Consider the following 123,160-nt stretch of genomic DNA (forward strand, 5'->3'; position numbering starts at 1 on the left):
CCCCACTCACTATTTTAACTTAGCAACAAGAATGTTTTCACCTCCGTTCATGCTTTTGATCCAGTTTTTCAGTCTGCATAGTGGTTTGGATGTGTTATTGATATCTTCAGTCTCTCTGTCTCGCTCTCCATGTCCCTTCAACCACTCTCCATTCCATGTACACACCCCGCCAACCTGACGTTCTGGTCTCCTCCCATGCAGACCCAGGCGCGTGTCTTCATGGGGATGTCAGACGGTCTGGTGGCAGTGTACTCCCTGGTGGATGACATGCCTGTAGAAGGAGAGACCTATCTGTGTTCTCACACCCTCAATACGACCATGTTTGGGATGGAGGACTCTGACCCAAGACAGAGACCCTACCCAGTCAGGAGCATGGTCCTGGTCCACAGTGGCTCCCAGGTAGGAATAGATGTATTGCTACCTGGCCCGAAGAGAGATATATCAATAACCACGATATGCCGATATATTGCTATATATATATGTGTGTGTGTGTGTGTATATGTATGTGTGTGTGTATATACAGTGGGGAAAAAAAGTATTTAGTCAGCCACCAATTGTGCAAGTTCTCCCACTTAAAAAGATGAGAGAGGCCTGTAATTTTCATCATAGGTACACGTCAACTATGACAGACAAATTGAGAAAAAAAATCCTGAAAATCACATTGTAGGATTTTTTATGAATTTATTTGCAAATGATGGTGGAAAATAAGTATTTGGTCACCTACAAACAAGCAAGATTTCTGGCTCTCACAGACCTGTAACTTCTTCTTTAAGAGGCTCCTCTGTCCTCCACTCGTTACCTGTATTAATGGCACCTGTTTGAACTTGTTATCAGTATAAAAGACACCTGTCCACAACCTCAAACAGTCACACTCCAAACTCCACTATGGCCAAGACCAAAGAGCAGTCAAAGGACACCAGAAACAAAATTGTAGACCTGCACCAGGCTGGGAAGACTGAATCTGCAATAGGTAAGCAGCTTGGTTTGAAGAAATCAACTGTGGGAGCAATTATTAGGAAATGGAAGACATACAAGACCACTGATAATCTCCCTCGATCTGGGGCTCCACGCAAGATCTCACCCGTGGGGTCAAAATGATCATAAGAACGGTGAGCAAAAATCCCAGAACCACACGGAGTGACCTAGTGAATGACCTGCAGAGAGCTGGGACCAAAGTAACAAAGCCTACCATCAGTAACACACTACGCCGCCAGGGACTCAAATCCTGCAGTGCAAGACGTGTCCCCCTGCTTAAGCCAGTATATGTCCAGGCCCGTCTGAAGTTTGCTAGAGTGCATTTGGATGATCCAGAAGAGGATTGGGAGAATGTCATATGGTCAGATGAAACCAAAATATAACTTTTTGGTAAAAACTCAACTCATTGTGTTTGGAGGACAAAGAATGCTGAGTTGCATCCAAAGAACACCATACCTACTGTGAAGCATGGGGGTGGAAACATCATGCTTTGGGGCTGTTTTTCTGCAAAGGGACCAGGACGACTGATCCGTGTAAAGGAAAGAATGAATGGGGCCATGTATCGTGAGATTTTGAGTGAAAACCTCCTTCCATCAGCAAGGGCATTGAAGATGAAACGTGGCTGGGTCTTTCAGCATGACAATGATCCCAAACACACCGCCCGGGCAACGAAGGAGTGGCTCGTGAAGAAGAATTTCAAGGTCCTGGAGTGGCCTAGCCAGTCTCCAGATCTCAACCCCATAGAACATCTTTGGAGGGGAGTTGAAAGTCCGTGTTGCCCAGCGACAGCCCCAAAACATCACTGCTCTAGAGGAGATCTGCATGGAGGAATGGGCCAAAATACCAGCAACAGTGTGTGAAAACCTTGTGAAGACTTACAGAAAACGTTTGACCTGTGTCATTGCCAACAAAGGGTATATAACAAAGTATTGAGAAACTTTTGTTATTGACCAAATACTTATTTTCCACCATAATTTGCAAATAAATTCATTACAAATCCTACAATGTGATTTTCTGGATTTTTGTTTTCTCATTTTGTCTGTCATAGTTGACGTGTACCTATGATGAAAATTACAGGCCTCTCTCATCTTTTTAAGTGGGAGAACTTGCACAATTGGTGGCTGACTAAATACTTTTTTCCCCACTGTACCTGTATACCACAGTGTCAAATGATGAAATAGTAAATAATTGTATACAGTAGTGAAATACCAGTAACCTTATTACAATGTTACTGGGTATGAAGTAACTACAGTCATGTAGTCAGGACAAACTCTGGTAATATGAATGGTTATCAAAAAGTGTAAGTCTTATCTCCACCTTCTTGCTCTTCCTCCCAGCTGTGGTACTCCCATGGTCCAGGCCTGCTGGTGATCAACTGCCGGACCCTCCAGGCGGTGCGTCGTCTGGAACCCCTACGACCCCCCATCCTCCATACAGGCCCTGGCCTCAGCCTCTGTCTGTCAGGGATGAGGCAGTGTGGACCCTGGACGACCACACCAACACCCTACAGCTCTACCACGCTGCCACCTACCAGCTCTGTGCCACGTACAGGTGTGTGAGACGTGGGTGGGGGATGGGGTGAGGTAGTATTATGCTAATATATAGGACACTGCTATAGTATATGCTGGCAGTAGAATGGGTGAGTGAGTGGTGATTGTGACTGGAGAGGGCTTTGACTGATGGGAAAGATATTCAAACTTTACTTTAGAACACCATGGCCCATACAACCAATGTCTTGTGTACTGAATCAACTATACTAATATACTATACTATAATATACTATACTAACTAATACACAGACAAGACACAATTTCACTATGCAACGGACCATGTGACCAATACATACACATAATACAAATGTCATTTCATCATTCCAGCTGTGGCGACGCCAACCCTCTCCGGGACGTGTTCACTGTACAGCGACCTGCAGGGGTTACCATGGATACGACTCCCTGACCTTGACTCAAAGAGGAAGGGTCTAGAGGAGGAGGAGGAGGAGTGTCCTAACGGCGAAGTGACGCTGATCTACAGCGGGAGGCAGGGACTCAGATCATCCAGCACCAGGATTCGCTGACGGACTACTGCTCCATGTCCTCTGACTCCACCCCCTTCGATGGGATTTGACCAATCCTGTTCCGGCCCCTCGTCAGAGCCGCTGGGATTGGACCGATCCAGTTCCTACGCTCTCAGCTCATTAGCTAGTTCCAGCAGTATGCCTTTTTCCCACTGAGGGAGGAAGAGAGGCCTCAGGACCACCCAGCCAACCCTGACCCTGTGGTGAACTCTGACCCCACCACGACCTTTAGCCCCACGTCCCCCCACCTGCAGGCCCTAACTGTGCTGGCTGTCAATGGAACCCTTTGGATCCCCAGGTACCCTCAATGCAACACACACAAACCCAGCATGTCATACAACAGACATAGGGGCATATTTTTTTACAGTCAAGAACAGATTCCTATATAATATTTACATGGTTCCTGAGACGTTAACACTCCTCCAGGCTTTGTGAGATCCGATGCTGCAACACGTGCCTTTTCCATCTGGTCTGTCTGGTCCCACTCTAGCTAGGGCTGACACTAAAGACTTGTAAAGAGCAGAATCAACAACCTCTGAGTCATCTAAACAGTTGCTTTTGAGAAGGAAAATGCTTTTGAGAATGTCCCAAATGGCCCAGTCTGGTGCCAGGTCAGGGTCTTTTTCTGGCCCTGAGGAGACTTGTTTTGGGCCAGGCTTCAGAGGTTGAAACACTTAAGGTCTGTGTCTTTAGGAGAAAAACACTGGGATAAAGTCTTATGGTGGAAATGGGCCAACAGATGGAACTTAGGTCTGACCTCAAATCATAATTTTGAGTTTTGAATAAGGTTCGTCATTTAGAAAATAGTATTCAGCTAACCAAATATTTAAAACATAAAAATGACAAATTTGCTAAGTAACCATGATTGCTAACGTTCGCTGGTAACGCTAGTCAGCTATAGCTTGTTCTCCATCTGATAACTTTTTAGTAAATGGTGAGCCAATATATTTTAATGACTGATCAAAACTCATTTTATCTTGGCTTTGTCTTGTCCCTCTGCAGCAGACACGTTTTGGGCTGCTTTGTCATTATTTTGCCAATACTCGAATCAGCAAAAAGTGATTTGAATCACAGTAAAACCAATCAAATCCAAATGAGTAGAATCTTTGTGGTCAGCCCAACTGGAACACTAGCTATTTGACTGTGCCAACAAGAGATCTTTAGTCACTACTGTGTTGTGTTCCAGGAGTGGTGGTGACGTGATGGTGATCGAGGTCCAGCGGCAGACAGGACAGCTCCGGGGCGTGTCATCGCTGTGCTCAGGCCCCCTGGAACTTCCTCTTACGGGTGAGGTCATATCCTGTCAGGAAGGCTGTGTCTCAATAGTCTAAAGTGGCTACATGGGACAATTTGAGATGCATCTATTCTTTTTGATAGCCAGTGAGGTGTGTACACTCTGTCCAATCAGCTTCCACCATGCTGATGGAACAGCCAGTTATAAAGCCACACCTAGCCGCACCCCCTAGACACTGCTTTTAAATCTGAGAGGTCTGGATAGGTATTGTGATATCGTAATATTCCTCCCTTGCCCTAAGCTAGGTCAGGGCTGTGTTCTTGGAGCTCTACCGTCCTGCAGGGTTTCAGTCCAACCATTATTTAGCACACCTTAGTTTATTAGCTGCTTACCAGGACCTTAACTAGCTGAATCAGGTATGTCAGGTTAGGGTTGGACTGAAAACCTACAGGACGGTATATCTCCAGGAAGAGGGTTGAGTAGCACTGGCCTATATGGTATTTCCTTTGGGATCCATAGGAAGTACCCAAGGGTAGAGGCTACCGCAGGAGATCATGCTCTAAAGCAGGTTTCCCATTCCTAGCCTTCCAGGGCCACAGTGTTTGCTGACTACTGCTTCTCCTTCAGCGATACCCTTGACACACTGCCAAGCAGAGCCTTACTGGGCTGGCCTGGTTGCGTATCCACCATAGTAGCTTCATAGTAGCTTGAACCGTGCTGGAAAAGACGGTCTGAGCCAACACAGTACGGTTTGGGTCGGCACGATAGTGTGGGATAGACAGCTGACCTAGAGCTGGGAAGCCAGTTGTGTGGCTGTGTGGCCTGTCTGGCCGATCAATGGCCTTAATGGCCAAGGTCCATAAAGATGACGGCCTCCATGTACTTACCACAAGCACCTCATTTGGTAAGATCACGGTATTGTACAGTGTTCTCCTTTAGTCTTTTTTTGTATTGGCATTGGCACAGTATACATGATCCCAATTCTAGCTCCAATTTGAAAAAAACTAAAAGTAGATTGTGCTGATTTATAGGCACATTGAACCATTGCGCGCGGTAGTTTAAAGTCTGTGGATAGTGCTCAAATGATGATGTCATATCTGCATTCCTCCATATATTTTTACACCTTCGCCATTGTCCGGGAAGCAGAACAGCAACCCTCCAGTCTCCAGGAGTGCAGTTGAAGACACCTGCTGTAAACTATAGTCACTTTCAGATAGATTGCACCGCACAAAGAATCCCCAAAGCAATTATAACATCCAACGGAACAGTGTGGGAAAGTGCTCCATTGATTAACCCATTACAGTCTAAGCCCTGTCTAAGCCGGGGGAGAAGGTCATACTAAGGATCATTTTGCTATTAGATTTTTTATTTGAATACAGGGACGGAACCAAATGTCAGGGCAATGTCTTTCTACCGTAACACCGGCGCATTGCCCCGTCCAAGCCATGGGATGCATCCCAAATGGCACCCTTTGCTCTATATAGTGTACTACTTTTGACCAGAGCACCTATGTAGGGCATAGGGTTCCATTTGGGATCCCGCCATGGTGTTACAGTGAAAAATAGGCCTCATTACAGACCTGTGGAGTGTGGGACCTATTTATCAGCTGTGGCAAAGTAGGCCAGCAGAACTGTCTGGCTACATCCCAAATGGCACCCTATTCCATATGTAGTAGCACCTTATTCCCTATGTAGTGCCCTGGTCAAAGGTATTGCACTACATAGGGAATAAGGTGCAATTTGGGACGCACACCCTTTCTGGCACAGCAAGAAAAGGAGCTGGAGATTAATTTGCTGATTCAGCTTCAATAAAGACCCAGCAGAGATCCCTCATCATGTGCTTAACAGGGTTTTCCCCACTCTGTAATTATTCCTATAAACGTCCCAGCAGCTGTTTTAGGTACAGCAGAAAAGGACTTCTGTCTGAAGTGCATGCGTGTGCGTGCGTGAGGTTTTAGCTTTTAGCAGCAGGCAATAAAAGGGCCACCCAAAGCCGAGGTCCTTAATAAGCAGTGGTTGTCAGGGGGCTGGTGCTATCCGGGATCCTTAGGACGTCCCTAACCTTAACCCCTACCCCTACCCAAACCTTAACTTTAACAATAACATTAACCCTTGCCTTAACTATTTAAATTTAAACTTGAATAGGTTGACGTCAGATCCCGTTTAGACTAGTAGCACCAGGGACAGGTTGAGGTCAGGCCATAGGGTCGCAGGAAGACATGAAAGGCTGTGAGAAACACCCTGCAGATTCTGAGCTTGTTTCACATCAACTGGAGACTGCAGACTGACTGATCTACAAATCACCTTGCATCCTAAATAACTAGTCATTATGATTTGTAGATCAGTCAGTCACAATTACCCACAATGCACCACAGATGTAATGCTATCGAACATAGTCTCTGTTTATCGATTTCATCCCATTTGAAACAAACTACAACTTACAAAGGCTTTATAGGGCATTAGGAAAGTCTTCATCATTTTCTATGGCGATACCGGTAGCAATTGACTGTTCTGTCTGAGGAAGACTTTTGTGGGTGTGTGTGTGTGTGTGCTTGTGTGAGTGCGTGCAGGTGTGTGTGGCAGAGGAAAAATATATACACTACCGTTCAAAAGTTTGGGGTCACTTAGAAATGTTCTTGTTTTCGAAAGAAAAGCAATTTTTTTGTCCATTAAAATAACATCAAATTGATCAGAAATGCAGTGTAGACATTGTTAATGTTGTAAATGGCTATTGTAGCTGGAAACGGCGTACAGAGGACTTTCTTCTGAAACTCTTCAGTCTATTTTTGTTCTGAGAAATGAAGGCTATTCCATGCGAGAAATTGCCAAGAAACTGAAGATCTCATACAACGCTGTGTACTACTCCCTTCACAGAACAGCGCAAACTGGCTCTAGCCAGAATAGAAAGAGGAGTGGGAGGCCCCGGTGCACAACTGAGCAAGAAGACAAATACATTAGTGTGTCTAGTTTGAGAAACAGACGCCTCACAGGTCCTCAACTGGCAGTTTCATTAAATAGTACCCGCAAAACACCAGTCTCAACGTCAACAGTGAGGAGGCGACTCCGGGATGCTGACCTTCTAGGCAGAGTTGCAAAGAAAAAGCCATATATCAGACTGGCCAATAAAAAGAAAAAGATTAAGATGGGCAAAAGAACACAGACACTGGACAGAGGAAGATTGGAAAAAAGTGTTATGGACAGACGAATCGAAGTTTGAGGTGTCGGATCACAAAGAAGAACATTTGTGAGATGCAGACCAAATGAAAAGATGCTGGAGGAGTGCTTGATGCCATCTGTCAAGCATGGTGGAGGCAATGTGATGGTCTGGGGGTGCTTTGGTGGTGGTAAAGTGGGAGATTTGTACAGGGTAAAAGGGATCTTGAAGAAGGAAGGCTATCACTCCATTTTGCAACGTCTTGCCATACCCTGTGGACGGCACTTGATTGGAGCCAACTTCCTCCTACAACAGGACAATGACCCAAAGCACAGCTCCAAACTATGCAAGAACTATTTAGGGAAGAAGCAGTCAGCTGGTATTCTGTCTATAATGGAGTGGTCAGCACAGTCACCGGATCTCAACCCTACTGAGCTGTTGTGGGAGCAGCTTGACCGTATGGTACGTAAGAAGTGCCCATCAAGCCAATCCAACTTGTGGGAGGTGCTTCAGGAAGCATGGGGTGAAATCTCTTCAGATTACCTCAACAAATTGACAACTAGAATGCCAAAGGTCTGCAAGGCTGTAATTGCTGCAAATGGAGGATTCTTTGACGAAAGCAAAGTTTGAAGGACACAATAATTATTTCTATTAAAAATCATTATTTCTAACCTTGTCAATGACTACATTTCCTATGCATTTTGCTATATTTCCTATTCAAACTAATTTCATGTATGTTTTCATGGAAAACAAGGACATTTCTAAGTGACCCCAAACTTTTGAACGGTAGTGTATATATTTCAATACAAAATACCTTTACCCCAGAGTGGCCTTATGCTGATTGTAACCATCAGTATTGGATATTACATGTAACCATCAGTATTGGATATTACATGTAACCATCAGTATTGGATATTACATGTAACCATCAGTATTGGATATTACATGTAACCATCAGTATTGGATATTACATGTAACCATCAGTATTGGATATTACATGTAACCATCAGTATTGGATATTACATGTAACCATCAGTATTGGATATTACATGTAACCATCAGTATTGGATATTACATGTAACCATCAGTATTGGATATTACATGTAACCATCAGTATTGGATATTACATGTAACCATCAGTATTGGATATTACATGTAACCATCAGTATTGGATATTGCATGTAACCATCCGTATTGGATATTGCATGTAACCATCCGTATTGGATATTGCATGTAACCATCCGTATTGGATATTGCATGTAACCATCAGTATTGGATATTGCATGTAACCATCAGTATTGGATATTGCATGTAACCATCCGTATTGGATATTACATGTAACCATCCGTATTGGATATTGCATGTAACCATCAGTATTGGATATTGCATGTAACCATCAGTATTGGATATTACATGTAACCATCCGTATTGGATATTACAGTGCATACCAGAGAGGATGATAATAGTCTTGGTTAGCTACAACACATGAAACAACAGTGGCAGGAAGATAATATGGGGGTGTGTATATGATGCCTGGTTTGGCACGTAACACGGCAACAAGCTATTTGGAAGCCTTCCCTCTTCCCAGAGTGCTTGTGTCATGTCCTACATAAATCAGGAGTGGGATGACGTATGATTTACCTGTTTGTGTCATTTCTGGAAAGTATGTATTAACCTGTCAATGGCACTTTAAACACTGATCTAAGGTTTTGAGTTAGTCAGGTTTTAGGAAGGTAAATTGATCCTAGATCTGTGCCTAAGGGCACCTTCTACCTGGAGGTATAAATCATATGTGTGTTCTCCTCAGTAGCCCTCCAGGGAACCTCTTCTCAGTAAAGCCTGGCTACTTCTAGGAAGAATCCACACATACTAATTTCAATGTTTAACTCTCTCTTTCCCTCCTCCCTATCCCCATCTCACCCTTCTCTCTTTCTATTACTCTTCCCCCTCTCTCTCCCCATACCTCCCGCTCTCTTCCTCTCTCCCCTCTCTCTCTACCAACTCTCTCTCTCTCCCAGGACCCTGGAGGAGGCCGCACTAGTGGCAAAGGACACTGTTGTGTGTGGCTTTGCAACGAAAACAGGGCCTGGTGCCTGTGTGTCTGGCGGGGCTGGGGCCCCCGAGAGCTGGAGCTCTTCTACCAGTCCTACGAGGATCTGGGGAGGCTGGAGACTAGTATGAGGAAAAGAAGGTAGCCGTTGTACGGCACCGGCCGCAGTGGCCCAGGCAGGGGCTAGCAGTCACAGAATCACAGCTCTCTGTGTGAGAGCGGGAGGGAGGGAGAAGGAGGGGGAGATAGAGAGTGTGTGTGTGTGTAGAGAGAACTCGGCCAGGGGGAATACACACTCACAGGCCCCCAGTGTTCAGGTGACGGGGAGAGGAGAAGAGAGGGAGAGGAGAGGAGGGGTGAGGGAGATGGGGAAGCAGAAGAGAGGACAGGACAGGAGAGATTGGGAGATGTTGACAGGAGACACAGGGAAGGGGGAAGGATGCCTCACCCTGTCTCAGCTTGGGCCCAAACCCCCAGGGACCCAGTCAAAAGCCCCTGTGTGCCCCCAACACACCCCACACTTCCCCCTCTGGTGCCCCCCAACACACCCCACACTTCCCCCTCTGGAGCATCACTAAGATGGACTGACCACCAGTTAAACCTGAACCTGAGGAAAAGTAGTGCACATTCCCTACATAGACAGGGAATAGGAAAGCCATTTGGGACACACCCTGAGTGTTGATACCAGCATGGGAGGTTTTTCTAACTTCACTGCTGTGTTAGTGAGATGGTGTTAATTTATGGTGTAATATCTTAAAATCCTCTTCAGTGTAAATAGACTGTATTGTGTATATACTGTACGACCGTGAATAAACTTCTCATAATAGTAGAAGTCTGTGTTGAATGGAAGCTTTATTAACCTCTTATCAAACCTGCCTGCTGTGTCTATCAAATGTAAGAGAGTTGCCTGCACCCCTCCTCTCTTTTTCAACCGACCCTCTCCCCTCATTCAGGGAAGACATAAGGGAAGGAGGGAAGCTTCTGGGCAGATTGAGAGAAGGATAAAGAGGGAGAGAGGGAGGGGTACAGGGGGCACGTTGAGAGGGGAACGGGGGTAGGTAGGTAGAGCGAGGGATACGTGTAGAGAGAGAGCGGTAGGGGGCAGGTAAGTTCTCCAACACAGCCCTGCTATAACCTGACCCTGACCGCTGATGTGGAATGATGGATGGATGAAAGGAGGGAGGGAAGGGATGATGGATTAATGAAGGGAGCGATGACAGGGGCCCCTCCTGGAGGGAGGAATACAGGGAGTTTGGACCATACTATGACACAAGCTGACAGGTATCATACACACACACACACACACACACACACAAAACATTGAACCTATACAAACACACACCATTGAACCTTTACACACACACACACACACAAAACATTGAACCTACACAAACACACACAGTGCGCCAACTCTGGACAGCATGTATGCATAGTGTGGTAAATGCAACCTCCTAGAAAACAATATTATTTGAAAACCAATTAAGCATATCAGCTCAGGAATCTAACCCAGATCAAATCTCTTAACGTACTGAATAAAGCATCACGGATCAGCAAGAGGCTGTACCTTACTGGCTTTCTCACATCAGAGCGATCCAGTGACCCTGGCCTGAACAGAAGCTACAGTACTGATGGAGGTTTTCTTGGATTTGCTCGCGAAAGCATCTCGTAAACAAGGTGACAGAGTCTCTGCCAAGGGTTTACTTAAATCAAAACATGGTGGCACAGAGAAAAACATGAATGTTGCACTCAAATCTCGGGGTGTCGTCATGCAACCTCTGGCCCCGTATACACGCAGCCCATAACACGTCTGACATAGCGGTGATAATACAACCAAGAGTTTTTCTGTACAAAATTGCAACCGCTGTGGCGACAGCACACAATTGTGTGAAAAGTTTTATGCAGGCAAACTCTCCGCTGTATCACTAAAATATCCATTGCATCCCAACCATTGTGTCAAATGTGTTGTTCATCAGTTGTGCAACCTCAGTGTGTATGGGCCTCTGAGCTTAACCGTAGCCTATGGTTTGCTCCAACACATCTCTTCCCCTAACAGATGACCCCATAAGCACCTTATAACCTACCTCTACTAAACCACTTTAACTCTTGCTTTGCTTTTAAATGTGTCCTGGACTCAGTCACTCATAAAGTGCAATCTAGATCAGGCTTTTTAGTAGCCTACAGAATGGGCCGATTGTGCGCCACCCTATGGGACTCCCGGTCACGGCCGGTTGTGACACAGCTTGGGCTCAAACCTGGGTCTGTAGTGACGCCTCAAGCCCTGCGATGCAGTGCCTTAGACCGCTGCGCCACTCGTGAGGCCACATTGCTAGTATTTTAACCTGGGTTAAATGAAATAAAATCGAATTTTATTTGTCACATTCGCCGAATACAACCTTACCGTTAAATGCTTACTTACAAGCCCTTAACCAACAATGCAGTTTTAAGAAAATATAGTTAAGAAAATATTTACAAAATAAATAAACTAAAGTCAATGTAAATAGTCCGGGTGGCCATTTGATTCATTGTTAAGCAGTCTTATGGCTTGGGGGTAGAAGCTGTTAAGGAGCCTTTTGGACCTAGACTTGGCGCTCCGATACCACTTGCCGTGCGGTAGCAGAGAGAACAGTCTATGACTTGGGTGACTGGAGTCTTTGACAATTTTTTGGGCTTTCCTCTGACACCGCCTGGTATAGAGGTCCTGGATGGCAGGAAGCTCGGCCCCAGTGATGTACTGGGCTGTACGCACTACCCTCTGTAGCGCCTTACGGTCGGATGCCGTAAGGGCTTATGTTAAGGATAGCAACAACAGAATTAACGGGGTATGTGGACATCCCCTGGCCTACATAAAGTTACAACCCCTGCCACAAACTGTTGAGGAATAACAAACGTTAACTTTTTAAATGGGAAAGATTGGCACCATCTAATTACATGAAATGTTGGGAACCCTTCAACATGGATCAGTTTGTCAGGTAGTCAGACAGAAGAGGGCAGTGTAGAATCCTATACTGATCTGATCTCCAGTCAGTCACACAGCTCTACTTCTGAATGAAATACACATGGGTCATGCTCATTAGGGCACACCGTGCACAGCAAAACATTTCAAAACTCATTGCAACGGAAAACAAAAATGAGCATTTCAGTTCGAGGTAATACCTCCCTGTTTCACTCCGTTTCCGGGTGTTTTCTTCTGTTTCTTCCAGATCAGTTTTGCCTTTTCAGATCACAATGAATAAGACTCAGCACTCCTTCTCTGAGACGCTTTGGGGCCGATTCTGACCCAAGTTAAGGGCGTGTAAATGGAACGTAATTCCCTTTTCTGCACTGTTCTCTCTCTGCGTATTCAGACCTTGAATTTAAGCATGAGAATAGCATGCTATTCACCCGCTATTCATTTGGGGTGGAGATCACAGAAAGGAAGGTGTGTTGGAGGTGTCTACAGATACACCGTATTCTGACCTTGACTTAAGTCCCTCATAATTCCACCACATTTACTCGTGAGGAAATCAAGAATAAGGTCGAGCAAACCTGCCAGTTCCAAGAGAAACAGCATCTACTCTATTTTTCCCGATAGAAATAACACCATTCTCCATGCACTTACATTGATAAGAGCTATTGATAAGAGCTAGGTAAAATGAGTAATCCGTTTGGAGAAGGAGATTGTAAATTCACATAGCAATTGTTTTAGATGATTTTTCCTTATGATCCCTGGAGACGAATGTGAAACCAGTCATATGGAAGCAAACTAAAAATCATATCAACATGACATGTATTGCAGCCCCTTTTCCACAGTGAAGTAGTCTATAAATAACTGTTCCATTATTCAGAATTTTAATTGTGTGCCCTCATAATTTGCGTGGATGAAATTCGTAGACCCGAGCTACAGGCTTCTGTAGGGCTGAACCTGCCTAGTAGATGTGTGTGCTTTAGACTGTTTTAATTATATATTCTGGCTTTTCTCCATTTTATTTTACAATTTGTATCATGTTAAATATTAGCCACTATAGGCAGCCACCGACAGTAATACCCACATACCTATTTTTAAATCTACCAGTTTCAAGTTGATGCTGAAACAGAGAAATATGCATAGATGACTTTTTCATTGATCCCTATATTCTGAACATGTTCTCTCTATGTTTTCTAGTGAGTCCGTCGTCAAAATTCGAATTAAAGGTACACCGTATTTAAAGGGATGGCTTAAAATAAATGACTGAAAACCCTATTGAATGAAAACTCCACGCCAAAATCTGTTGGCTCGCAAGTAGGAGGATTCTCAGTGGATTCATTAAATGTATTCAGCGCGTGGAAGGGAACCACTCCTGCAAAGCCCGTTACGCACCTGCATAAGGTAAATCTGAATACCAACTACTGAGAAGTACGTAGGAAAGGCGTGCGTAGGAAAAGCGTACATTTCCTAAGTTGGAATCGGCCTCTTTGTAAATACTGGCCTTGATCCTTTAAGATATAGAGAAATAGCCTTGGAGAAAGATCACCCTCCCAAAATCCTAACCTAATCTATTAGAGGGAAAAAAACACTAATCTAAACTTAGATCAGTTTCTAAAGTCAACTTTATCCTACTTCAAGACGAGGGAAGGATTGAGGCGTGGACCTAAATATCTGCGTCTCTCCTAGAGTATCCTACAAGTATTTACATCCAACATTGCAGGAGGGAATTTATATAGCTAGACACATAGGTGTTACTTCCCCTCACCTGGAAGGGTACCTTGCACCCTTATAGCAGTCACACTATCTAGCTGTGTACTCTCTCTCTCACACACACACACACACACACACACAAAGTAAGTGTGAGAATACCGCCAAATACATTCCCAATGACCTCAGAAGAGCTGCTATGCGTGCAGCGATGGAAAAGTCATTTAGTACCCTGTATCTCTGATGTGTGGAGCCATCAGCATGTTTTAAATGGTTGAGTCAGTGGTATAGTTGTGGAGTGGAAGGTTTGGCAGTGTGTGTTGATTTCCTATGTCGTGGGGGTGGGACTGTGTGTGTCCGTGTGTGTGTGTGTTCCTATGTGGCGCTAAGCAAAAGGCTAACTGGAGGGGCACGCAAAATTGTTCTCCATTTGAGAGGATTGGCCTGTGCAGAATCACGGATCTACAAATCTTTATGCATCCCTGTAACCACTCATTATGTAATGGAGATGAATGAATCTACACAGCGCTGACTGGAAGGCCCAGCTTGGACATGGCAGTCAGGCTGAAGGGACAAGAAAAGACTGGGTCTGGGGCATGGCTGGGAAAGACTCTCTCTCTCACTCACACACACACACACACACAGGCAGCCTGATGACTGGTTAATGGTTAATAACCTCCAGGTGGTTGCCAGCTCTCTGGGACACAGCCTGCAGGGAGAAAGGACCCAAGCCCGGAGGGAGAAAGGGGGGAGGGGAGGAGGGAGAGGGGGGCAGGAGAGGAGATGGATGTAAAGATAGAGGGAGGAAGGCGAAAGAGGGAGGGATAGATGGAAGGAGAGAGAGGGGGAGAACAGAAAGGAGGAGAAAGACACAGAGGGGGAAGAGAGAATGAAGACTGGTTAGAGGGAAGGGTTTAGGAGAGGAGAGGAAAGGAGAGAATAAGAGGAGTAGAGAGACAATTAGGCAGGGAAAGGAGGAAGAGCGAGAACAAAGATGAGAGAGGGAGGGAGGGAGAGAACAGGGATGAGAGAGGGAGGGAGGGAGAGAACAGGGATGAGAGGGGGAGTGAGGGAGAAAACAGGGATGAGAGAGAGAGAGGGGGAGGGAGGGAGAGAACAGGGATGAGAGAGAGAGGGGGAGGGAGGGAGAGAACAGGGATGAGCGAGAGAGGGAGGGGGGAGGGGGGAGGGAGGGAGAGAACAGGGATGAGAGGGGGGAGTGAGGGAGAAAACAGGGATGAGAGAGAGAGGGGAGGGAGGGAGAGAACAGGGATGAGAGAGAGGGAGGGAGGGAGAGAACAGGGATGAGAGGAGGGAGGGAGGAACAGGGATGGGAGAGAGAGGGAGGGAGAGAACAGGGATGAGAGGGAGGGAACAGGGATGAGAGAGTGAGAGAGAAGGGGAGGGAGAGAACAGGATGAGAGAGAGAGAGGGGGAGGGAGGGAGAAAACAGGGATGAGAGAGAGGGGGGGGAGGGAGGGAGAGAACAGGGATGAGAGAGAGAGAGGGGGGAGGGAGGGAGAAAACAGGGATGAGAGAGAGAGGGGGGGATGGGAGGGAGAGAACAGGGGATGAGAGAGAGAGGGGAGGGAGGGAGAGAACAGGGATGATGGAGAGGGGGGAGGGGGAGGAGGGAGAAAACAGGGATGCGAGAGAGAGGGGAGGGAGGGAGAGAACAGGGATGAGAGAGGGGGAGGGAGGGAGAGAACAGGGATGAGAGAGGGGAGGAGGGAGAGAACAGGGATGAGAGAGGGGGGAGGGAGGGAGAGAACAGGGATGAGAGAGGGGGAGGGAGGGAGAGAACAGGGATGAGAGAGGGGAGGGAGGGAGAGAGAACAGGGATGAGAGAGAGGGGGGAGGGAGAGAACAGGGATGGGAGGGAGGGAGAGAACATGGATGAGAGAGAGAGGGGGGAGGGAGGGAGAGAACAGGGATGATGGAGAGAGCGAGAGAGGGGGAGGGAGGGAGAAAACAGGGATGAGAGAGGGGAGGGGAGGGAGGGAGAAAACAGGGATGAGAGAGAGAGGGGGAGGGAGGGAGAAAACAGGGATGAGAGAGAAGGGGAGGGGAGGGAGGGAGAAAACAGGGATGAGAGAGAGAGGGGGAGGGAGGGAGAGAACAGGGATGAGAGAGAGGGGAGGGAGGGAGAGAACAGGGATGAGAGAGGGGGAGGGAGGGAGAGAACAGGGATGAGAGAGGGGGGAGGGAGGGAGAGAACAGGGATGAGAGAGGGGGAGGGAGGGAGAGAACAGGGATGAGAGAGAGAGAGGGGGAGGGAGAGAACAGGGATGGGAGGGAGGGAGAGAACAGGGATGAGAGAGAGAGAGAGAGAGGGGGGAGGGAGGGAGAAAACAGGGATGAGAGAGAGAGAGAGAAGGGGAGGGGGGGAGGGAGGGAGAAAACAGGGATGAGAGAGAGAGGGAGGGAGGGAGAGAACAGGGATGAGAGAGGGGGAGGGAGGGAGAAAACAGGGATGGGAGAGAGGGGGAGGGAGGGAGAGAACAGGGATGTGAGAGGGGGAGGGAGGGAGAAAACAGGGATGAGAGAGGGGGAGGGAGAAAACAGGGATGGGAGAGAGAGGGGGAGGGAGGGGAGAGAACAGGGATGTGAGAGGGGGAGGGAGGGAGAGAACAGGGATGAGAGAGAGGGGGGAGGGAGAAAACAGGGATGAGAGAGAGAGGGGAGGGAGAGAAACAGGGATGTGAGAGAGAGGGAGGGAGAGAACAGGGATGAGAGGGGGGAGGGAGGGAGAGAACAGGGATAAGAGAGAGAGAGAGGGGGAGGGAGGGAGGGAGAGAACAGGGATGAGAGACAGAGGGGGAGGGAGAAAACAGGGGTGTGAGAGAGAGGGAGGGAGGGAGGGAGAGAACAGGGATGAGAGAGAGAGGGAGGGGGGAGGGATGGAGAGAACAGGGATGAGAGAGAGAGGGAGGGAGGGAGGGAGAGAACAGGGATGAGAGAGAGAGGGGAGGGAGGGAGAGAACAGGGATGGGAGGGAGGGAGGAGGGAGGGAGGGAGAGAACAGGGATGAGAGAGAGAGGGAGGGAGGGAGAGAACAGGGATGAGAGAGAGAGGGGAGGGAGGGAGAGAACAGGGATGGGAGGGAGGGAGGGAGGGAGAGAACAGGGATGAGAGAGTGGAGAGAGGGGGGAGGGAGGAAGAGAACAGGGATGAGAGAGGGAGGGAGAGAACAGGGATGAAAGGGAGGGAGAGAACAGGGATGGGAGAGAGCAAGAGAGGGGGAGGGAGAAAACAGGGATGAGAGAGAGAGAGAGAGAGAGAGAGGGAGGGAGAGAACAGGGATGAGAGAGCAAGAGAGGGGGAGGAGAGAAAACAGGGATGAGAGAGAGAGAGAGAGAGAGAGAGAGGGAGGGAGGGAGAGAACAGGGATAAGAGAGAGAGGGGAGGGACAGAGAGAACAGAGATGAGGGGGGAGGGAGAGAACAGGGATGTGAGAGAGAGGGAGGGAGGGAGGGATAGAACAGGGATGAGAGAGGGGGAGGGAGGGAGAGAACAGGGATGGGAGGGGGAGGGAGAGAACAGGGATGTGAGAGAGGGGAGGGAGGGAGGGAGAGAACAGGGATAAGAGAGAGAGAGGGGGAGGGAGAAAACAGGGATGGAAGAGAGAGGGAGGGGTGAGAGAACAGGGATGAGAGAGAGAGAGGGGGAGGAAGGGAAGAACAGGGATGAGAGAGAGAGAGAGAGGGGGAGGGAGGGGGGAGAACAGGGATGAGAGAGAGAGAGAGAGAGAAGGGGAGGGAGGGGAGAACAGGGATGAGGGAGAGAGAGAGGGGGGAGGGAGGGAGGGAGGGGGAGAACAGGGATGAGGGAGGGGAGGGGGGAGAACAGGGATGAGGGGGGAGGGGGGAGAACAGGGATGAGAGAGAGAGAGGGGGGAGACAGGAGAGAACAGGATGGGAGGGAGGGAGGGAGGGAGAGAACAGGGATGAGAGAGAGGGAGGGGGGAGAACAGGGATGAGAGAGAGGGGGGAGGGAGGGAGAGAACAGGGATGAGAGAGAGGAAGAGGGAGGGAGAGAACAGGGATGGGAGGGAGGGAGAGAACAGGGATGGGAGGGAGGGAGGGAGAGAACAGGGATGAGAGAGGGAGAGAACAGGGATCAGAGAGGGAGATGGGGAGGGAGGGAGAGAACCGGGATTAGAGAGAGAGAGGGGGAGGGAGGGAGAAAACAGGGATGAGAGAGAGAGAGGGGGAGGGAGGGAGAGAACAGGGATGAGAGAGAGAGAGGGGAGGGAGGGAGAAAACAGGGATGAGAGAGAGAGGGGGATGGGAGGGAGAGAACAGGGATGAGAGAAGGGGAGGGAGGGAGAGAACAGGGATGATGGAGAGAGCGAGAGAGGGGGAGGGAGGGGAGAAAACAGGGATGGAGAGAGGGGGAGGGGGGAGGGAGGGAGAAAACAGGGATGCGAGAGAGAGGGGGGAGGGAGGGAGAGAACAGGGATGAGAGAGGGGGAGGGAGGGAGAGAACAGGGATGAGAGAGGGGAGGGAGGGAGAGAACAGGGATGAGAGAGGGGGAGGGAGGGAGAGAACAGGGATGAGAGAGGGGGGAGGGAGGGAGAGAACAGGGATGAGAGAGAGAGAGGGGGAGGAGAGAGAACAGGGATGGGAGGGAGGGAGAGAACAGGGATGAGAGAGAGAGAGAGGGGGAGGGAGGGAGAAAACAGGGATGAGAGAGAGAGAGAGAGGGGGAGGGGGAGGGAGGGAGAAAACAGGGATGAGAGAGAGAGGGGGAGGGAGGGAGAGAACAGGGATGAGAGAAGGGGAGGGAGGGAGAAAACAGGGATGGGAGAGAGGGGGGAGGGAGGGAGAGAACAGGGATGTGAGAGGGGGAGGGGGAGGGAGGGAGAAAACAGGGATTAGAGAGGGGGGGAGGGAGGGAGAGAACAGGGATGAGAGAGGGGAGGGAGGGAGAAAACAGGGATGGGAGAGAGAGGGGGAGGGAGGAGAGAACAGGGATGTGAGAGGGGAGGGAGGGAGAGAACAGGGATGAGAGAGAGAGGGGGAGGGAGAAAACAGGGATGAGAGAGAGAGGGGAGGGAGAGAACAGGGATGTGAGAGAGAGGGAGGGAGAGAACAGGGATGAGAGGGGGGAGGGAGGGAGAGAACAGGGATGAGAGAGAGACAGAGGGGGAGGGAGGGAGGGAGAGAACAGGGATGAGAGACAGAGGGGGAGGGAGAAAACAGGGGTGTGAGAGAGAGGGAGGGAGGGAGGAGAGAACAGGGATGAGAGAGAGAGGGAGGGGGAGGGATGGAGAGAACAGGGATGAGAGAGAGAGGGGAGGGAGGGAGAGAACAGGGATGAGAGAGAGAGGGGAGGGAGGGAGAGAACAGGGATGGGAGGGAGGGAGGGAGGGAGGGAGAGAACAGGGATGAGAGAGAGAGGGGGAGGGAGGGAGAGAACAGGGATGAGAGAGAGAGGGGAGGGAGGGAGGGAGGGAGAGAACAGGGATGAGAGAGTGCGAGAGAGGGGGAGGGAGGAAGAGGACAGGGATGAGAGAGGGAGGGAGAGAACAGGGATGAAAGGGAGGGAGAGAACAGGGATGGGAGAGAGCAAGAGAGGGGGAGGGAGAAAACAGGGATGAGAGAGAGAGAGAGAGAGAGAGAGAGAGAGAGAGAGAGAGAGGGAGGGAGGAGAGAACAGGGATGAGAGAGCAAGAGAGGGGGGAGGGAGAAAACAGGGATGAGAGAGAGAGAGAGAGAGAGAGAGGGGGAGGGAGGGAGAGAACAGGGATAAGAGAGAGAGAGGGGAGGGACAGAGAGAACAGAGATGAGAGAGAGGGGGAGGGAGAGAACAGGGATGTGGAGAGAGAGGGAGGGAGGGAGGGATAGAACAGGGATGAGAGAGGGGGAGGGAGGGAGAGAACAGGGATGGGAGGGGGGAGGGAGAGAACAGGGATGTGAGAGAGGGGGAGGGAGGGAGGGAGAGAACAGGGATAAGAGAGAGAGGGGGAGGGAGAAAACAGGGATGGAAGAGAGAGGGAGGGGGTGAGAGAACAGGGATGGGAGGAAGGGAAGAACAGGGATGAGAGAGAGAGAGAGAGGGGAGGGAGGGGGAGAACAGGGATGAGAGAGAGAGAGAGGGGGAGGGAGGGGGGAGAACAGGGATGAGGAGAGAGAGAGGGGGAGGGAGGGAGGGGGAGAACAGGGATGAGGGAGGGAGGGGGAGAACAGGGATGAGAGAGAGAGGGGAGAGGGAGAGAACAGGGATGGGAGGGAGGGAGGAGAGAGAACAGGGATGAGAGAGAGGGAGGGGGGAGAACAGGGATGAGAGAGAGAGGGGGAGGGAGGGAGAGAACAGGGATGAGAGAGAGGAAGAGGGAGGGAGAGAACAGGGATGGGAGGGAGGGAGAGAACAGGGATTAGAGAGAGGGAGGGAGAGAACAGGGATGAGAGAGGGGGAGAACAGGGATCAGAGAGGGAGATGGGGAGGGAGGGAGAGAACCGGGATTAGAGAGAGGGGGAGGGAGGAAGAGAACAGGGATAAGAGAGAGGGGGAGGGAGGGAGAGAACAGGGATGGGAGGGAGGGAGGGAGGGAGAGAACAGGGATGAGAGAGAGAGGGAGGGAGAGAACAGGGATGAGAGAAGGGGAGGGAGGGAGAACAGGGATCAGAGAGGGAGATGGGGAGGAAGGGAGAGAACAGGGATGAGAGAGAGGGGGAGGGAGGGAGAGAACAGGGATGAGAGAGAGAGGGGGAGGGAGGGAGAGAACAGGGATAGGAGGGAGGGAGGGAGGGAGAGAACAGGGATGAGGGAGAGAGGGAGGGAGAGAACAGGGGGAGGGAGGGGGAGAACAGGGATCAGAGAGGGAGATGGGGAGGGAGGGAGAGAACAGGGATGAGAGAGGGGGGAGGGAGGGAGAGAACAGGGATGGGAGGGAGGGAGGGAGGGAGAGAGGGAGGGAGAGAACAGGGATGGGGGAGGGAGGGGGAGAACAGGGATCAGAGAGGGAGATGGGGAGGGAGGGAGAGAACAGGGATGAGAGAGAAGGGGGAGGAAGGGAAGAACAAGGATGAGAGAGAGAGGGGAGGGAGGGAGAGAACAGGGATGAGAGAGGAGGGAGGGCAGGAACAGGGTTGAGAAGGAGAGAGAGTGGCGGGAGGGAGGGAGGGAGGGAAGGGGCTACAGTAGGATCCAGTCTTACGGTCCAAGACCTTCTGTATAATGAGCCAAAAGAGACTGAGCCAAGCTCAGAGAGTTAGACACACACGGGAAGGAGGAGGCATATACTCATTCATTAATACAAACGGAGGGAAAGTGGTGAAGAAAGTCACACACACACACTCACACACACAGCCTAAAAGAGGCATACTCACATACTACACACAGACTCATTGACCCAATCAGGAGAAAGGAAGGAAGAAACACACACTCAGGGAGAAAGTAAGAGGGGAAGAAACACACACAGAGAAGGGAGCCCTGAAGAAGCAGTGGCCTGGATTGAACCCACAGGCTCCCCTCCTCATGGTCCTCACAACAGCTAACAATTACACCCCCCTCCAATCCACCATTACCCTGGATACTCTTCTCCATCTCCCCCTCTCTCTCTCTTTCTCTCTCTTTCTCTAGCTCCCTCTCTCTTTTCCACGTCTTTCTCTCTTCCCTCCCTCTATTTCTCTCTACTTCCTTCTCTCTCTTTTCCCTGTCTCTCCCTTCCCTCTCCTACTCCCCCCTCTCTCTTTCTCTCTCCCCTCCCCCTCCACCCCCATCTCTTTCTCTCTCCGCTCCCTCTCCACCCCCACCCTTCTCTCTTCCCTCCCTCTCCTACTCCCCCCTCTCTTTCTCTCTCCGCTCCCTCTCCACCCCCCTTCTCTCTTCCCTCCCTCTCCTACTCCCCCCCTCTCTTTCTCTCTCCCCTCCCTCTCCTACTCCCCCTCTCTTTCTCTCTCCCCTTCCTCTCCTACTCCCCCTCTCTCTTTCTCTCTCCTCTCCCTCTCTTACTCCCCCTCTCTCGTTCTCTCCCCTTCCTCTCCACGCCCCCTTTCTCTCTTCCCTCCCTCTCCTACTCCCCCCCTCTCTTTCTCTCTCCCCTCCCTCTCCTATTCCCCCTCTTTTTCTCTCTCCTCTCCCTCTCCTACCCCCCCCTCTTTCTCTCTCCCATCCCTCTCCTATTCCCCCTGTCTTTCTCTATCCCCTCCCTCTCCACCCCCCTCTCTTTCTCTCTCCCCTCCCCTCCTCTCCTACTCCCCCCTCTCTTTCTCTCTCCCCTCCCTCTCCTACTCCCCCTCTCTCTTTTTCTCTTCCCTCCCTCTCCTACTACCCCCCTCTTTCTCTCTCCCCTCCCTCTCCTACTCCCCCCTCTCTTTCTCTCTCCCCTCCCTCTCCTACTACCCCCCCTCTCTTTCTCTCTCCCCTCCCTCTCCTACTCCCCCCTCTCTTTCTCTCTCCCCTCCCTCTCCTACTCCCCCCCTCTCTTTCTCTCTCCCCTCCCTCTCCACCCCCTCTCTTTCTCTCTCCCCTCCCTCTCCACCCCCCCTCTCTTTCTCTCTCCTCTCCCTCTCCTACTCCCCCCTCTCTTTCTCTCTCCCCTCCCTCCTACTCCCCCCTCTCTTTCTCTCTCCCCTCCCTCTCCTACTCCCCCCTCTCTCTTTTCTCTTCCCTCCCTCTCCTACTCCCCCTCCTCTCTTTCTCTCTCCCCTCCCTCTCCTTCTCCCCCTCTCTCTTTCTCTCTCCCCTCTCTCTCTACTCCCCCTCTCTCTTTCTCTCTTCCCTCCCTCTCCTACTCCCCCTCTCTCTCTCTCTTCCCTCCCTCTCCACCCCCCTCTCTCTTTCTCTCTTCCCTCCCTCTCCCTCTCCTACTCCCCATCTCTCTTTCTCTCTTCCCTGCCTCCCCTCACTCTCACTCTCTTTCTCTCTCTCTTGCCTTCTATCGCATTAAACCTTATTTAGTTAACCTTATTTAGTTCACCTTACTTTATTTAACCTTATTTAGTTAACCTTAATTTATTTCACCTTATTTAGTTAACCTTGTTTAGTTAACCTTATTTATTTAACCTTATTTAGTTAACCTCTTGTACAGTAGTTGGTGGCAAAGAACAGCTTTAGGATCCATACATGTGTTTGACAGCTCTCTGTGAATTCCAGTTCTCCACAAGACGAGCCCCCATGTATGACAGCAGAGAGCGCAACATTTATTCCACATTTCCTCTGACTGGAGGAGAAAGAAGATCAGCCAAAATGTACTCTCTGATTTCACGCATATGATGACAGCAACATGCAATAACGCAGAGCATAACCCTTGGTTTTATGAGACTTGGCATGTCAGCCCTCTCGCTTGTTCCTTCACTCTCTCTCTCTCTCGTTCCTTTTCTCCTTCGCTCTCTCTCTCTCGTTCCTTTTCTCCTTCGCTCTCTCTCTCTCGTTCCTTTTCTCCTTCGCTCGCTCTCTCTTGTTCCTTTTCTCCTTCGCTCTCTCTCTCGTTCCTTTTCTCCTTCTCTCTCTCATTCCTTTTCTCCTTCGCTCTCTCTCTCTCGTTCCTTTCTCCTTCGCTCTCTCTCTCTCGTTCCTTTTCTCCTTCGCTCGCTCTCTCTCTCGTTCCTTTTCTCCTTTGCTCTCTCTCTCATTCCTTTTCTCCTTCTCTCTCTCATTCCTTTTCTCCTTCGCTCTCTCTCTCTCTCTTGTTCCTTTTCTCCTTCGCTCGCTCTTTCTCGTTCCTTTTCTCCTTCGCTCTCTCTCTCGTTCCTTTTCTCCTTCGCTCTCTCTCTCTCTCGTTCCTTTTCTCCTTTGCTCTCTCTCTCGTTCCTTTTCTCCTTCACTCTCTCTCTCTCGTTCCTTTTCTCCTTCTCTCTCTCTCATTCCTTTTCTCCTTCGCTCTCTCTCTCGTTCCTTTTCTCCTTCGCTCTCTCTCTCTCGTTCCTTTTCTCCTTCGCTCGCTCTCTCTCGTTCCTTTTCTCCTTCGCTCTCTCTCTCTCATTCCTTTTCTCCTTCACTCTCTCTCTCGTTCCTTTTCTCCTTCTCTCTCTCTCTCATTCCTTTTCTCCTTCTCTCTCTCTCTCATTCCTTTTCTCCTTCGCTCTCTCTCTCTCGTTCCTTTTCTCCTTCGCTCTCTCTCTCTCGTTCCTTTTCTCCTTCACTCTCTCGCTCTCGTTCCTTTTCTCCTTCGCTCTCTCTCGTTCCTTTTCTCCTTCGCTCTCTCGTTCCTTTTCTCCTTCACTCTCCTCTCTCTCTCTCTCTTGTTCTTTTTCTCCTTCGCTATCTCTCTCTCGTTCCTTTTCTCCTTCGCTCTCTCTCTCGTTCCTTTTCTCCTTCACTCTCTCGCTCTCTCGTTCCTTTTCTCCTTCGCTCTCTCTCGTTCCTTTTCTCCTTCGCTCTCTCTCGTTCCTTTTCTCCTTTGCTATCTCTCTCTCGTTCCTTTTGTCCTTCGCTCTCTCTCTCGTTCCTTTTCTCCTTCGCTCTCTCTCTCGTTCCTTTTCTCCTTCGCTCTCTCTCTCGTTCCTTTTGTCCTTCGCTCTCTCTCTCTCGTTCCTTTTCTCCTTCGCTCTCTCTCTCGTTCCTTTTCTCCTTCGCTCTCTCTCTCTCGTTCCTTTTCTCCTTCGCTCTCTCTCTCGTTCCTTTTCTCCTTCACTCTCTCTCTCTCTCGTTCCTTTTCTCCTTCGCTCTCTCTCTCTCTCTCGTTCCTTTTCTCCTTCGCTCTCTCTTTCTCTCGTTCCTTTTCTCCTTCGCTCTCTCTCTCTTTCCTTTTCTCCTTCTCTCTCGCTGTGTATGACTGTGTGACTGTTTATGTGTGTCTATCCCCCTTACCCTACTAAAGTCAGAGCTCAAGGTGAGACACAGGAGAATAACCCAACACATGAATTGATAGATAAAACATCACCAACACACTGAATGTATCTCCTGTACTCATGGTCAGTAGAGATAGTGTAGTACACACAAATCTTATGCAGCAACCTGAAGTCTGTGGTTCAGGGGTTAAATCCCTGCCTTCCATCCACAAGGTTGTGGGGTCAGATCTTCCCTCCGGTGCTTTGTGTATGTTTCCACAATTCTCGATGTCAACCATACAAAGAGAAGTGTATGGTTAAATTTGTGGTTAAATCCCTGCCTTCCATCCACTAGGTTGTGAGTGCGATCCTCATTTGTTGTACATTACTGGAAATGTCTATGTCCAAATTACGAAGAGAAGTATTTAAAGCTGAATGAGCCTGTTGCTCAGGTGTACGGATCTCACCCCATAAGTACAGGGTTGCACGTTCAAACCCAGTTGCAGCTCTGGATCATGGACTCCGCTGCGGAGTGAAGCAAAGGCCACTGGGAGGGGATGAGTGGCTACAACACTAAGATGGCCAGAGGGCAGTGGTGTGCATTGGCCGGAAGGATGTGATAAGTAGAGGGGGTTAAACCCTGGGGTCACCCCCCTGCGGCTCCTGAACAGTATCCTCCAGCAGTTATGTGGAAAAAGCTCCAAGAAAAATGTTGTCAAATTTCTCCCCATAACAGCTGCTGTACACATGAGAGGGGACCCCAGGTATTGACCCAATTCTCAGTGCCACCACATTGACTAGCCCTGCTTGGATTTGATCGTACAATCTCATGCATTGGGGGCAAGAGCCTTACCACAGGGCCATGAACCCATTCACATTCTAAACACTTCTCTGCATAAATGTGTCATGAAGAAATGCTGAAACACAAAGCACTCAGGGAAAAGGGGCGGGGTTTGACCCCACAACTTCCTGGATGTAAGGCCATCCCCTTCCTCTTAATGTACCTGCGCACACACAGACACTATCAACATCATAAGTGGAGTGCATGTATTATTTTGATGGTTAGCTGCACCATTTAGATTGTACATCCATCGCCAATTATATAAATGTTCAATATTTTGGTAGCTGTACTTCTTGGTCAAATGTACTTTCACTCTGTAACTCCGACTTGTTGACTGGTCCTTGGTGCCCAGTGTAGGAGATTTTTTTATTTAATATTAAAACATACAATCTACTTGCAGTGAAGCCGCTCAATATCTACATCACATTCAGTCATCTAACAGACTCCCATCCAGAGCGACCCACAGAAGCAACCAGGGTCAACGCCCTGCTCAAGGGCACGTCCACAGATCTCCCACAAGGTCGAAAACGGGGACCCGAACCAGCGACCTATCAGCCACCGGACCAAGCTCCCAACCGCCAGGCCACCAAGATCCCCCCCACAGTTCCTGGAGAGCTGCCCTGCAACCATCCGAACTGCGATGATTGTATGCCCAAATATTCAACATTTGGTTGGGACAAGAATTCTGTACAAGAATTTTAGCTGAAAAGCAACGAAGTCTTGAATCTTGCGTCATTTTATATATCAACTTGGTACATCAAAAATCTCTTCCAAACTATTTTGCAATCTGTATGGCACAGCTGTCAACATCCTAGTCCTCAAATGAAACTAGTATACTTTCCTATTTATGCTATTTTTATTCCTCCACCAGTTTCGATCCTTTATATTGGGCAGACAGACCAGTTCCCTACCTCCTCCCACTGCCACCTGCCTCCTCCATTTTTGGGGTAATGCTGTAATCAATTGGTTTTAATCTTGGATTGAGCAGACCTTCCCATACAATTCTGATAACTCCATGAAAGACATAACTCTACCATTCCAATTTCATTTAAAAACAAAATACCCTTTTCAAACATATTTTCCATAAATACATGTCTTTTATCAACCAGCACATTTGAGTTCAGCCGTAATATTTGTTGTAATATTTGTTCAATCATTTCAGGGGGATGAAATTCAAATTGTAACCAGCTCTGCAGTGCTTGTTTGAAAAAGAGAGATACTGTAGCATTTTCAATTAATGGAAAATGAGTCATGGCAGTCTGCACAAAGGAAAAAAGGCCATTTTTAAACAATGGATGAGCTTTTCTTAGTAATCTACTTCAGAACCATTTAGGGTTCAAGTAAAACTTTTGTAAAAGTGAAGCTTTTAGAGCGAGGTTTAGTGCTTCTAGATGTAATCCCAACCCACCCAGGTCATATTCATTATATAGATCGGCTTTATCTTGTCTGGTTTAGCATCCCCGATAAAGCAAAATATTTTTTGCTCATATGATTTGAAAAACAAATCATCGGGAGTAGGTGGAGTGAACACATGTTCATTCTGCAATGTGTTGCTCAAAGAAATCAGACAGCATTTTCTCAACTGTCAGAAAGAGGGAGACCATGAAACTTGAAAAATAATTTTAATTGAATTTGAACTGAGATATTCTACAGACTGTGGTTACAGCCTTTCTTTGAGGCCATTTCTGAATTCTAAACCAAATGGGTCAGGCTATCTTTTACACTACGGTGGAAAACGTTGGCCCTCCGCATGTTAGGTTGAGTTACATTGGGGACGTGGGAAGACTGGGGCCGGGATTCAATGTCAGTGCAACTAAAAGATCTCTTTCTCTCTCATGCACACACGCACGCACGCACAAACACTTGTGGCAATCAGCAACGTCCTGGGGAGGCTTTGCTCCTGACTAAGCCAAATCTCCCAGAGAGAGAGAGAGACATTAAACAGCATGCAGCTCTGAGGAACAACAGAGGCATTGTCCCAGCCAGTAGGGGAACGTTACGGTGTTGTTTATTTTAGAACCTCCCCTATTCTCCTTCTGATCCCCCACTTTCACACCGCTGTGCCAGTCCCTCTGACAGGACGGCTGGAGCGTGTGTGTGACGTGAAAGACTTTGTGTGTGTGTGTGTCTGCATACATTTGTGTGTATATGTCTGCGCAAGTGTGTGTTTTTTTCCACAGAATCCCTGATGTTTCTCAGACTGATCAGTCATTTTTTGTGTGTGTGTGTGTGTGTGTGTGTGTGTGTGTGTGTGTGTGTGTGTGTGTGTGTGTGTGTGTGTGTGTGTGTGTGTGTGTGTGTGTGTGTGTGTGTGTGTGTGTGTGTGTGTGTGTGTGTGTGTGCGCGCGCCATGAAAGAGATTGTGTGTTTAATAGGCTGCTCCTGGCAATCTGCACTAAAAGTATGACGTCACCAACACAAACCCCCTGGCTGTGTGTGTCATGGTAGTCCCTCTACCTTACACAACACCAGATACATGGTTATAGTGTTGCACATACTTGTTCATTTGTGAAACAAGGCAAGCATACAATATTAACTTGATTAAAGCAATCTGTTTTGAAGGAGCTTTGTGTTCTGTTCAAGCATTGAAAAGCCATTTGTTTTCTGATTGCATTTGAATAGAAGAGATCCAAGTTTCCTTCAAGGAAGAATTAGTAATTTGCCGAGATGTTTTCTGAAGATGGTTTCATAATCAGTTATGTAGGATTATAATATAATATAGTGCATTGAAACACTTTAGTGATGAAATCACTGACAAAACGTCATCATTTGAACTTGAAATATCAATAGAGCTACACAGCTCTCTCTCCTCTCCTCTCCTCTCCTCTCCTCTCCTCTCCTCTCTCTCCTCTCCTCTCCTCTCCTCTCCTCTCCTCTCCTCTCCTCTCCTCTCCTCTCCCTCTCATTGTATGAAGGGGTCCTTCTCTTCCTTAAAGGAGCTGTCTCCCATGAAAATCTCACTTTTCATATTCTGTTAAAAAAGTTCCTATTCTGTTAACTCATACCTAAATAATGTTGTTGAAAGCATAAATTGGAGAGAAAAAAACACTTCAAAAACCCCACCTCAAACTTGTATCTCAAACAGACTTTTAAAAAAATGGGTATGCTTGCCATTTCCTCATAGAGGATGATGTCATCCTATGGAGAATTTACATTTAAATTTTTGTCATTTAGCAGACGCTCTTATCCAGAGCGACTTACATGAGCAATTAGGGTTAAGTGCCTTGCTTAAGGGCACATCGACAGATTTTTCACCTGGTTGGCTTGGGGATTAGAACCAGCAACCTTTTTGCTCTTACCCACTAAGCTACCTGCCGCCCAACAACAGAATGAGCTGGCCAATGAGCGTTCTACTCGCCGTTATACACCCACACCATTCTGTTGTTGGGGTACGCCCACACCATTCTAACATACTTAATTACAATTTTTTAAAGGAAAACTTCACTTATATTATAATTAATTATAGGTCATATTTCATAGAAATCTGGAAACCCTGGACAGTTACTTTAACAATGTGAGAAATGCTGTCAGATACTGTAATCATCTCATCTGTCGCAAGTTAGCAACATCCCCAGATGTCATCTGTCGTGGGCTGTCCCCAGTTCTTGAGGAAATGTGTGTGTGTGTGTCGTAGTGTAGCCTATGTTGAATGTCTGTGTGTGTGCCATAGCTTAGCCTATGGTGTGCGTGTGTGCGTACGTCCCGTAGCCCATGTCCTCACTCCACAGCTCAAGGATTACATCCAAGAACGCCTCGTTCCCTAGAGGAGCGTTGGTCCCATGTGGCCTACAGATGGTGGGAACAGAAAATGGGCACAGGGTTGTTATCGCTAACACTATGGAACCCAGAGAGGGATTGGGGAATGTTTGGGAAGGGGTTGGAAAACGTTTGGCTTTAACTCAGGTCCAATCAGCTCTGTGCTTTAACATTGGAGACTAAATATAGTTTGCATGTTGTCAACGGTCTAAGCCAACCCAGTCTGTTTTGCCCCATAGTTGCACACGCGTCGGTTTTGTTGCTAAACAACCAACTGTCTATGGCTGGGACCTTTATGTTTGCTGGTTTAAGCTTAAGGATAGCTCTGTTGGCTTCATGCTTAAGGATAGCTCTGTTAGCTTCATGCTAGCTCTGTTGGCTTCATGCTTAAGGATAGCTCTGTTAGCTTTATGCTAGCTCTGTTAGCTTCATGCTAGCTCTGTTAGCTTCATGGTAGCTCTGTTAGCTTCATGGTAGCTCTGTTGGCTTCATGCTAGCTCTGTTGGCTTCATGCTAGCTCTGTTGGCTTCATGCTAGCTCTGTTGGCTTCATGCTTTAGGCTAGCTCTGTTGGTTTCATGCTAGCTCTGTTGGCTTCATGCTAGCTTTGTTGGCTTCATGCTAGCTCTGTTGGCTTCATGCTAGCTCTGTTGGCTTCATGCTTTAGGCTAGCTCTGTTGGTTTTATGCTAGCTCTGTTGGCTTCATGCTTTAGGCTAGCTCTGTTGGCTTCATGCTTAAGGATAGCTCTGTTAGCTTCATGCTAGCTCTGTTGGCTACATGCTAGCTCTGTTGGCTTCATGCTTTAGGCTAGCTCTGTTGGTTTCATGCTTTTGATTTCTAATACCCATTTCAGACAGAAGATGTAGTATATTACCTGTAAACAATATAAGGCTATGTTTATATGACCCTCTTTCTTTTCAAACATAACCTTTTTTTTACCACTTTCTTGCAGGTACAGTGCCTTCAGAAAGTATTCATACATTTCCACATTTTGTGTTACAGCCTGAATTCAAAATGGATTAAATATTTTATCTCACCCATTTACACACAATACCCCATAACGAAAAAGTGAAAACATGTTTTTAGGCATTTTTGCAAATGTATTGAAAATGAAATACAGAAATATCTCATTTTTGTAAGTATTCATATCCCTGAGTCAATACATGTCAGAATCACCTTTGGCAGCGATTACAGCAGTGAGTCTTTGCACACCTGGATTGTACAATATTTGCACATTATTCTTTTTCAAAATCTTTAAGCTCTGTCAAGTTGGTTGTTGATCATTGCTAGACAGACATTTTCAGGCCTTGCCATAGTTTTTCAAGCCGATTTAAGTCAAAACTGTAACTAGGTCACTCAGGATCATTCACTGTCTTCTTGGTAAACAACTCCAGTATAGATTTGGCCTTTGTCTTTTAGGTTATTGTCCTGCTGAAAGGTGAATTAATCTCCCAGTGTCTGGTGGAAAGCAGACAGAACCAGGTTTTCCTCTAGGATTTTGCCAGTGGTTAGCTCCATTCCGTTTCTTTTTATCCAGAAAAATTCCCCAATCCTTAACGATTAAAAGCATACTCATAACATGATGCAGCCACCACTATGCTTGAAAATATGGAGATTGGTACTCAGTAATGTGTTGTATTGGATTTGCCCCAAACATACCACTTTGTATCCAGGGCAACAAGTTAATTGCTTTGCCACATTATTTGCAGTATTACTTTAGTTCCTTGTTGCAAACAGGATGCATGTTTTGGAATATTTGTATTCTGTACAGGCTTCCTTCTTTTCACTCTGTCATTTAGGTTATTATTGTGGAGTAACTACAATGTTGTTGATCCATCCTCGGTTTTCTCCTATCACAGCCAATAAACTCTTAACTGTTTTAAAGTCACCATTGGCCTCATGGTGAAATCCCTAAGCGGTTTCCTTCCACTCCGGCAACTGAGTTAGGAAGAACGCCTGTATTTTGGTAGTGACTGGTTGTATTGATACCCCATCCAAAGTGTAATTAATAACTTCACCATGCTCAAAGGGTAGGTGCCCTTCTTTGCGAGGCATTGGAAAACCTCCCTGGTCTTTGCGGCTGAATCTGTGTTTGAATTTCACTGCACGACTGAGGGACCTTATAGATAACTGTGTGTGTAGGGTACAGGGGGTGTGAATACTTTCTGAAGGCACTGTATACCCCTTTTATGCTTATCAGTGGGTAACTGCCAAATTGGGAGGGTCGGGGGTTTTGTTAAACTGTGGGTGCTGTTTGCATTTCAAATTAGGGAGGCGTTAAACAATGGAAGTGTTAATGAATTTACCTGAAAAGAAAGCAGAGAACCATTCACCCAGACTCGATACCTGTAATTTCATTACAGGGTCTGTGAAAATGCAAAAATCATGTCTAGGTCTTTAGGTGGCTTTTAATTATTTTTTCCCCTTTCAGATTTAGCAAAAAGCTGGTCTAAAAAAATCAGTCATGGTAAATGTGGGATTTTTATGTGTATGAAAGGGATATGAGTTTAGTCTGAACCTTGTAGAGCTCTGGAAGAGACAGGATTTAATTTGCCTTTTCTAAATAAAAGCCTCTTTGTTTGCACTACGCTCCTGTCTCCTGTGTCTTTACCTTTGAGTCATTGCCTATGCCCGATCCCCAGACCACGTTAAACCCCATGCACTGTCACGGGCACCCTATTCCCTATATAGGGCACATTTAAACCACAGCCCTATTGTAGTAGTGCACTATAATGGGCATAGGGTGTCATTTGGGATGCAGCCGAAGGCACCTTTGCCATTTCAACAATAGCCCCCTAACACACCCAGATCCTTGCAGGAAGCCTTTCAAATTGTTTTCAGTTTCTCGCCCTGAGGGAACGGCAGAGGCGGCCATTACTGCCCTAATCAAAACCAGATGTGGCCAGGCCAGAATGAACCGAACCAACAAAAGGGTGGGGAGGAAGACTGAATTCTAACCCTTCTGAGATGGAGCGATTCCAACGAAACGTTTCATCTGTCCAGAGGATAAATACTGTAGAACAATCCATCCCCCTTGTTGACAACTTGTTTTTTGTTTTCTTCTTTTGTGCAGAAACGGTTGATAATAGTAAGAGACATGGCAGAGAGGGGGAGGTGTATTTTGCTGATGCAGATCGTTGCTGCTGCTGGCCCCTGCAGCGGTGCGTTAGAGAGAGCAGGAGAGGGGGAGACGTTCTCCAGCAGTACTCTTGGCCAGTTAGGGTGGCATTTGATCTGGGCAATTGATTTGATGAGGCTTTTTACATTTTTTAAAACTTAATTGAACCAAATCCCATTGAGGTCAGAAGACCTCAATGGAGAAAGAGCTTGCAAAGGCTGTCATGATGGTGACATAAGATAGGTAATTAGCTACTGGTCTTGTGTACTGTTTTAAACAACTACCAGGTAGGTAGACTCCCCTTACAGATATGTTTTCATCTTTCAGAAGAACAAGTGTGTGAACACAGGGTGAAGTTTGTAAACAAAAACAGGAGGTAGATATTGTTATGGTGGGTTTGATTGAATTTCAGCCTAGCTGGTCAGCTAGTGTTACCAGAGACTCTGGCTGTATCCCAAATAGCACCCTATTACCCTATGGGCCCTGGTAAAAAGTAGTGCACTACAAAGGCAATAGGTGCATTTGGAACAGGCTGCTATAGGGCCCCAGGAAGCTCCTACCGTGCTCAGTGAAACCAGGCCCCATGCAAATAGCAGGATGAGTCAATATCCCGCTATTGTGTCCTGCTCTGGGACCATAAAGACACACAGACCAAGGATGGGGGGGGGACAAAAGAGCTTCAGCCATGTCTTAGGCTTATGCAGTCACACATGAACAGACGTAGTCACACACACAAACCCAGACATGTCTACAAACAGGCAATCTCATAGACTGTCGCAGACAGACACACGGTCAGGAGACAGACACAGTCACAGACAGACACACACACGGCATGTGTCAGCTCCCCCAACAGTATTTGAGATCATTGCTTGCCTGAAATGGAACCAATGGAATAGTCCCAAAAGAGCAAAGCCCCACCCATCAGGCACTCCAGACAGGCTCAAGCTAATGCTCAAGGTACCATTTGAACCCAGGTCTGGATACCTGTACCAGAAGTAACATAACTCCATGACTCCTTCAAAGAAATAAAACCTAACCTAGACAGCTGACTGCATTTAACCCAAATGCGTCTTCCACATTTAACCCAACCCCTCTGAATCAGTGAGTGGGGCTGCCTTAATCGACGTCATCGGCGCAATTGTTGTTGGGGGTTAATTGCCTTGCTCAAGGGCAGAACAGCAGATTTTTTTTCACCTTGCCAGCTCAAGGATTCGAACCAACGACCTTTCAATTACTGGTCCAAAGTTCTTAACCACTAGCCTACCTGCCGCCATATAGCTAGTGGCCTAGCAAAGGTCTGGATAGAGTAAAAAAACATGACTTGCCACCTTAGAAAAGCTATATTTCTGAGAGGGAGATTCTTTGTGAAGAGGACAGAGCACAGAGTGCATTTGAATGGCACGGTGGACTGGGTCTCTCCTCTCTGATTTCTAAAAGCCACAGGATGCCATATGGCTGCTTTCTATTAAAGCTCACCACATGCTTCATAGAGCTAGGCCTACGAGATCAGCTACAGCCATGATTCATCATTTGTCCTACGTCCCAAATGGCTCCCTATTCCATATGTAGTGCACTACTTCTGACCAGGGTACATAGAGCTGGTCAAAAGTAGTGCACTATGTAGGGAATAGGGTGCCATTTGGGACATAAGCTTGATATTGTCCTGGTTTCAGTTGTCTCTCAGAGGAGATTCAGAAAACAAACTCTAGTCTCCAGGCAGCCTCACTCCAGGGCACGTTGTCCATGAGAACATACAGTACACTGATAATACATTTACTCAGGAATAATAATAATAATAATAAATAGTTTTGATGATGGTGCTTTTCTAGATGCGCTCAAAGCAGGGGCAAAAGTCGCCCCATCCACAATTAACGTGCTGCCCCAACCTGGGTGATGCACGGCAGCCATTTGTGAACCAGAAAGCCACTCATCAGCTTTCACAATGAAGAGGAGAGGGTTATTAGGAGTCAAGGGATGATTAGGTGGCTGTGATGTTATGAAGTCAGGTAGGGAATGTAATACACCGGGGGTTATCATACGATTATTGATATGTTGCACATATGATTTTGCATGTAATAATAAGCAGACACTTATGCTGAGCAAATCTCTTGTCCAGGCCCAATTATGGTAGCCTGGTCCCAGATTGGTTTATGCCATCATGCCAACTCCTTGTCAAGGAGTTGACATGATAGAATATACAGATCTGGGACCAAGCTACATTTATGGATCCTACTGTAATTCCTGTCACATTCAAGCTATGACAGTCTTTGAGAGTCATCACCAAAGTTAGAACTACTATTGCTACACCGTGACACGGCTTGACTGTAAAATGCAACTGTCATCATTTAATATTGCCACATTGTAAATGAATGCCTATATAAAAACAAGTACACCACCACAACAAAAGCATTTTTGATAAACATTTCCCCATTTTATTTCTTAAATATAAAACCTTTCCCAGTTGGACAGGGCTGAATGAACAACATCATTATTAAAAAGCCCCAGAAAATCAAGACTATTGTGGTAGAGCACAGTCGGCCCTCCTGCCCCAAGTGTAGCTGATCCGGTCTTCTCTTGGGCTTAGAGACTGTGTGGAGTAGAGGAGACCTTTAAATTTGAACCCAAAACCAGGGGAGTGCTACAGCACAGAAGACACCCTCCTAAATAGACAGCTATATGGACAGGGACCAGATAATTCATCCACCTGACAGGTCAGGTTACACAGGTGCACCTTGTGCTGGGGACAATAAAAGGCCACTCTAAAAAGTGCAGTTTTGTCACACAACACAATGACACAGATGTCTCAAGTTTCGAGGGAGCGTGCAATTGGCATGCTGACTGCAGGAATGTCCACCAGAGCTGTTGCCAGAGAATTGAATGTTAATTTCTCTACCATAAGCCGCCTCCAACATTGTTTTAGAGAGTTTGGCAGTACGTCCAACCGGCCTCACAACCGCAGACCACGTGTATGGCGTCATGTGGGCGAGCAGTTTGCACAGTGCCCCATGGTAGCGGTGGGGTTATGGTATGGGCAGGCATAAGCTACGGACAACAAACACAACTGCATTTTATTGATGGCAATTTGAATGCACAGAAATACCGTGGCGAGATCCTGAGGCCCATTGTGAGGCCCATTTCTTTTAAGGTATCTATGACCAACATATCTGTATTCCCAGTCATGTGAAATTCATAGATTAGGGCATAATGAATTTATGTAAGACTGATTTCTTCATATGAACCGTAACTCAGTAGAATCTTGGAAATTGTTGCATGTTGTGTTTATATTTTTGTTCAGTATAAAATCTGATTTCTATTCTAATTCATGCTACCAATGGGTGCTGAGAAGGTTCTAGAATTCAATCCAAGAGTCCTAAAATGATTTAGAATTAATTCCAGTTCTATGAAGGAGCACAGCATTCCCATGCCCCTCCCCTTCCTTTGTTCCTAAATCTGAATGACTGGTTCGAAACAGGCCTTAGATTCCTCATGAGAGCTAGCAGAGAGCTGGGCCCAGGACGGTGCTCCCTCACTCACTCACTATACCTCGTAATCTACGGTACATGTCATGTTTGTGCCTGCACCTCCTAGAAAACAACATGACACACACAACACCTAAAACACACTGTGCAAAAACTCTTTGGTAATCAGATGAGTTTGAGAGAGGGAAAGAAAAAGAAAATGGAAACACAACACTATCCAACAACTGAGATGGGTATACAATTTTTCTAATATACATATTCCAACAGTCAGGTAACAGAGAATGGAGACTGCAAATTCAATAAATTAGACAGCGGAAGATGAATTGCAGATATTAAATCCAGCAGTTGTGTTCACAGAAGTAAATAAAAAAGAAAATCTAAATCAATGAAAAAAACAAAACAGTGTTATTCTGTATTATAAACAAATCAAAAGGAATCAAAAAATGGCCCTTAGTCATAATTAAAATTGCTTTCATCTAAGTCAACCTTTTTCAATAATGAAATGTTTGTTCGTATCAACCTCCTGTAAACATTCACAATCAAGAGTCCAGTTACGTTTAGAGCACTGCTGGTCTGTGAAGACCACAATGTCCATCTTCTCCACACACAAGACAAACGTTGCACCATTTGCCCAATACTCTCAAATGCCAAGAGTCTGGTGAACCAACGCGTCAAACTTGGCCTTCATTAGCCAATACAGGAAGACCGTGAGAAACTCCCGGCGCATTGGTTTAATCTACCAACCAATCATCTCCCACAACACGCCTCACAGTCGTGTGATTCGCTAAAATTAAATGACGACAGGTACTTTACTCAGTAGGTCACTGCCATAGAATTCTATGGTCACTCCCACTAAGGCAAACTTTGAATTGTTGATATCCCAGGTTTATATGTGCAATAACCTGGGGACGAGGTTACTGTCCAAATAACACAGAATGGTCTTTATTATTAGACTGGTAGAATAAGACATCAGAGCACTTCCTTCTTGTTACCAGAGTTACGGTAGGCTCATCCAAAGGAATATTCATCATCGATATTCTTTATTTTTCAGCATTAATTAAAACATATTTTAGAGTCACGTTTGTCTCAGTCAGTTCAATGTTCACGTGTTGTTGTTTTTTTCTTAAAAAAGCATATTTCCAAAATATATCCATGTAAGTATTTTTTGTTTCTGTAAAAAATAAATTAGGTAGTTAAAAATGCCGCTAAGACAAGTCAGAAGAGGGAAAGACACCCAGGCCTGGGGGACCCCACATACTGGTTTTTGTTCAGTCCTGGCCGGAGTGCTTTCTCACGCTGTCCTGAGCGATTCGTTATTTGAGCTCCCGAGCTTCCGGAAGCCGTGGTCGTTCTTCTCGAGCCACAGTTCAGCCAGCTGCTGTGTCGAGCCGTGCGACGAGGCTTTGGAGCCCAGGCACATCTTGTATTGGTTGGCCTCCAGGTTGGGGTCGCACACTACTGGATGGTGAACGTGTACGATCCCCGGGTCCGTGCTCCGGAACAACCGGATCCCTGATTGGACAAATTTGTTAAAGAGGTCCACGTCCTCCAAGCCCCATCCTTGGATGGAGGTGTCAAATCCCCCGGCCCCGACCAGGTCGCCCTTGTAGACGCAGACGATGCCAAAGCCGTAGTGGCGCCACAGACCCGTCTTGGCGGTGAACACATAGTGGTTCTCACTGGGCACCTTGCCGGCGTATACCACCTTGGGGTCGTACTGGCTGAAGATGATGGGGAAGTAGGTCTGCTCCCCCAGGACTGTGTTACCCCTGCACCTCTTGAGGAAGTCGGTGGTGAAGAGCAGGTCCACGTCGCAGTAGAAGAGCAGCGAGTCGTTGGAGAAGTGGGCCGAGCCCACCTCCAGAGCCAGGGCCCGGGAGAAGGAGCCCGACACGGGCTGGATCTCCATCTCGGCCCGGGGGTACTTGATGTGGTACTCCCTCATCAGCTCCACCTGCTTGACCCGCTCTGTGTTGTTGTCGGTGCTGAAGAGGAGGATGAGCAGCTTGACGTTCTGGTTGGGGATCAGGCACACCCGCTCTAAGTTGGACATAAAGCGGACAAAGATGTCGTAGCGTCCGGATAGCGGCACCAGTATGTTGACCTTGGCCTCCTTGGGCTCCTTCTGGTCCTGGCTAGAGCTGGACAGCTTGAAGGGCACGAACATCTTGAGGGAGTTGGAGAGGAAGGACAGGGAGTCAGAGTCCTGGTTGATGCTGCTGGCGAGCGCCCTGGCGTCCATCTCCTCATCCTCTCTGAACTGGATCTGGCTAAAGGTCTGCTGGAGGTAGGCATGTCTCCTCACCGGCACCGTCATGGTCTTCCCTTTGTGCTTCTTGTAGAGGAGCAACAGGTCAAGCACGTACTCTGCCCCATACATGGGGTTGACCCGCCGGTAGCCGTATTGGATTTCCTTGAAGTCAATCACCCGTCCCCGCGTCTTGGCGTTGGCGTTAATCATCTCCATCACCTGCATGATGATGTCGTCCAGGGCCAGATGCTGGGAGGAGTCCATTCCCCGGCGAGGGGGTTGACCGTCAGACGAGGAGAACAGGTACTTGCCCGTCAGGAACTCCCACTCCAGGACCTCCTCGCGGAGCCGAGGGTGGAACCTCATGAAGGATGGAGGCATGCCCAGCTGCAGGTCCTCTCGGCTGGGCTCGGCGGCCCCGTAGCGTCCCATCTGGACTATCTCGCGGTGGAGCTGGACGGTGCGGTGGCGCAGCTGGGCGATCTTGCGGCTGAGCATGTAGCTGTGCAGGCGGTACTGGTAGGACGGGTTCTTGTTGGGGTGCAGGGTGATGGCCCGGTGGATCTTGCTGTTGTGGAGGTCACGGATGTATCCCTTCTTGTTGGGCTCGTAGTTCTCGTAGAACAGCTGCTGCATCTGGGGAGGGAAGAGAGGGAGACAACGGGTGAGTAAGCATGTTATATCAACTACATATGGCACAATATAACACTGTTGCATTATATAGACTAGGCCCTGTGTGTGAGTGAGTGTACAAAAGTTACAACGCATACAGAGCGCACTCTAGGAAAGAAAAATCTGCCCTCTAAAATGTGAATATAGCAAAAAAATATAGCTTGATCCCAGTTGACCCCTCTCTGCTGCATGTACTTGTATACCGCGCCACTGACGATTTATTAAGATGGATGTCTATATGAATGTAAACTCCTGCAGCCCAACAGAGATGTTATTTTTATCAGACGTCCTGCTGCTAATGCAAAGGGCAAATTAGAACAGGCTCAAGGAATGCCTTCTGGAGGTGAGCTCCGAGCTTACAGAGCCCTCAAATATTGACCAGGGAGCGGGTGAGCCTCGGCGGTTCGATGAGTGTTGACTGCAAACCTGTTGAGGCTTTACAAACCTAATGTTCCCCCAATCACAGGGTGCCGTGTGAGTAAACTGCGGGACAGCTGCTGAGGCCCCTATTGGCAGCGACTCAAGCGTGGCCAAGAAGGAAGGGTCTGTGTTGTTGACCAATCCAATGAAGGGAGCCCTCAGAGGTCTATTTGTGAAAGACGGGCACTGCTCAGAAAAAGGTACTGCTCTGGAATGCAGCCACAAACCCACTCCCCCGGGGGAAAGGCAATACACAGAATCGGACAGGACCGGCACAGAGGCCAGGCCTGATACCTAACTAGTGTGTGTACGGCTGGTCACAGGAACCCACTGAGTAAGTCTCTTTGCCTTTCCATAGGCTCTGCCCCTGCGTTCCAGCACCTAGGAGGTGGCACGTGGCCAACCATAACATCAAGCAGTCTGTTATCAATGGAAATCTTGAGCAAACCCCAAGCTTTAGAGTGTGAGGGGTCAGGTAGGCTATTACATCAGAACCAAGGGGCCAATCGCATGGCAGCCTTACACACATTTATTTAAATGAGCATATCAAAAATATGAATGCCGGAAGAATCGTAATCTAGGAAATAGACTATGTTGCAGTAGTCAACCCTTACACGTGTCCATGTTTCACTGGTTCTGAGAAGCGACTGGCAAATAAATAGCCTTCTTTGGACACCAGACGAGAGGGTGCATCTCTATAGTATAAAGTGGCTTCCTCTCCACGTCTCCTTCCCATCATCTCTATAGTATAAAGTGGCTTCCTCTCCACGTCTCCTTCCCATCATCTCTATAGTATAAAGTGGCTTCCTCTCCACGTCTCCTTCCCATCATCTCTATAGTATAAAGTAGCTTCCTCTCCACGTCTCCTTCCCATCATCTCTATAGTATAAAGTGGCTTCCTCTCCACGTCTCCTTCCCATCATCTCTATAGTATAAAGTGGCTTCCTCTCCACGTCTCCTTCCCATCATCTCTATAGTATAAAGTGGCTTCCTCTCCACGTCTCCTTCCCATCATCTCTTTCCATACACTGGAGAAATCAGGTGACATGGAGAACGTTCATCTACTTTCAGATGTTTTTAGATTTCCTCTCCCACTCCTTTGCTCTGAGAGGTGGCCAAATGAAGATCTCCTTTGCTCTGAGAGGTGGCCAAATGAAGATCTCCTTTGCTCTGAGAGGTGGCCAAATGAAGATCTCCTCTGCTCTGAGAGGTGGCCAAATGAAGATCTCCTTTGCTCTGAGAGGTGGCCAAATGAAGATCTCCTTTGCTCTGAGAGGTGGCCAAATGAAGATCTCCTTTGCTCTGAGAGGTGGCCAAATGAAGATCTCCTTTGCTCTGAGAGGTGGCCAAATGAAAGGAGGAAGATTAGAAGGCGCCAGTTAAGAGTACTGAGACGTACCCCAGCAGGTAGGCCAGGTCGGGTTGTTCTGAGTGCCCAGCTGTGAGGCAGCAGACATCAGCACTGCAGCCAGCCAGTCAACCAGTCAGCCAGTCAGCCAGCCAGCCAGTCAGGATGTTTCCCTCTCTCTCTCCCCCATGGCTTTCCCATCATTACCGCCTCTAACGACCTGACCTTTGTCTTCCACGTCTCCATCAGCAGTTGTGATTCATTAGAATGATTTTTCACAGTCATTAACCCCCCATAACACACCGCTCACAAGCCTCACATCAGCGCACTTTCATCTAATCACCCTGAATGGCTCATTAAGAAATAAAAGGAAGAAAAATATAAGTGGTAAGTTATCGCTGTGAGTTTTAAGCCTCGTGTGTTGTGTCACAAACACCCACATCAAGCAGAGCCTTTGTGAAGAAGGTGGAGAACCTCAAGCTCGGTGATGGACAGATAAGCTAAATGCTGAAAAGCATCCCATGTGTTTTATGCCAGGTTTTAACAACCTATTGTATTCAGACCTTCTGTGTTCAAACGCTTCAAAAATCTTAAAAATACTTTTTCTGTGCTTGATTGAGTTCGCATGGTGCAATGTAACCAACGGAATAGTGCAAACCCATCTGGCGCGTCAGGCAAGCTTGATCAAACGCTTAATGCATTTGAAAAACGTCAAATACTAGTTGAACCCAGGTCTGATTGTAGTGATCACAACAACTGGTGGAAGAGCAGAGGCGTCGGAATAGACGGCCCAGGAACAGAGGACAAAAGGTTCCCCAATATACAACCATCTCTTCAGGCACTTAATCAGGAAGAGATCATATCTGGACACATTCAGATGAGAGTTCAGTGCTGTATCATATCTGGACACATTCAGATGAGAGCTCAGTGCTGTATCATATCTGGACACATTCAGATGAGAGCTCAGTGCTGTATCATATCTGGACACATTAAGATGAGAGCTCAGTGCTGTATCATATCTGGACACATTCAGATGAGAGCTCAGTGCTGTATCATATCTGGACACATTCAGATGAGAGTTCAGTGCTGTATCATATCTGGACACATTAAGATGAGAGCTCAGTGCTGTATCATATCTGGACACATTCAGATGAGAGTTCAGTGCTGTATCATATCTGGACACATTAAGATGAGAGCTCAGTGCTGTATCATATCTGGACACATTCAGATGAGAGTTCAGTGCTGTATCATATCTGGACACATTCAGATGAGAGCTCGGTGCTGTATCATATCTGGACACATTAAGATGAGAGCTCAGTGCTGTATCATATCTGGACACATTCAGATGAGAGCTCGGTGCTGTATCATATCTGGACACATTCAGATGAGAGCTCGGTGCTGTATCATATCTGGACACATTCAGATGAGAGCTCAGTGCTGTAAATGTAGAATTAGTCATGCCACTGTCATCTTTCCTTCCCTGCTAAGTGTTTATCTCCTAGCTTCCTTAAAGTCAATATGGACGCCACTCCATCAAAACAAAGCAGAGGGAAAACAAACAGTGCTATCAAACCGACAAGTCCATTACAAGAGGGCAACACCATCGCAGAGGGACTAAATATCCCCCCCTGAACAAACAAGGAGTGATTGTGGAGCGATTGCATTCGGAGACGGGTGATACAATTGTCTTCCTTGGACCGCGCTACTAGGGCCTAAATCAACACATTACGGCTGGATGGAAGAACCCTGCAAAGTAATGTGAGTAGATATGCACTCTGGGGATGTGTCCCAAATGGCACCCTATTCCCCAGGTAGTGCACTACTTTTGACCAGAACCATATGGGACCCTGGTCAAAAGTAGTGAGCTGCATAGGAGATAGGGTGCCATTTGGGACGCTGGCTGGGTAAGCGTAAGTGACGGTTCCAGTCTGGCTCATGTCGGGGCTAGCGCTGGCTAGCGTAGGCTTCCTCTGGAGTCGTGAGTAAACTGAGAGCCAGTCAAATCTGTGACGAACACAAAGCATGGCCAAGGGAAACACCAATGGCAGACTCCATCTGCTGTTTAATGAATATTACAAGGGACAAGTGATCTGAAATCACCATTAAGGGGTGAGAATAGAGCCAGGCTGGCGTACAGAAAACTTCTCAGGTGTTGGAATGTGAAGAGCTGTTGGAATGCCACTTGGCTGGAGGGCAACTCTGAGGGAAATATATGCCCCTCTGATCAGCAACGATCAGGGCCAGGAATGTGACTGGAAAAATGTGGGGCCCTAGGCAACATGCAGGTATTATTAGGTCATTAGCATCAGTTGGGGGGGATAGTGTGCCATTATGGAAGCAGCCAGAGAATCCCACAGGGAAGACTGGAGGGCCGTAACCTAGTCTATTGCTCATACCAGTTTCACAGGTTTGATACAGCCTGGGCCTAGCCACACACTCGAATCCCTGTCACATGATATAGGAGAGCAGCAGCACGAGACCTGATAATGGTTTCCTTTGACCTTTGACCTTTGAAAAGTACAATAAAAAAGGGTTACCTTCTATGTCTTTTTGTTTTATTGATGACTTTTATGATTCCATGATTTTGTGTGTGTGTGTGTGTGTGTGTGAGAATGTGTGTGTGTGTGTGTGTGAGAGAGAGACAGCTTGTGTGTATGTGCGCACGTGTGTGTGTGTGTGCGTCTACATGGTGCTTAATTCTAAGCGGCCAGTTCTGGTATATTTGAGCGCAGAGGTGCAATGTTAAATGATGGTCCAGTGACATTAACGGCTCTCGCTGCTGAGTCAACACGCACGCCCCTGCTGCAAAGAGATAGCTACCATCCATCAGCTGCCCTACCTATGACAAGGGGGAGCCAGCCAGAGAGGAGAGGAGATATAAAGAGAGAGAGAGAGAGAGAGAGAGAGAGAGAGCGCGAGAGAGAGAGAGCGCGAGAGAGAGAGAGCGCGAGAGAGAGAGAGAGAGCGCGAGAGCGAGAGAGAGAGAGAGAGAGAGAGAGAGAGAAGAGAGAGAGAGAGAGCGAGATAGAGAAAGAGAGAAGAGTAAAGAAAATGGGTAGAAGGGTAAAAAAGAGTGTCAATCGGGACTAGAGCAGAGTGGATAGGAGCACAAAAGAGGACAGAGGAGAGGAGGAGAGGAGTCCCAGGTAGCAGAACACAGGACAGAGGAGAGGAGTCCCAGGGAGCAGAACACAGGACAGAGGAGAGGGAGGAGTCCCAGGTAGCAGAACACAGGACAGAGGAGAGGAGTCCCAGGTAGCAGAACACAGGACAGAGGAGAGGAGTCCCAGGTAGCAGAACACAGGACAGAGGAGAGGAGTCCCAGGGAGCAGAACACAGGACAGAGGAGAGGAGTCCCAGGTAGCAGAACACAGGACAGAGGAGAGGAGTCCAAGGTAGCAGAACACAGGACAGAGGAGAGGAGGAGAGGAGTCGCAGGGAGCAGAACAGAGGACACAGGACAGAGGAGAGGAGTCCCAGGGAGCAGAACAAAGGACAGAGGAGAGGAGGAGAGGAGTCCCAGGTAGCAGGACACAGGACAGAGGAGAGGAGTCCCAGGGAGCAGAACATAGGACAGAGGAGAGGAGGAGAGGAGTCCCAGGTAGCAGAACACAGGAAAGAGGAGAGGAGTCCCAGGTAGCAGAACACAGGACAAAGGAGAGGAGGAGAGGAGTCGCAGGGAGCAGAACACAGGACAGAGGAGAGTGGAGGAGTCCCAGGGAGCAGAACACAGGACAGAGGAGAGGAGTCCCAGGTAGCAGAACACAGGACAGAGGAGAGTGGAGGAGTCCCAGGGAGCAGAACACAGGACAGAGGAGAGGAGTCCCAGGTAGCAGAACACAGGACAGAGGAGAGGAGGAGAGGAGTCCTAGGGAGCAGAACACAGGACAGAGGAGAGGAGGAGAGGAGTCCCAAGGAGCAGAACACAGGACAGAGGAGAGTGGAGGAGTCCCAGGGAGCAGAACACAGGACAGAGGAGAGGAGTCCCAGGGAGTAGAACACAGGACAGAGGAGAGGAGTCCCAGGAAGCAGAACACAGGACAGAGGAGAGGAGGAGAGGAGTCCCAGGGAGCAGAACACAGGACAGAGGAGAGGAGGAGTCCCAGGTAGAAGAACACAGGACAGAGGAGAAGAGGAGAGGAGGAGAGGAGTCCCAGGTAGCAGAACACAGGACAGAGGAGAGGAGTCCCAGGTAGCAGAACACAGGACAGAGGAGAGGAGGAGAGGAGTCGCAGGGAGCAGAACACAGGACAGAGGAGAGTGGAGGAGTCCCAGGGAGCAGAACACAGGACAGAGGAGAGGAGTCCCAGGTAGCAGAACACAGGACAGAGGAGAGGAGGAGAGGAGTCCCAGGAAGCAGAACACAGGACAGAGGAGAGGAGGAGAGGAGTCCCAGGTAGCAGAACACAGGACAGAGGAGAAGAGTCCCAGGTAGCAGAACACAGGACAGAGGAGAGTGGAGGAGTCCCAGGTAGCAGAACACAGGACAGAGGAGAGGAGTCCCAGGTAGCAGAACACAGGACAGAGGAGTCCCAGGAAGCAGAACACAGGACAGAGGAGAGGAGGAGAGGAGTCCCAGGTAGCAGAACACAGGACAGAGGAGTCCCATGAAGCAGAACACAGGACAGAGGAGAGGAGGAGAGGAGTCCCAGGGAGCAGAACACAGGACAGAGGAGAGGAGTCCCAGGTAGCAGAACACAGGACAGAGGAGAGGAGTCCCAGGTAGCAGAACACAGGACAGAGGAGGAGAGGAGTCCCAGGTAGCAGAACACAGGACAGAGGAGAGGAGTCCCAGGAAGCAGAACACAGGACAGAGGAGAGGAGTCCCAGGGAGCAGAACACAGGACAGAGGAGAGGAGTCCCAGGGAGTAGAACACAGGACAGAGGAGAGGAGGAGAGGAGTCCCAGGTAGCAGAACACAGGACAGAGGAGAGGAGGAGTCCCAGGTAGCAGAACACAGGACAGAGGAGAGGAGAGGAGTCGTCTCAGGTAGCAGAACACAGGACAGAGGAGAGGAGAGGAGGAGTCCCAGGTAGCAGAACACATGACATAGGAGAGGAGAGGAGGAGTCCCAGGTAGCAGAACACAGGACAGAGGAGAGGAGAGGAGAGGAGAAGTCCCAGGTAGCAGAACACATGACAGAGGAGAGGAGAGGAGGAGTCCCAGGTAGCAGAACACAGGACAGAGGAGAGGAGAGGAGGAGTCCCAGGTAGCAGAACACAGGACAGAGGAGAGGAGTCCCAGGTAGCAGAACACAGGACAGAGGAGAGGAGTCCCAGGTAGCAGAACACAGGACAGAGGAGAGGAGTCCCAGGTAGCAGAACACAGGACAGAGGAGGAGAGGAGTCCCAGGTAGCAGAACACAGGACAGGAGGAGAGGAGTCCCAGGAAGCAGAACACAGGACAGAGGAGAGGAGTCCCAGGTAGCAGAACACAGGACAGAGGAGAGGAGTCCCAGGGAGCAGAACACAGGACAGAGGAGAGGGAGAGGAGTCCCAGGTAGCAGAACACAGGACAGAGGAGAGGAGGAGTCCCAGGTAGCAGAACACAGGACAGAGGAGAGGAGTCCCAGGTAGCAGAACACAGGACAGAGGAGAGGAGTCGTCCCAGGTAGCAGAACACAGGACAGAGGAGAGGAGAGGAGTCCCAGGTAGCAGAACACAGGACAGAGGAGAGGAGAGGAGTCCCAGGTAGCAGAACACAGGACAGAGGAGAGGAGAGGAGTCCCAGGAAGCAGAACACAGGACAGAGGAGAGGAGAGGAGTCCCAGGAAGCAGAACACAGGACAGAGGAGAGGAGAGGAGTCCCAGGAAGCAGAACACAGGACAGAGGAGAGGAGTCCCAGGAAGCAGAACACAGGACAGAGGAGAGGAGAGGAGTCCCAGGTAACAGAACACAGGACAGAGGAGAGGAGTCCCAGGAAGCAGAACACAGGACAGAGGAGAGGAGTCCCAGGTAGCAGAACACAGGACAGAGGAAAGGAGAGGAGGAGTCCCAGGTAATAGAAGACAGGACAGAGGAGAGGAGTAGAAGAGGAGAGAGGTAGAAGGGGGAGAAGAGGAGAGGAGAGGCGCCGGCTGCGTTTAATTCGCAGCAGAAGGAAAGTAGCTTTGCACAGCCCGCAGCGGAGCGGGCCATGCAAATCTAATTTGAGACACCATTATGCCGGCGTAATTGGCCCCTTTGTGCCCAAGTGTGGTCTGTCCAAAGTGATTTCCCCTGCCCGCCTCTCCTCTCCTCACACCTATAGCAGCCTCACAATAGCCATGAAATGGAGTCTCTGAAGGGATACGGATGTGTACCCTTCAGTAGCATTGTGACACCAGATTACTTTTAGTGGTTCCGTCCCAAATGGCACCCTATTCCCTATATAGTGCACTACTTTTGAACAGAGCCATGGTCATATAGGGAATAGGGTGCCATTTGGGACACATCCCAGATGACTTCATTGTGACACCAGACTTATTGTCATGCAGCAGCAGCCATTGGCCATTACTGGACAAGCTGAAAGAGACAGTCTAGATCAATAGGCCTCTGATGTATAGAGACACCATACTGGGTGGTGAATGCAATGGGCTGTAGCCATAAAGATGACAGAGCCTATCTTTGCAATGCCTGCTTCCGTGACAGGATTTGGGCCAAGTGAGCCCCCTATCCAACTCTATGGCTGTAGCTGTATTGGGCTGAAAACAATGCTGGACAGCAGAGTTGGATCAACGCCATTTCGTGTCGATGTAGGAAATTATTTGAAATTCGATTCATACACGGAACATTGCCCAGAGTGCATTTCTGTGAGTTGGAATTGAATTGACTCCAACACCAATGCTATTGGTTTGGTGCATCTGCACACTCAGCTGGGAGAGACAAAATCCCCAAATTCCAAAGAAAGACTTAATTCCAGAATCTGGGAGATCCCGCAGATGTCCCAGACAACATATTTCCTCAATTGCTCGTCAAATCAGAGACACCAAATAATCTCATCTGAAGAATCTCCTCCTGGTTTGACGAGACTAAAGAGAGACGGTTTCTGGTGTGCGTTGCACACATGTTGTGGTTGACTACTGTTCCAGTCTTCGACTGAGATTTAAACATCTGCTTTTCAGCAATTAGCGCTTTCTGGTTTGCCAACAATTAATTCAACCATGCTTCCTTCAACTACAACACATCTGAGACACGTGAACGATAAGATGAACAACTAGCTTGATTTCTCTAGCGTTGTGGCTTCGTTTCCTCGCTGTAGCTTCAGAGGTATTCAGTAACCGTCCACTAACCATCTCTTTATTTTCTCTTGTCAGTAGTTTTCTCCCTTCAATAACTAACAATCTGCAGAGTCAGCAGAGGAAGAGAAGAGAGGAGAAGGGAGAGGTCCTGGGTTGGACTAGGAGGAGAGGAGAAGGGAGAGGTCCTGGGTTGGACTAGGAGGAGAGGAGAAGGGAGAGGTCCTGGGTTGGACCAGGAGGAGAGGAGAAGGGAGAGGTCCTGGGTTGGACCAGGAGGAGAAGGGAGAGGTCCTGGGTTGGACCAGGAGGAGAAGGGAGAGAAAGGCTCATTTGAATAAAACATACCACAAGCCAGTGGCTATGTTCCAAATGGCACACTAATCCCTTATGGGCCCTGAAAGGTAGTGCATTACATAAGGAATAGGGTGCCATTTGGGAAGCAAAGACAGTACAGAGGAGAGTAGAGGTTACAGGTCAGGATATTACAGAGGCTGCAGTCAGGATATGAGGTTTAGGCCCAGACCAAAGCCGGACAGACTCCAGGACAGAGGCTACAGGAGAATACTCTGATATCTGCCAAAGGAGGACTGGACACACCAAAATATCAAACAAATCATTAGAGAGAGGCCTTTGATTCCGTTAAGAGGAGTATAAGAAGGTATAATGTCATATTTAATCTAGGTCTGCAAAAAAGGTGCATGTCCAGGTCTTTAATGGCATAGATTGTGATGGTGGAAGTGTCCCTAGCCTGAGAGCCAGCCTGTTTCTGCATCCAACCAAGCCAAACACAAGGCAGAACATGACACAGCAGGAGACATTCTAGGATAGGCTGTCAAGAAATCAGGAGCTATAGAGAGTCGTTGTAAAGCATGCTCCAAAAGATTAGTAGGCTAATGTCTTCCAGCATTTTGCCTTTCAGTGGAAGATGCCCATTCATCACTCCTGTTCTATCTCACTACCCTGTCACACACACGGGTGGGTTTTTACAGGTCATTCAGTCAGTGTGCGTTATCCTTACAGCTTTCCAGGTGATTGCCAGAGGAAGCAAATAACAAAGCATAAAGAGGATGGCTGGGCTTGTGCCAACATGTTACCTTCAGCTCTCTGCCAACCAACACACTATACTACAGGTCTCTATCTCAGAGAGAAATCTCAATCTGACACACAGATCAAACTGTTGTCCTACAACTTATCCTTCAACAAAGTGTGTTTGAGAAATTGAGCCGAGTATGCAGGTCCCATTCTTACTATGTAAACAGTCCTTTGTGAGCTCGGTTATTTCAATTGCAAAAAAACACCACTCAATAGCAAGTTAGCAACAAACTGTGACGTGCAAACAGAAACACATGATCGAGGCCTTGCATTGAATCGCTCCAAGCTCACGTCCCAAACAAACACAAACACAATTCATGTCCTCCAATCCGCGACCTGCGTGCTAGCCGGTTTAATCAAGTTAACAAGCGGCTGTTGTGGGAAATTAGCGAGGCACGCCAAAGTGATTAGCCTGGCAGAGTGTTGCTATTGAATAAGACTACAGTACTGCTGCTAGTCATCTCTAGAGCAATCCCTGGGCTGTCCCAACACTCCAGTGCCTATGAACAGGGTATGGTAGTAGGTGCCAGGCACACCGGTTTGTGTCAAGAACTGCAACGCTGCTGAGGTTTTCACGCTCAACAGTTTCCCATGTGTATCAAGAATTGTCCACCACCCAAAGGACATCCAGCCAACTTGACACAACTGTGGGAAGCATTGGAGTCAACATGGGCAAGCATCCCTGTGGAACGCTTTCGAGACCTTGCAGAGTCCATGCCTCAACGAATTGAGGCTGTTATGAGGGCAAAAGGGGGTGCAACTCAATACTAGGAATGTGTTCCTAATGTTTTGTACACTCAGTGTATAACTACTGTTCAGCTAATGCTGGGCCCTCTCCCAATACTCTAACACAGATTCCTAGTCTTCTTTCCTACAGTACCAGCTGTTAATCTCTTGTAGTGATCCCTACACGGACTCTGTCCCAACACTCTAAAACGGCCTCTCCTCTTCATCTCCTTTGTGAGAGTTTTCAGATGCAAGCAGGGTAGAGTATTGGAACTGTCCTGCAGGCCTGAATGGACATCAGTCACTGAGCAGAGGTTTTTCCACACATGCTGCTTGTAATATTTTGATAAGACATGATGAGTCCAGCCATATAGAATCTGAATGGGACTACATACTGTAGGGTAGCTCTTCTCCAGACGAAATTGTAGTTCCTTTTACCGCATTGAAAGTCAGTTACAGGGGGTTGAGAATGGATTGCTTCATCCCTCATGCTCTTTCATTTAAAGTACACAGCTCAATACAAAAACAATAACAGCAGTTGTTAAATGCAATGGATGGCATAAAGCTAGGAAAAGGGCGATATGGACACAATGATGGGCAGTCAATATTGACACTAACTATATCTCTGCCAACCTCTCCTGTGATGGCTCAAAGTCAACAGCAATCCTACCTGTGGACTGAAGGCATCCTTCATTAAGCCCAAGGAGAGCGTGTACAGAACAAGGCAATATCACCCTAAAGGGACTGAGTGGTGTAGACCTAATATGATGGAGCAGAGAAAAGTTACTGTTTAAACTTGCGACTAATTTGATTTGATTTATTAGGATCCCCATTAGCCAATGGTGACAGCTAGTCTTACTGGGGTCCGACACAAACTGACAGGGGGGATAGGCTAGATTTGTTGCATGTTGTTTTCACCTGTCAGTCTGTCACCTCCTTTCAGATCAGTGGTAAATAATGACAGTATGGAGGAAAGGAAGGAGGACCAGTCTGTCACCTCCTTTCAGATCAGTGGTAAATAATGACAGTATGGAGGAAAGGAAGGAGGACCAGTCTGTCACCTCCTTTCAGATCAGTGGTAAATAATGACAGTATGGAGGAAAGGAAGGAGGACCAGTCTGTCACCTCCTTTCAGATCAGTGGTAAATAATGACAGTATGGAGGAAAGGAAGGAGGACCAGTCTGTCACCTCCTTTCAGATCAGTGGTAAATAATGACAGTATGGAGGAAAGGAAGGAGGACCAGTCTGTCACCTCCTTTCAGATCAGTGGTAAATAATGACAGTATGGAGGAAAGGAAGGAGGACCAGTCTGTCACCTCCTTTCAGATCAGTGGTAAATAATGACAGTATGGAGGAAAGGAAGGAGGACCAGTCTGTCACCTCCTTTCAGATCAGTGGTAAATAATGACAGTATGGAGGAAAGGAAGGAGGACCAGTCTGTCACCTCCTTTCAGATCAGTGGTAAATAATGACAGTATGGAGGAAAGGAAGGAGGACCAGTCTGTCACCTCCTTTCAGATCAGTGGTAAATAATGACAGTATGGAGGAAAGGAAGGAGGACCAGTCTGTCACCTCCTTTCAGATCAGTGGTAAATAATGACAGTATGGAGGAAAGGAAGGAGGACCAGTCTGTCACCTCCTTTCAGATCAGTGGTAAATAATGACAGTATGGAGGAAAGGAAGGAGGACCAGTCTGTCACCTCCTTTCAGATCAGTGGTAAATAATGACAGTATGGAGGAAAGGAAGGAGGACCAGTCTGTCACCTCCTTTCAGATCAGTGGTAAATAATGACAGTATGGAGGAAAGGAAGGAGGACCAGTCTGTCACCTCCTTTCAGATCAGTGGTAAATAATGACAGTATGGAGGAAAGGAAGGAGGACCAGTCTGTCACCTCCTTTCAGATCAGTGGTAAATAATGACAGTATGGAGGAAAGGAAGGAGGACCAGTCTGTCACCTCCTTTCAGATCAGTGGTAAATAATGACAGTATGGAGGAAAGGAAGGAGGACCAGTCTGTCACCTCCTTTCAGATCAGTGGTAAATAATGACAGTATGGAGGAAAGGAAGGAGGACCAGTCTGTCACCTCCTTTCAGATCAGTGGTAAATAATGACAGTATGGAGGAAAGGAAGGAGGACCAGTCTGTCACCTCCTTTCAGATCAGTGGTAAATAATGACAGTATGGAGGAAAGGAAGGAGGACCAGTCTGTCACCTCCTTTCAGATCAGTGGTAAATAATGACAGTATGGAGGAAAGGAAGGAGGACCAGTCTGTCACCTCCTTTCAGATCAGTGGTAAATAATGACAGTATGGAGGAAAGGAAGGAGGACCAGTCTGTCACCTCCTTTCAGATCAGTGGTAAATAATGACAGTATGGAGGAAAGGAAGGAGGACCAGTCTGTCACCTCCTTTCAGATCAGTGGTAAATAATGACAGTATGGAGGAAAGGAAGGAGGACCAGTCTGTCACCTCCTTTCAGATCAGTGGTAAATAATGACAGTATGGAGGAAAGGAAGGAGGACCAGTCTGTCACCTCCTTTCAGATCAGTGGTAAATAATGACAGTATGGAGGAAAGGAAGGAGGACCAGTCTGTCACCTCCTTTCAGATCAGTGGTAAATAATGACAGTATGGAGGAAAGGAAGGAGGACCAGTCTGTCACCTCCTTTCAGATCAGTGGTAAATAATGACAGTATGGAGGAAAGGAAGGAGGACCAGTCTGTCACCTCCTTTCAGATCAGTGGTAAATAATGACAGTATGGAGGAAAGGAAGGAGGACCAGTCTGTCACCTCCTTTCAGATCAGTGGTAAATAATGACAGTATGGAGGAAAGGAAGGAGGACCAGTCTGTCACCTCCTTTCAGATCAGTGGTAAATAATGACAGTATGGAGGAAAGGAAGGAGGACCAGTCTGTCACCTCCTTTCAGATCAGTGGTAAATAATGACAGTATGGAGGAAAGGAAGGAGGACCAGTCTGTCACCTCCTTTCAGATCAGTGGTAAATAATGACAGTATGGAGGAAAGGAAGGAGGACCAGTCTGTCACCTCCTTTCAGATCAGTGGTAAATAATGACAGTATGGAGGAAAGGAAGGAGGACCAGTCTGTCACCTCCTTTCAGATCAGTGGTAAATAATGACAGTATGGAGGAAAGGAAGGAGGACCAGTCTGTCACCTCCTTTCAGATCAGTGGTAAATAATGACAGTATGGAGGAAAGGAAGGAGGACCAGTCTGTCACCTCCTTTCAGATCAGTGGTAAATAATGACAGTATGGAGGAAAGGAAGGAGGACCAGTCTGTCACCTCCTTTCAGATCAGTGGTAAATAATGACAGTATGGAGGAAAGGAAGGAGGACCAGTCTGTCACCTCCTTTCAGATCAGTGGTAAATAATGACAGTATGGAGGAAAGGAAGGAGGACCAGTCTGTCACCTCCTTTCAGATCAGTGGTAAATAATGACAGTATGGAGGAAAGGAAGGAGGACCAGTCTGTCACCTCCTTTCAGATCAGTGGTAAATAATGACAGTATGGAGGAAAGGAAGGAGGACCAGTCTGTCACCTCCTTTCAGATCAGTGGTAAATAATGACAGTATGGAGGAAAGGAAGGAGGACCAGTCTGTCACCTCCTTTCAGATCAGTGGTAAATAATGACAGTATGGAGGAAAGGAAGGAGGACCAGTCTGTCACCTCCTTTCAGATCAGTGGTAAATAATGACAGTATGGAGGAAAGGAAGGAGGACCAGTCTGTCACCTCCTTTCAGATCAGTGGTAAATAATGACAGTATGGAGGAAAGGAAGGAGGACCAGTCTGTCACCTCCTTTCAGATCAGTGGTAAATAATGACAGTATGGAGGAAAGGAAGGAGGACCAGTCTGTCACCTCCTTTCAGATCAGTGGTAAATAATGACAGTATGGAGGAAAGGAAGGAGGACCAGTCTGTCACCTCCTTTCAGATCAGTGGTAAATAATGACAGTATGGAGGAAAGGAAGGAGGACCAGTCTGTCACCTCCTTTCAGATCAGTGGTAAATAATGACAGTATGGAGGAAAGGAAGGAGGACCAGTCTGTCACCTCCTTTCAGATCAGTGGTAAATAATGACAGTATGGAGGAAAGGAAGGAGGACATTTGACACTATTAAGACGCAGCCCCTGTTCAGAGTGCAGCACACAACAGACGTCCATCTTGTTCAGAGTGCAGCACACAACAGACGTCCATCTTGTTCAGAGTGCAGCACACAACAGACGTCCATCTTGTTCAGAGTGCAGCACACAACAGACGTCCATCTTGTTCAGAGTGCAGCACACAACAGACGTCCATCTTGTTCAGAGTGCAGCACACAACAGACGTCCATCTTGTTAAGAGTGCAGCACACAACAGACGTCCATCTTGTTCAGAGTGCAGCACACAACAGACGTCCATCTTGTTCAGAGTGCAGCACACAACAGACGTCCATCTTGTTCAGAGTGCAGCACACAACAGACGTCCATCTTGTTCAGAGTGCAGCACACAACAGACGTCCATCTTGTTCAGAGTGCAGCACACAACAGACGTCCATCTTGTTCAGAGTGCAGCACACAACAGACGTCCATCTTGTTCAGAGTGCAGCACACAACAGACGTCCATCTTGTTCAGAGTGCAGCACACAACAGACGTCCATCTTGTTCAGAGTGCAGCACACAACAGAGCGTCCATCTTGTTCAGAGTGCAGCACACAACAGACGTCCATCTTGTTCAGAGTGCAGCACACAACAGACGTCCATCTTGTTCAGAGTGCAGCACACAACAGACGTCCATCTTGTTCAGAGTGCAGCACACAACAGACGTCCATCTTGTTCAGAGTGCAGCACACAACAGACGTCCATCTTGTTCAGAGTGCAGCACACAACAGACGTCCATCTTGTTCAGAGTGCAGCACACAACAGACGTCCATCTTGTTCAGAGTGCAGCACACAACAGACGTCCATCTTGTTCAGAGTGCAGCACACAACAGACGTCCATCTTGTTCAGAGTGCAGCACACAACAGACGTCCATCTTGTTCAGAGTGCAGCACACAACAGACGTCCATCTTGTTCAGAGTGCAGCACACAACAGACGTCCATCTTGTTCAGAGTGCAGCACACAACAGACGTCCATCTTGTTCAGAGTGCAGCACACAACAGAGCGTCCATCTTGTTCAGAGTGCAGCACACAACAGACGTCCATCTTGTTCAGAGTGCAGCACACAACAGACGTCCATCTTGTTCAGAGTGCAGCACACAACAGACGTCCATCTTGTTCAGAGTGCAGCACACAACAGACGTCCATCTTGTTCAGAGTGCAGCACACAACAGACGTCCATCTTGTTCAGAGTGCAGCACACAACAGACGTCCATCTTGTTCAGAGTGCAGCACACAACAGACGTCCATCTTGTTCAGAGTGCAGCACACAACAGACGTCCATCTTGTTCAGAGTGCAGCACACAACAGAGCGTCCATCTTGTTCAGAGTGCAGCACACAACAGACGTCCATCTTGTTCAGAGTGCAGCACACAACAGACGTCCATCTTGTTCAGAGTGCAGCACACAACAGACGTCCATCTTGTTCAGAGTGCAGCACACAACAGACGTCCATCTTGTTCAGAGTGCAGCACACAACAGACGTCCATCTTGTTCAGAGTGCAGCACACAACAGACGTCCATCTTGTTCAGAGTGCAGCACACAACAGACGTCCATCTTGTTCAGAGTGCAGCACACAACAGACGTCCATCTTGTTCAGAGTGCAGCACACAACAGACGTCCATCTTGTTCAGAGTGCAGCACACAACAGACGTCCATCTTGTTCAGAGTGCAGCACACAACAGACGTCCATCTTGTTCAGAGTGCAGCACACAACAGACGTCCATCTTGTTCAGAGTGCAGCACACAACAGACGTCCATCTTGTTCAGAGTGCAGCACACAACAGACGTCCATCTTGTTCAGAGTGCAGCACACAACAGACGTCCATCTTGTTCAGAGTGCAGCACACAACAGACGTCCATCTTGTTCAGAGTGCAGCACACAACAGACGTCCATCTTGTTCAGAGTGCAGCACACAACAGACGTCCATCTTGTTAAGAGTGCAGCACACAACAGACGTCCATCTTGTTCAGAGTGCAGCACACAACAGACGTCCATCTTGTTCAGAGTGCAGCACACAACAGACGTCCATCTTGTTCAGAGTGCAGCACACAACAGACGTCCATCTTGTTCAGAGTGCAGCACACAACAGACGTCCATCTTGATAAGGGCTTTGTCAGTCAGTGTGCTGCCATTGGAGTTAGGCTCCGGTTACTCTTGGGAGCACTAACGAGGGGTGGAATCTGAAAAACACCCATTAGTTTGGCCCAGTACTATGCCGAGGACAACGACAGGCCTGGGTGGGAGACAACACACAGCAGAAAGGGTCTTTTGTTCCCACTAACATCCCTCTATCCAGATGTCGTCTTTCCCTAATGTCCAAGGCCTAGAGGGAGAGGTGGGGTCCCAGATCGGTGTTTGCTTTAGCCAACTTCTCAGACTACCCTTCATCATGCCTTCTAGTCAAAAATCATATAAACAGATCTGGGACCAGCCTAGCAGAGATAGGGAAGGTTGACAAGTAACAACGGAATTCCTGCACTCCCTTTCCCCAGATATTCAATTTAGTTCATCTTAACCACAGGGTAGAGTGCAGTAATTCCAAAACGTGACGGTTAGAAAAGAGAAGGGGATTCTGCGGAATGAAAGGCATCATGTGAGGAAACGAGTCATCAGCTCGTTCTGATTTTATTGTCGTTGCCGTTCGGACAGCTTTTCTCCCACCCTGTAGTTGAGCAAGTGGGGAAATGAACATGTTGGTGACCACAGGCTCACAGTGCCATTTAGTCAGTCAGTCAGTCAGCATTTAGTGTTCTCTCCAGTGTCTCCACTGTTTCCTTCACCACAGCTGACGCAGTTCCAGACCTAAACAGACAACACCCTACCCGGCGCAATACATGGCTAACTTGTTTTGAGAGTTAGGATTTTAATGGCCACCATGTTGGCACCAAAAGTTCAAAGACAACTGCTTCTAGTCAGAGTTCTGAATTAGAATGCTATAGTCATAAAATGTTTGGTGCCAACATGGTGCCAACAGTTTTGCCAGGCCAAGCCCCATTACTGTGCAAATGCATAGATATATCAGGGTATTGGGGCAACCTGATCCTACGGTCAACTGAGTTTCCCCCCCAATTGGTTAAGGTTAGGAGAGGATAAGACGATCCTAGATATGTGCCTTAGACCAACTTCTATCCAAAGCAGAACATAATCACAACATCCTACCAAACCTGTCTGGCCAAACCCACCATGATGACCCAATTCTGCCAAGCAAAGCCCCATTGCTGTGCCCATGAAGGATCAGACAGGCATCAAGGCCAGGATAGGGTTTGGTAGCCTCTAATGCTCTAAAGCCTTGTTCACACTGCAGGCCTTAATGCTCAAATCTGTTTTGGACTACTGACTGTCCAAACAGCAAGTTACAAGTGACCAAATCAGATGTGTGTGTTCAGACAGCAGTCATTTGCTGACATGGCTGCGCTAGTTGTCATAGTAACGATGGGTGTTTGTGCAGTGGTGTAGGCTGATTGGTGGTGGTGCTCGTGCTTCCTATCACTCAGAAGTTATGTAGCAAGCTAAGGTGACAACAATGCCTGCCATGGACTTTTCTCAATTGCTTTGAATGTTCAAAATCATAGTGTAAGAACACTTTTAAAGCCTCAAAGGACTTTCAGAATGAGTCCTAGCTAGGTAGCTGTTAAGCTTTCTAGCACATTCACTCATTTGTTTGTAAACAATTATAAAGCTAGTTAGCTACCACATGATCTTGTCAAACTGTCAACCGAATAGCTAGCAAGCAACAAGATATGTCAAATAACAGTCTAAAAACCACTTGAGGTCAAATATATCAGATTTGACCATTCAGACAAGTCACATTGTCAGGAATCAGATTTGTATCTGACTTCAAACCACCTTCGAAGGTTGTTTGAAATATGTCTTGAAATATCAGATTTCATGTGCTTTTTGGCTGTTCAGACTGCAGGAAAAAGAACAGATTCGAATCAGCAAATAAATAGAATTTGAGTCAAGGTGGCTCATTTCATATTTAGAATAACATTTGCCTGTCTGGGCCATTTTCCCCATAGATACGTATAGTTTACAAAGCCATTGTGGTATCCAAGGACGTCGTTAGAGGTATGAGAGTTGCGGGGGCTAAATAGTATGCCAGTAAGAGTGGGCAAATTTAGGATACAGGTGGCAAGGCAAGAAAAACAAATCAATCTGTTATCTTGTTCCATGGTGGATATCGGGTACATTAAAGTCAATACAATGGAGCAGTTATCTGGATAAACTCAAGCGGTGGCCCCTCTGGCTCAGCTCAAGCTGTGGCCACCCCCCCGAGCTAGGCCTTGACAAGCCTGGGACTCTCCTGATATCAAACGCCCACACATAGCCCCCTCCTCGGGGCAGAGCGGCCGGATATCACTGGGTGGCTGGGAGACTCCTGATAGCATATTCAAACATGCCGGGAGAGGTTTGAAAAAGCACAACATGTACAATGGACCTAAAATAAGCACCTAGTGGCTATGTGGAGAGGAGTCCATGGCGTTGCTGAGCTCCATCTTCAGCATACAATTCACGTTCCATTAAACCAACCCATCTGCAGATGTATAGGATGCCAAACACTATAGTCTTACAGGCTTATGCGTACAGCTGGAAAATGATAACCTCGGCATAAAGAGACCCCATTGTCTCGCTGTAATTATGTCTCAAAACCTCTCACTTATTCTTTAATAAAGTCAGAATCGCTCCTAGTAGGAGAGTGCTGAAAGCAGCCCCCTAAAAGCCTAGTGTTGAATTTCTACTCTTGGCACTGGGTGAGCCACAGACAAAGCGCTGTTAACTGCCAAATAACGGACAGAAAAATCTAATGGGCTGAAAGAGGAAGAAGAGGGAAAACCCCCTCAAAATCCATCGGAAAGTCTGGAAAGAAATATTGGAAATTCCATAAGTACCTTCTCCTATGGACTGAGGGGCTTATGTTCAAGCTGTCTGGGATGTTGAGAACAGTAGCCACGGTAACTACCTCGCTAATGTACAGGGCCACTATGGGTCACAGATACCCAGAATGCCTCTCACCACTCCGGCCATTCTGTCCGTGCCTGTTGGGCACTCCTCCGTGCCAGACCGGAACCCATAAATCAGCAGGGGGGCTTCTATATCTTGCCAAAATAAAAGGGAACACTAACCCCTGAGCTGGCCACAATCACACAGCCTGTGATGAGTATCTCCCATGTGGCTGAAACAAGAGCGTTCCATTCTCTCATGTGAAGAGAGGGGCAGATGAGGTACTGGTAGACGGACTGTATGGAACACAGTGACTGCTCTTTGGTATGGCTGATGCTCCGACTGGGTTTTTTCACTCATGGACATGGAGAGCCATTGGGTCATTCTGTGTGCAAGCTTTGTTCCAGACCAGCATGAACACATCCAATTCAGCTTAATTGAGGTCTTAATGATTAGTTGGTTTGGTTAATCAGGGTTTGTGTGTCAGCAATACTGACCATAGGGCTAGTCAGTCAGCCATACCGACTACAGGGCTAGTCAGTCAGCCATACTGACTATAGGGCTAGTCAGTCAGCCATACTGACTACAGGGCTAGTCAGTCAGCCATACCGACTACAGGGCTAGTCAGTCAGCCATACCGACTACAGGGCTAGTCAGCCTGCCAGACATCTCAAAACCACAGAAACCTGGTTATTTCAAACACCTCGAGACTCGTCTACAGAGAGGATATGACATCAACGCCTATACAGCTCACAGCTGAGGATAGCAGAAGTACAAACACCTGCTGAGTTCTCTGAGGTCAATGTGTGCTGGATGCTACTATTCTGTTATCACAGACTGTACAGGAGGCTGGATATTAACAGTGACTGACACTCAGACTGTACATGGGGCTGGATATTAACAGTGACTGACACTCAGACTGTACAGGGGGCTGGATATTAACAGTGACTGACACTCATCAGACTGTACAGGAGGCTGGATATTAACAGTGACTGACACTCACCAGACTGTACAGGAGGCTGGATATTAACAGTGACTGACACTCATCAGACTGTACAGGAGGCTGGATATTAACAGTGACTGACACTCATCAGACTGTACAGGGGGCTGGATATTAACAGTGACTGACACTCAGACTGTACAGGAGGCTGGATATTAACAGTGACTGACACTCATCAGACTGTACAGTGGGCTGGATATTAACAGTGACTGACACTCATCAGACTGTACAGGTGGCTGGATATTAACAGTAAATGACACTCAGACTGTACAGGAGGCCGGATATTAACAGTGACTGACACTCATCAGACTGTACAGGGGGCCGGATATTAACAGTGACTGACACTCATCAGACTGTACAGGAGGCTGGATATTAACAGTGACTGACACTCAGACTGTACAGGAGGCTGGATATTAACAGTGACTGACACTCATCAGACTGTACAGGAGGCTGGATATTAACAGTGACTGACACTCATCAGACTGTACAGGGGGCTGGATATTAACAGTGACTGACACTCATCAGACTGTACAGGGGGCTGGATATTAACAGTGACTGACACTCAGACTGTACAGGAGGCCGGATATTAACAGTGACTGACACTCATCAGACTGTACAGGGGGCCGGATATTAACAGTGACTGACACTCATCAGACTGTACAGGAGGCCGGATATTAACAGTGACTGACACTCATCAGACTGTACAGGAGGCTGGATATTAACAGTGACTGACACTCATCAGACTGTACAGGGGGCTGGATATTAACAGTGACTGACACTCATCAGACTGTACAGGAGGCTGGATATTAACAGTGACTGACACACATCAGACTGTACAGGAGGCTGGATATTAACAGTGACTGACACTCATCAGACTGTACAGGAGGCTGGATATTAACAGTGACTGACACTCATCAGACTGTACAGGAGGCTGGATATGTGCAGTGACACTCATCAGACTGTACAGGGGCTGGATATTAACAGTGACTGACACTCAGACTGTACAGGAGGCTGGATATTAACAGTGACTGACACTCATCAGACTGTACAGGAGGCTGGATATTAACAGTGACTGACACTCATCAGACTGTACAGGAGGCTGGATATTAACAGTGACTGACACTCATCAGACTGTACAGGAGGCTGGATATTAACAGTGACTGACACTCATCAGACTGTACAGGAGGCCGGATATTAACAGTGACTGACACTCATCAGACTGTACAGGAGGCTGGATATTAACAGTGACTGACACTCATCAGACTGTACAGGAGGGCTGGATATTAACAGTGACTGACACTCATCAGACTGTACAGGAGGCTGGATATTAACAGTGACTGACACTCATCAGACTGTACAGGAGGCTGGATATTAACAGTGACTGACACTCATCAGACTGTACAGGAGGCTGGATATTAACAGTGACTGACACTCATCAGACTGTACAGGGGGCTGGATATTAACAGTGACTGACACTCATCAGACTGTACAGGGGGCTGGATATTAACAGTGACTGACACTCATCAGACTGTACAGGGGGCTGGATATTAACAGTGACTGACACTCATCAGACTGTACAGGGGGCTGGATATTAACAGTGACTGACACTCATCAGACTGTACAGGGGGCTGGATATTAACAGTGACTGACACTCATCAGACTGTACAGGGAGGCTGGATATTAACAGTGACTGACACTCATCGACTGTACAGGAGGCTGGATATTAACAGTGACTGACACTCATCAGACTGTACAGGAGGCTGGATATTAACAGTGACTGACACTCATCAGACTGTACAGGAGGCCGGATATTAACAGTGACTGACACTCATCAGACTGTACAGGGGGCCGGATATTAACAGTGACTGACACTCATCAGACTGTACAGGAGGCTGGATATTAACAGTGACTGACACTCATCAGACTGTACAGGGGGCTGGATATTAACAGTGACTGACACTCATCAGACTGTACAGGGGGCTGGATATTAACAGTGACTGACACACATCAGACTGTACAGGAGGCTGGATATTAACAGTGACTGACACTCATCAGTCTGTACAGGAGGCTGGATATTAACAGTGACTGACACTCATCAGACTGTACAGGAGGCTGGATATTAACACTGACACTCATCAGACTGTACAGGGGGCTGGATATTAACAGTGACTGACACTCAGACTGTACAGGAGGCTGGATATTAACAGTGACTGACACTCATCAGACTGTACAGGAGGCTGGATATTAACAGTGACTGACACTCATCAGACTGTACAGGGGGCTGGATATTAACAGTGACTGACACTCATCAGACTGTACAGGGGGCTGGATATTAACAGTGACTGACACTCATCAGACTGTACAGGAGGCTGGATATGAACAGTGACTGACACTCCTCAGACTGTACAGGAGGCTGGATATTAACAGTGACTGACACTCATCAGACTGTACAGGAGGCTGGATATGAACAGTGACTGACACTCATCAGACTGTACAGGGGGCTGGATATTAACAGTCTGACTGACACATGAAATTCAGTGTTTCAGAAAGAAAGAATTCAGTGTATCATACGAACATGGATTGTGTGTGCAGGTGTTGAATCTGCCCCAGCAGGTCTCAGTGCTTTTCCTAACAGCAGCTCAGATGGTGTTGAATCTGCCCCAGCAGGTCTCAGTGCTGTCCTACCAGCAGGTCTCAGTGCTGTCCTACCAGCAGCTCAGATGAACATGGGGACTAAAGTGTCTATGAACAACACTTGATACACAACAACAGTAGCTGAATGACAACGTCTCAGATAACTCAAAATGCGTCAAGCTGAAGCTGGGTTTGTTGAGGTCACTGATTATTATTGTGTGCGCGTGTGTGTGTGTGTGTGATGATAGAGTAAAGGGTCAGTAAGATATCTTTGTAAGACCAAAAGCTACCTCAAATGCAAAAAGTATTGTACACCCCCTTCGAAATGTATACAAATGGCACATAGAACGTTATAGCACACATTACAGTCACATCTTTATGACGTGGTCAGACTGATAGGTTTGCACAGTGTGAGTGATATTACCCATTGGGGTAGACTAAGTGATAGTCAATTCACAGTGGAGATTGAATGACAAAGATAGATGTTTTATTTCTACGGGATACGATGTGCACAAACAATCTATCATACCACACAAGCGGCTCCATTCACCTGCTGATCAATGCATTCTTTCAAAAGGGGCCGACTTGGGGAGATAGAGAAAAATATCAAACAAGTAGCGAGGGCATTCATGTTCCGTTCAAAAATAACATTTCAAAAATAACCGTTCTAAGAAAAGCCCTGAGCAGATGACGCTCATTGGTAGGCCGAAGTCAATGGGTTTTACAGTCCAGGGTTCTGCTCTGCTCCTTCTGCCACACTCTGAGAGACTGGGCAGCGCTCATCCCCAGTTAGACGGTCACAGAAGACTGGGCAGCGCTCATCCCCAGTCAGACGGTCACAGAAGACTGGGCAGCGCTCATCCCCAGTCAGACGGTCACAGAAGACTGGGCAGCGCTCATCCCCAGTCAGACGGTCACAACTGGGCAGCGCTCATCCCCAGTCAGACGGTCACAGAAGACTGGGCAGCGCTGATCCCCAGTCAGACGGTCACAGAAGACTGGGCAGCGCTCATCCCCAGTCAGACGGTCACAGAAGACTGGGCAGCGCTCATCCCCAGTCAGACGGTCACAGAAGACTGGGCAGCGCTCATCCCCAGTCAGACGGTCACAGAAGACTGGGCAGCGCTCATCCCCAGTCAGACGGTCACAGAAGACTGGGCAGCGCTCATCCCCAGTCAGACGGTCAGAAGACTGGGCAGCGCTGATCCCCAGTCAGACGGTCACAGAAGACTGGGCAGCGCTCATCCCCAGTCAGACGGTCACAGAAGACTGGGCAGCGCTCATCCCCAGTCAGACAGTCACAGAAGACTGGGCAGCGCTGATCCCCAGTCAGACAGTCACAGAAGACTGGGCAGAGCTCATCCCCAGTCAGACGGTCACAGAAGACTGGGCAGCGCTCATCCCCAGTCAGACGGTCACAGAAGACTGGGCAGCGCTCATCCCCAGTCAGACGGTCACAGAAGGTCTTTAGAACTAGTCATCACCAGTCAGAGGCTGGGTCATATTCATTAGTGCATACCATAGTAAAATGATTTGCAACAGAAAAACAAAAAAAATGGTTTTTCATTGGACAGATTTAGTTAGGTCCCTCCCTGTTTCAACCCGTTGGCTTCCGTTTGGTCCCTAGTGAATACGACCCTGGTGACCCTGGACGGGCCCGTTGTAATGGTTGGAATGGAATGAAGCCGTATCAAAACACGTGGTTTCCATTCATTCCATTCCAGCTATTGCTATGAGCCCGTCCCCCGATTTCTCCCTTCACCAGCCTCCACTGGTCACCACTACCAGAAACATGTGTCTGTCCTGAGTCCAGACTCCCTTCTGTCTTTACACAAAGAGGCCCGGTGAGGAGTGGAAGTTGAAAGGAAGGTGTGCCAAGTATTTGAAGAGACTTTGGGGGGGGGTCTTTAGTTCTCAAGTACTGTAGTGTAGCCTTGGACTGGGGGAGGGAGTTTACTGTAGTCTATTCTAAACAACCATGTTATTGTGCTGCTGAAAGGAGGAGAGGGAAGAGAGGAGAGACTACCATAGACTGGGACAAGCCAGGGATGTGTGTCTGAAGTGTCCGCTGAGAGTTTGATTTGGCTGGGATCTGGGCGGAGAGGAGAGGAGGCATGGGATCTGGAAAGAGAACAGAGAGATGCTCCCTCCACAGGCTCCCTCTCTTTCCTGTCTCCTCCTTCCTTCACACAGTGGGACAGAGGGGCATGGCCCGGACCCGTGCATGGGGAACGGCACTACAAATGCAGGGCAGGGAGGAAGACGGGTGGAGGCGGTGCATTCAAAGACAGGCCGGTTAGGCCTTACAGCAGAGTACTGTTATCTCCATCTATGCCATGGCTGATGAACTTATGTTGAACTGAAAATATACTAATGCACCAACTCAGGAACAGAAACACATGCACACACACAAACATCTTCTCATGCTTTCACTGCAATCATCACCTTTATACAAACACACATAAATCCTTTTATCAGTCTTACAAACACTACAGGCATGAGTAAACTAGAATAGGGTTTTGTGTATATAGGGTCATACCCACACGTGGTGTTTGATCAGAAAAGAGCGAGAAATGTCAACATAACCTGATTGGAGAGCTCTTAACGACAGGCATCCATCTTTAGCTCTGCGTGAAAAACATACCGGTGTGATCGAGTATAAATATCTAATTAGTGTCGCTATTTGATCGGGCAAGATTTATAGAAGAGGGCCTGTCTGTCAAGTTCTCACCCCGGGCCCCTGAATCATTCACCGTCCCAATCTAGAAGGTAGAGGAGCTGAGCTGACAACTCCTTCATTACCGCCCCGCCTGCCCGCAGAGGAGGGTGGATACACTGTTACCAAGACTTCAAGGCAAAGGCCAAAATGAAACCCAGTAAAAGACGGAGTTGATGTTGGTTGTGTTTTTATTTATTGCTGAAGGTAATTACAGCGTTGCGGCCGGGTTGCAGCATACTCGTGGACCGCCGGTGGTCCGTTGAGGCTAGCATTAGAGAGCGCCGCCCTAGGGAAGCTGAAGGGAGGTGGAGGGAAGGAAGGGACGGGAACTGAGCTGTGGGCGTTGGACAGTTTCTCTGCGACAAACGTTTACACACAAACTCTCCATGATTGAGAGCGAAACGAGCTTTAAGTATAATCTTTTTGCTGCGTCTCTGCCCTAAACAATCCTGGAAATCTCAGGCCTTGAGTCCTTTGAAGTGGAGCTGTGTGACCTCACCCTGTTTACAGGTTTATTGCCGAACGTAAACTAAGTGAGGGGTGCAAAATGGCGGATATGCATCCCAATGGAACTGACTTCCTGGTTTAAACAGAGGTTGAGTAGAAGTGATCAAAGTCATACTGTAAATCACTGCTTCCAGACATTCACATAAACATCAACACTGGCTCCTCAACACCTCTATTTCAGTCAGTGGTAATGTTTTCAGACTAAGAGCTTCCTGTTGATGAAGGGCCTCATGGCACTCTTGCTTTCTGAACCTTTTTTTGTACAGGGGTCTGGCAATCTGTGGTTTTCCTCCTTGGGAGGACCACTTAGTTGACAAAGGCCTAAATCATTGTCAGCTAGTCGTCGGAAGGGTTGGGTAGCCTAACGTACAGCAACGTCCTAGGAATTGTTAGCCTGGTCCAGTATTTTCTATGTGCTGTGGTCAAATCATCTATCGTTGTTTTGACACACAATGCCTAATACATGTACAATATGCAAGATGCCAGATGTTTGGTGTGAAAATGAACCAGCAGAGAGGAGTTGGCTAAACCACAAATAAACTGGAACACCAGTCATGTTCATTAGGCACCAAACAGAAGAAAAGGGACTGAAACAGGGGTGTCCAATAAGTCACATATTCCGTTGCAAGTGGCCCCATGTAGGCCCCGTGTAGCTCAGTTGGTAGAGCATGGCGTTTGCAACGCCAGGGTTGTGGGTTCGATTCCCACGGGGGGCCAGTATGAAAACATGTATGCACTCACTAACTGTAAGTCGCTCTGGATAAGAGCGTCTGCTAAATGACTAAAATCTAAAAATGTAAATGTAAGTGTTGTGCCCTAATGAACACAACCCAGGCTAAGGGTGTGGTGTTGTGGTTGAGAACACCCAGCCTTATGGGAGCAGCCCTAAGGTCACTGTACCTTCCTCTCCATCCACAGGCCGTGGCAGAGTTCACTACTCTTCCCCAGACACTCTGAGGAGCGCCATTCAGGACGCGCCCTAAACACGCCAGACACTTCCACCACTGATCACTAAAACATCCCACACTAAAATAGATTGAGAATCTTCTCCATACTAAATGACAAGCCAGTACTGAACATCTGTTTCAACTAATCAACGTCTTCATGATGACTTGGAATGATTGACTGAAACCAGGTGTGCTAGTGCTGGGCTAGAACAACCTGCGCAGCCCGTGGGGATCTCTCCAGGAGCCAGATAGAAGAACACTGATCTTTCTTTAGCCTACAGCCTCTCTCTTCCACCCTGTTTAACACACACACACACACACACACACAGACAGAGCTAGGATCCTGACCAAGTGACCACGCGCCGCTGTGTGTTTCCAATGTGCTGCAACAACTGGCCCCGAGCCAGAAGCCACCAAGGGATCAATATGGAATGGGGCCTGGAAGAGGAGGGAGGGAGGAAAGGGGAGGGAGGAAAGGGGAGGGAGGAAAGGGGAGGGAGGACAGGGGAGAGGATGGGGAAAGAACAGGAGAGAGGATGAGGAAAGAACAGGGGAGAGGATGGGGAAAGAACAGGGGAGAGGATGGGGAAAGAACAGGGGAGAGGATGGGGAAAGAACAGGGGAGAGGATGGGGAAAGAACAGGAGAGAGGAAGTGAAGTATGCCTTATCACTGAACCTAGCAGAAGTCTAGTAACCCTCAGGTTTACGTAAGTTCCAATGAAGGCCCTTGATGGCTGAAATGTCACGCTTTGAACCCAAACGACAAATTGAATCATCCGTTTTTACTTGTGAGAGCCTTGATGTTCTTGTGATCTTGTGTCGGCTGCACATCGTTTCATGCTGGTTGAAGCGCTTTCTACCTCTTTCCTAAGCCATTGTACATCAATCATGTACGTCACATAAGACATATTCTCCTCTGTGATGAACACGCGTGTCAAAGATAACTGTACGCAAGAACAAAAGGTCTTCTTCTTGTAAGACTTGGGGCTAAATGATGAATAAACCCAGTGTGAGATGACCAGTGCCATGGAAGTGCAAACCTTCAACTCCTCAGAGATTAGCGGGGAGCTAGGTCATCCATCTCTGTAGCCGCGCAGGTGAAGGTACGGCTAGTTATTCAGAGCCTATAGAAAAATCACCTATTGGACTGAGTTTCTCTTCAGCGCTCCATACCAGTGTGGGGCTTTCACAACGCAAAGAGGGCACTCTAGTCTACTGCATGCAAACCAGAGAGGCCATTTCTGTGACTTCTCAGAACTAGTATGCTGTAAGTTGAGTTGCAAGTAATTACACCCCCGGTCCCAGTCTGATCCTGCCGACGACACAGCCAGGTGACCCCTCAGGTAGAGGGAGCACCAGCTGTGGGCCCCTGGGTTACTGCTCCACATCTCCCTGGGTTACTGCTCCACATCTCCCTGGGTTACTGCTCCACATCTCCCTGGGTTACTGCTCCACATCTCCCTGGGTTACTGCTCCACATCTCCCTGGGTTACTGCTCCACATCTCCAGAGTCCAGATGTCACCACTCAGAGAGAGGAGAGTAGAGCCTGGGAAAACTACCTGGGCTACTGCCTCTCTGCTATGCTGAACTCTTCTCTCTCCTACTCTCCTCTCATCACCCAACGAGTGAAATGGCCCACAGAGGGGCTGCTGTGTGTGAATGGTTCCCCTGGTTAGGCTGGTGGTGAATGTGAACAGAGCAGTGACACTTTGTTGGAATCCTCCTCCATCATGTGGCCTTTCCTCCATACTCACAACCAACTGAATGAGTGTTACCTTTCTAGACGTCCAAGCCGAGCTGATGTAGGAACAGAGTAGGTCCCGTCCTTGTCTCTGACCTGGGCTCACACCAGGGACTCTGTACAACAACACTTGGTCCTCAAGGAGCTCCGTCAATATCACTGGCAGAGTGACAGTACCTCTACGCACTTTGAATGACTAAGACCTCTCTGTTAGGTGGTGGTTATGAAAACACTACATCCACTCTCCTTGCCAACCAGTGATCTCACCAAGGGGAGGAGGAGAGGGGATACCTAGTCAGTTGCGCAACTGAATGCATTCAACCAAAATGTTTCTTCCGCATTTAACCCAAACCCCTCTGAATCAGAGAGGTGCTGGGGGCTGCCTTAATCGACGTCATCGGCGCCCGGGGAGCAGTTGTTGTTGGGGGGTAACTGCCTTGCTCAAGGGAAGAACAGAGGAGGAGGAGGAGGAGGCTGTATGTATTAAGAGTATAGGGCCCCAGAAAGCTCCAGCTAAAAGCTTCAGATGGTTGCCTCACACTATGCATCACAAACACCTACGCCTCCTTCACACATATGCTTCGCACAGACACTCACACAGGGCTCTGTGATAGCCGTAAACACACACAGCTGTAGAGTGGATGCAACCCATTTTGATTCTAGAAACTGGCGCTCCATTCTGGTTCCAGAGAATCCAGCCTAACGGCTTCCATTTCTGACTGGTAACAACCAGCATTTCACCAGCTGAGTCATTAATCAAGTAGACTCTCTAAGGACCATACACAACAGGGACTAAGGCCTTGCTAGAGTCACCTGGGAGATCCTATGGGGGCTCCAGTCGCAGCACGACCAAGCCTAATGAAATGTGTTTATCGTAGCCAGTCACAAGACAGCACGACACAGAGCCGGCACAGTACACCCCATGCTGTGCCCAGTCAGTGGGCAACAATGGGCATTGGCGTGCCACAAGATAAGCTCCTTGGCGCGCTGCGGGCCTGGTTTCCACCTTAGGAAGAAGGTTAATTGCAAATTTAATTCAATCTAACAGAGGCTGGTATGTTTGGGGGGAAAGGAAACGATGTGCAATTTGCCAAGACGTTTTGTGTGTGTGTGTGTGTGTGTGTTATCAGCCAGTGAGCAGGAAGTGTGTGTGCGCTAGCGGAGCCCCACCTTCACAACAGTGAAACTTTTTCAAAATGTTAATTTGGTGCTGCTCTGGCAGCCTACTCCCTGTGAAAGGGAAGGCACTATAAGCATCAGTGAAAATCAGTCACGCTAGCTGGCAGAATGAGCCGGAACGCACTCACAGTCGCCATTAGATTACAGACAGGGGTAATGAGCACGCACACACACGATTAGACCCAGGGGTTTGGCTCGTTATGAGAACACATAGAGACAGGAGCAGACAGCCAGACAGGCGGTAAACCCAGGGAAGAGGTCTATCTGCCTCATTACTGACGGGAGGGTGAACCCAGGGAAGAGGTCTATCTGCCTCATTACTGACGGGGGGTAAACCCAGGGAAGAGGTCTATCTGCCTCATTACTGACGGGGGGTAAACCCAGGGAAGAGGTCTATCTGCCTCATTACTGACGTGGGGGTAAACCCAGGGAAGAGGTCTATATGCCTCATTACTGACAGGGGGGTAAACCCAGGGAAGAGGTCTATCTGCCTCATTACTGACGGGAGGGTGAACCCAGGGAAGAGGTCTATCTGCCTCATTACTGACGGGAGGGTGAACCCAGGGAAGAGGTCTATCTGCCTCATTACTGACGGGAGGGTGAACCCAGGGAAGAGGTCTATCTGCCTCATTACTGACAGGGGGTAAACCCAGGGAAGAGATCTATCTGCCTCATTACTGACGGGGGGGTGATCTCAGGGAAGAGATCTATCTGCCTCATTACTGACAGGTGGTAAACCCAGGGAAGAGGTCTATATGCCTCATTACTGACGGGGGGTAAACCCAGGGAAGAGGTCTATCTGCCTCATTACTGACGGGGGACGGGGTGAACCCAGGGAAGAGGTCTATCTGCCTCATTACTGACGGGGGGTAAACCCAGGGAAGAGGTCTATCTGCCTCATTACTGACGGGGGGTGATCCCAGGGAAGAGGTCTATCTGCCTCATTACTGACGGGAGGGGTGAACCCAGGGAAGAGGTCTATCTGCCTCATTACTGACGGGGGGGTGAACCCAGGGAAGAGGTCTATCTGCCTCATTACTGACGGCGGGGGTGAACCCAGGGAAGAGGTCTATCTGCCTCATTACTGACGGCGGGGTGAACCCAGGGAAGAGGTCTATCTGCCTCATTACTGACGGGGGGTAAACCCAGGGAAGAGGTCTATCTGCCTCATTACTGACGGCGGGGGGTGAACCCAGGGAAGAGGTCTATCTGCCTCATTACTGACGGGGGGTAAACCCAGGGAAGAGGTCTATCTGCCTCATTACTGACGGGGGGTAATCTCAGGGAAGAGGTCTATCTGCCTCATTACTGACGGGGGGGTGAACCCAGGGAAGAGGTCTATCTGCCTCATTACTGACGGGGGGGGTGAACCCAGGGAAGAGGTCTATCTGCCTCATTACTGACGGGGGACGGGGGTAAACCCAGGGAAGAGGTCTATATGCCTCATTACTGACGCGGGGGTGAACCCAGGGAAGAGGTCTATCTGCCTCATTACTGACGGGGGGTGAACCCAGGGAAGAGGTCTATCTGCCTCATTACTGACGGCGGGGGTGAACCCAGGGAAGAGGTCTATCTGCCTCATTACTGACGGGGGGGTAAACCCAGGGAAGAGGTCTATCTGCCTCATTACTGACGGGGGGTAAAGAGGCGGCTGATATTTTGACAGATTCTTAAGTAAACCCAATTCCACACAATGCACAGGGAGAGTAGGCCTTTACACCCCAGGGGTTTCACAGCATTATTCACACTAAGGAACGGCAGACTGGGTTGGAGTATGCAGAGGACTTTAGGGTAAATCATTGTGTGTACGTGTGTGTGTGTGTACGTGTGTGTGTGTGTGTGTGCACACGTGTATGTGTACGTGTGTGTGTGTGTGAGTGAATGAGTGAGAGAGAGAGAGCATGTGTGTGTCTGCCTTTGTGTGTGTCTGCCTGTGTGTGTGTGTGTGTGTGTGTGTGTGTGTGTGTGTGTGTGTGTGATATATGTGTGTGTGTGTGTATGCTAATGAAACATTGTTCTCTTTTCTGCAGAGGAGAGGATATAGAGGAAGTACTTGTGAGAGGGAGTCTGGTGCCAGAGAGTGCATTAACACATGCTGAGGAAGAAACCCTCTCATAGTCTCAGATATAAACCATAAGTGTGTGTGAGACATGAACAGTAAAGGACTACAGTAAACTGAAAGGTTAGTTCTCTCCCCATCTCTCCCTCCCTGTCTCTCCCTCCCCGTCTCTCCCTCCCCATCTCTCCCTCCCCATCTCCTCCCTGTCTCTCCCTCCCTCCCCATCTCTCTCCCTGTCTCTCTCTCCCTCCCCATCTCTCTCCCCCTCCCCATCTCTCTCCCTGTCTCTCTCCCTCCTCTCTCCCTCCCCATCTCTCTCCCTGTCTCTCTCTCCCTCCCCATCTCCCTCCCTGTCTCTCCCTCCCTCCCCATCTCTCTCCCTGTCTCTCTCCCCTCCTGTCTCTCTCCTCCCCATCTCTCTCCCTGTCTCTCTCTCCCTCCCCATCTCTCTCCCTGTCTCTCTCTCCCTCCCCATCTCTCTCCCTGTCTCTCTCTCCCTCCCCATCTCTCTCCCTGTCTGTCTCTCTCCTCCCCATCTCTCTCTCTGTCTGTCTCCCTCCCTCCCCCTCTCTCTCCCTGTCTGTCTCCCTCCCTCCCCATCTCTCTCCCTGTCTCTCCCTCCCTCCCCGTCTCTCTCTCCGTCTCTCCCTCCCTCCCCATCTCTCTCCCTGTCTCTTTCTCCCTCCCTGTCTGTCTCTCTCCCCGTCTCTCCCTCCCTCCCCGTCTCTCTGCCCGTCTCTCTCTCCCTCCCTCCCTCTCTGTCTTCCCTCCCATCTCCTCTCCCTGTCTCTCCCTCCCTCCCCATCTCTCTCCCTGTCTCTCTCTCCCTCCCCGTCTCTCCCTCCCTCCCCATCTCTCTCCGTCTCTCTGCCTGTCTCTCCCTCCCTCCCACTGTCTCTCCCTCCCTGTCTCTCCCTCCCTCCCCTGTCTCTCCCTCCCTCCTCCCTCCCCGTCTCTCTCCCTTCCTCCCCATCTCTCTCCCTTCCTCCCCGTCTCTCTCCCTCCCTCTCTCTCTGCCTGTCTCTCCCTCCCTCCCCGTCTCTCTCCCACTGTCTCTCTCTCCGTCTCTCCCTCCCTCCCCATCTCTTTCCCTGTCTCGCTCTCCCTCCCCGTCTCTCTCCCAGTCTCTCTCTCTCCCTCCCTCCCCATCTCTCTCCCTCCCTGTCTCTCTCTCCCTCCCTGTCTCTCTCCCTGTCTCTCTCCTTGTCTCTCCCTCCCCGTCTCTCTCCGTCTCTCCCTTCCTCCCTCCCCGTCTCTCTCCCACTGTCTCTCTCCCTCCCTGTCTCTCGCCCACTGTCTCTCTCCCCATCTCTCTCCCTTTCTCTCCCTCCCTCCCCGTCTCTCGCCCCCTCTCTTGCTCACTCTCTCTCTACTCTCCCTCCCTCGCTCAGTCTCTCTCTCTCCCAGTCTCCCTCTACTCTCTCCCCCTCTCTTGCTCATAGTCTCTATCTACTCTCTCTCGCTCTCCCTCCCTCCTTCGTTCAAAGTCTCTCTCTCTCTCCCCGTATGTCTCTTTCCCTCTCTTGCTCACCGTCTCTCCTGCTCATTCTCAGCCCCAACTTCCTGCCTGTGTTACTCTCCGTCTCCGTCTGTCTTTCCCTCTCACTCCATCTCTGTGCCTCTCCCTCTCTCTCCCCCCTCTCCCTCTCTCTCCCCCCTCTCCCTCTCTTTTCTCTCCTTCTCCCTCTCCTCCTTTCTCTCCCTCCCTCATCTGGAGGTCCCAGAGATGTGGCAGAGCACCCCCTCCATCCATCTTTCTGTCAGGTTGCAGACTTGACGGAACACACCCTTTCCCCTACTCACACACACACACACACCCCCCACTCTGCCCTGTCCCACAGACACGCAGGTGAAACCAAGTTGTCTGGATGGAATGTGAAGGGGAAAAGAGATGGTGTAGGAACAAAGGGATGAAATAGCTCCACAGACATGGACTGCCAGCAACTGAACAAAGCATAGATTCTATCAGACTGCCCACTCAGTCATTTTACATCTTTAACAAGCCTTTGTCAACCAACCAATTAACTAATGTACTTTTAATGTATGGTGTCCTTGAGTGTCCAGAAAGGCGTCTGTCAAATTATTATAACTGCATATCAAAAACAGAGCCCCATTGTCTTGGGGCTGATGCCACGTGAGCCAGCGGTTACAGTGGAATGTGGGTGAGCTGTCCCTTTAAAACATGCGTAATGCTCCTGCTTAGGGAGCTGACCCCATTTCTACACCACATCACCTGGACACGGGCAGACGGCCGTCTGGGACACACCCTTCTCTCCCTGTCCTCAGACGGAAACTAGAGCAGCGTCTCCAATGGAAACCTATTCCCTATTAAGTGCACTACTTTTGACCCAGTTCAATAGGGCTCTGGTCAAAAGTAGTGCACTGTATAGGGGGTATGGTGCCATTTGGGACACAGACCGAAGGCTCCCCCCTCCTCCCCCTCCCCCCCACAGCGAGGTGAGGTCACTGCCCATAGGCTGCCGTAGCAGAGGTTGATGGTCAGAGCTGGCAGAACCAGATGAGCCATTCTAACACCTGTGGGTCATTCCACACACACAGGAAACTGTCACAATGAGCACTAATCAGCGTACCCATCCGCTTGCTATGCTATGCACTCCTGTGCCTCCAGAGCAAAACAATGACCCTTATTTCCATCAACAAGGGAGAGTCATGGAGAACATAAAAGGCAATGGAAACCAGCGTCAGGGGAGGCACTGGCAGAGAATAGAAGGGAGGTTCCAGATTTGGTGCCTTAATGGAACGGTCAAACAGAGTTTTATTGGGAGTTCCAGGCACCATATACAGCCTTATACCGCCTGCGCAGTAGATTCATATGTTAACTGTATGAGCTCTATGCACACTCAGGCCCCAAAAACTGCCATTCAGACACACACACACACACAGAGACACAACAGAGAGAGAGAGAGAGACAGAACACAGAGACAGAGAGAGAGAGAGAGAGAGAAGAGAGAGAGAGAGAGAGACACAGAGAACACAGAGAGAGAGAGAGAGAGAGAGAGAGAGAGAGAGAGAGAGAGAGACACAGAGAGAGAGAGAGAGACACAGAGAGAGAGACACAGAGAGAGCGAGAGAGACACACACAGAGAGAGAGAGAGAGACAGAGAGAGAGAGAGAGAGACAGAGAGACACACAGAGAGAGACACAGAGAGAGAGACAGAGAGATAGAGACACACACAGAGAGAGAGAGAGATTTTAAAGCGTGAACCGTTTGATTAAACTCCCTGAACTCTTTGGCCTGGTTTCCCGGACACAGATAAACCCTAATCCTGGAGAATCTCCATTGATGTTGTTTTGTCCAGGACTAGGGCTTAATGTGTGTACAGGAAAGCGGCCCTGGACGAAATGTTCTAAAGGAGGAGGAGTTGTTCATTGTCAGGGAACATTTTGGACTGCAGCGAGCCATTTAAATCAAATGCTTTATACATCTCCTTAAGTAGGCCTAGCTAGCAGCAGTGGTAGCAAGATACTTTCCCATGACAATATTCACATCCCTCTCCAATTAAAACAATGACTCACGAGGCAGATTAGGACGAGAAAACCAATGTCTCCTGGCTTCTGAGGGACAGACAGACAGACAGGCTACTGTCAACTGATAACAAAGCATTCATTACCACATTTTCACAGATCTTTGGGAACATTAAACTACCATATAATTGCACGCATATCTGGCACTGAATATCTTCTGCTGAGGGAATAACACCTGTTGAGGTGATATCTGTCCAAAAACATTACAGGCCTAAATTATAGGATAGAACATTATAGGCCTAAATTATAGGATAGAACATTATAGACCTACATTATAGGATAGAACATTATAGGCCTATATTATAGGATAAACATTATAGACCTATATTATAGGATAAACATTATAGACCTACATTATAGGATAAACATTATAGACCTACATTATAGGATAAACATTATAGACCTACATTATAGAATAAAACATTATAGACCTACCATTCCCCAGATAAAAAGATCCTGTGCAATTTGTATACATTTTTGTATCTAAAAGACGTTACAACCAGCAAACTCAATAAATACAACTTAAAAAAAAATTATACATTATCTTTATGACATTGTACAGTAATTGAAATACACAGCGCATTTCATCACATAAAACTCTATTGATTAATAGGCTACTGCTTTGAGATGTAAGGAGATTATACGCTGCCATAGATAAAAAAATGTTGATCACTTGGCTGTATAGAGTCCCAATCCCACAGTAACAGAGTTTGTGGGTGAAATGAAAGATTACAGAGGGAAACTTGACGTTTCATGCCGAGGCAGATGCACATTAAGATTGAAAAAGGAGCATTTAAATGCTTTTTCCACCATCTATATAAAAATCCTTCTGATAAATGGTGTTTTAAACACACAGCATAGGGAACCTTCCACCATGCTGTGGTGAGTAGGTTTGCATCCCAAATGGCCCCCTATTCCCTATGTAGTGCACTAGATTTGACCAGGTCTCAAAAGTAGTGCACTATATAGGGAATAGGATGCCTATTGGGTAGCAGCCTAGATCTTGGCCGGCTGCGAGTCATTGCTTCCTTGATGTGACACAAACCATAGAGGGTAACAAATATGGTAACTAACTGCAAGAGCAGCTTTAAAAAGAACAGTTCAGCACAAATTACTTAGTCTTTCCACAAAAATGGAAGTAGCTCGGCTGGTGAACAGAAAAAACTCAACAAGAACCCCGAAAATAAAAATGTACTTCACGATAAAATCCAAAATAAGCACGTGGAAATTAAGAATAATAAATCGAAACATTTCCTGGGTCATTTGAGATGCTTCGCCATCGCTGCTTTCTTTCCTCACAGTGCCTGTAGACTCAAGCTCTTTCCGGAATAGTCTCTCTATACACTGAGCTAAGGACAGTTGACCCTCCTAATGGTTAAGGATAGCAACTTGAAAGAGGGTAATCTGATTCTAGATCTGTGCTGGGGCTAGGCCGTTATTATTGCAGGCCAGGGAAGGAAAGTCTTTCCTCGATCCTGGGGTGTGCCTGGAGGAAGTTTGACCATGTTCATGGAAAAAGGGGAGTGGGAAAAGAGTGAGGAGGGGAAAGTATGGGAAGCTTTTAGGTTTTGCCTGGTCATAACCAGGGGATTTGGTGAGACGGCTCTTTTCCAGCTCTTTTCGCTGACTCCAGCAGGGAGGAGAGAGAGGAGAGGAGTGAGGAGATGGAAATAGTGAAGAGCTTCCAGACAGCAGTCTCTCTACTGGTTTGGGTGGATGTCCTATTGGAAGTCTTTATTTAGGCTCACTGGTTTGGAAGGTAGACGACCGGGAATGGAAGAGCTAAAAACGTCCTACTGTACATCATTACACTGACTGGGAAGAAGAAGAAAGAAATGAATCGCTCCTCCTTTGAGTGAAATTTAGTCATGGTCTAGCCTGTGTTGTGTTGAGTTATCTGATTGATTACGAGGTTGTTCCTCTGGCTGAGGCCTACTTTACTATTAGATAAGGGTGGACAGGTGCTTTACTTTACGGTCTTTAATAAACAGTTGTTAGACGGTTGCTATAAACCAAGGATTCATTCCTGTAGTCCCATAACACATATTGAACAAGTCAACAAAACTCCAACCAGAGTTTCTCCTGGCTCCAAATAGAGCTTAGGCGGTGACTCAGCGAGGCAGTGTTCGCTATGCAGGAAAAACCCTGTCTAACTGCATCAAGTCAGTACAGGTCTTACTTAGATATGAATCTAGGAGTCTAGGAGTCGCCAGGCTGTCTCTACAGTCTCAGTCCAGATCCAGGTACAGCCGAGCTGGCTGGCTGGCTAGACTAGACCACTGACTATGATCAAGGCGTTGAATTATTAAATGGAGAGCTAGGTTAATAATTGAAGATGTTTGTTGTGGTTGGACTCAGGGACATTTGGAAGACACAGAGAAAAAGTGAAAAAGGTTGGTTCTAACAAAATTCTCCTGTATTCCAACTGGGGGAAAAGAATAGGTCAAGTTGAACACACTAGGGTGATCTAACGGTGTAGGTTGAAGTTGACCCTAGACACTGATCTTGTGTCAGTTTTGTATTTTCCCCACTAATGGTTAAGGTTAGGATTGGGGCAGATGAAGCTGATCCTGGATCTGTACCTAGGGGAAACGTTACCCCGGAGCGTTTCTAAAACACAGGGTTAAGATACCAGCAGAAGACAACCAAGAGCATGTTAATGGAGGCCTACATGGTCCATCATCATTCATCTACTGTAGTCTAATTCAACACTGTTGATCTATTTCTCACGTCATCTGCAGTTGTTTGTATCGTGATGGTCAGTCTTGGTAGAATAGTCCTTAGAGAACAAATCAAGTTCACAGAATTGAAATGAACTTGTCCTACATAAATTCTACATGTAGATTACAGAAGGCCATACCTACCGCTACAGCCCTGGACAGCGTTCTCCATCCCTGTCAGAGGTGACAGTGGGGGAACCATGACGTATCACAGCCGAAGGTAGTGGTAAAGTGGGCATACAGGAGACAGCCTCGCCTCACGCTCCGCTCAGCACCGACCGCCAAGCTCCACAACACTTAATGGGTTTATCTGGGAGTCACAGAGTAACAGCTGACCTTGGATCTGTTCAGAGCGGTGCGGGTGTGCCCTTCAGATGGGATATTGTACGAGTTGCATTAGGCGCAGGTCTCAGATCAGCTTCCCATACACCTTATTGTAACTTAACTTTTGGGGGAGCAATGCAAAACTGATCTTAAAATCAGCGTATGGGGCAACTTCTTTCTACATGCAGCAAGGGAGGGATCCATTTCAGCTGCGTCCCGATCATTTTAAACAACTCCCCTTCCCAGTCTTCTTTCCCTTGTCACCATTTCGTGATCAGAAAAAACATGACAGGTGAAAGAAATTTGGCAAAAGCCTTTTCCTCTCACTCTGCCTCTCTGTGTGGTATTCCCCTACCCACATCACTTCCTGCCCAACCCCACAGCCCCCCAGGGAGGAGTGATCCAAGCCCCCATAGACACAGATCTAGGATCAGCTTACCCTCCATCCATCCTATCCTGAGCCATTAGAGGTGGTAACTCCAAACTGACCTGAGATCAGTCTAAGGGCAACGCACTACTCCAGTCTGCAGACAGCAGCAACCTGAGCCATGGTGGAATCTTAACCTGCCTCAGCTCAGGAACAAAGACATCATTCTAACCAGAGCTTCACACACACACCCCCACCTCTCTGGAATGGGGTCTAAGAGGTACTCAGAAGACCCCCTCGACAGTCACACACACACACACACACACACACTCACATTCGCATGCATGCACACACGCACACACACACACTCCTTCCCCCACCTCCATCCAGTCTTGAAACAGTGAAGGGGTACTCTGTTCTAAATATGACCAACTCCATTAGCCCGCCATCTGAAAAATGCCCCCCACTCCTAACCCTCAACATAGGAGGGGCGGGGGGCTCTCTCTGCCCTCAATATAGAAGGGGGGCTCTCTGCTGTTAACAGCCAGCTGTCACATACGTACACCCCCCCCCACCTCCTCTCGGACCAGACAAGGTTATCCTCTATCAGCCCGGCTAAGACCGTAGCTAATCTACAGGGGAACTGGGAGGGGGGGATAAGCTACAGCCCCCATAGGACTCCGGAAAGTTGATCCCTGATCAGAGGTAGAAAAAACAAATCCTCAGCAGAACTCGGGAGCAACACGGCCTGACAAGGTGACCGCAAACCCCTGTCTAAGACAAACTAGCGCACAGACTAGCGTACCTATCGAAGTGGTAAAAGCTGTTATTTTCTGAGACTCAAAGCTAAATATAAACTGTACAGTGGAGAACAATCACCCGGCTGGGTTTTGGAAGGCCAGAGACTGACTGTGCTGTTTTTAGGGGCCATTTGGTTTTAGAAGCGCTTGTTGCAAGTCGACTAGCCGCCTCTCATGACGAGACTACACACCCGAAGACCTTGGATGCTTCCCAAATGGAACCCTAATTCCTATATAGTGCACTACTTTTGACCAGAGCCCTAGTGGTCGTCTAAAATAGTGCAGTGTAAAGGGAAATAGGGTGCCATTTGAGACTAAGACCTTGAAACGACTCTGCTCTGGTTTTTCTGAGGGTGGAGGAGGAATTCGTATCATTCCCAACATGTTTTGGGGACGTTGTCCTCACATAATTGAGACATTTAGGATATGTTCCATGTTTTTCCATTTCAAAAAACATGTTTATGGCGACTAGGACTTTAGGTTTTGTCTATAGGACCACAGGCGCCCCAGGGTGGTTTCCCATACACACAGGTCTAGGATCAGCTTCCACTCGACCAAACCCAACTTTAACCATTAGGGGGGAAACTGATCAGTTTCTAGGGGCAACTTAGACGACATTATCAGACTCATCTTGTCGCTAACCTTCACACGTCCAGACAGACTGACATGTCGTCATGGGAACGCTCAACACTTCACAATTGATTGATTATATGTGCAATCGATTAATTGACCGATCTATCAATTCGTTTTGATTGAAAGAGGGAGTTGATACAGTTCATCCGATGACAAGACGTTCAAAGGTCACCTTTATGAAGTTTGTTACAGCTTAGTTCCTAATTAATATGTTTATGAAGATAGTTACTATTAGTTATGTTGCTTTAGGCTCATCTTCAATAAATACATTTTCTGTGACTTCACCGTTGGGCAGCAAAGACACCTCAAACCTCAAGACCTATACACATTGATCAACCTTAAACATGATTGGTGGTATTCTGCTTACTAGTCTCCCGCTTGGAGCCACTGGGCTGATTTAACCAATACAGATCTGAAAGCTGTGTTTGCTTACTCACCTTTCGGTGTGTTTGGAAACAATGGATGACCCTTTTTTGGGATGACCATGTCCCATTTCCCCCCGAACGGTCAACGCTCGAATTTGTACAGCCTGCATACAGTATCCTATATATAACCACGGCGGTGTCAAACCCCATACAACATGAATGTGTACATATCACAACATCATATACAGTTAAAAGACAGTGTGTGAAGATAATGAGGGGTCATATTGACACTGACCTACAGACAGGAAGTATTCTCAATAGGTTGGAGAGACATGGTGGACGACGTATCCACTCCTCCTAAGACTCTTGCAGACTAATCCTGCGTAATTGGATGGACCGGGGCTCAGCCTCTGCGGTGTTGACTGACCGTGATAGGGTGTCAGGGTGAAACGAGATGCGGTCAATGGACGAGCTCCGGGGGTCTCTGGGGTTTCGGACACAGTCCTACTGCCTGTCTGTCTGTCTGTCTGTCTGTCCTACTGCCTGTCTGTCTGTCCCACTGCCTGTCTGTCTGTCCTACTGCCTGTCCTACTGCCAGTCTGTCTGTCCTACTGCCTGTCTGTCTGTCCTACTGCCTGTCTGTCTGTCCTACTGCCTGTCTGTCTGTCCCACTGCCTGTCTGTCTGTCCTACTGCCTGTCTGTCTGTCCCACTGCCTGTCTGTCTGTCCTACTGCATGTCTGTCTGTCCTACTGCCTGTCTGTCTGTCCTACTGCCTGTCTGTCTGTCCCACTGCCTGTCTGTCTGTCCTACTGCCTGTCCTACTGCCTGTCTGTCCTACTGCATGTCTGTCTGTCCTACTGCCTGCCAGTCTGTCCTACTGCCTGTCAGTCTGTCCTACTGCCTGCCAGTCTGTCCTACTGCCTGTCTGTCTGTCCGACTGCCTGTCTGTCTGTCCGACTGCCTGCCAGTCTGTCCTACTGCCTGCCAGTCTGTCCTACTGCCTGCCAGTCTGTCCTACTGCCTGTCAGTCTGTCCTACTGCCTGCCAGTCTGTCCTACTGCCTGTCTGTCTGTCCTACTGCCTGTCTGTCCCACTGCCTGTCTGTCTGTCCTACTGCCTGTCCTACTGCCTGTCTGTCTGTCCTACTGCCTGTCTGTCTGTCCTACTGCCTGTCTGTCTGTCCTACTGCCTGTCTGTCTGTCCGACTGCCTGTCTGTCTGTCCTACTGCCAGTCTGTACTGCTACTGCTCTGCATGTTTGCCCTTTGTGCTGTTGTGTCTTGCCCCCAATTGCTGTAGACAATTACATTTAATTCAATGGGACTTAATCAATCCCCTCGGGGGCAATTAAGGTATTAACCAGGGCACGAGGGCACAGCCACATATCCTCCACATACATCGCACGCAACACAGGGTAAACATACATTAGCCTAAATCCTTACACAGAATTAAAATGTTATCGAAGTACTAGAGGTAGTAGTAGCATTAATAGTAGTATCTTTATCACAGGAGCCTTGAGAGGTAGAAAGAAAGAGACTGAGAATGCATTCCAAATGGCACCCGATTGCCTATATAGTGCACTACTTTTGACCAGAGTCTTATGGGCCCTGGTCAAAAGTAGTGCACTACAAAGGCTATATGGTGCCATTTAGGACACAACCTCAGTCCAGTGGGTGGTCAACCATAGAGAAAGAGAGAGGACCTACTAGTGGATTAAAGGACATGGTGAAGTAATTAACCCCCCAGCCTGGGGCAGGCCAGGCCAGGAGGCCAGAGGAGAACAGGGTGGTCTGGAGGTCCATGGGGTACAGCTAGGCTACCTACCTACATCCTTCCTCCTCAGGGGGGTGTAGAGGAAACCACCGGGGCTTAGGTCAATCCTAGGTGGGGATGTGTGTGTGTGTGTGTGTGTGTGTGTGTGGCAGGAGACTGCGTCTTCAGGCTAAGGTCTTAGTGTGGGACTCTTACTGAGGATTACTACAGAGCTGGGATCTGGGCCACAGGCCACTGTTTCTGTGTACCTTGAAAGAACCGACAAATCTCTTTACAGAGAAGACAAACTTATTTAAAGGGAAAGTCAACTATTTCCTTGAACATACACCTAAATTCAGGGGGGAATCCCTAATTTGGAGAGAAAGAAAATCACAGAAATGTTGTAGCGTTTTAGAGTACATCGATCAGCTTTTGTAGAGTAGTTGAGGTAAGAATTTGAAACAAATCATATACGTTTTGTTGCATTTTATTGTACATCAATTGCCGTTTGTCGACTAGAAGAAAGAAGTAATCTACTCCTCACAGGATAGCCAAAAGTTACAAGACAAGTGAGGAGGGTAGATCAGCTTTAATACTGCAGATAGATTGTAGCTTCCATCAATGTAGTTGTCTTCATAATTACCAATCCCTCATATATATATACAGTGAGGGAAAAAAGTATTTGATCCCCTGCTGATTTTGAACGTTTGCCCACTGACAAAGAAATGATCAGTCTATAATTTTAATGGTAGGTTTATTTGAACAGTGAGAGACAGAATAACAACCAAAAAATCCAGAAAAACGCATGTCAAAAATGTTATAAATTGATTTGCATTTTAATGAGGGAAATAAGTATTTGACCCCCTCTCAATCAGAAAGATTTCTGGCTCCCATGTGTCTTTTATACAGGTAACGAGCTGAGATTAGGAGCACACTCTTAAAGGGAGTGCTCCTAATCTCAGCTTGTTACCTGTATAAAAAGACACCTGTCCACAGAAGCAATCAATCAATCAGATTCCAAACTCTCCACCATGGCCAAGACCAAAGAGCTCTCCAAGGATGTCAGGGACAAGATTGTAGACCTACACAAGGCTGGAATGGGCTACAAGACCATCGCCAAGCAGCTTGGTGAGAAGGTGACAACAGTTGGTGCGATTATTCGCAAACGGAAGAAACACAAAATAACTGTCAATCTCCCTCGGCCTGGGGCTCCATGCAAGATCTCACCTCGTGGAGTTGCAATGATCATGAGAACGGTGAGGAATCAGCCCAGAACTACACAGGAGGATCTTGTCAATGATCTCAAGGCAGCTGGGACTATAGTCACCAAGAAAACAATTGGTAACACACTACGCCGTGAAGGACTGAAATCCTGCAGCGCCCACAAGGTCCCCCTGCTCAAGAAAGCACATATACAGGCCCGTCTGAAGTTTGCCATTGAACATCTGAATGATTCAGAGGAGAACTGGGTGAAAGTGTTGTGGTCAGATGAGACCGAAATGGAGCTCTTTGGCATCAACTCAACTCGCCGTGTTTGGAGGAGGAAGAATGCTGCCTATGACCCCAAGAACACCATCCCCACTGTCCAACATGGAGGTGGAAACATTATGCTTTGGGGGTGTTTTTCTGCTAAGGGGACAGGACAACTTCACCGCATCAAAGGGACGATGGACAGGGCCATGTACCATCAAATCTTGGGTGAGAACCTCTTTCCCTTTCCCTGTAAATGGGTCGTGGATGGGTATTCCAGCATGACAATGACCCAAAACACACGGTCAAGGCAACAAAGGAGTGGCTCAAGAAGAAGCACATTAAGGTCCTGGAGTGGCCTAGCCAGTCTCCAGACCTTAATCCCATAGAAAATCTGTGGAGGGAGCTGAAGGTTCGAGTTGCCAAACGTCAGCCTCGAAACCTTAATAACTTGGAGAAGATCTGCAAAGAGGAGTGGAACAAAATCCCTCCTGAGATGTGTGCAAACCTGGTGGCCAACTACAAGAAACGTCTGACCTCTGTGATTACCAACAAGGGTTTTGCCACCAAGTACTAAGTCATGTTTTCCAGAGGGGTCAAATACTTATTTCCCTCATTAAAATGCAAATCAATTTATAACATTTTTGACATGCGTTTTTCTGGATTTTTGTTGTTGTTATTCTGTCTCTCACTGTTCAAATAAACCTACCATTAAAATTATGGACTGATCATGTCTTTGTCAGTGGGCAAACATACAAAATCAGCAGGGGATCAAATACTTTTTTCCCTCACTGTATATACTACCAGTCAAAAGTTTGGACACACCTACTCATTCAAGGGTTTTTCTTTATTTTTAAAAATGTTTTACATTGTAGAATAATAGTGAAGACATCAAAACTATGAAATAACACATTGTCATGTTGTAACCAAAAAAGTGTTAAACAAATCAAAATATATTTTATATTTGAGATTCTTTAAATAGCCACCCTTTGCCTTGATGACAGCTTTGCACACTCTTGGCATTCTCTTCAAGTGCAGTGGCAAAAACCATCAAGCGCTATGATGAAACTGGCTCACATGAGGACCGCCACAGGAAAGGAAGACCCAGAGTTACCTCTGCTGCAGAGGAGAAGTTCATTAGAAATTTCAGAAATAGCAGCCCAAATAAATGCTTCATAGAGTTCAAGTAACAGACACATCTCAACATCAACTGTTCAAAGGGGACTGTGTGAATCAGGCCTTCATGGTCGAATTGCTGCAATGAAACCACTACTAAAGGTCACCAATAAGAAGAGACCTGCTTGGGCCAAGAAACACGAGCAATGGACATTAGACCGGTGGAAATTTGTGAGACGTGGTGTGGGTGAACGGATGATCTCTGCATGTGTATTTCCCACCGTAAAGCATGGAGGAGGAAATGTTATGGTGTGGGGGTGCTTTGCTGGTGACACTGTCTGTGATGTATTTAGAATTCAAGGCACACTTAACCAGCATGGCTACCACAGCAATCTGCAGCGATACGCCATCCCATCTGGTTTGGGCTTAGTGGGACTATCATTTGTTTTTCAACAGGACAATGACCCAACACACCTCCAGGCTGTGTAAGGGCTATTTGACCAAGAAGGAGAGTGATGGAGTGCTGCATCAGATGACCTGGCCTCCCCAATCCCCCTACCTCAACCCAAATGAGATGGTTTGGGAGGAGTCGGACGGCAGAGTGAAGGAAAAGCAGCCAACAAGTGCTCAGCATATGTGGGAACACCTTCAAGACTGTTGGAAAAGCATTCCAGGTGAAGCTGGTTGAGAGAATGCCAAGAGTGTGCAAAGCTGTCATCAAGGCAAAGGGTGGCTATTTGAAGAATCTCAAATATAACATATATTTTGATTTGTTTAACACTTTTTTGGTTACTATATGATTCCATATGTGTTATTTCATAGTTTTGATGTCTTCCCTATTATTCTACAATGTAGAAAATAGTAAAAATAAAGAAAAACCCTTGAATGAGTAGGTGTGTCCAAACTTTTGACTGGTACTGTATCTGCCGTAATAGTGGAATGATTCACAATATTAAAAAAGACAACATAAAATAAATACATATATTTTCCCCTAACCCTACCACTCCTCACTTAATTGGAGTAAACTAATGGACAACAACACTTAGGCTTTCCTGTGAGGAGGGGTTAGGAGCCAGGTGAGGAGAGGGTCTCCTTGTATCTGCTCCAACACAGTGAAACACACCGCTGCGGCTGGACCTGGAACATTCTGCAAGGAGGTGGAACAATGCAGAGAATAGAAGCGTGTGTGTCTGTGTTACTCCGCCATCCTCCCTCAGTCTGCATCTCTTTACCTTCCTCCCCCAGTCTGCATCTCTTTACCTTCCTCCCCCAGTCTGCATCTCTTTACCTTCCTCCCCCAGTCTGCATCTCTTTACCTTCCTCCCTCAGTCTGCATCTCTTTACCTTCCTCCCTCAGTCTGCATCTCTTTACCTTCCTCCCTCAGTCTGCATCTCTTTACCTTCCTCCCTCAGTCTGCATCCCTTTACCTTCCTCTCTCAGTCTGCATCCCTTTACCTTCCTCCCTGTCTGCATCTCTTTCCTTCCTCCCTGTCTGCATCTCTTTCCTTCCTCCCTCAGTCTGCATCCCTTTACCTTCCTCCCTCAGTCTGCATCTCTTTACCTTCCTCCCTCAGTCTGCATCTCTTTACCTTCCTCCCTCAGTCTGCATCCCTTTACCTTCCTCCCCCAGTCTGCATCTCTTTACCTTCCTCCCTCAGTCTGCATCTCTTTACCTTCCTCCCTCAGTCTGTATCCCTTTACCTTCCTCCCTCAGTCTGCATCTCTTTACCTTCCTCCCTCAGTCTGCATCCCTTTACCTTCCTCTCTCAGTCTGCATCCCTTTACCTTCCTCCCTCAGTCTGCATCCCTTTACCTTCCTCCCTGTCTGCATCTCTTTCCTTCCTCCCTCAGTCTGCATCCCTTTATCTTCCTCCCCCAGTCTGCATCTCTTTACCTTCCTCCCTCAGTCTGCATCTCTTTACCTTCCTCCCTCAGTCTGCATCCCTTTACCTTCCTCCCTCAGTCTGCATCTCTTTACCATCCTCCCTCAGTCTGCATCTCTTTCCTTCCTCCCTCAGTCTGCATCCCTTTACCTTCCTCCCTCAGTCTGCATCTCTTTACCATCCTCCCTCAGTCTGCATCTCTTTCCTTCCTCCCTCAGTCTGCATCTCTTTACCTTCCTCCCTCAGTCTGCATCTCTTTACCTTCCTCCCTCAGTCTGCATCTCTTTACCTTCCACAGCGAGAGAGAGAGAGGAGAAACCATTCCAATAGTACACACACACACACTAACACTAACCCTGCAGTTTGTGTCTGCAGGCAAGAGTAGTAGCAGGGAGACGACCTTGAGCTGGGGGGGGCTGAGCACGACTGCTCAGTTCACTCGGCCCAGGCAATAGACCAACCTTAAGGTCTCTGCTACAACGACATTCAGGAGTTAACCTGGTTACCATCTGGAGAAAGAAGATGGGCCCACCACTCTGGGACCTATGGTGCCACCTCTGGCAAAAAAAACTAGAAGTGTAATGACATTCAGAGATTGTCACTAGGCCCAATATACTTGTAGCCTGAGTTGATGCGTCCACTGCTGTAGGCTACGAGCGCATCTCGCCCACTTATCTCCGTCTTGGCAAAAAGTCTTCTTGTCGAACCGCAACGCAATTTGGAGGGTATAGCACCCGTTTTCAAGTGAAGTTTGCTCATTTTCATGCAGCCGACATGCGGTAATGTTAAATAATGGTGTAATTACCTATAGTTTTCATGGAATCTTTGTTTTAATCATTGTAGTAGGCTCATGTTTTACCTGTACGATGTACCCCCACTATTTATTTTGCCGGGAAGCTGTACCGGACCACACCGGCTTACTTTCACCCTTGCCCCAAACAGAACAGGCCTCCAATAGAAGCATTTCAAAGTCAACTACCAAAGTGTGTTTGTGGAAATGGAAATTGTGAACAAACCAGACTACATTTCCCAAACATGGGTCTCTCAAAAATAATTTGAGAGAGTTCCCAAACAAAGCCGTTCTATGGAAGGGGTTCCAAAACAGAGCAGGAGTCATGCCGATAAAGCCGGGCTGTGTCAGTGTGTGGTTTTTGTGCCGGCTATTGAGTGGCACTGAGCAGCACAACCACACACACACACATTTTACATTTTAGTCATTTAGCAGAGCGACTTACAGTAGTGAGTGCATACATTTTCATACTTTCTTTGTACTGGTCCCCCGTGGGAATCGAACCCACAACCCTGGGGTTGCAAGCGCCATGCTCTACCAACTGAGCTACAGGGGTCTGAACACATCCATGGCATACCCCCTTCCTGTGGTCACCTGACAGACATCCTCACTAGTCCAGTAACCTCCATCCCCAGCACACACACACAGTCCCACTCCACCCTCTCCCTGACAGCCGTCTCCCCAGGGTAAACAAACAGAGGGATGGGAATCCATCACCACCGGGCCACGTCGCTGACACGTCCTCTCACTAGCCTGGCCAGCCAGCAGATGTGTTTACACACACACACACACACACACACACAGCAGCTGTGCCCATCTGCCCAGCAAAGCGCTCTAGTAACAGCCAACCCTCTCCATCAGTCCCACAGCAGGTTGCCAATAAATACCAATCATTTAACCCAACCCAATAAAGAGCCATGACATCATTAACCAGGTGGAGCTGTCTGGGCATCAGGTCCACTTGGAATGGAGGGAAGGAGAGAGGGAAGGATGGGAGGAATGGAAGCCTTTTGATAGCATCTGTCACATTCTGACCCATGCTAGCCTGAGTGCCAGTCTGTTTGTGCCGTCATGCCAAATCCTTGTCATTCAATGTCATGCCAAACAGCAATGGCGTTGGCAGGAGCACAAACAGATCTGGGATCAGGCTAGACCTATGCACCTGGTTCCCAGACTGGAGTATGTCTTGTATTCGCTGTTCTGTCATGATGTTTCATTCCCAGGGTTTTAGGTTTAGGCCATAGATACTAGAGACCACTCAATGATGTTTAATGCCTAGGGGTTTAGGCACATCTGGTGTATGGAGCTAGCACATAGCTTAGCTACATCTGGTGTATAGAGCTAGCACATAGCTTAGCTACATCTGGTGTTTGGAACAAGCACATAGCGTAGCTACATCTGGTGTATAGACATAGCACATAGCCCAGTTACACCTGGTGTATGGAGCTGGCACTTAGCCTAGCTACATCTGGTGTATGGAGCTAGCATATAGCCAGCATATAGCCTAGTAACATCTGGTGTATGAAGCCTACTAGCTAGGCCTATTATAGCCAATACATCTGGCACAATACTGTAATACTATGATATACATGGTCCTGGAGACATCAACAAACACATAGCCTAATAGAGGCCATGATAAAGAGGCAAACAGGTCCACCAATAACAATCTGCTGCCCCACACAATTAGCTGCAGTAACAGTAAACTCCAAGCCTGCCTTTTCACACTAAGGCTGAGTCCAAAATGACACCCTATCCCTACATAGTGCAGTTCTTTTAATATAGGGTCCTGGTCAAAAGTTGTGCCCATTATAGGGAATAGGGTGCCATTTGGGATGCAGACTAAATATGAACACATAATAGTCTTGCTGGCAGGCATACTTAGCCAGTCTGGAAATCAATCTTTGAAACATTATTGAAAAAAGCAGTGGCGAGGGATTATGTAAGCAGTTCTCTTTTCCTAATTCCTTCCTGGATTTGAGGAAAGCAGCCAAGATGGCAGACATGGAGAGGGGCTGGCTGTTGACTGGGACACAAGAGAAACAGCAGGGAGTGAATAGAGGTAGACATCTTTCTAAATAATGGGCTGTGGCCATTGGGCCTGTGTGAGAGAGAGTGAGTGGTAGGATAGTTGCCAGACTGGAGGCTTGGAGCAGGCATCAATGAGTAACTATAGCAACACAGAGACATATAGCTCTAGCTTCCAGTCAAATACATTAGACTACTGAGAAATGCAATGAACGTCGTGACAGCATGCCCGAGCCAAACCAGTGTGCAGTTATCAAGAGCATTTATGACCGAAACTGTTAATCCAAAGTGCAAATCTCAGGAGTCAAGTTGACTGTAGGCCACTAGTCTGGACCCGGTCAGTACCAGGTAGCCACGCTAGAACAATCAGAACAGAAGAGCAGCACATTTATTTCTATATGGGTTAACCTATTTGTTGTTCATTCAGAGTTATGGTTAAAATTTTATTTGCTCTTGTAGGTACGTCCTTCCTAGCATAGTGCAGTGATGACCATGGACATGTCCCAAATGGCACCCTATATCCCATATAGTGCACTACTTAGACCCTAGCCCTTTGGACTCTGGTCAAAGTGAATAGGGAGCCATTTGGGACGCAGATCATAACTAGCGCAGACTCTCCTATCCACTCCAGTCACCAGATGGCTTACAGAAGGCCTGTCCACTACAGCCAGACTCTCCTATCCACTCCAGTCACCAGATGGCTTACAGAAGGCCTGTCCACTACAGCCAGACTCTCCTATCCACTCCAGTCACCAGATGGCTTACAGAAGGCCTGTCCACTACAGCCAGACTCTCCTATCCACTCCAGTCACCAGATGGCTTACAGAAGGCCTGTCCACTACAGCCAGACTCTCCTATCCACTCCAGTCACCAGATGGCTTACAGAAGGCCTGTCCACTACAGCCAGACTCTCCTATCCACTCCAGTCACCAGATGGCTTACAGAAGGCCTGTCCACTACAGCCAGACTCTCCTATCCACTCCAGTCACCAGATGGCTTACAGAAGGCCTGTCCACTACAGCCAGACTCTCCTATCCACTCCAGTCACCAGATGGCTTACAGAAGGCCTGTCCACTACAGCCAGACTCTCCTATCCACTCCAGTCACCAGATGGCTTACAGAAGGCCTGTCCACTACAGCCAGACTCTCCTATCCACTCCAGTCACCAGATGGCTTACAGAAGGCCTGTCCACTACAGCCAGACTCTCCTATCCACTCCAGTCACCAGATGGCTTACAGAAGGCCTGTCCACTACAGCCAGACTCTCCTATCCACTCCAGTCACCAGATGGCTTACAGAAGGCCTGTCCACTACAGCCAGACTCTCCTATCCACTCCAGTCACCAGATGGCTTACAGAAGGCCTGTCCACTACAGCCAGACTCTCCTATCCACTCCAGTCACCAGATGGCTTACAGAAGGCCTGTCCACTACAGCCAGACTCTCCTATCCACTCCAGTCACCAGATGGCTTACAGAAGGCCTGTCCACTACAGCCAGACTCTCCTATCCACTCCAGTCACCAGATGGCTTACAGAAGGCCTGTCCACTACAGCCAGACTCTCCTATCCACTCCAGTCACCAGATGGCTTACAGAAGGCCTGTCCACTACAGCCAGACTCTCCTATCCACTCCAGTCACCAGATGGCTTACAGAAGGCCTGTCCACTACAGCCAGACTCTCCTATCCACTCCAGTCACCAGATGGCTTACAGAAGGCCTGTCCACTACAGCCAGACTCTCCTATCCACTCCAGTCACCAGATGGCTTACAGAAGGCCTGTCCACTACAGCCAGACTCTCCTATCCACTCCAGTCACCAGATGACTTACAGAAGGCCTGTCCACTACAGCCAGACTCTCCTATCCACTCCAGTCACCAGATGGCTTACAGAAGGCCTGTCCACTACAGCCAGACTCTCCTATCCACTCCAGTCACCAGATGGCTTACAGAAGGCCTGTCCACTACAGCCAGACTCTCCTATCCACTCCAGTCACCAGATGACTTACAGAAGGCCTGTCCACTACAGCCAGACTCTCCTATCCACTCCAGTCACCAGATGGCTTACAGAAGGCCTGTCCACTACAGCCAGACTCTCCTATCCACTCCAGTCACCAGATGGCTTACAGAAGGCCTGTCCACTACAGCCAGACTCTCCTATCCACTCCAGTCACCAGATGACTTACAGAAGGCCTGTCCACTACAGCCAGACTCTCCTATCCACTCCAGTCACCAGATGACTTACAGAAGGCCTGTCCACTACAGCCAGACAGAGGGCAGCTAGCCAGGGTGTTAACGCCTTCACTTATTCCAGCCTGTTCATCAAACGTGTGTTTGGGCCAAGGTAAAAAGGTACAGCAGAGAGGAGCACACCCTCTACAGACATCACTGGGCCTGCCTGCTGCCACCTGGGTCGTGTTCATTATGGCATGAAAATTAGCATTTCTGATTGGTGGAGTCCAGGTAGTCCCTCCCAGTTTCAATCTGTTTTCATCAGTTTGGTACCTAATGGACACGGCCCTGGACAGAAGCTGCCATCTACAAATGTTTAAAAACCTAGTTGCCGGCCATTTACTTATCTATTCATTGTTGACAGGGAACCATGCCTTGCATGGAATGGGCAGATAATTGTTCATGCACCAAAGGAGTGTTGCTCGCTAATGCATATATTCTGTTGAAAGAGAAATTAGATAATATTACATGGGAGACTAGTCTACATTACAAGAGCAATTTACAGGCAGCAGGAACGCCAATACAGGACACAGACAAACAGTGATACACGGCCTCACACACACACACACACACACACACACACACACACACACACACACACACACACACACACACACACAATACTGCAGAGACAGGAAGGATCCAGGCTTCAATCTGTCCCTAAAACGTAGACTCTGAGAAATGCATGAACCGAATGAACCTAAAAGGAGAAAGAAAGAAAGAAAAGAGTGAGAGGGAAAGCTGGCATGGAGGGAGACAGACGCCAGGAGCAGGACGAGTGCTACGGTGGCACAGAGAGGAAGGAGGGCCAGCGGATGCCAACACTGCTCAGACAGACAGACTGTGTGGAGAAAAGCGGTGATGGGCTACTGGGCAGAGAAGGAGGGAAGGAGGGAAGAGAGGGGGAAAGGAAGAGGAGAGGAGTGTCTCAGCGCTGACCAGGCAGACAGACAGAAGTAAAGATAGACGAGGGAAACGGTTGAGAGGGGCATTATGGTTAGAATATGACAGAGAGAGAGAAAGGAGGGAAGAATGGACAGGGAAGGGAGAGGACAAGAAGTCTGCCAGCACTGTCCAGGCTGTCAGATAGAGAGAGGACTGAGACTGAGCAAGGGTGGGAGGAAAGAGGAGGAGGAGGAGGAGGAGGAGGAAAGCTCCTGACCCATTCTGGGCCGCCGTCTGCTAAACGATTCCTGGCAGGGCGGGCGAGGGAGGAGACAATTAAAGAGGGGAATAAAGCCAACGGAGACTAAGGAAACCAAGACGAATGAGTTGGCAGGCCGGTGGAGGGCCTGCAGAGCACCGTGGTGGTACAGGAGAGAGAAGGCTTTGGCTGGACAGGGACTAGGGCTGAAGCTGGGACTGGGTGGAGGGCATGCTGGCTGGACAATGTGCCCAAGGAGGGAGGCTGTGGCTGGGCTTGCAGGTTTGGAAGACAGGGGCTGGGGAACTGGGGCTGGGGCTGCGAGTAGGGGTGTTAACCCCAGTGTCCTGGCTAAACTATTCCCCAGGTCGTTGCTGTAAATGTTCTCAGTCAACTTACCTGGTAAAATAAAGGTAAAATAAAACATGTAATAAAGACTGGGCTAGCAGCTGAAGAGGAAATGAACAGAGCTCCTGTGGCTCCACAGATACAGGGGATATTGATAGACTTGTTTGCTATGGCTGATGCCACAACTAACGCCAATTCAAATACTGCGTCTCCAGCTCCTGTTAGGCTCTGGACCTGATCGATTTGGTTGTTTTAGAGGCACTACTTTCACATGCCACTTGACCACAACCCTGACAATGTGGTAAAAGCGCTTTATGTAGTGAAAATAGATTGACTGCCCCTAGCAGCGGAGAGTGTCTGACTGTCGTCAATAATGTGAAACGGGGCAGCAGCACGGACTGTCATGCTTCTTGTGGTCTGTTTCTCAAGCAGAAAGAACGAATACAGGACAGACACAGGTCCCTCAACAGCCATGGTCACCTGTACATGGACAGGGATAGATTAACCAGGCTGTAGGGAGGAGCTGTGACCGGCTGACTGACTGACTGACCGACTGGACCCCCCCTCCCCCCAAGTCAAACTGTATTGCTAAAGCGTTACAGATCGCGTGTTAGAAACGTTAAGGTAATTTAGCCAACATATGCAGCGTTTACCGTGAATGCAGTCTCCGCGGGAACATTGCCTTTAAATTTCGATCACGCTGTAACGCTGACCTTCCGCAATAAGGACTGAGTAGAGCACTTAGTCACAGGAAGCAGCCAGCCCACGTAATAAAACAGGACACGTCAGAACAGAGCCTCTGATATAATCAACTACTTCATATTGCACATTAAAGGGGCCAGTCTGCATTCAATCAATCACCAACACCGCCTCACTTTCCACTCTCCACAACAAATCAATGGCACCAATGTATTTATAGCTGTCCCAATCAGGATGGATATCTCTCCCAAACTCTAGCAGAGCGGGTGGGTATGAGCTGTTGTTTTATTCCTTTTCACATGAATTCATTTGAGTACTTTACAGACCATCATGTTGTCTCTGTGAGAAGCAGGATGTGCCGGAAGTTTCAGACACAAGTTAGGACTAGTGGTACATGGTTAAAATGACGACTATCTACATAGGTTATATTCTAGTGTGCTTACTGAACGGCACCCTATTAGTAACCCTATCCCTATTCGCCCTGGTCAAAAATAATACACTATATAGGGAATAGGGTGCCATTTTGAACGCAACCCTAATTGTGTCAATCAAATATGAAACATGTGGGACAGGGACAGATTGGGAAATAACTGCTGGTCCAACATCAACAGGCCCAGTGAAATACCTCCAACCAACACAAATATGCAATCACTTAGAAGTCAACAACAGAATAAGTTACAAATATTAGAGATCTGAAACTACTTCAGTTGAGGCCTTTACACTGAGTCACTAACCACCACTATAACTGGCACTTCAAAGGAAGCGGTGAGAAAACCTTCCAAGGAACCAATTTCACCCGCTATTTCTGTGGAATCCCAGCTGAGAACGGGCTCACACAGGCACAGGGCGGGAGCGGGGGCGGGGGCGGGACACAGAGGTGCAGAGACACACACATCATACTGTGACACTTTCTGTATTTGGAAAGTTCTAGATCTTGAAAACTTGATTGCTGACATGAAACACATGAATGTATAAACAGTAGACTAACTAAATAAATCCAAAAAGATAGTTTGAGTGGAATGTTCCTTTAAGCAGAGCCAGCCCCTTCACTTCACCTCACATTACAGGTGCCCCCAGGAGGATCAGAGAGAGACCTGTCATCTGAGAGAGACAAAGACCGAGAGATCGAGAGAGAGAGAGAGAGAGAGAGAGAGAGAGAGAGAGAGAGAGAGAGAGAGAGAGAGAGAGAGAGAGAGAGAGAGAGAGAGAGAGAGAGAGAGAGAGAGAAAGACCGAGAGATAGAGAGAGAGAGACTGGAGAGGGGGCAGCAGACTGGAGAGGTCGAGAGAGAGCGGGGAAGAGAGAGGTGATGAGTCTATGCGATGACAACTTTCCCATTCCTCATGAGACGTGGGAGTCAAGGTCGTGTGCATTCATTCAGTCAAGACTGTTTCCAACACACACACACCTAAACTGTACTTAATCTGTCTCTGTTAGAAGTGGGTAATTCATTGATTAGTTTGTAGAAAGGAAAGGTTGTGAAATCACAAAACATACACAAACATCCTTAAACTCTTGATGGTGATATCAGACAAAGGGACAGTATTGAGGAGGAGCCATGGTAAACAGACACACACACACAATGACTCATAGCCAAAGACGAGCTAAAGGGCTAATCACCATCGACTGAAAGGAAGGAAAAAAACATGACAACAAGCTAAAACAGGAAAGGCAGAGTCACTTAATAAGGCTGTGGTGGAAGTGACATGTCAAAGAGGAAAGCTAATCAACTTCCTGTCAGACTGTGTCAAACTGACAGATAGAGAAAAAGAAAGAGGAGGACAGAGAGAGAGAGAGAGGGGGTGCAGAAAAAGAGGGGACAGAGAGAGAGAGGGGACAGAGATAGAGGGGACAGAGATAGAGAGGGGACAGAGGGAGAGAGGGGACAGAGGGAGAGAGGGGACAGAGATAGAGGGGACAGAGAGAGAGGGGACAGAGATAGAGAGGGGACAGAGAGAGAGAGGGGACAGAGAGAGAGGGGAGAGAGAGAGAGGGGACAGAGAGAGAGAGGGGACAGAGAGAGAGAGGGGACAGAGAGAGAGAGGGGACAGAGAGAGAGAGGGGACAGAGAGAGAGAGGGGACAGAGAGAGAGAGGGGACAGAGAGAGAGAGGGGACAGAGAGAGAGAGGGGACAGAGATAGAGAGGGGACAGAGATAGAGAGGGGACAGAGATAGAGAGGGGACAGAGAGAGAGAGGGGACAGAGGGAGAGAGGGGACAGAGGGAGAGAGGGGACAGAGATAGAGAGGGGACAGAGATAGAGAGGGGACAGAGGGAGAGAGGGGACAGAGGGAGAGAGGGGACAGAGGGAGAGAGGGGACAGAGGGAGAGAGGGGACAGAGGGAGAGAGGGGACAGAGATAGAGGGGACAGAGGGAGAGAGGGGACAGAGGGAGAGAGGGGACAGAGATAGAGAGGGGACAGAGATAGAGAGGGGACAGAGAGAGAGAGGGGACAGAGAGAGAGAGGGGACAGAGAGAGAGAGGGGACAGAGATAGAGAGGGGACAGAGATAGAGAGGGGACAGAGATAGAGAGGGGACAGAGAGAGAGAGGGGACAGAGGGAGAGAGGGGACAGAGGGAGAGAGGGGACAGAGGGAGAGAGGGGACAGAGATAGAGAGGGGACAGAGATAGAGGGGACAGAGGGAGAGAGGGGACAGAGGGAGAGAGGGGACAGAGGGAGAGAGGGGACAGAGATAGAGAGGGGACAGAGATAGAGAGGGGACAGAGATAGAGAGGGGACAGAGATAGAGAGGGGACAGAGGGAGAGAGGGGACAGAGGGAGAGAGGGGACAGAGGGAGAGAGGGGACAGAGATAGAGAGGGGACAGAGGGAGAGAGGGGACAGAGGGAGAGAGGGGACAGAGGGAGAGAGGGGACAGAGATAGAGAGGGGACAGAGATAGAGAGGGGACAGAGGGAGAGAGGGGACAGAGAGAGAGAGGGGACAGAGAGAGAGAGGGGACAGAGAGAGAGAGGGGACAGAGAGAGAGAGAGGGGACAGAGAGAGAGAGAGGGGACAGAGAGAGAGAGGGGACAGAAAGAGAACTTTTGTGAGTAATGTTTACTGTATATTTTTCAAGTCACCACATGACTTAACAAAACAGGCTAAAGCAGAACCATTGTTGATACGACAAAAGACTAATCGCTTGGGCAACAGTACATTTGGGTACAATTGGGAAATTGTGTAGCATTTTGTTGTACCAAAGTATATCTGAACCAGGTCCAATTCCATTTCAATTAGGTCAATTCAGGAAATGAATTGAAAAGCGCTATCGACTATGGCTTCCATGAGGGATTCTCAATTCATGAATTGAGTTTCAATTGCCTTCCAGTGTTACCAAACTTAAAATAGAATTGACCCCAATCTGATAATATGAACTATGCCCTCAGACAAAATACAGGAACATTGACCAATAGGCTAACCACCATAGAGACAGCAGTCATCCTGAACGCTGAAGAAGTGACAAAAGAAACTAACCTAACAATGACCTTAACGATAACAACTAGCCTAACCACAGAGACAGCGATCATTCAGTCAAGTCGATTCAGTCAAACAGGAAATCAAGTAGCCTAATAGCTGAACTACCACTGAGACTGTGGAAAAAGAGGACATCAGAGGATCCAGTGGTGAGAGAACTTCTGCTCACCTCAGATAAACCAGTGGGGTGTGTGATAGGCTAACTGATGCTGCTTTCTGATAACATCTCCTCAGATCATACGTCTGAAGAGCAGCGCCGCAGCCAGTTAGCTCTGCATCAGCTAACGCCGTCCCTGAACAAAACGCCAGAGGGTGTGAGAGAAATCACAGATTGCAGAGATAAGATCTCCTCTTGGCCCTGTGACAGCCAGAGCAGATCATACGGCTGCAGCAGAGCAGCGCGGCTAGCTAACTACCTCTGTGCTAACTAGCCCTGTGCTACCTAATCACTGCTTTTGAGGCATATGATCTGTGCCACAGAGCTAGTTAGCACAAAGCTAGTTAAGTTAGAGCTAGTTAGCACATAGCTAGCACAGAGCTGGCTCGCCAAAAGTGCCTGTTTAACACAGAGCCAATTTAGCACAGTGCTAGTTAGCACTGGGCTAGTTAGTACAAAGCCAGTTAGCGCACCACTTCACCAGTTAGCATGGCTGTCCACCTGCAGTTTCTATCAACTCCATCAGCCTAGAATCCTGGCTGGCAAGACCTATTCACTTCAACCAGCCTCCTGGCCGTGTGGCTGGGCCATACCATCTCTCTTTGTCTGCGTGGTGCAGAGGGCCCCTGTGGAGTTAACCCCAGCCCTGTTCTCTGGTCCCCTGAGTTAACCCCGGCCCTGTTCCCTGGTCCCCTGAGTTAACCCCGGCCCTGTTCCCTGGTCCCCTGAGTTAACCCCGGCCCTGTTCCCTGGACCCCAGAGGCAGGGGGAGAATTTGACACCTTGTCGACACATTAATGCCTCGTAGCGGACCAGCCGAGCACACACAGAGTAAGGCGGTAAGACAGATGGGGCTAATGACACGCTTTTGTCTCCACAGCTTCGGCTGGTCTGAGGCCCGAGGAGTCTGGGTTTCCTCTAGTACTGACATAGCAGGGCAGGCCATGTCCATGTTCATTTAGGCAGATGGTTTGGGCCTTGTGAAGGTACACGTGCCTGGTCTGCTGTTGTGCTGCGTGTTTAATTGTGATGCATGATGTATCGTTGTGCTGTGTTGTGTTGTTCAAGGTGATCCTCTCCCAGAGGCTGATGCTGGGGACAGGGCACCGGATCCACATGCCTGAAATACAAGCAGTTCAGCCAGGATGTAACCCAAACACCAAGCAACAGCAGCAGTCGCTCTCCCTGAGTCACATGATCTGTCCTTAATCACATCAGGCTTAAAGCTCCAACTCCCGGTCCTGCAAAACACACATCATTGAGGCCTTTGATAGGGAAATGGGTCATTATGGAAAAATTGGATTTCCTGTGACAGCCACACCATCAGTTTAATCAGTAAACATGGTAGCAGCTTTAAAGTTGCTGACTACATCAATAATTCCAACCATTGCCTTCTTTGTTGTTTGAAGGACTATTCATTACATGGGCTCAGAGACCTGAGAAAGAAAAGGAGAGAGTGACAGCTCTGTGTGTGTGTCAGCATGGACTATCTTATCCTATCAGCTTTCACTTTCCATCCCTCCACTTCTACCTCTGACAGGAAGAGGAAAAGCCTCCCTAACCACCACATTTACCAGATGAAACCTGAACCGTGTGCAACACGGCGTGAAAGAAGTGACATATTAATAAGGACAAATTGAATGGAGGTAAAGTAGGGGGAACGGCAGTAGTGGGGGCTGGAGTAAAGGCTACTAGAGCCCCAGCACAAAGGCTCTCTTGTTCCTAGAGGTAAAGACACATACAGTAGTGTACAGGAGGCAGGCCCGGAGGAGGCAGGCCCGGAGGAGGCAGGCCCTGAGGAGGCAGGCCCGGAGGAGGCAGGCCCGGAGGAGGCAGGCCCGGAGGAGGCAGGCCCGGAGGAGGCAGGCCCGGAGGAGGCAGGCCACTCAGGAGAAATTAGGATTAAACTGTGGGTTCATACCTTGCAGCAGTGGATGCTTGTGATTCCCATTAGCCCTGTTCTAGCATGTTTGTTTGTTGGCATGAAAGGAAAAGTGCTACTGCTGACAAGGGATGGGAATTCCCTTACTGGATACACACAGCGCTGTTCTATTACACACTTGCGATCAGATCCCAATTTGAGTGACTGACTGACTGTGTGTGTGGACAATGCCCACTCCCATTTCCCAATAAATCTTGCATCTCCCAACGCATGATTTAGGCCTACGCCAAAATATGAATGGAGGTAGGATTCAGCCCTGGCTGAGGTAGAGAGGAAATCCAGAGGTCAACAACCATATGGTCAGAACAGACTATTATAAAAAAGGACTTTTAAGGCTTCATAATGGGTGATTGTTTACAAACACTGATGGTTTTCTTCAAAAACACAGTGCTCAAATGCATCCTAATGTAAACTAAGTCAGAGTTTAAGAGCGAGAGGGTAAGGGGACTGCTGAGAGTGCTCATGTACACAGGAGAGCGTGAAACAAGAAACACCTGGCACACGTCTCCAAACAAATGACAGTGTAATTCTCTGGTATCCAGACTCTCAATCTCTCTCTCTCAGGGCGGGGATGTGTGCACACCGCACAGCCTAGATCCTTCAGCTGCAGCCCTACCAGCAGCAGACACACAAGACAGACCAACAGCCCTCAGACAGACAGACAGACAGACAGACCAACAGCCCTCAGACAGACAGACAGACCAACAGCCCTCAGACAGACCGACCAACAGTCCTCAGACAGACAGACCAACAGTCCTCAGACAGACCGACCAACAGTCCTCAGACAGACAGACAGACCAACAGCCCTCAGACAGACAGACAGACAGACCGACCAACAGCCCTCAGACAGACAGACAGACCAACAGCCCTTAGACAGACCGACCAACAGTCCTCAGACAGACAGACCAACAGTCCTCAGACAGACAGACCAACAGCCCTCAGACAGACAGCCAGCCAGCCCTCAGACAGACAGACCAACAGCCCTCAGACAGACACAGACCAACAGCCCTCAGACAGACAGCCAGCCAGCCCTCAGACAGACAGACCAACAGCCCTCAGACAGACAGACCAACAGCCCTTAGAAAGACAGCCAGCCCTCAGACAGACAGCCAGAGACAGCCAGCCCTCAGACAGACACACAGACTTGATTCACTAAAGCAGATCAAATATAATTCTCCCAAAAGTAGTCCTGTCACTGTCATGCTTATCATCAGCATCTCCTGCAGCTAGACAGAGGGTGCACTTTATGTTGAGAAAACCCACTGTAATTCATGCAAAATTCATCTCTTTTGGCCACTGTTTGTGTTTATTTCTGAATCCGTCCTGTAAACATTGATTTGCTCGTTTGGGGTCTAAGTTTAGCACGGTGCGAGGCAGTGCTGAGAAGAGAGAATAACACACACCAGCGGCCACAGGATGTCTCGAAATACACAAGGGTCGCCACATTCCCTGCCGTCTGAGAGAGAAAAACTGAAAGAGAGAGAGAGAGAGGGATAGAGAGACCGAGAGATGGCGATCGAGGAGGAGAGAGGCTTTACAACTGTCACTGACAAGGAGTTGGCTAGCCTATACAACAAACTGACCTGGGACACCAGCCTAAGCCTCCTACACAGTATGATGAAACCCTCTGTCTGAGAGGACGCTTATCATACTAGGACGCTTAATCCACCTCACAGCTCACACGTGCTTCTAGAGAGATCTAGAGAAGTCAGTGTTAAGTTCACTAGGGAGAAAACGGTTTGAAACAAACTGTTTTGCTACTGTGTGCCCAACTGTACATGGCCCAAGAGGTTAGCAGTGATACATACTACCAGGACCTCTTTAGTTGTGATAGAACTATCTGCAACGTTTTTTACATTGCGCCTGGCTATGAAGGTCCTACCTATAGATATCCATTAGCTCTGGCCTATAGACAGCATGCCACTGAATACATGAATAGGGACCTTCCTGTACTGTACGCTAACTGGCTAAAGTGTCCAAATCAAATCAACCTAAAGCAGACATACAACACAACATGTGATTGACTCTACTCGCTGGGTTTGGAATTGTCTTATGACATTTGGCCCGGTCAACCTTCTGAACTCATGACACTCACCATAAAGTGATTAAGTCAAGTGATACGATAGACATTTTTGTTATTGATGGGACACAAGATCATATTCGTTATAGCTTGAACTTCCATTTCTCTTTTAGCAGTGATATGATTACACATTAGGCAGGCTGTTCATGGCAGTAAAAATGTTTTGTGAAAAATCGCCTTGCAACAACTTCAGCCTGTAAAGACAACTAAATATAGATGATACAGGCTAGCTCTCAAAGACCAGTCAGAGAGACACACACACAGAGGCAGAGAGAGAGAGAGGCAGAGAGAGAGTTAGGGAGAGGCAGAGAGAGAGTTAGGGAGAGACAGAGAGAGAGTTAGGGAGAGACAGAGAGAGAGTTAGGGAGAGACAGAGAGAGAGTTAGGGAGAGACAGAGAGAGAGTTAGGGAGAGACAGAGAGAGAGTTAGGGAGAGACAGAGAGAGAGTTAGGGAGAGACAGAGAGAGAGTTAGGGAGAGACAGAGAGAGAGTTAGGGAGAGACAGAGAGAGAGTTAGGGAGAGACAGAGAGAGAGTTAGGGGAGAGACAGAGAGAGAGTTAGGGAGAGACGGAGAGAGAGTTAGGGAGAGACAGAGAGAGAGTTAGGGAGAGACAGAGAGAGAGTTAGGGAGAGACAGAGAGAGAGTTAGGGAGAGACAGAGAGAGAGTTAGGGAGAGACAGAGAGAGAGTTAGGGAGAGACAGAGAGAGAGTTAGGGAGAGACAGAGAGAGAGTTAGGGAGAGACAGAGAGAGAGTTAGGGAGAGACAGAGAGAGAGTTAGGGAGAGACAGAAAGAGAGAGTTAGGGAGAGACAGAGAGAGAGTTAGGGAGAGACAGAGAGAGAGTTAGGGAGAGACAGAGAGAGAGTTAGGGAGAGACAGAGAGAGAGTTAGGGAGAGACAGAGAGAGAGTTAGGGAGAGACAGAGAGAGAGTTAGGGAGAGACAGAGAGAGACTAAGAGAAAGCAAGCAAGCAACAGAGAGAAAGAGGCCAGATGAGAAAAGAGAGAGAAAGAGAGATTGTTGAAGACTTGCTGGGTATTTCAGTTGGTACTATCTGATACGGAGCGAGCATGGGACCGTATGAGAGAGAAAGAAAGCATGTTGAGGCATTGTACAGTAAAGTACAGATGTGGGCGTTTGACTTCCTGTGGATTTGTCTGGCAGGAGGAGAAACCCTGCCTTATCTCGAAATACTCTGACCAGCACTGGAGAACATGATCGGTTCTCCTCTGAAAGAAAACAGACTAAAGAACCAACAAACACGTTGTGAAATCCAAGAGTACTCCCTTCCCTCCCACTTGCTGCCTCTCTGGGATGAACCATAATGTGAGATTTCGTGTAAATCATGCATTCATATCATCAATGGAAGACTTGGAAGGTGTGGATCTTCAAGTTAGGATTTGGTCCTCTCTCTCATTGGACTAGGCACTAGGCAGGACACCCCTTTGACCTTCCTAACATAATTTCAATGGCGCATTTGATTGGAGCATGACGCTTGTAACACCAGGGTTAGATCCTTGCATGTGCCACAAACCAAATAGTGGGGTACAAAACTATTATTATAAGATGTGCCAAAATGACTATGCAACAACAACAAAATTAGGAAATGATATGATGTAATACTAATACAATTGTTTAACAAGTAATACAAAAAATCTCAAAACGGTAGGGGTCAATTATTGACACCCCAGCTTTCAATACCTCATCTTGCGAGTACTACGACACTGAGCCTTTTTCAAAAATGTTTGAGGAGTTGGAGAACACATTGGGAGGGATCTTAGACAATTCCTCCATACAGAATCCTTCCAGATCCTTGATATCCTTCGTCTGCACTTATGGACTGCCCTCTTCAATTTAAAACCACAGGTTTTTAAAATGGGTTTCAAGTCCGGAGACTGAGATGGCCATTGCAAAATTTAGATTTTGTGGCCAATTAACCATTTCTTTGGGGATTTTGATGTGTGCTTGAGGTTATTGTCTTGATGGAAGATCAACTTGCGGCCAAGTTTCAGCCTCTTGGCAGAGGCAACCAGGTGTATAAAATCGGTGTATAAAATCAAGCAAACAGCCATGCAATCTCCATAGACAACCATTGGCAGTAGAATGGCCCGAACTGAAGAGCTCAGTGACTTTCAACGTGGCACCGTCATCGGATGCCATCTTTCCAACAAGTCAGTTCGTAAAATTTCTGCTATTGTGAAGTGGAAACGTTTAGGAGCAACAACGGCTCAGCCGCAAAGTGGTAGACCACACAAGCTCACAAAACGGGACCGCCGAGTGCTGAAGCTCGTAGTGCGTAAAAATCGTCTGTCCTCTGTTGCAACACTCACTACCGAGTTCCAAACTGCCTCTGGAAGCAACGTCAGCACAAGAACTGTTCGTCGGGGGCTTCATGAAATGGGTTTCCATGGCTGAGCAGCCGCACACAAGCCTAAGATCACCATGTGCAAAGCCAAGCGTTGGCTGGAGTGGTGTAAAGCTCGACGCCATTGGACTCTGGTTCAGTGGAAACGCGTTCTCTGGAGTGATGAATCACACTTCACCATCTGGCAGTCTGACGGACAGATCTGGGTTTGGCGGATGCCAGGAGAACACTACCTGCCCGAATGCATAGTGCCAACTGTAAAGTATGGTGGAGGAGGAATAATGGTCTGGGGCTGTTTTTCATGGTTCGGGCTAAGTTAGGGCAGTGGCGGTCACAAAATTTCGACAGCCGGTGATTGTCAAGCAAATAACTGTGGGTCTCACGGTAATTTACCGTTAATTAACATAAATACACATAGCCTACAAGCCACTGATGCAGACCTTTGGAACATCTACATTTTAAAAAGTCTAATAAATCCATATAAAATAGCCTACACCTTCACAATAAATCCATTATTTATTTTAGACAGGTCTAAAGAAGAATGATATGAAGAAAATGTAGTCTATTTCAGAAGAACAAAATAGCATACTCTGAGTTGACCTTATGTTAGGTCCTGATCTGGCCATCCCAAATGGCTGTGGGCTACACTAGTTCATTTAGCAGACAAGATTTGCTTAGAATTCTGTGGCATTACTTCATAGTATGAAGAATACAATTGAACAAAGCTGAATAAAATAGAAAGGATATTTTCTCCAAACGATTTGAGTGAGTGCGCACATGCGGCTATTCTGTGTTGAGCGGTTAACAAAGAAATAGGTACTCCTATATGCTTAATTTAGAGTTATTAATGTAACTTTAGTTGTTCTACAAACGTTGGGCTATATGTTTAGAGCTTGAATACATTGTAAGGCTGCATGATGCGACTAATGATGATTTGAAAAAAGTCGATTGATAGGCATGAGCTCTGCTTTGTTTTTTGCTACTAATGACCAGCAGCAGCATCAGAGCTTGGAGAAGCCTAATTACCTTCATGACTTGTGACCGCCGGTTTGGCGGTAATACGGTCACCCCAACAGCCCTAAGCTAGGCCCCTTAGTTCCATTGAAGGGAAATCTTAATGCTACAGCAATGACATTCTAGACGATTCTGTGCTTCCAACTTTGTGGCAACAGTTTGGGGAAGGCACTTTCCTATTAAAGCATGAAAATGCCCCCATGCACAAAGCAAGGTTCATACAGAAATGTTTTTTTGAAATTGGTGTGGAAGAACTTGACTGGCCTGCACAGAGCCCTGACCTCAACCCCATCGAACACCTTTGGGATAAATTGGAACGCCGACTGCGAGCCAGGCCTAATCGCCCAACATCCGTTCCCGACCTCACTAATGCTTGTGGCTGAATGAAAGCAAGTCCCCGCAGCAATGTTCCAACATCTAGTGGAAAGCCTTCCCAAAAGAGTGGAGGATGTTATAGCAGCAAATGGGGGACCAACTCCATATTAATGCCCATGATTTTGGAATTAGATGTTCGCCGAACAGCCACCACTGGACATGTAGTGTATGATAACAGCTAGTCTGATAGAAACCGCTGGGTTCTGTGACTGTGATAGAGGATCCATAGACTCAAAGCCCAGTGACGGCTGTTCTGCTGCTCTTTCTGAAGCACTGGAGAGGGCTCTTCGAAAACTCCATTTGGATAATGGACTCTCAACAACACTGACTCGCTCGTAGTGAAGGGAGACATAGATGCACAGCTACCATAGCAACTGACTCCACAGGCAGGCATTACTGAGGAAACCAGAGATGTTTCTTTGGTCAGGGAATACAGACACAATCACATGACTCAGGACCATAATTCACTATGATGAGCCCCTGTGATTATTTGCATCCATCTGTCCATCCCCCCTCCCATCCACCCCTCCCTCCCTCCCTCCCTCCATCCCTCCCTCCCTCCCTCCCACCCCTCCCTCCCTCTCTCCCGTCCGTCCACCCCTCCCTCTCCCGTCCGTCCACCCCTCCCTCCCATCCACCTCCCCCGTCCGTCCGTCCACCCCTCCCTCCCGTCCCTCCACCCTCCCTCTCCCGTCCCTCCCTCCATCCCTCCCTCCAACCGTCCCTCCCTCCCCCTCCCGTCCATACCGTCCCTCCCTCCCGTCCATTCCCTCGTCCATCCCCTCCCTCCCGTCCATCCCTCCCTCCCTCCCTCCATCCCTCCCGAACCTCCAACCGTCCCTCCTCCTCCCTCCCGTCCTCTCCTCCGTCCGTCCCTCCCGTCCGTCCATCCCTCCCTCCCTCCCAACCGTCCACCTCCCTCCCTCCCTCCCCGTCCGTCCATCCCTCCCTCCCTCCCATACCGTCCCTCCCTCCACCGTCCATCCCTCTCCATCCATCCATCCCTCCCTCCATCCCATCCATCCCTCCATCCCTCCCTCCCTCCCTCCCTCCCGTCCATCCCGATCCCTCCCTCCCTCCCGGTGACCAAAATAAACAAGAAGAGGTTTGATCACCATGACTAAGTAGTGGGATTTGTTTTATTAGCAGTGCCACAAAGAGAGGCTGTTTGTGTGTGTGTCTCACATCTAAGACTGGACTGAATAATAAGCATTGGTTTGGGTCACACCACATAAAACAGACTAATGTACAGACATTCATTCAAAAGCTCCCACGAAACACACTGACGATGGCTTGGCTGACCAAACAACTGCCTCTTATTGAAGGAATAAATCCCCATTAGCAACCTTTTATCCATATTTTAGTAGTAAAGTCCTCCACTGTGATGTCAGCAAGTGTTCCTTTTCCTACCAATGTACTAAATCATCAAAATGAGGAAATTGTCTGGAGGGACAGACAGACAGACAGACAGACATATTCTCACTGACATGAATGATGCAGTTGCTTGGCTCCGCTCTCTAACTAGATAACGATAAGCCGTAATTAAAACTCATCAAATGGCTGTTTAAAAGTTACCCCAGGCCTGATGTAACAGTGGCTGGGGCTGAACTCTGTATGAGACAGCAGACATGTCAGTTCTGTCTCATTCCACCTGCCAAACCAGATTCATTGGCAGCTTTAAAAACTGAACAGATGCTGCGTTTTACCAATTTGTTCACAGGCGTGATATTATATGCAGATTTATTTGGATGGGGGAAATGTGCGTTTAGCTGCGTGTCTCAACCGTGACTATGGAACCCTTGACTTAATTTATGGCTAAATGACTAACTGAAGTGAAGGCTGCAAATTCAACCTTATGGTGGGTGGGTGCCCAGCCTAGTACACAACATACTGTTTCTGGTAGTTTGCAAAGGAACCCAGTGGACAACCGCAAACAGAAAACGTATTGTTATGGTTTGCAAACTGGTCAATATATACACACACTCACAGAGGCCAAAGTGACTCTGGGTCATAACCTTGATATCAATGGACCAGCGGGGCGCCGGGGCGTAAGCTCACACACACGTCAGATGAAGTGTGCCTAATAAATAAATCCATGAATTGATCGCCAGTTGAATGAAGAGTCTGACACAGTTCCCTCTAATCTCTGTCTACTGCCTGTGAGGAGGACAGCAGCACAAAGGTTCCACAGCTCTTGGGAGAAGAACACAGTAACAAAGGCTGTCAGTCAGAAAACAGACAGCTTTTCCCAAACTGCAACCCATCATTTCAGATACCCCAAATTACGGCTGCAAAACCTTGTTAAACTGGGTGGATTTTAGAACAATGCACATTAGAAAGCAAAAGTCTGAAACGAAGAATTTTGATTGCAGTATAAGCGGAAATAAACTATTGTTTGGCATACATTTCAGTCAGGGCTCTAAATACATTTTACATTACTAGCATTGGTGCTCCCAACTTAAACACATAAGGAGCACAACCAGGGCTCTAAAGTGTGACCAATGTATTATTTTTTAGGGCACAACATGTGCTTCAAAAGAAGCTAGAATTAATATAGGCCCAATATAGGCTGTATCCCAATCAATTAAAACAATCTGATTTTCTGGTGCTCTTAATTTTTTTAAGTTGGGCGCACCAGGGCTACCAATGACATGTTTTTATTTAGTTAGAGCCCTGAGCACAACATAAAATTTAGGAGCACCAGAAAATAAGATTTTGTTATTGATTGAGATATAGTCTATGTGAATTCCAGCTACTTTGAAGCACGTTGTGCCATAGATCCTAATATTTAACTATGTAAAGACATTTGTTTATTATAAAAAGATAAAATGTTGAAACAGAAACCTGTCATTGAAATATTAGGTTTCTACATTGTGTACCTACTGAGATGCATAACATTGAAATTGTACAGGGTCTCTTTAAGAGTGTCAAGTTTGTGAGTGACGACATGCAAGAGATCATTCATTCATTGGTGTGATCCTTGATCTCCTGAAGAAGCTATCGCTTTTCCTTTCTTTCTGTGCGTCCAAATGTTTAGTGGATGTAATGGTAAAGCAAGCAGGTTGTTAGCTAGCTAGATAATGAAGTAACATGACTAAACAAGGTGGAAACAAATGCCCGAACAAGGTGTAAACGTTCATGGTTTATGAATGTAAAATGCAGCCCGCCAATCCATGATGGGAAGAAACAAATATTGCGGCAGTAGTATGGGTCATATCTTTTTACCTGTTTGTGCTTGAAACAGTCAGTTTTCTCTGTTGTAATGATGGTGCAGCCATGACAGTAGCGAATATGTGCTTGGTTTTTTCTCTAGGTCACTCGGGAACGACAGTACATCGAAGCCTAATCATTACAACAATTATTATCTGGGTGTTTTTTTTCCTAGGTGCACTGGTGCTCCCAAAATAAAATATCAGGTCGCACAGAAAAATATTTACAGTAGGAGCATATGCAACCAAAATGGTCACCCTTTAGAGCCCTGGTCTCAGCATAATTTCATGGAATTGCCCCTTTCTTTGCTCTGTCGAGCAATCATATCGTCACATTAATAAGCTCTGAATATTAAATCTGCCAGGAGAGAAGGAGAGCCTACTGAAGGAGCCAGATCTACTGAGTATCAACTTCTGCCTTTGGCTCTACTGTGGTGTGTAGGCAATCCACTCCACTTCATGATCTCTTCTGCTTCACAGAGTACGTTAAGCCAAGGCAGGCATCTTGTTGGCGATTCCCCTTCTCACGTTGTAGTACACTTCAGGCGCACTACATTGAAGGACACTTCTACCGACTAAACCCTCAATCTCAGATGGTTTTCTACCCAGCCTTCTCTTGTATGACACCAATTAAAAAATTAACTTTCAAAAGGAGTGATAGATCTACTAACTGCAGTATACAATACGACCAGCCGCCATCTTTGCTCTTACCTCGTAGGACCAGACGCACTGCACGCCGGCAAACCTCCGCACACAGCGGCCCACCTCAACGTCCTCGTGCGTGGTGTACATCTCCTGCAGACACTGGCCGATGTGGGGCACCATCCGGCGCAGCACCTCGCGGCTCATGATCACGCCGGGGCCGCCCATGCAGAAGTTCTCGCCGGGCTCCAGCGCCAGCTTGCCCAGCTCGTCGCGGGCGCCCATGCCCGTCTGGCCCAGGAAGAGGGCCTCGCTGCTGTTGAGAGAGCGCAGGAAGCTCTCCAGACGCTCGCTCTTGATGTACACATCATCGTCGGCCCGCATGAACCACTCGTATTGGTCCAGGTAGTGGTCGTGCATGTACTTGAGCATCATGAAGGACTTCTTCTGCGGCGGGTACGAGTCGTCCACGTTGCGCAGCGCCACGATGGGGATGGGGATGGTGGTGTCCGAGCCCTCGCTGGAGAAGAACTCCACATGGCCCGGGATGGTCTGAGCCCACGTTCTAAATAGAGAGAGACACGGGCAGAGGGCGGCAGAGGTCAGGTACTCGATAGGATGGAGAGCAGGGGTAGAGTTCTAACACATACACACATATCTGGGCCCACGGAGGACATAGATAGACAGTCCCATGTGGCTCAGTTGGTAGAGCATGGCGCTTGCAACGCCAGGGTTGTGGGTTCGATTCCCACGGGGGACCAGTACGAAAATGTATATACTCACTACTGTAACAGCGTCTAATAAATGACTAAAATGTAAAATTAAACAGATGAGCGACATGTAATAGCACGGCATAACTTGGGTACTAATATGTATTTACAAGAGGTTCACAGACAGACTTGAGCCCACTAAATACCCAACTGAGCACAGTTAAAGAACTGTGTTTGAATGGGGATCTAGTAATTAACTAACAACTGAGACTAAAAAGCAGGCCTGCTTTCCACGATCTGCACTGAAAATAAACTAAATGGGACTTTACTTTGGGCCCAAAATAAAGACATGGGAGTGGATGTAAAATACAGTGTTAGATATCTCCTTCTCAGGACTATCTCTAGACGTTCATCCTGATTGGTCCATTGAAAGGACATTCGAGGGAGACTAAATAAACTACTCTACTAATGAATCTGATTGAATACAGATATCCTTGTATGTCTTTGCAGATGTGCAAGCACATTTCCCCTTAATTATATTCAATCTTCCACATGACTGGACCCATGAAAAGATATCCCTGTTGAGTCTGCAGGCTTTCTTCTCCGTCCAACCCCTAATTTCATAAAACCTTCAGCTTCACATTCACAGCATTTCAGTGGGGCCTAGATGAAAGACATTTCAGGGCTAATGATATTAACTCTTTCCAACAAGACATCTCTACATTTAGAGCTATCCTAATAGCATCACTGCTAGTCTACAACGAAACACTGACAGAAACCCCTCACAATTGGAGATCGCAATGGCTCCATCCAAGATTACTCAATGGAACTAAACTAGCCTACCAAAGAGCCTATGCAGCTCATCTGAAGGCAAAACCAACACTACAGAATGGTACAGCTCAATTGTGAAGCGAATGTGTTTAGAGTTGGCAAAGGCGTGGAAAACTGAACATTACATTTGGCCTACTGAAGTATGATCTTTGTAGGGTAAATGTGGGTGTGAATGTTGAGAGCATGTTATAACATAGGCCCTGTAACAAAGACTTCTACATTTCACTTACGACAAGTTGTAGTGACTGTATATAATCTATAACGGTATATCCAAAAAGGTTTTGTCTTTACAGCTGATAGCACATGACCTGCCTAACGTTGAGGTGATTAATAGCTTACAAGAAAAAGGAATATCATAATAGAGATACCGCAGGCACACATGGCATCGACACTCTGTTAAAGGGTGACAAGCAACATTTGTATCGATTACATTTGTAACAATTTTGCAGAAGACTGAAGCAACTCGCGAGAGTAGGCAACATTGTTGCAATTCGGCATCCCTATTTCCCAGAAAACTTGCAACAATATTTATCTTTCAGTGTTCATGTAAAAATGTAGGCTGACAATTTCAGAATGGGGAGCGGAATGAGCAGAACTGACGTGTACAGAAACCCTGAGACAGAAAAAACTAATAGCTTAAAATGGTAGCTTGTTAAAAAGAAAAAATCAACATCCTTCCTTTTCTACACATACCTATGTGCCGCGATGGCGCGGTTATTCAGGTACTTCTGGGCGGTCATGACGCCGACGTAAAGGAAATTGTTGGACCTCGGAACTGGCTTCTCCGTCGCCGAAAATCCGTTATCTTGCGGGGGCCACAATACCCCACCGTATTCTCCCCTCAAACCCCCGTTCAACCCGCAACCGGCTGGGTTCGCCTTGCGTTTCTGACCGGATTTCTTCAACTCCGTAGCCTTCGGCAATATGAGTCTGGAAGCCAGGGTGAACCCGACAACCAGCCCCAACAGAACACTAAACCATGCTCTTCGGCTTCGACCTGCCATTCCCCAAAACTTGACCCAACTCTGATTTGCCTCGTAGCCTATTCTCGCTGTTGCCAACACAGCGTCTTTGTAAAGCAATATCGGTTAAATTGTTTCTCCCTCCTCATAAAAACGGGGTTAACTCGCTCTCATGGTAGGAAGCCTCTTTCTCCTCCAACCCGCTTTTGCTCCCGTTGTAAGCTGGCTGCTGCATACGTAGCAGTCTCCATAAACCCACCACCTGAACATACACTCCTCTCTTCATGTGGCCCTTCTAATCAGCAAGCATTCCGTCGCTATCAATAAACGACCTTCAACTAAATGTATGGTTTCTTCTTCGCCCCGAGACGCGTAGCCAACCCATTCTTTCCACTACCTCGCCATTGTGAGAATGTCGAAAACGCTTAGTAGCGTCGCGGCTTAACTGTGTGATTTGACCTAGTAGATACCCCGTAGGAAAGCTCTGACTGGCTGTGGTGTGTGATTACGCAGTGGTCTCATCTTTTTTTCCTTCCAGTATTTGACGCACAAGTCTGATCACAAGCTGAGTTCCCCGGAGTGATGAGCTGGTGAAAGTGAGAGACCATGCATGCAGACAGAAAAGTACAGATCAAGCATTGTTGAACCTTGAAATTAAACGGCAGCCGAATTAATATGCGGCACTGATCGTGAAATGAAAAAGCAATTTCTGAGAAATCATAATGGACTAGGCCAACTACATAATGCTCTATAACTCACTTAATGTAAATGGTGTGCAGAAAATGAACATAAGGTTTATAATGATTGTATAAAATGCATATCAATTTAAGAGCAAGACTACAACAATAATTGAAATCAGTGCGATCTTACCCATACCCAAGACAGTTTAGAAACTCTGTGCCCATACCGTTATGATTGTGGCTTCATTTACATTACACTGCCTCCATCCGGTGGACAACACGGAGATGGCAGGTGTATAATTATGTCACTGGACCATTAAATTAGCCATTGTGTGTCGTCACATACTCAGCCTCCCCATCAAACATCACAGATACAAAGACAACTTATCTATAATATCTTTATTGTGATAAAAATGGTGCAGTTCAGTTTATTTCTTGACCCCCAATATATTTGGGGCAGAAAAGAGCTATTGTCAGAATTTCAATAACTAAAATTGTTTGATGATCATTGATCTTCCAATACATAACACGATGACTACGGTTACATCTGATTTATGTAATAGTATAACAAGCAGTACGGTACACAGCAGTACTAAAGCCATCTGGCTAGCATCTACTCTCGCAACATGAAGCCTTGTTAGACGGCACAAAATACAAAATAAAATAAAAAAACATATACACACTGTTACTCTGAAAGTCATCAGCCAAACCCACTGGCACAGGTGCCATTTACGGGAATAGCATCATTAGAAACTGTCCTTCTCAGAAGGCCTTCTCATGTGTTCTTAAATAAGATGATTCAATAAGCCAAAATTTGAAAGTGGAAACAAGACAATTGTTTTCAACACTGGTTAGTTTGAAGTTGTCCAAATGCATTAAAACAGAAAGGATTCATTTTTATCATGTGGCAACACATTGTATTTTGGACAATGCTAATATTACTGATGCAACATGATCTAAAACATACACAGTAGCGAAACCAGTTGAATCATTTTTTTCTTTTTTACCAATTCTGAAACCCAAACACAGAGTTACAAACAACAGATATATTTAGATCAATAACTAAGAGGGCTTTGAGAAGAACAACATATTGATTTAGATCAATAACTAAGAGGGCTTTGAGATTGCTGGCAGCTTCCTTCAGTAGGTCAGTGTGTGTGCCTATGACGGGTCGGGTCAGGGGTCAAAGATCAGGGGTCAGAGTTCACAGGTCACCTCAGAGTAGGCACAAGTCACCCCTAGCCACAGATACACAGATCCGGGGTTAAGGGGGCGAGGTCTAACCCGAGCCTGTGGCTCTGACCTCCTTTAACCTCATCCACCGCCAGCCGACGGCCCTCTCCTTCCTGGTCTCCACGCACAGGATCCACCTCCCTCTCCGCTCAGGGGATTAAAGCCTGAAATACAGACAGCAGGGCAGAATGTAGGCTACTGGCTCAGAGAGGAGATGGAGGACGCCAGCATCACCTACCTACTACTTAATCCTTAAATGAGCAACACGTCACATTTTAGCCATTTTCTTTTTAAAGACACTGCTTAGAAATCCCCCCAAAAGCTTAGTACTGCTTCTTACCAGATCATAATTAAAAAAACATCAGTTTCAAGGATTGATTGACATTTTGTATCGCTAATGTTTTTGAAACAAACATTTGGGAGTCCCATAGGGCGGCGCACAATTGGCCCAGCGTCGTTCGGGTTTGGCTGGGGTAGGCAGTCATTGTAAATAAGAATTTGTTCTTAACTGACTTGCCTGGTTAAATAAAGGATAAAAAATATATATGTTTTTGAAATACAAAACATGAGCAATATTAGCTGTTTTCCTGTATCGTAATACAGAAAGTTGTACACACAACTGGCAAGACCAGCTAGTTGCAGTACAAAGCTACTTTGCTGCACTGCGCAGTGTTCAAAAATGGTTTTTTTCTTTTGTGGATTTTGTTCCTTCATTACTACTGGTGTGTACTTTCTATTTGTAGGTGGAAATGTGACATGTATAACCTTTGAAACGGTTTCAGTAAGAATCACAGTGCTTCTTATTTACAGCAAGATCAGTGGCTTACATGCATGAACATGAAAGTTGCTCATCATTGCATTGATGCATAAATGGATCTAGTAGGATTCAGAACCTGTTTAATTACTGATTGATTACTTTAAGAGTGAGCATGATGTCTTACATGTTCACATGAATAGAGATGTGAGTAATTAACCAATTACAATACTGCTCTCATCATGAAATATGTCAACATACCACTGCTCCGTAGGGGCTTCTTGTCAGTCTTTGATTTCAACACTGTAGTCGATGTGCTGACCTCTTCAGTGTTCTGAAATGTTACATCATAATAACAACAATAATTATATTGAGCTATTTTCATTTACAGACAAGAAACCTCAAAGTGCTTACATGAAACCCATTAACAAATCTGCGACTTCTGAGAAATATGTCTGAGACAGGAGTTTCTTCATGGTCAGGATGGACATGGTCAGGAAAAAGTCTGGGTGCTAATCATGACTCATCATCACAGGCAGGAGTTTTTTCAGACCCCGTGTCCTGACCATGGAAAACTCCTGGCTTGGCTATAATATCTATCAAATGCTGCATTTACTTATGGGTGGTCCTGTATGGCTCCGTTGGTAGAGCATGGCGCTTGCAATGCCAGGGTTGTTTGTTCGATTCCCAGGCCCACCAATATGTAAAATGTATGCAGGTATGACTACGAGTCACTTTGGATGAAAGCGTCTGCTAAATGGCATAAGTTATGTAATGTATGTTATTTAGGCCTACGATAGAGAACGCAGCTTACCTGGACTGTCTTTGCCTGTCCTCTGTAACTCCTCCCCTCTTTCATGCTGTCATACATCTCAATTTTTTGTCGTCTCTTCTCCTCCTCCAGCTATCACACGGTAAACAAAAGACAAGTACCAAAAGTCTTCAAGATCAGATTTGGCAGGGACAATGGGCAAACTGGTTTGTGGTGCCTGGGGTTTCAGATCTGTGTTAAAGGCCCAGTGGAGTCAAAAACGTGACTTTTCTGTGTTTTACATATACACTACCGGTCAAAGGTTTTAGAACACCTACTCATTCAAGGGTTTTTCTTTATTTGTACTATTTTCTACATTGTAAAATAATAGTGAAGACATCAAAACTATGAAATGACACATATGGAATAATGTAGTAACCAAAAAAGTGTTAAACAAATAAAAATATATTTTATATTTGAGATTATTCAAATAGCCACCCTTTGCCTTGATGACAGCTTTGCACACTCTTGACATTCTCTCAACCAGCTTCATGAGGTAGTCACCTGGAATGCATTTCAATTAACAGGTGTGCCTTCTTTAAAGTTAATTTGTGGAATTTCTTTCCTTCTTAATGCATTTGAGCTAATCAGTTGTATTGTGACAAGGTGGGGGGGTAAAGGACCAGGTCCATATTATGGCAAGAACAGCTCAAATAAGCAAAGAGAAATGACAGTCCATCATTACTTTAAGACATGAAGGTCAGTCAATCCGGAAAATGTCAAGAACTTTAAAAGTTTCTTCAAGTGCAGTCGCAAAAAACATCAAGCGCTATGATGAAACTGGCTCTCATGAGGACCGCCACAGGACTGGTAGACCCAGAGTTACCTCTGCTGCAGACGATAAGTTCATTAGAAATTGCAGCCCAAATAAATGCTTCACAGAGTTCAAGTAACAGACACATCTCAACATCAACTGTTCAGAGGAGACTGTGTGAAAAACCCTTCAATGAGTAGGTGTTCTAAAACTTTTGACCAGTAGTGTATATTTCCACACTATGAGGTTGGAAAAATACTGTGAAATTGTGAAAACGATGATAATGGCCTTTTAGTGTAAGAGCTGTTTGAAAAGACCGCCTGAAATTTCTGCCTGTTTTGGTGGGATGGAGTTTTGGCTTGCCTGGTGACATCACCAGGCATTAAATTAGTTAATAGACCAATAATTAAGAGCTCCAAACCTCTCTGCCAATTACAGATCGTTTTCAGTTTTCCCCTCCCAACTCAGACCACTCCCAGACAGTCCTAGCAAAATTCTTGATTGAGAAATTGCTCTTTGCTAAGAAGCCATGGTCTATCTATGGTCCGTCTATGTATGGTCCATCTATGTGAAAGGTGTCACCTTTTACCTGTTGTTGTTTCAGCTTGAAGAGGGCCGCCTTGGCATCCAGCTCCTCCTGCATTCTTCTCCTGGACGCCTCCAGTGCCTCTTGTCTCCTCACCACTGCATTGGGATCTGCCAGATTAAAAAAATAAAGATTGGATGATATTACTGACTCCATAAATTCCATTGCATTCCGAGATTCCGTTCCTGATGTGTCAGTCACCTTGTTGGAATGGGAGCCGGCTCTAGCCTGTGAGTGCCAGTTGGTTTCTGCTTTAGAAAGCTTGTCATCGTTTTGAGAATAAGTGGCATTGTTGTAGCTGCAGCAAGAATGCTCATGTCCTAGGTGCGTGTGCGTGCATGCGTGTCTGTCTGCGGTGTATGTATCTATGTATGTGTGTGTGACTAAATGTACTTGTCAATCTCAAAGTGACTTCCTTGGTTAAATAAAAAAAAACGATTGGTTACAGCCACTCACCTTGCACCGCTCCAGAAGGCGAGCTGCTCTGTCCCTGGCTGGCTCTCCTCTTGCTCAGGTGCTGTACCACCAGGTAGACCCCCACACACATGAACAGCAGATACCATCCATATTCTGCCACCAATGGTCCGACTGTGGACAGGAAGAGAAATTATGGGTTACTGATAGTATTTTTAGGGCCGGTTCCAGGCATAAGTGTCATAAGCGGCTGCTTAGGGCCCCTGGCTGCTTAGGGCCCCTGGAACTCAGACGGGGTCTCAACTTACTATTGAGTGTAAGAATAGTAGAATACATCAGGTGCAATTTCAAAATTCCGTTGTGCATCAGCAGCTTTTCTCTTTTAGCCACGTCAGCTAACAATTTTCAGATTTGTAGTTAGCCTAAACTATCTAAACGAGTAGTAATCATGTCCGAATACCAAGCAGGGCACCTGCCCAGGGGCCCTGACCTCCAGGGGGCCCAGATGGATTTTGTTAGTCATTCAAACTCATATAATATTAACATGGCATAATTCATTACAAAATGTGTATAATTGCAGGAAATTGCTTTAAAACTGCAAAGATGTTGATCCACCCCATGGCAAAATTGGTAAAATTGCAGGAAATCAGCTGTGAAACTACAAATGTATCTCTCTGTCCCATGGCAAAATGAGTAGAATTGCATTAATTTTATTGTAAAATTGCAAAGTTCTCTCCCCCACATGGAAAAGTGTAGAATTGCAGAAAACCTGCTGTAAAACGGCAACATTTTCTCTACACCCCTTGGCAAAATGTGCAGAATTGCAGGAGATTTACTTTAAACATTGTATTTTTCTCTCCACTGTCAAGAGGTGGGCCACTAAAATGTTTTGATGTGAGGTGGGCGGCCCCCCAACAAAATCTTGCTTAGGGCCCTCAAAAGGCTAGAACTGGCCCTGAGTACAGTGCATTTGGAAAGTATTCAGACCCCTTGAGTTTTTCGATATTTGTTTAGTTATAGCCTTATTCTAAAATGGATTACATTGTTTTTTCCCCCTCATCAATCTAGTCACTAAACCTCGTAATAGAAGAAAAAAGTGGTAGAAAGATTGTTGTGATGATAATAGTTTATTTTATAAAATTTAAATTAAATAATATTTGCAGCCATTCATGGACAGTTTTGTATAGGTCACACAAAAAAGCATTGGATATGAAATGCTCCAGGAATCAAATAATTTTGACATTTTAGTATTGTGCACATATGGTAGGGGGACTCAACTCACAAACGCATCATATTTTGTCTATGTAGAGTAAGTTGATGGCAAGAACCTTCAACTAGTAGGCATAAACCACCTGAATATTGATAATTATTAGATTTTTCTTGAAGGTTGGGTGATTGAGACATTAATTGTTATAGCAATAACATTTTCAAACACCCAGCACTTAGGAAACAGAGCAACTTGAAAAATGATCAAACTATTAATTTCCTCTTGTTTGACCTTGCCCGAGATGAAAGGAAATATGAATTATCCATAAGCACATGGACTGTCAACCCTCCTGGAGAGCAAGCAGGATTTTCTTCCAGCCCTATTTTAAAGAGATTTTCACCCAAATTACAAAATACTAAAATGTTTGTGTCCTTACCTTGAAAGCAGTCTATGGACAAGGAGACTGCAATCTATGATTTGGTTACCCACTGCTATTAACCATTAATATTAATATTAGAATTTCCTGTGCAGAGCCTTGGTGTTGCGGAAGGTGTTGCATACTTTCCACCTGAGAACAGGGATCAATCCCTGCTTCCAACCTCCCCACTATTTCTCACATTTGCCTGTCTCCCCATCTCATTTCATTACTGTCTGAATAGTGTCAAACCACCTAAAAAATGTGTTTAAAATATTAGCATAATTTAAATTTCAGCCCCCCAAAATCTCAAAGTAACAAAGTCATCAGATTTTGAGTGTTCATTCAATTTTCAAAGCATCCTGAATACACCTGACCTGTGTTTTATTTTTTTTTGGGTCATAGGCCTAAGCCATGTCAAAATACGTAGAATTGTAGGACATTTAAAACAGTAAAATGGTTCTCCCATCTAGGGTTGTGCCAGGGGGAAATGAAATTCACATAGCAAATCTCACTCCAAGCATTCTTCAAAAGTTGGCAGCCCTGTCAATGAATGATGTGTCTCTGCATTTAGTTATTTTGCTAGCTAGCTACTGTAGCTAGCTATCTTAGCCTACACTAGCTAAGCTACAACCACTGCTACAACGTTAGCTAGCTAGCTGCATTATTAGCTTTAGTATTTGAAGGATATCTTGCCAGGCCAGCTAGGCTTGGTAAACAAGCCAGAAAACTGACAGATGTGCAGCTGATATTAGCTAGCGAATTTACCCGTTTGTTGCAGGAAACTTAAATCCTGGTTTTCAAGGGGTGTATTCTGTATTTCTGGTCCACCCTCGTCCTCAATGGTAACATCGTCATCCATTTCTAAACGTATTGGTGACTATAGTCCTCTAATTCTGCGTTTCAATGTCACCACAGCTCCAACTAGCTACTTTTCCATGCTTCGTGAGTTGACAAAAACGCAATTTCCTGGTCTATTTCTAAACAAAACAACGCCAGTAAAGATGACGTGGAAGCCTCTCGTGCTTCTGAGCAAGACACCAGTCACACAGTAGGTGGCGGCAGAGTCCAATAAATGTATCCTAGCAAGCTTAACTAGAAGTCAATACACACTAACTTAGTTTTTTCAAAAAGCGCTACACTTATCACAAAGTCCTGCCACTTTTCATTCTATAAACTGGAAGGCAAAAATTAAGCATAGACCCGACATGACCTGTGAGGCCAGTACAGTTCACTCCACAAGTAGCCTACCCATCCACATTGTAGCACAGTGTATACAGTCAGTTTCTTTCAAATAACATTTAATTTAATTTGTCATGCTTTGTAAGCAACAGGTGTAGACTAACCGTGAAATGCTTACTTACGGATCATTTTCCAACAATGCAGAGTTAAAGATAAAAATAAAATAGAAATAGTGACACAAGAATAATTACACAGTGAAAAACAATAACAAGTAAAAATAGCATGGCTATATACATGGAGTAGCAGTACCGAGTCGATGTGCAGGTAGCTATGTACATATAGGTAGGGGTCAAGTTACTAGGCAACAGGATAGATAAGACAGTAGCAGCAGCGTATGTGGTGAGTGTGAAAGTGTGTGTGAATGTGTGTATGGCGTCAGTATGCATGTCTGCGCATGTTATGTGTGTGTGTATGTGTGTGTTGGGGTATCAGTGTAAGCATGTGTGAGTGTGTGGGTGGAGTCCAGTGTGTGTGCATAAAGTCAGTGCAAGAGAGTTAGTGCAAAAAATGGTCAATGCAGGTAATCCGGGTAGCCATTTGATTAGGTATTTAGCAGTCTTCTTTATCAGTCTTATGGTTTTGGGGGTAGCTTTTTAGGGTCCTGTTGGTTTCAGACTTAGTGCACTGGTAACACTTGCCGTGCGGCAAAAGAGAGAACAGTCAATGGCTTACGTGGCTGGAGTCTTTGAAAAGTTTTTGGGCCTTCCTCTGACACTGCCTGGTATAGAGGTCCTGGATGGCAGGGTGCTTGGCCCCAGTGATGTACTGGGCCGTACTCACCACCCTCTGTAGCGCCTTGCAGTCGGGTGCCTTGAAGTTGCCGTATAAAGCTGTCATGCAGCCAGTCAAGATGCTCTCAATGATGCAGCTGTAGAACTTGTTCAGGATCTGATTGCCCATGGACATATTTTTTAGTCACCTGAGGGGGAAGAGGTGCTGTCTTTCCTGAGCTTGGTGATGAGCTTGGAGGGGACTACAGTGTTGAATGCTGAGCTGTAGTCAATTAACAGCATTCTTACCTTTTGTCCAGGTGGGTGAGGGCAGCGTGGAGTGCAATAGAGATTGCATAATCTGTGGATCTGTTGGGGCGGTATTCAAATTGGAGTGGGTCCAGGGTGTCAGAGATGATGGTGTTGAATTGAGCCATGACCAGCCTTTCAAATCATTTCATGGCTATAGATGTGAATTCTACGGGGCGATAGTCATTTAGGCAGGTTACCTTGGCGTTCTTCGGCACGGGGACTATGGTGGTCTGCTTGAAACCAGTTGGTATTACCGACGGGTTCAGGGATAGGTTGAAAATGTCAGTGAAGACACGGTCCTCATGAGAGCCAGTTTCATCATAGCGCATTATGGTTTTTGCGACTGCACTTGAAGAAACTTTCAAAGTTCTTGAAATATTCCAGATTGACTGACCTTCATTTCTTAAAGTAATGATGGACTGTGGTTTCTCTTTGCTTATTTGAACTGTTCTTGCCATAATATGGACTTGGTCTTTTACCAAATAGGGCTATCTTCTGTATAACCCCCCTACCTTGTCACAACACAACTGATTGGTTTAAACGCATTAAGAAGGAAAGAAATTCCACAAATTAACTTTTAAGAAGGCACACCAATTAATTGAAATGCATTCCAGGTGACTACCTCATGAAGCTGGTTGAGAGAATGCAAAGAGTGTGCAAAGCTGTCATCAAGGCAAAGGGTGGCTATTTGAAGAATCTTAAATATAAAATATATTTGGATTTGTTTAACACTTTTTTGGTTACTACATGATTCCGTATGTGTTATTTCATAGTTTTGATGTATTCACTATTATTCTACAATGTAGAAAATAGTAAAAATAAAGAAAAACCCTTGAATGAGTAGGTGTTCTAAAACCTTTGACCGGTAGTGTATGTAACCAAATAAGAGAATCATTACAACACTAATGTAAAAACTATATTGTGTGCCTGTGCGTGTGGGCTGTGGGGGAGAGAGAGACAAAGAGAGAGAGGGAGACAGAGTTAAAATTGGGGTCTTCATATTCAGAGCTCATTACATTTCATAACAATCTACCCAATACATTCAGTGTGTTCCCTCAGGCCACTACTCCACTATCACATATTTACAATACAACATCCATGTCTACATGTGTGTAGAGTGCGTGTCTTATCATGTGTGTGTGTCTCTTCACAGTCCCCGCTATTCCATAAGGTGTATTTTTATCTGGTTTTTAAATCTGATTCTACTGCTTGCATCAGTTACCTGATGTTGAATAGAGTTCCATGTAGCCATGGCTCTATGTAGTACTGTGCGCCTCCCATAGTCTGTTCTTGACTTACGGATTGTGAAGAGACCTTTGGTGGCATGTCTTGTGGGGTATGCATGGGTGTCCAAGCTGTGTGCTAGTAGTTTAAACAGACACCTCGGTGCATTCAGCATGTCAACACTTCTTACCAAACAAGTAAATGTTTAAATTTTTTGTCATTTAGCAGACGCTCTTATCCAGAGCGACTTACAGTTAGTGCATACATTTTTTATACTGGCCCCCCATGGGAATCTAACCCACAACCCTGGCATTGCAAAAGCCATGCTCTACCAACTGAGCTACATCCCTGCCGGCCATTCCCTCCCCTACCCTGGACGACGCTGGGCCAATTGTGCGCCGCCCCATGGGTCTCCCGGTCGCGGCCAGCTACGACAGAGCCTGGATTCTAACCAGGATCTCTAGTGGCACAGCTAGCACTGCGATGCAGTGCCTTAGACCACTGCGCCACTCGGGAGATAGTGATGAAGTCAATCTCTCCTCCACTTTGTGCCATGAGAGATTTACATGCGTATTATTAATGTAAGCTCTCCGTGTACATTTAAGGGCCAGCCGTGCTGCCCTGTTCTGAGCCAATTGTAATTTTCCGAGGTCCCTCTTTGTGACACCTGATCACAGGACTGAACAGTAGTCCAGGTGTGACAAAACTAGAGCCTGTAGTACCTACCTTGTTGACAGTGTTGTTAAAAAGACAGAACAGAGCTTTATTATGGACAGACTTCTCCCCATCTTAGCTACTGTTGTATCAACGTGTTTTGACCATGACAGTTTACAATCCAGGGTTACTCCAAGCAGTTTAGTCACCTCAACTTGCTCAATTTCCACATTATTTATTACAAGATTTAGTTGAGGTTTAGGGTTTAGTGAATTATTTGTCCCAAATACAATGCTTTTAGTTTTTGAAATATTTAGGACTAACTTATTCCTTGCCACCCATTCTGAGACTAAATGCAGCTCTTTGTTAAGTGTTGCAGTGATTTAACTCGCTGTAGTAGCTGACGTGTATAGTGTTGAGTCATCTGCACATATAGACACACTGGCTTTACTCAAAGCCAGTGGCATTTCATTAGTAAAGATTGAAAAAAGTAAGGGGCATAGACAGCTGCCCTG

General features: G+C 47.4%; 3 protein-coding genes across 3 annotated transcripts in view; 1 reads left to right on the forward strand and 2 right to left on the reverse strand.

Moving 5' to 3' along the window:
• Nucleotides 1-2,931, forward strand: part of LOC123484960 (leucine-rich repeat serine/threonine-protein kinase 1-like) — an 85,990-nt gene extending 83,059 nt beyond the window's left edge. The window contains 5 exon segments of the mRNA XM_045215779.1: nucleotides 202-399; nucleotides 2,313-2,384; nucleotides 2,386-2,441; nucleotides 2,443-2,526; nucleotides 2,853-2,931. Coding sequence (XP_045071714.1) covers nucleotides 202-399; nucleotides 2,313-2,384; nucleotides 2,386-2,441; nucleotides 2,443-2,526; nucleotides 2,853-2,931 — 489 coding nt within the window.
• A 32,772-nt stretch (nucleotides 2,932-35,703) lies between these two features.
• Nucleotides 35,704-112,117, reverse strand: LOC121548350 (chondroitin sulfate synthase 1). The gene is made up of 3 exons (XM_041859796.2): nucleotides 111,381-112,117; nucleotides 109,216-109,711; nucleotides 35,704-38,938 (listed from the first exon to the last, which is right to left on the reverse strand). The coding sequence occupies exons 1-3, from the start codon at nucleotides 111,689-111,691 to the stop codon at nucleotides 37,343-37,345; spliced, it is 2,403 nt and encodes an 800-aa protein (XP_041715730.1). The 5' UTR covers nucleotides 111,692-112,117; the 3' UTR covers nucleotides 35,704-37,342.
• Nucleotides 112,118-112,713: 596 nt separating this feature from the next.
• Nucleotides 112,714-119,541, reverse strand: selenos (selenoprotein S). Its single transcript, XM_041859797.2, has 6 exons — nucleotides 119,272-119,541; nucleotides 116,924-117,055; nucleotides 116,471-116,577; nucleotides 115,131-115,220; nucleotides 114,578-114,650; nucleotides 112,714-113,726 (listed from the first exon to the last, which is right to left on the reverse strand). The coding sequence occupies exons 1-6, from the start codon at nucleotides 119,363-119,365 to the stop codon at nucleotides 113,644-113,646; spliced, it is 579 nt and encodes a 192-aa protein (XP_041715731.2). The 5' UTR covers nucleotides 119,366-119,541; the 3' UTR covers nucleotides 112,714-113,643.
• Nucleotides 119,542-123,160: the final 3,619 nt, after the last annotated feature.

This window comes from Coregonus clupeaformis, unplaced genomic scaffold (genome assembly GCF_020615455.1).
Source record: "Coregonus clupeaformis isolate EN_2021a unplaced genomic scaffold, ASM2061545v1 scaf0512, whole genome shotgun sequence".
Lineage (NCBI taxonomy): Eukaryota > Metazoa > Chordata > Actinopteri > Salmoniformes > Salmonidae > Coregonus > Coregonus clupeaformis.

What these genes read in the sequence shown, in the direction of transcription:
- LOC121548350 (XM_041859796.2), bottom strand. Translation starts at nt 111,691, where the DNA reads ATGGCAGGTCGAAGCCGAAGAGCATGGTTTAGTGTTCTGTTGGGGCTG. An exon ending in CGCGCCATCGCGGCACATAG is followed by an intron (nt 109,712 to 111,380) that starts GTATGTGTAGAA and finishes CTCTCTATTTAG; the next exon opens with AACGTGGGCTCAGACCATCC. An exon ending in AGTGCGTCTGGTCCTACGAG is followed by an intron (nt 38,939 to 109,215) that starts GTAAGAGCAAAG and finishes TTCCCTCCCCAG; the next exon opens with ATGCAGCAGCTGTTCTACGA.
- selenos (XM_041859797.2), bottom strand. Translation starts at nt 119,365, where the DNA reads ATGGATGACGATGTTACCATTGAGGACGAGGGTGGACCAGAAATACAG. An exon ending in GCCTTCTGGAGCGGTGCAAG is followed by an intron (nt 116,578 to 116,923) that starts GTGAGTGGCTGT and finishes TTAATCTGGCAG; the next exon opens with ATCCCAATGCAGTGGTGAGG. An exon ending in GAAGCCCCTACGGAGCAGTG is followed by an intron (nt 113,727 to 114,577) that starts GTATGTTGACAT and finishes TCTGTATTTCAG; the next exon opens with GCTTTAATCCCCTGAGCGGA.